The sequence below is a fragment of the Ochotona princeps genome, chromosome 12, assembly GCF_030435755.1.
Source record: "Ochotona princeps isolate mOchPri1 chromosome 12, mOchPri1.hap1, whole genome shotgun sequence".
NCBI lineage: Eukaryota > Metazoa > Chordata > Mammalia > Lagomorpha > Ochotonidae > Ochotona > Ochotona princeps.
The window spans coordinates 325,517-463,540 of NC_080843.1; the positions used below are offsets into that span (position 1 = coordinate 325,517).

Here is a 138,024-nt window from a genome sequence, read left to right on the forward strand (position 1 = left end):
ATGTCATTGTAAATTTCTGTTTTTCTTTCTGTTGTTGATTTTATTTTGTGGCTATTCACGTGGGGGGATGTATAGTGACTGTGTAGTAGAGACTGACATGTCTGGATGGGAGGATACAGTGCTGCGTGCATCTCTACTTCCGGATCCAGGATGGACTCCCAGTGAAACTGTTGGATGTCTCATGACAATAGGATGTTGGACTTGCTGCTGTAGTCCATGTCTGCAGTGATGGACATATGACAGTGTTTATGGGGAACTATACTGTCGTAATGATATGGGGTAGTGGGGGAGGGGACTAGGGTTGGAGGTAGGGGAAATCCCAGGGCCTATGGAACTGTATCATAAAATGATAATAATAATAAAATGAAAAAAAAACTCAGGAAAAAAAGTTTTAGTTAACATTAATGCCTTTTGAAACTCATTTAAAAGTTTTCTTTCAGTTTTGAACTGAGAGTAAAACCAGAAATATTTTCAGCCATTCACCTTATTTCATAATGCACCAAATGTATAACTTACTGCATTACTATATTAAACATTAATAAAATATATTTTTGTTTTTGCTTGTAACGCTTGCCTTCTACCCTCAGGGTTAGCTTGAAAGCCTAATTTACTAAGTGAGTCAATAATGTAAGATGTTTTTCATTTATAAAGTCATGAAAGTCAATCAAAGACCCTGCTACAACAGCCTCTGAATTCCGAAGCTGATTGAACTCATTGACAGAGCCAGCCTGGTCCTGGCATGTCCCCTTAGAGGGGCTGACTGGCCCACAGAATGTACCAAGCCCACCAGGTGGCCCTGTCCAGGCCGCTGCAGGGAGGGCTGCAATTCTGATACCTTTATGGCAGGTTAATTTCAGTTGATAATTTTGTATGGCGTGAAAATGATGCTCTAAATATCCACATGGGCTATGGCAGAAAGTAGTTTCCCAGCCTGGCCTTTAGGAGGACGGCTCAGACGTTCAGACATTGGCTGGGGGAAAGCAGGGCTTGCCGTCCTGCTGTCCATCAGTCTAGTCCATCAGTCTACTCCGTGTGCTGTTCTGTGTGTGTGGCTCTCAGCACCACGTTCATGGGGTGGTAAATGACCAAATGAAAGCATATAATCTCCTCAGGGTGGGGCAGCTGCTTTCCCACGTCCTTTGCGAATTTGGTGGGCACCTGTCAGAGTGGAAAACGTTGTTAAAAGTGTGTCTGCTGGCCTGGCACGATGGCTCAACAGCTAAATCCTCACTTTGTACGCGCCAGGATCCCATATGGGGGCCAGTTCGTGTCCCGGCTGCTCCAGTTCTGGTCCAGCTCCCTGCTTGGTCCAAAGCCTTGAGACCCTGCACCCAGGTGGGAGACCCGAAAGAAGCTCCCAGTTCCTGGCTTTGGATCAACTCAGCTCCATCTGTTGCGGTCACTTTGGGAGTGAACTAGCAGATGGAAGATCTTTCTCTCCATCTCTCCCTCTCTCTGTAAATCTGCCTTTCCAAAATAAAGCAAACAAACAGCAGCAAAAGCCTCCAGTTGACGTGCACTGTGCCATCCACCTGCTAGAGCCTCCCCAGAATGGGAAACGGAAACCTGCGGCTATGGAGGGCACGCCAGCCCTCCCCGTGACCTGAGATAGGCACGCCAGCCCTCCCCGTGGCTCCCTCTGGAAGTTTTTCATAAACGTGAGTGTGCTCTGTCTGTGACATCAGTGGATGACTACTGTTATAAAGCAACACATTTTAAAGGCATTTTGGCTCTTGTGTTGCTCTGAGATTGTTTCATGTTCTCCCAGTCTGCCAACTCCTGACTGATGTTAGAATACCTGCTGTTAACGTTCATCAGGGAGTGAGGATTCTGAAACAAACCATCTAAGATTTCCAAGCATGGTGGATAGAGCAATTTAGAGAGCAGAAGCACTGTACATTAGGGTCTGCTTAGAGGGTCCCAAGGCCTATAGGCTGCCCTCAACTGCTTTCCCAGGCCACAGGCAGGGAGCGGGATGGGAAGTGGGGCAGCCAGGATGTGAACCGGTGCCCACATGGGTCCCTGCGCGCTCAAGGCAAGGACTTAGTCACTAGGCTATTACACTGGACCCAAAAGACTTCACCCCTTCTGTTCATCCACAGGTGTCAAAGGGATGAAAAAGGTCAAACGCCATGGGGAAATGTTTGTGTAAATGGCTCGTCAGTACCTCACAGATACCCTCACCGCAGCCATCTCAAGTCCCTTATGAAAAGCCACAAATACCTCAAATGATCTCAAACAACTAAAATACCTTATAACTAGCTCATAAATGTCAACACCTCACAAACATCAAATATCCCAAATCCCTCATAAATATAAATACTTTGAAAATATTATGTACCACATTAATTCCCCATTAGCTACCTCAGACATAAATATCAATACCTAATAGACATAAATGCCAAGTACCTGTAATATATGAATCTCCAAAGTACCTCATGAACAAATATAGCCCAGACCCCTCATACATATATCTCCTGGGCGCCTCAATGTCTCAGGGCAGCTCCTGTTTGTTGAGCACAATGAGGAGCAAACCACAGGTGTGTGGCCCCCGGTGGTATGGACAGTGCTCGTCCACACCCTTACGAAGTGGACATGAGGCCGGCTGTTCCCGACCCTGGGAAAGAGCAGCTGTGGTTTGAGTGGTTGATTCCCCAACACCTCCATGAGATCTGGATCCTAGTATCTACCCCAAACTCGCGGATGTCAAAGCCAGGAGCCCTTTGGGGGTGGGGGATTTGGGGAGCATTTGAGTGAGAAGTGAGCCAGCAAATGAGACTGCTGTATATACCAAATACTACATTCAAAAGAATGCAAGGAAAGGGCTCAGTGCGGTAGCCTAGCAGCTAAAGTCGTTGCATTGCATGTGCCAGAATCCCCTACGGGCACTGGTTCTCATCTTGGCAGCCCCACTTCTTATCCAGCTCCCTACTTGTGTCCTGAGAAAGCAGTCGAGGATGGACCAACACCTTGGGACCTTGTGCTCACGTGGGAAACCCAGAGGAAGCTCCTGGCTCCTGGCTTCGGATCAGCACAGCTCCAGCCATTGTGGCCACTTTGGAACGAAAGATCTTCCTCTCTGTTTCTCTTCCTCTTTCTGTATATTTTGCTTTCTGGAAAAAAATAAATCTTAAAAAAAGAAGAATGCAAGGAAAATTAGCTTAGTGGAGGATTGAAATCCAAGTGTCAGTAACTATATGTTAAGCGAACTAAATGCAAGGCATATTTTTTACATCTACTGACTACTGTGCCTACTTGTTAAACTAGAATTAAAACACTTGGCAGAGACAAGCCTTGATGCATCATGAGGAAGGAGCAGTCACTTCAAAAAGCCATAAAATAAGTTGCAGCAGATTTCAAAGACCCAGTTAAGTGGGTCCCAGTTAATGTGGAGCTTGTAGGCTGGTACGCAATGCTTTATTCCTGAATTTATCTAGACATTTAGTGTCAAAAATCTCAAAAGATGCTGGGTTACGAGCAACGTGGGAGAGGTTTTCCAACCAGGTAACTGGCCCCTGTAATGCTGCTCCTCTGTGTGTCTGTGTGTGCCCATGACTGCTCGTGTGTGTGTGTGTGCTCATGGATGCTCCTCTGTGTGTGTGTGTGTGTCCATGGCTGCTCCTCCATGTGTGTCCATGTGTGCTGTGACTGCTCCTGTGTGTGTGTGTGTGTCCGTGGCTGCTCCTCATGTGTGTCTACATGTGTGCTGTGACTGCTCCTGTGTGTGTGTGTGTCCGTGGCTGCTCCTCATGTGTGTCTACATGTGTGCTGTGACTGCTCCTGTGTGTGTCCATGTGTGTGCCATGGCTGTTCCTCTGTGTGTGTGTGTCCGTGGCTGTTCCTCCTTGTGTGTCTACATGTGTGCTGTGACTACTCCTGTGTGTGTGTGTGTGTGTGTGTGAGCTGTGACTACTCCTGTGTGTGTGTGTGTGACATGGCTGCTCCTCTGTGTGTATGTGTGTGTGTGTGTCCGTGGCTGCTCCTCCATGTGTGTCTACATGTGTGCTGTGACTGCTCCTGTGTGTGTGTGTGTCCGTGGCTGCTCCTCATGTGTGTCTACATGTGTGCTGTGACTGCTCCTGTGTGTGTGTGTGTCCGTGGCTGCTCCTCCATGTGTGTCTACATGTGTGCTGTGACTGCTCCTGTGTTTGTGTGTGACATGGCTGCTCCTCTGTGTGTGTATGTGTGTGTGTGTGTCCGTGGCTGCTCCTCCATGTGTGTCTACATGTGTGCTGTGACTGCTCCTGTGTGTGTGTGAGATGTGGCTGCTCCTGTGTGTGTGTGTCCGTGGCTGCTCCTCCATGTGTGTCTACATGTGTGCTGTGACTGCTCCTGTGTGTGTGTGAGATGTGGCTGCTCCTGTGTGTGTGTGTCCGTGGCTGCTCCTCATATGTGTCTACATGTGTGCTGTGACTGCTCCTGTGTGTGTGTGTGTGTGACATGGCTGCTCCTCTGTGTGTGTATGTGTGTGTGTGTGTGTCCGTGGCTGCTCCTCATGTGTGTCTACATGTGTGCCGTGGCTGCTCCTGTGTGTGTGTGTGTGTGAGATGTGGCTGCTCCTGTGTGTGTCTACATGTGTGTGTGTGTGAGATGTGGCTGCTCCTGTGTGTGTGTGTGTGTGTGCCGTGGCTGCTCCTGTGTGTGTGTCCATGTGTGTGTCCATGTGTGTGTGTGTCCATGTGTGTGTCCATGTGTGTGTGTCCATGTGTGTGTCCATGTGTGTGTCCATGTGTGTGTCCATGTGTGTGTGTCCATGTGTGTGTGTCCGTGTGTGTCCATGTGTGTGTCCATGTGTGTGTCCATGTGTGTGTGTCCGTGTGTGTGTCCATGTGTGTGTGTCCATGTGTGTGTGTCCGTGTGTGTGTCCATGTGTGTGTGTCCATGTGTGTGTGTCCATGTGTGTGTGTCTGTGTGTGTGTGTGTCCGTGTGTGTGTGTCCGTGTGTGTGTCCATGTGTGTGTGTCCATGTGTGTGTGTCCGTGTGTGTGTCCGTGTGTGTGTCCATGTGTGTGTCCATGTGTGTGTGTCCATGTGTGTGTGTCCGTGTGTGTGTGTGTCCGTGTGTGTGTCCATGTGTGTGTGTGTCCATGTGTGTGTGTGTCCGTGTGTGTGTCCATGTGTGTGTGTGTCCATGTGTGTGTGTGTCCGTGTGTGTGTGTCCGTGTGTGTGTCCATGTGTGTGTCCATGTGTGTGTGTCCGTGTGTGTGTCCGTGTGTGTATGTCCATGTGTGTGTGTGTCCATGTGTGTGTGTGTCCGTGTGTGTGTCCGTGTGTGTGTCCATGTGTGTGTGTGTCCGTGTGTGTGTCCGTGTGTGTGTGTCCGTGTGTGTGTGTCCATGTGTGTGTGTGTCTGGGTGTGTGTGTCCGTGTGTGTGTCCATGTGTGTGTGTCCGTGTGTGTGTCCGTGTGTGTGTGTCCATGTGTGTGTGTCCGTGTGTGTGTGTCCGTGTGTGTGTGTCCATGTGTGTGTGTGTCCGTGTGTGTGTGTGTCCATGTGTGTGTGTGTCCATGTGTGTCCATGTGTCTGCGTGCCCCTGGAACTCCTGCTGGACCTCGGGATGTGGATGCAGACCCCATGTCCAGCTCCGACGAAAGGGTGAAGGTGGCAGGAAACTACTTGGCTGCTGCCACCACTGCCTGAGTGACTGACTGTGGAAGGCTGTATGGGGGCAGGGACACGCCCCATCGCTGCAACTGGCTGTAGAACCACAGCACCTTTAACTCCTTTTTAGAGGTCACAGAGGCACAGTGCCATCAAGTCTATCACAAGTTTCCCTTTATGGTCACCCCAATGTGGACCCAGCGGGGGCAGGTCTCTGGGCAGGATCCCCCGTGGGTTCTTTCGCCAGTGCAGGGCCTGCTCTGGGACAGCTGTGGCCTGGCTGCTGCCATGTCATGGATGGCAGGCCAGGCGGCTGGAGCTCACGGATCTCATGTCCTCTGCACCTAGTGCAGCAACCAGCTCACCCTAGCCAGGAGTCAGTGTGTGTCCCCCAGGGAACCAGGGTGTAGATGGAGCTAGTTCAGCACGCAGCCCACCCCAGCCAGGAGTCAGTGTGTGTCCCCCAGGGAACTAGGGGTGTAGACGGAGCTAGCTAGGAAAACAGTGGCTGTGGCTGGTGAGCTGGGCCATGTGCTGAGGCCCAGCTGGTGGACACTCTGCCAGGGCTGCTCTGGGCTTGCTAAGTGGGACCCACTGGGCAGACAGCAGCCCTGCTGGGCTTAGGAGCTCGACTGGCAGTGGAGAGTGGCTCTGGTAGCTGCTCAGACACATGTCCCAGGACTCACACACAGTCGGTTGGTCAGTCAGTCGGGCTATGTCTGCTCAAGCCCGGCCTTGGCTGCTCATGCCGGTCGGGTCTGCATGGCGTGGCCCCAGCCGGCTGCCTTAGATGTGGTCTGGGTTCCCTCTTGTCCTGAAACTCTCTTTGCTTCCAGTGGATGTGGCTGGTTCTCAGCGAGGACTTTGTGGAATCTGAGTGACCCGTGGGCAGCACTGGGTAGCCCCGCCCTCCTAGGATGAGATGGAGACGGGCGAGGCCCTGAGGCAGCCTGCCCCTGTGAGGGCTCCAGCTCATCTCCAACATCCAGAGGCCATCCTCGGCCTGCGGTGGGACTGGACCGGCCATTGCTGCCCCTGGAGCTGCGCCCTCAGGCTCTGGCTGGGTTTCTGTGTGCCCGTTCTATTCTGTGAGGGCAGGGCTGAGGTGGGCACCACCGGAACCCAGTGTACCCTTTGTGCCCGCAACTCAGTGTCTGCTTTCACACTCTACGGGTTTTGCCTGGAAATCATACTGGTGTTCATGAGTGAGGCAGCTTGCACCACGGGTGTGGCAGTGTGCGTTTGCTGGGAGATTTTATTTACACTGCCGATGAGCCGAGAGGCCCATCTTCCTTCTGAGCAGGGTATTTGAAACTCCTGAGTTTTACAGAGTGTTTTAATCCTATTTGACTACATTTGGGAAGACACTTTTCCATGAAAATGAGAGGTAGATTACGGATGTCAAAGTCCCTTTGCTCAGCTGGCCCTCACTTCACGGTTGAGGCAGGACTAGACCAAGTCCCTGGCTCCGTCTGCAGCTGCAGCCCGGCCCCATGCCCGGCACCCTCTGACCCTCCCCCTTCTCCTGACGGAGACCACTGCCCCAACTTTGGCATTGCAGGCCTGTGACAGGGCCACAAGCAGGCGGGCTGGGTTGCACACCAAGGCACCCCGAACTTTAGGGAGTGTCATTTGTAGCCCGTGGCCTGGGTGCCCTGCCTCAGGCCTTGTAGGGTGTCAGGGCTTCTGACTGGAGATCCCAGGCCTGGCTCAGCCCTCTCCTGGTCCTGTAGTGACACCATCAGTCATGTGAGGACACAACTAGTTATGTGACATAAGTAGTCACATGAAAACATAACTAGTGTGAGAGCCCAACTAGTCACTCAGGCTGGAGCAGGCCTCCTGGGCAGCTGGGCCATCTCTACTCAGAAGCCGGATGCCCAGCTTCTGGTGGCTGTTCGCAGCCTGAAGGTGTGGAGGTCTCCTTCCAGGTATCCATGCTCCTGACCTGAAACTTGTGCTGGAGAAGTCCCGGACTCAGCTGCAAACCTGGGGCTCCCTGAGGCCAAGGCTCCCACAGGGCTCAGAGCCCAGGCGCTGTCTTTCCTGCCTTGGCCTCTGTAGAGGGCAGGGTCCTGCGCCTGGCCTAGGACCTCAGGACCCCCACCCACCGCACCCCAGGAGCTCCTAGCATTAACGTGCTGGTGTCGGTGACAGAGTGTGAGCCGTGCTGCTCGGCATCGGGCAGCACGCTGCCTTGCGTGTGCGTCCACCCCACAGGGCCAGAGTGGACACAAGTCCTGGTGCCTCAAGTGCACAAACCCATGAGCTCACTGCAAGAGGAGGGTACTTGGAGCATCCAGGTGGCCGGCGGTGCCAGCTGTGGGGACTTGTGTCCCAGAGCTGTGCAGGCTGCAGGGCACGCAGGAGCAGGGGTCCCCCAAACACTGACGTCGCACCAAGAGCTGGCCCTCTAGAGCCCAGATTCCCAGCAGGTGGGAGGGAGGCTTGGTGCAGGGTCCCTTTCAGGACTGTCTGAATAACTAGACCCTGTGGAGGCCAGATCTGCCTCCTGGGGTAGGTGGGTGGCGGGAGGGCTCAGAGCCCTTTGCCCACACGTGTTCTATGGCCAGCTTCACCACAAAGCTTCAGGTCCTCCGACTGCGGGCAATAGGTGGACACCGCTTCCTGCGTCCTCGTGCAGACTGGGAAGTCTGGTCTAGGGCAGCACAGGCGCACCTGCAGGGATTTCCGGAACGGTGGATGCTGCAGAGGAGAGGCCCTGGGCCAATGATGTCCCCACCCCCTCATTGCTCCGGGCCAGGAAGCTGCAGCTCTGGGCTCAGACCCGGGAACCTGACACCTCCCACGTGGTGGGGTTCACTCTCATTGGTGGCGGTGGGCGGAGACATCAGGGCAGCACCCAGCCACTTGGGGGACGCTCCGACAGCCTCACAGTGACCAGTGCAAGTGCCAGTACAGCTAGCTGGAGGCAGCGGAGGCAGGGATGGAGGCCGGTCCCGGGATGGAGAGGTTCCAGGCTGCGATGGTGCTGGGGGCAGTCGGAGATGCCCTCGGCTACGGCCACACTGGCAGGGAGAACGGCACCGGGGGCCTGGGCCACCTGGTGCTGTCCCCAGCAGAGTGGCCCGTGAGCGACAACACCATCATGCACATGGCCACCGCTGAGGCCCTCACCACAGGTAGGCATGGAGTGCGCTGCGGTGCCTGCCGCTGCTGCCCACCGTGGCAGTTGGCTGGTCCATGGTTGCCCACTGTGGCTCAGGGTCTCTGGTGGCGGATGGGACTCTTGATTTGCATGGGAGAGGAGTCCCAGCGAAGCCCCCGCTTCTAGTGCAGCTGAGGCCTTGGCACGGAGCAGGTGGGCCCCTGGATCCTCCGCATTGTGTCAGCACAGTGCTCAGAAGCCTGTGAGGTCAAGGGTCAAGGAGGCCGGACCCCAGCCAGAGTGTAGGGAGGAACTGAGACACACTTCCACTTGGCGAGTGGGTTGTGGACCAGTTTGTGCATGGAGCAGATCTCACAGGAGCAGCAGTATGTGTGCTGCCCACCCCTCACACCACCCAATGTGGCCTGGGCCACTCCCACTGCCCAGTAAGGCCTCTAAGTCACTGGGGCCCCCTGTGCTGGGCCGTCTGGCGTGCATGGCTCCGTTTAGCTCCGAAGTCATTGTATAGGAATGCCATCCACTCCAAGAGCCCTAAATAGCCCAATACAGCCAAGGCGTGCTGCAGGGTGAGGCACCAGTGCCTTGGCAGGCAATACAGCCCCCTGAGTCCACCCAGCACCCCGTTCCCAAGGTTGGCAGGCAGCGTCTCAGAAGCCCTGTGAGCTGCAGAGGCTGTGGGGGCCGTCATACCCGCCCCCAGATGGGGCAGGTGTGGAGCGGCTGGGCTGTGTGGCCCAGCCCTTGCGAGCCCCGGTCCCCACCCAGGTAAGGCCGCAAACAGCGGGGTCCCTGGCTTGCGATCTCCTCTGCTGGCAGGTAGGTGTTCCATTGCACTGAAATGCACTGTTGAGGCTTCTTCCCTTGAGCCACTACCAGCCACACAGGAGCATGGGGGGCCAAGCTGTGGTGGCTTCAGGCACTGCCTTGAGTGTCCACCCCTGACTCTGCTTGTTCATTCTCACACATACGAGGGTTTGGCTGGGTGCCTGGCGCCAGCAACCATGTGCAGATGGAGCCACTGAGCCACCCCATGCCCCGTCCCCGGCCGTGACTGTGTTTGCCCATGATGCCCGTGTGACGGGGTCTTCCTGACAGGGCCCATGTCGGGATCTGTTTCCCGCTGTGTCTGCCCAATCTCCATGTGTGGGTCCCCGGCCGGATGCCAGGCACACAGCGGGCGTGGCCTCAGGCAGCCCAGCTTCCTCCCTCCTTGGCTAGTCTCCCCCAACACCAGGACCATGTCGGAGCCCTGCCACCGGAGCATTCAGACCTGATTCCCCCCTCAGGGCCACTGTGTTTCACCTTCCCCTGTGGCCTCATCCCCGCCAAGTCCCTTCTCTCCAGCCGCTGACTCACAGCTGGGGCCATGGAATGCACCCCGTGCATGACAGTGGGATCCTACTGTCTCCCCCCTTTCCACCTAGTCCTGCTTTAATGGCCACAGCCCCACAGAAGTTGTGCCAAGCCCTCCAACCCTCACCTCTGACTGTAGGGGGTGACACTGGCCTTTGTCATCTGTTGCTTCCCTCCCTCGCCCACCCCCAGGCTCAGCACCTATGGCACCATGTGAGGACGGCTGTAGGTCCCTGGGAGCTCAGCACTGAGTCCAGCCTCCAGAAGCATGGCCCTCTGTCCATCCCCTGAGATGGCTCATGCCTTGCTGTCAGCACCCACCAATGGGCAGTTAGCCTGGCAGCTGACATGCCTGCTGGGCCTGGGTCCCTGTCCTTGATCTAGTTTTCCACAGACACACAAACTAGAGGCAGTGGGGAGGTGGCTGAATCTTGGGGTTCCAAACAGGAGCCCCCAGTGGTGTCCCAGCCCAGCCACCAGGAGTATCCAGGGAAAACCAGCAGGTGGGGACTCCCCCTTTCCCCGCCTACTCAGTCCTCCTGTCCTTCAGGGCATCCCAGTGTGGGGCTGTGCTGGCCCTGGGGGTCCCCAGTCTCTGCCCCGTAACCTGACGACCCCTCTCATCCCCAGACTACTGGTGCCTGGATGACCTGTACCGGGAGATGGTGCGGGCCTACGTGCACGCTGTGGAGAAACTTCCAGATCGGCGGCCAGACCCAGCCACCCTGGAGGGCTGTTCCCAGCTGAAGCCAGATAACTACCTGCTGGCCTGGCATACGCCCTTCAATGAAAAGGGTGAGTGTGTGTGGCGGGGAGGAGACGAGGAGGGTGGGCGTGGGGGGATGAGGACAGTGGATGGGGAGGACAAGGGTGGTAGGGGGGACAAGGGTGGTAGGGGGAACAAGGATGGTAGGTGTGGAGGAGACGAGGACAGTGGGCATGGGGAGACAAGGATGGCGGGTGTGTGGGGTCACTTTTCCAGGATGCCAGGCTGACTCCCAGGGAACTTCCCCTCAGCTTTTCCTGCTTGTAACACTGAGTGCAGGCAGCGTAGACTGACACGAGAAGACAGTATAGACGTGTGATGTGTGCTCATACACTGGTCAGTGTGTCTGCCTCAGGCACCCTGAGGTCCACCACAATGCGAAAGCTCTGCTGTGTGCAGACAGCCAGTCTAGAACCATGCTGGGAGTCACATCCTCCCACATCCCAACTGTGGTCCCAGGGCCAGTGCTTCAGTGCCAAGCAGGGCCCTAGACTGGCCTTGGCATCCCTGGAGCTCCCATGTGCCCACCCTGGTCTCCTGGCCCACCGCTGGCTTGCCTGCCTCACGTCGTGTAACCCCAGGCCTTGTGGCTGCCTCCGCCTCCTCTAGGTGTGCAGGTTTGTATAAAAGCTGTGTGAGTGAAGGCCGTGTGTGTGGAGCGACATGTGTGAAAGGTCGCGTGTATGGAAGTTTGAAAGGTTGTGTGTGAGAAATCGATTGTGTGTGCAAGCTCATGGGTAGGAGTCCCATGTGCTCCAGCATCGGTGACCACACAGCCCCAGCCATGGTGTCTTGGCCATTTGCTGTGGGTCCTGTGACATGGACGCAGAGCCCAGGCAACAGAGACAAACCCTGGGCTGATAGCCACGCTCCTCGTGCGTGGTTTCACAGCAGGCCTGTTTGCTGTTGGTGCTTGTCCACAGGGGGCCTGGGAGGGGCAGCTCAGGGCCAGGCAGAGCACGTTCAGATATGAGAGTGTGGCTTGTCCAATACACAGGAGACAGGAAGGGGACTGGTGTCAGGCTCTTGGTCCACAAATGGCCCCTGCGGGTGGACAATGACGAAGCCGCAGGGAGAAGCACAGAGTGTCAGAGGATTGCAGGTGCCCATAGCTTCCCCGCAGGCTGCTCCCCATGCCAGAGAGAGGTGAGACGCCTGCTGGACACAGTGTCCAGCACTCAGAGGAGGGCCAGGACCCCCAGACCCTCCCTCCACTCCCTAGAAGCTCTGATAGAATAGATTGGGCAGCCATGATGGCAGGAACCCCTGCTGAATGGACTCCATGGTGCCCAGGCCAGGCAGGTGGCCCCAGTGCACTGAGAGCCATGGTGAGCTGCCCTCCACGCCCAGTGGACCACATCTGCATGGATTCACAGAGAGGCAATCGTGAGGGTCAGGAGCCGGGAGTGGATCCTGCCTGAGCAGCCATTGGAGTAGATGAGGGCTACTGGGAGTCAAAGGGGATGTGCCTAGACATGCTGGTGGGCGGCTGTGTCCTTCATGTTCCCCAGGCAGGAGTGAGACACAGGCAGGTGTCACAGCCCCTCTCAGCTGCTGGCCATTATTCTGCCTGTTGAGCTCTCCCTGCCCAGCGAGCGCATCACTGTGCCTGCATCTGGACACAAGGAGGTCGCAGGAAGTCATCCGTGCCATCACCGCCATCTGCATTCAGGCACTCATGTTTCTATAGGCTCAGGATTCGGAGCGGCCACCAAGGCCATGTGTATCGGTCTGCGGTACTGGAAGCCGGAGCGACTGGACACCCTCGTGGAGGTCAGCATCGAGTGCGGCCGTATGACACACAACCATCCAACAGGTGCGATGGGGGTGGAGCCTGCTGGGCTGGATGACACACAACCACCTGACTGGTAGGGGGGTGGAGGTGGGGCCTGCTGAGATGGACAAAACAGGAGGCAGGGCTTGGGTGGCGCAGGGTGTGACAACTGGCCTGTGACCACTCAGTCTCTCTCTTCCCTGATCCACAGGCTTCCTGGGGTCTCTGTGCACGGCCCTGTTTGTGGCCTTCGCTGCTCAGGGGAAGCCCCTGGTGCAGTGGGGGCGGGATATGCTGCGTGCTCTGCCGCGGGCTGAGGACTACTGCAAGAGGACTATCCGGCACATGGCAGGTAAGCCCTGCACACTCTTTCCCGACACACCCAGCACACACGAGCACTCCCACAGAACACCCAGACACACCCACGGCACACCCACAGCACACCCCACACCCAGGCACAACCCCATGTCTCAGCACACCTTCAGCACAACCGTAGCACACACAGCACACCCGGGCATACCCATGGCACACCCCAGCATACCCATAGCACAATGAGCACGCTCTATGTGTCTCCCTATTGTGAGTGTGGAGACTCTGTGTGACCCCTCTGCTTTGTTTTGAGCACTGGGGATACTGTATGACCCCCATGTTCAGAATCGGGGAGAGCACACTTGCACTGCGGTTGCACCTACCTTTGAGGACAGGCTTAGGAGACTGCAGAACTGCACCTTTGCCCTCGTTCTTGCTACTGCAAGCCTGTGACGGGAGCCATGTCTGCACTGTGGTTGTGTTGTGGTTGCTTAGCGTCTCTTGCAGCAGCAGGAACTCAGTGTCTCATGCACCTGCAGAGGCGTGGGTGATAACTCCACCCACTCCTTACCTCTCTCCCCCTCACAGCTAGATGGTTGCCTCCTCCAATGATGTCATACTCTTCTTTCCCTCAGAATACCAGGAGCACTGGTTTTACTTTGAGGCTAAATGGCAATTTTATTTGGAAGAAAGAAAAATCAGTGAAGACACAGAAAACAAAGCTGTCTTTCCTGACAATTACAATGCAGAGGAAAGAGACCGGGTGAGTCTCGCCTGACAACTGAGGCAATGCCAGGTACTGCTCTGGTGCTCAGAGCAGAGTAGGTGGGCAGAAAAAAGGATGGGAGAGTGGAAAGTGGATGGATAGGCGGATGGATGGATGGATGGAAAGAAGGAGAGATGGAGGGTGGGAGAGATAGAGGGATGAATGGGTAATTAGGTGGGTGGATGGATGGATAGGTAGATGGATGAGTGGGTGATAGATAATGAATGGATAGATGGAGGGGTGGGTGGGTGGGTTGTTAGATGGGTGGATGGGTGAACAAATGAATGGGCGAGTGGATAGATGAATAAATAGATGGATAGATGGATGAATGAGTGGGTGGGTGGATGGATGGGTGGACATAAATGGGTGGCTGGATGATTGGATGATAGAGGGGTGAGTGGGTAGTTAGGTTGGTGGAGGGATGGGTGGGTAACTGGATGGTTGGGTAGATGGTTAATGGGTGGATGGATGGATGGATGGGTGGGTGGATGGATGGCGCTAATGAATGAATAACCCACTATGGGGACACAAACGGAGGTCTCATATCTTTGACCTGGGTTTTCTCTTCAGACCTACAGGAAGTGGAGCTCTGAGGGACGAGGGGGCCGGCGTGGCCACGATGCTCCCATGATAGCTTATGATGCTCTCTTGGCTGCAGGCAGCAGCTGGGATGAGCTGTGTCGCCATGCCATGTTCCATGGAGGTGAGCCAGTCCTTTTTCATGGCCATGGGCTTCCGGGTGCTCTCCCTGGTCCTCCTTCTGGAGTGTCCAGGAACCTCTGATATGCATCAGACAGCCTACTGACCCCTACATGGCTCCTCTTGTCCCTTTCTGGAGCTGTCCCAGGACAGCTGACTCCACTGCTAGTCCCTTTCCCAACGTACACCTGCCTGGACAGCAAAGGGGACAGGTGCCTGCCCAGAAACAGCCAGGGTGGTCATCAGGCCCCTTTCTGTGTCTGCTCAAGATTCCGAGTCTGCACGCTGTCCACTGGGGTCTGTCTGAGGCCACCCCATGAGTCCCTGCTTCTGCAGCCTCAACATACCACAGGTCAAAGTTCAGAGTCCAGGACCCTGAGTGACCTTGACATAGATGGTGAACAAGTGCCTGGCACTGTGTGGCACGGGGCCCTGGTGGCCATAAGGGGAGACCAGCACTGCCCAGGGCCTGAACCTAGTGCTGCAGGAGTTCTGGGGGCTCCCAGACCTGGAAAGGACAAAGAAGCTAAGGGAGGCATGTGGGGTCCCTAGCAGTGCCTGGGCTGGGGCCATGCGGTGAGGAAAACAATGCAGATGACAGAGTCTCCTCTGGCTGTGGGTACAGGGATGGCACCCACAGCCATGGATGTGGGAAGAGGGCGAGGAGAGGACTTGGGAACGGCATGCTGGGTGCCACAGCACATGTGTAGAGGGGGCAGGGCATCAGTGAGAGCCGGAGGGCTCAGCCAGGCTTAGGGAGCTCCTGGTCCCATCCACTGCCCAAAGACTGGGGCCCTGTGGCCACTGCTGTGGCGCCTTGCCTCGCTCCACCCACTGCAGCCCAAGCCCCTTCAGGTACAGCTTCTCCTTCCCACATGTGTGCGTATACACGCTTGGCGGTTTTTCCTACCAGCAGGCCCCCCAAGACCACCAAAGGGGTGAGGCCACGGTGTTCTTTGGCAGCAAGAAACACCGGGGACAGTCTGGTGGGGCATGTCTGTTCACTGCAAAGCAAGTACAACCTGTATAGACTGGGAAAGGGGAAAGCAGAAAGGTGGTCCCTGACAGTCCTCCCACCCAACAGTGACACTGTAACTGGTAAGAAGGAGTGTCTATCTCTCTGGACCCTCCAACCAAGTCACAGGTCATGTACCACAGTCACGGCTGGAAGCTGTGCCTCAGGTCAAGGGCAGCTATAGCGCGAGTCCCATGGAGCACATAAGGTGAAAGCTATGCCTCGGGTCACATTCACCACGTGTGGCTGGCAGATAGGCTGTGGGTCACATTTGAGTTCTTAGAGTTGCTTATCAGGGAAGTCCCAGCACAGCTTGTCCAAGGACAGAGAAGAGAGACTGGGGTGCAGCCCACCGCTCTCGCTGCATGCCCAGTGAATGGGCCAGGTTGGGGTCTCAGTTAGCCAGAACCACTGTCAGGGTGTTCCCCCAGGGACACAGTGTGCCGTGACCTATGACCTCCCACATAGGCTAAGCAGGCAGGGATCCAGGGGCCATCTCCCACAGTCCACTAAGGAGAGGTGTGTAAAAACTGACAGAGCTCAGCAGTACCCAGGATGGAGATGGGAGAAGCATCTACAACATCTGGGGTTCCCAGCCCCCAAGGTGCGGGATGCAGCATCTTAGAGCCATGAGAGAGCGAGCGAGAGAGAGATTAAGAACACTGGGCCCCCAGGCTCACAGCACAAACACCAGCAGTGGCCTCAACCAAGGAACAGCATGGAGCACACCTAGAGTTGGGAACATAACAGAGCCCTCCCCCACTGGGGGCAGGAACCTGGTGACCTGAGCCCTCTCTGTCACCTCAGGACCACTCAGCGGGAGGCTGAGTTAGGGTCAGCACACATTGTACACTCCTCACTGACACACACACACTCCTCCCTGGAACACATACACTCCCCCAACACACACACACACACTCCTCTGTGACACACACACACTCTCCCTGACACACACACACTCCTCCCTGACACACACACTCCTCCCTGGCACACACACACACACACACTCCTCCCTCACACACACACTCCTCCCTGGCACACACAAACACACACACTCCTCCTTCACACACACACATTCCTCACACACACACACACACTCCTCCCTCACACACACACTCCTCCCTGGCACACACACACACACACACACACACACACTCCTCCCTGACACACACACTCCTCCCTCACACACACACTCCTCCCTGGCACACACACACACACACACTCCTCCCTCACACACACACACACACACACACTCCTCCCTGACACACACACACATCCTCCCTGACACACACTCCTCCCTGACACACACACTCCTCCCTGGCACACACACACACACACACACTCCTCCCTCACACACACACACACACACACACTCCTCCCTGACACACACACACTCCTCCCTGACACACACACTCCTCCCTCACACACACACTCCTCCCTCACACACACTCCTCCCTCACACACACACACACATTCCTCACACACACACTCCTCCCTCACACACACACTCCTCCCTCACACACACACTCCTCCCTCACACACACTCCTCCCTGACACACACACTCCTCCCTCACACACACTCCTCCCTCACACACACTCCTCCCTCACACACACTCCTCCCTCACACACACACTCCTCCCTCACACACACTCCTCCCTCACACACACACTCCTCCCTCACACACACACTCCTCCCTCACACACACTCCTCCCTCACACACACACACACACACATTCCTCACACACACACTCCTCCCTCACACACACTCCTCCCTCACACACACTCCTCCCTGGCACACACACACTGCTCCCTGACACACACACACTCCTCCCTCACACACACTCCTCACTCACACACACACTCCTCCCTCACACACACACTCCTCACTCATTGCTTTCTGACACACCTGTTCTTTATACATGCACTCACTGTACATGCACACTGCTCATGCACTTCTTTAACTTGCACAAGAAAAGAGCCAGGTTGGGCATGGCCACTGAGCCTGACTAGAGCTGAGGCAGTAGATAGGTGAGGTGTGCTGCCCTGAGCATGCCTAGACCCTCACCCTCCTTCACTCTACCCTGACGTGTACTTGGCTGGAGCAGGGGGGTGACTATTTGCATGGGGTCCCCAAGACAGGGGCAAAGTGGGGCCATACAGCTTCACTGGTACTGGACCATGTTTGCCCTTGCAGGTGAGAGCGGGGCCACGGGCTCCATCGCTGGTTGCCTGTTTGGACTGCTGCATGGGCTGGATGCCATCCCCAGGGGCCTATACCAAGAGCTGGAGCACCGGGAGCAGCTGCAGGAACTGGGCACCGCCCTCTACCGCCTGTCTACCGAGGAGAAGTAAAGTGTTCTGCTGCCCCTAGGTAGAGGGCCCTGTGTCCACCCGACACAGTCCTGAGTGAGGGTCCCACGTCCACCCACCTGGCCCTGAGTGAGAGTCTCCATGTCCACCTGACACTGTCCTGAGTGAGGGTCCCACGTCCACCCAACATGATCCTAGTGAGGTTCCCAATGTCCACCTGACAGTCCTGAGTGAGGGTCCCATGTCCACCCGACATGGTTCTGAGTGAAGGCCCCACATCCACCCAACATGGTCCTGAGTAGGGTCCCACGTCCACCCAGCCGACCTGAGTGAGAGTCTCCATGTCCACCCACCTGGCCCTGAGTGAGGGTCCCACGTCCACCCACCTGGCCCTGAGTGAGGGTCCCAAATCCACCCAATATGGTCCTGAGTGAGGGTCCCATGTCCACCCACCTGGCCTGAGTGAGAATTTCCATGTCCACCCACCTGGTCCTGAGTAAGAGTCTCCATGACCACCCACCTGGCCCTGAGTGAGAGTCTCCATGTCCACCCACCTGGTCCTGAGTGAAGGTCCCAAATCCACCTGGCCCTGAGTGAGGGTCCCAAATCCACCCAATATGGTCCTGAGTGAGGGTCCCATGTCCACCCACCTGGCCCTGAGTGAGGGTCCCACGTCCACCCACCTGGTCCTGAGTGAAGGTCCCAAATCCACCCAATATGGTCCTGAGTGAGGGTTCCATGTCCACCCACCTGGCCCTGAGTGAGAGTTTCCATGTCCACCCGACACAGTCCTGAGTGAGAGTCTCCATGTCCACCCACCTGGCCCTGAGTGAGAGTCTCCATGACCACCCACCTGGCCCCCTGAGTGAGGGTCCCACGTCCACCCACCTGGCCCTGAGTGAAGGTCCCAAATCCACCCAATATGGTCCTGAGTGAGGGTCCCATGTCCACCCACCTGGCCCTGAGTGAGAGTTTCCATGTCCACCCACCTGGTCCTGAGTGAGAGTCTCCATGTCCACCCACCTGGCCCTGAGTGAAGGTCCCAAATCCACCCAATATGGTCCTGAGTGAGAGTCTCCATGACCACCCACCTGGCCCTGAGTGAGGGTCCCACGTCCACCCACCTGGCCCTGAGTGAGGGTCCCAAATCCACCCAATATGGTCCTGAGTGAGGGTCCCATGTCCACCCACCTGGCCCTGAGTGAGAGTTTCCATGTCCACCCGACACAGTCCCTGAGTGAGAGTCTCCATGTCCACCCACCTGGCCCTGAGTGAGAGTCTCCATGTCCACCCAACAGAGTCCTGAATGAGAGTCTCCATGTCCACCCACCTGGCCCTGAGTGAGAGTTTCCATGTCCACCCGACACAGTCCTGAGTGAGAGTCTCCATGTCCACCCACCTGGCCCTGAGTGAGAGTCTCCATGACCACCCACCTGGCCCTGAGTGAGGGTCCCACGTCCACCCACCTGGCCCTGAGTGAAGGTCCCAAATCCACCCAATATGGTCCTGAGTGAGGGTCCCATGTCCACCCACCTGGCCCTGAATGAGAGTTTCCATGTCCACCCACCTGGTCCTGAGTGAGAGTCTCCATGTCCACCCACCTGGTCCTGAGTGAAGGTCCCAAATCCACCCACCTGGCCCTGAGTGAGGGTCCCAAATCCACCCACCTGGCCCTGAGTGAGGGTCCCACGTCCACCCACCTGGCCCTGAGTGAGGGTCCCACGTCCACCCACCTGGCCCTGAGTGAGGGTCCCATATCCACCCACCTGGCCCTGAGTGAGAGTTTCCATGTCCACCCAACAGAGTCCTGAATGAGAGTCTCCATGTCCACCCACCTGGCCCTGAGTGAAGGTCCCAAATCTACCCACCCGGCCCTGAGTGAGAATGCCATGCCCAACCACCTGGCCCTGAGTGAGAATTCCATGCCCAAGCACCTGGCCCTGAGTGAGAATTCCATGCCCAAGCACCTGTCCCGAGTGAGTTGCCCCCTTGGCTTCTCCCGTGCCTGCCCCGCTGCAGCCAACCTTTTTGTCCTGGCCAGTTTGGTTTCCCACCTACATTTCCTGTTGTCCTGGGCGAGCATCTCCCTCCCTGCTGCACACCCACCTGCTACCAATGTCATCTCTTCTGCCCTCACCCCAAATACAGCGTCCTGGGCATCCCTGCCCTCAGCTGTGTGAATCTGCCACTTGACGGGGCTCCTGCTGACCCCACGGCAGCCTGGGCAACCCAGCCATGGCAGCACAGCCAAGTGCTGAACCTTCACGTCCATGGTGGGGGGTATAGCCCATGGGGAAACCAGATGTGCATAATCTGTGAGGCCCCACAGACAGCAGGGCAGGACAGGGAACACAGCTGTCTGAGAAGGGACACCTGACGGTGCTACAAACGCCTGTGGGAGGGGCCTCCTGGGACATCAGTTGGGAGTGAGGCTGAGCTTGCAGGGGGTGCTCTGGGCTGCTGGAATGCTTGCTGTGTTCCCAGCTGGCCTCTGGGTCACTGCACCCCATGCCCGGGGCTGGACACAGTTCATGTAACCCTGGCTTCGTGGGGATGGCAGATGGCCCCAGGGAGCCCCAGGGAGCCCCAGGGTGCTAAGCCCACATGCTTTGGCGTGTGGTGAGGTGGCAGGCTCATCCCCGAGAAGAAAGTGGTGGCAGGGGCAGGGTGCATGGCCACCGCACTAGACTCTGCGCTTTGGAGCTGGCCCTAGTGGGTCACGTGGCTTCCATGGTCAACACGTTTGTCACGATGTCTGAACGGTGCTGCTCCTCTCCTGAAAAGACATTAATGTCCATCCATGGGACTGTGGGCCGTTTGCCAAGGGAAGTGGCATATTGCATGGAATGTGTGTTCTGTTTTCAGCATGTCTGGTTGGTGAGCAGCTGGGGCTCCACTGGACACATGTTCTGTGTCTTCTGCCTCTGAAGTAGTGAGGTTAGTTCCATAAGAGAATGTACATTCCGTGTAGGACATATGTTCTCTGTAGGACACATGTTCTTCGTATGACATGTGTTCTGTGTTTGGAACATTCTGTTCCCAGCATGTCTGGTTGGTGAGCAGCTGGAGTTCCACTGAACATGTGTTCTGTGTAGGAAGCATGTTCTGTGTAGGACATGTGTTCCATGTACAGTTTGGGCTTCTTTTCTCACAGTTTGTCATGACTCCTCTCTGAGGACCCCAAGCAGGGGGTCCCGGCAGGGGGTCCTGGCAGGGGGTCCTGTGGATCCACCGCGCTGTTCCCCCAGGGCACAAAAGACTGCTGGGGCTGGGACGGCACTGGACTGGGCTGCAGAGGATGGCCTGGCAGTGCCCACTGTGCCCTCACTGCCACGGCTGGCTGGCACCCGGGAGGGCGCTGTGTGCAGCCCTGTAGAAGACCCAGTTGCAACATTGCCTGCTGCTATGGCTGCAGGTGTCCCGTTTCCCTCTGACAATGCTTTCACAGGTGGGGAGAGAGCTCAGGGATGCCCCTGAGAGAGAGAGCCCCTCAGGGGCAGCACTCAAGAGCGCTGGTAGCCCCAGCCTTGGCTGCCTTCTGCAGTTCCCATGATGCAGGCGCCTATATCCCCCGGCTGGCCACTAGGAAGCCCAGGCTGGGGGGCAGTCTCTCACCCAGGGAAAGGTGGTTGTCAGACAGCAGGGAGGGATCACAGGCATGCGATAGCCCAGCCCAGGCTTGGCCATGTCTGTGGCAACAGCCCACATGACTTCTGCCGGCCCAGGCCATGCCCAGGATATCAGCTCCGAGGTGAGGGTGGGTCTGCGTGGATGTTCACGCAGGTCCCTATCCATCTGCAACCTCAAGAAGGTTCAGAGTAACCCCTGATTGTCCACTCATCACCAGCTAGGCCACAGGACGGGGATCTCACACTCAGGGTGTGATTGTCCACTCACTGCTGGCTAGACCACAGGACAGGGGTCGCACACTTGGTGTGTGACCGTCCACTTGCCACCAAATGGCCACAGGACAGAGATCACATGTTCTCATGTCCCAGGGAGAGAACCCTTGTGCACCAATGTCTTCACGCACAACCCAGAGGCCGTGGCCCCCCACCACCTGAAGCCAGATGCTTCTAGGGACACAGACCCTCATGGACTGACTGACCTCAGCTGTCGGTCTCCTTGACAAGGAAGTGAAGTGACAGTGGATGTGTCTGCTGTGGACTCGGCTGGGTGTGGTGGTCGCAGTTGTGGGGAGGCCCCCAGGGACCCCACCACGTGGCACTGTTGCTGGCCCACTCCTCCCCTGGCCTCCATGCTTCCCAACTACCATGTCAGGCTTCATGCTTAGGAATTCAACTTGAAATTTCCTGTTGAAGGCAGGATCTCTGTCCTGGTACCTTAACCACCTCACTCATTCTCTTGCTATGACAGGGATTTGGCCAATGGACACTGGTCTGGGCAATCGTGTGTGGGGAAGTGGGTTTTGGGAAGGTGCTAGGGTTCCGGGAAGGCCCACCTTGGCTGAAGTCCCCCAGGCCCACTCCTGGCGTGGACTCGGAGCCCTGGGCAGCCAAGCACACTGTCTGTCCCTCCCAACTGACTGGTGAGGTCCATGGGGCCTGGGAGATACAAATGGCCCTGCCCCTCCCCATGCCTGCCTGGGACACAGCCAGGTGCTGGATCCAAAGGGCCTTGTGACCTGATGAGGGATGGCAAAACCATGGTCATTGTGCACCCATGGGAGTTGCTATGTGTGGGAGATGGCTGCCAAGCTGTGGTCAGGGCTTATCTAGAGGAAGATGGGAGCCAGGACCTTGCCTGGTGGGCACTGGCTCCTCCCAGGCCTCCACAGAGATGCCCACATGTCCAGGGACAGTCGAGCTCCCCTTCCAGAACATGCCAGAACCATCCTGGAATTGGTGCTGAGAACACAATGTTCTGGCCCCGAGAGAGCTGGGTGGCTTCTCTGCCTTCGGCTTCGCAGCTGCCCAGCCCTGACTGGGCTGTGGAATTAATCATAGCAGCACGGGACAGGGATCCGCGTTAGCCACAGTGCCAGGCACGGGTACAGGTGGCCCTAAGCCTCGAAGTGCACCAGAGTGGCACCGAGAGACCCAGGAGTGCCCAGACCCTCGGTGGGCAGCACAGGCATGACAGTGGCACCTGTGGCCAAGCTCCGTGGCTGGCATGTGGTCAGTGTGGCGACTGTTGTCATCTTTGTGACTCATTCTGGACACCTCTGAGATACTGAAATAGCCCGATGAGCCAGTGGCTGCTGGGGGTGGAGCCTGGCCTGGGTCCACCCCTGCCTGCTGGGAGGCCTGCCCACACAGTCACTTCAGGCCTGAGGTCCCACTACCCCCAGGGTCAGACCCAGATCCATGGCCATCTGCTCTCCATAGGGCTGGGGCTCCTGTGTACCACAGGAACCACGCAGGCCCCATGGACAGGGTTGCAGCCTCGAGTCCAGCAGTGTGCACGCAGGCTCCTGCAGACATGGTTGACCAGAGCTCTTGGGTGGGCAGTGCAGTCTGCAGGGAGTGCACAGGCTCTGGGCACGTACAGGAAAGGTGGCGACGATCAGGCAGCTGAAAGCAAGAGTAGCAGCGAAAGGGGATCGTACTTCCCATGGTTGAAGCAGTGTGGGGGAAGCAGGTGGATGCAGTGGGGATATCTGGGGATTGCTGGATCCCCAGGCAGGGAAGACACAGGAGGAGGGACCCAGCTCCATCACTTGGGGTTTGGTGCCTGGAAGAGCCCAGGTCGCAAGCAAGACACGGGGATCAAGGTAGAGGCTGAGATAGGCTGCCAGCAGTGGAGGGTCCCTGCCTGAGAGACTCCTGTAGCAGAGTCCCCGCACAGCTCCAGCCACAGAGCAGCCCCGACCCCAAATGGAGGCAGGGGAGAAGAGCTGAGAGGCACAGGACTCAGAGCCCCTCCCCCCGCTCAGCCTCCGCGCTGCCCCCTCTGCAGCCCACTCGGTGACCTTGACCGAATGTAACAGGCCTTTCTCTCCACAGCCGGCAGAGGGAGAGGAGCGGCCTAGCGACCCCGGCCGACCCGGAGCCGGCGCTGAGAAAGCGGCTGGGCAGGGCGTGTGCGCCCGCGGCCCGCGCGCTCCTGGACAGCCTGCTGCTGTACCTCGCGGGACGCGCCGACCGGCCCCCCGCGGCCCAGGGCTCCGAGCCCGGCCACGGCCCGAGCCCGTCCGCGCCGCTCGAAGGCGCCCCGCGACGGGTCACGCGCTTCCAGCTCCTGCAGGCCAAGTTCTTGGGCACAGGCCGCGAGCGCCACCTGCAAAGGACCCGCGAGGTGGGCCGGCTCATCGCCAGGGATAAGCCGGGCCCGGGCCGGGGCCTGGTGGGCGCCACCATCCGCCGGCTGCAGGAGCGGACCGGCCAGGGCGCCCAGGGGCCTCCCGGGGAGAGGCCGTTGCGAAGGAGCGCCCCGGGCGCCAGGGGCTTCGTGAAGAGCATCCTGAGGAAGTTCCTGGTAGCAGAGCAGAAGGAGGCGGGCGGGGAGCCGCCGGGCGGCGGCGGGGGCCGGGCGCGGGGCCGCCTGCGCGAACGCTTCGAGCAGAGCGGCCGCCTGTGCTCCGAGGCCGGCCTGCGGCCACTGCGCCAAGACCCAGCTCGAAGAAGCCTCGTGAGGACGCACCGGCCCGAGGCCCGCGAGCTGCACGTGGCCGCCCTGGCCAGCACCTGCTTCCAGGTGCCCGCAGCCCGTTTCCTGGCCTGCACTGCGGAACCGCAGCCGGCCCTCAGCGTCGCCACCGTGGTCTGTGGCCCCCGCAGCTGGCTGTCACCCTGCGCCAGAGCTGGCCAAACCCAGCCCTCCCCTCGCACTGGCCCCAGCCTCCCACCTGCTTCATCCGCACAGGGACCTGCGAGTTCTACAGCTGGAAGGGACAGGACAAGCCCCGAGGCGAGGGGCAGTGTGAACAGCACCTGGGAGGCCCCTGAGATCGCCATGACCGTGTGCAGCTCCGAGGCTGAGGCTGAGGAGGCCTGGTACCAGGCCCTGCTCTTGGCTACCCAGAAAGCTCTCCCAGAAGAGGCAGGCCCTGTACCCATCCCCTCACGCCAACTGGTAGCCTCACAGGCCACCCTGAGGACACAGGCGGCCCCAGAGGCCACACAGCTTACTCTGCAGCACCCACTGATCCACCAGATGCCCTCAGCTTTCGGCCCCCCGCAGGGCAACGCCCAACTGGAAGACAACAGCTCTGGCCCTTTTGGGGGCAGGGGATCAACCAGTGACACACAAGCCCGGTGTCCCATGGTGACTGAGGACAGACCAGTGGGCCAGACTGCTGGGAGACCAGCAAGACTGCAGTTGGCACCAGCCGAGCCAGGGCCCTGGGGAGTGCACTGTGGAGCAGCTGAGGGCTCAGGCACACCCCAGGGACCTGAGGGTGCTCCCTGGCTGAGCCATGGGAAACACTGGTTCCCAGAGATAAAGGATGAGACCACAAGCAGCCATGAGGCCGCAAAACATCAACCAAGGGAAGGTGAGCCAGGGCCACCCCTCAGCAAAGGGAAGGCCCGGGGAGTCCTCACAGAGCCCGAGGGCTTCACCACAGTAGACAGCTGCACCCTGTGGGGGCAGCAAGATGAGCAGCCTTGGAAACTGGTATCTGGGGCTGTCCAGGGAGATGCTGGCCAGGACTCGGCCAGGACCAGGATGTCCCCAGTGACAGAGCCCACATTGGACATCCAGGCCTCTGGGCAGAGGGCAGTCATCAGGAGCACCATGAGTGCCACACGGCCAGAGCCAGGCAGTGCCCACATTCCTCAGATCGAGGCAGCAGGAGAGAGCAGAGCTGAGCTGGCAGGACAGAGTATGACTTTGAACCAGGAAGAAGGCAGAGCCGGGCTGGCAGGGGATGGAAGTAGCCTCTGTTCTCGAGAGATTTTCACTCCAGAGCCCAGCAGCTGCTTCCCGTGCCTGCAGGTGAAGGGGGCCCAGGGCCGGCAGGTGGAGGAGGTCCAGGGCCCGCAGGTGGAGGGGGCCTATGGCCGGCTGGTGAAGGGGGCCCAGGGCCAGCAGTTCAAGGAGGTCCAGGGCCAGCAGGTGAAGGGGGCCTATGGCCGGCTGGTGAAGGGGGCCTATGGCCGGCTGGTGAAGGGGGCCCAGGGCCAGCAGTTCAAGGAGGCTCAGAGCAGGCAGGTGGAGGAGGCCCAGGGCCCGCTGGTGGAGGAGGCCCAGGGCAGGCAGGTGGAAGAGACCCAGGGCCGGCAGGTGGAGGAGGTCCAGGACCGGCAGGTGGAAGGTGCCCAGGGCCGGCAGGTGGAGGAGGCCCAGGGCTGGCAGGTGAAGGGGGCCTACGGCCAACAGGCAGAATGTGCCCAGAGCCAGCAGGTAAAGCAGGCCCAGGGCCGGCAGGTAAAGGAGGTCCAGGGCCGGCAGGTGGAAGAGGCCCAGGGCTGGCAGGTGGAGGGGGTCCAGGGCCCGCAGGTGGAGGGGGCCTATGGCCGACAGGCAGAATGTGCCCAGAGCCAGCAGGTAAAGCAGGCCCAGGGCCAGCAGGTGAAGGGGGCCCAGGGCCAGCAGGTAGAGGGGACCCTGGGGTGGCAGGTAAAGGAGGCCCAGGGCCAGCAGGCTGAAGGTTCCCAGGGCCGGCAGGTGAAGAAGGCCCATGGTCAGCAGGTGAAGGAGGGGACCCTGGGCCGGCAGGTGAAGGGGGTCCAGGGCCGGCAGGTGGAAGTTGCCCAGGGCCAGCAGGTGGAGGAGGCCCATGGCCAGCAGGTGAAGGAGGGGACCCTGGGCCGGCAGGTGAAGGGGGCCCAGGGCCAGCAGGTGGAAGTTGCCCAGGGCCAGCAGGTGAAGGAGGGGACCCTGGGCCGGCAGGTGAAGGGGGCCCATGGCCAGCGGGGGTGGAGTCCCTTTGTCCAGGATCCTCTTGTGGCCAGCTGGGAGGTAAGGTCCCTGGGTGGAGCCACACAGGCAGGCCTAGGGCAGCAAGAAGGAGGCCACAGGCAGGACCTGTGGTCACAGCCAACGCAGCAGCCCCACAGTTCTGGAGCGAGCTGGGAGGCTGCTCTGGGCCAGGAGGCTGAAGTTCAGGGTGTGCAGCTGTGGGGCCCGGCTCAGGAAGATGGTACCCAGGGGCCCAACGGGCCGATAAGCACGACACTGGAAAACAAGCATCTTAGGAGGCCTCTGCACAAGGCCAAGTACAGAGCCCAGAGCTTTGGGGACCAGCAGTCTTTCAACTTGTCTTTCAGGACCAGTGTTCGACCCCCCAAGGCCTGCGAGCCCCCCAAGTGAGGCCAGCCCTCACTGCCCTCGGGACAACCAGGTAGATTCCCCTTGCACTGGTATGGGCAGAAGTGGCCGATGACACTGGCCGATCCCGGTGGCATAGTGATCACCACTGGTCCAGCTCCTGCAGGCCAATGGGAAAGACAGGAGGGGGCTCCTGCTGTAGTCCCAGTAGCTGCAGATGTTGGGGAGTGGGCCAGCAGATGGGACATCTCTGTTGCCTGCCTTTCAAATAAACAAAAATAAATTTTTACAAACCTTGTTAAAGGCTGGGGCTTAGGAACTTGCCAGGTGGTGCCCAGGGCCTGGGGGGGGGGGACACATGAGTCACAGAGCCAGCACCAGGACACTGGACCTTAAGTCTGAAAATGCCACACTGAGACCACGAGAGAGCCATGTGGGGCTGCAAGAGGTCGTCCCCATGGCCACCGTGTGGGGCTGCGAGAGGTCGTCCCCATGGCCACCGTGTGGGGCTGCGAGAGGTCGTCCCCATGTGGCCTGGTGAGGCTGAGAGGTCATCTCTGTGTCCACCTGTGGCACTGTTTCTTCTGGGACCAGTGAGAGGTGGGAGCTTACGGCCTGCAAAGCCATCTGCTGGGCCATGGCACTGACAGGGCACTGGAAACCCAGAAATCTGTGGATGGATAGCAGGTGACCTCCAGCCTAGGGGAAGGTGTGTTCTGGGTGCAGCACCAGGAGGGCCCTAACCAGCCCATCACGTCCATGGCCAGCCTGGGGCTATCAGCTCTCTACTGCTAGTGAGCTGTTCAACCTGGCTCCCATTGCAGCCACTCAGACTGAGCAACTCACTCAAAACCCAGCAAATGCCTGCTATTGGCCTGTGGGGACGGTAGGGGCTGGGACGTACTGGCCCTGCGGCCCCCGGCCCCCCTGGCAGCACCAGGCCCCCACCTCTGCAGGAATCACCTCTGTGTGGGCAGTTGCCCTCAGGCTCCATGTCCTGGCACACACAGCCATGGTCTGCCTGGACACTGTGTCCCTTGAGGGCTTGAGCCAGCACTTGGCTGGGAGGACGTCTGCCTCGCAGGGTTCCCTGGGTCTGCTTTCAAGTGGCATCTGAGTTTTGCTATTTTAAGTGGCAGCAAAAGCGGTCAGCATCTCCCGAAGCGGTCAGTGAAGATGGGCAGCTGAGTCCCCTCCCCCAGCCCCGCCTTCCTCCACTGCCTCCCCTCCCACCCCACGGCCGGGAATGCCCTGGCCTGATTGGCAGGTGGAGGAGGAGCAGGGTGCTCCCGGGAGCTCACTGGCTGGAGCCGGAATGGGGGGCAGGGCGCTCCAACCTCTCTGCCAAATGTCTGGCACACACGGTTGTCAACTGCTGCTCCTGGGCCTATGCCACTGTCCTTGGCAAAACTTGACTAATTCCTTGACCTTTCAAGAAGAAAGTAAACGACCCAGCAACAGAGTAACAGGAGAGGGCATGACCAGCCGGGATAGCCACCAACGTCCACCCGCCCAGGACACTCGCAGCCAGGTGACCAGGGGGTGGGACGGCTCAGGATTCTGGCGTGTTGACTGAGCTGTGGTCGGCCAGTCTCTGACCAGGATCCCGTAGGCTCGATGCCCCTCCACCAGCACACCCAGGGCGGGGGGCATGGGCAGACTTCAGCATCCATTCCTGACCCAGCACACTTGGAAAACAACAGGGACAGTCCAGACCCTGGGTCCCTGCCACCCACGTGAGAGACCTAGAGACATCTCCTAGCTGCTGACCTCATCCTGGCCCTGCCCTGGCTGTGGCAGGTGTCTTAGCTGGCAGGAGCAAGTCTGACCCGAGCCCAGCCTTGTGCAGGTGCTGTGTGGCCTCGGGAGTGTGTACCACGCAGCTGTGTGTGAGCTCAGCAACTCACACCCCAGCCTCCCCCGATCCTGTAGCTGGGGCCAGTGCTGGGTGGCCCAACGAGGTCCCTGCAGGCTCCCAGGTGACCGGGCCTGTGGTCAGGCCGGGCTCTGGCTGGAGGAAGAGGTGAGGGCTGGGCACACTACGTCTGGGAAGAGAATGAGTGGGTGGGTGCTGCTGGGGTCCGTGCAGTGGGTGTGGATGACACAAAGGTGTGAAGAGAACAGCTCCCCCGTTTGGCAGGGCCCAGAGGAGCTTCCAGCTCTTTGGCAACGACTGGGAAATGTCTCTTCAACCACCTTGACGCAGTCTCACGCCTTTTGCATGGACGCTCAAACACCCCACTAGGAATTCTGCAGTCCATTCAGGCAGCGCTGTTTGCCCCTGTGAGGTGGGTTTTGCAACCAATGTGAGCTTGAGAGTTAATGCTGCTGCTGATGTCTTGGTGAGTAGGCCTTTAACTGCACACAGGAGTACAATTAAGTCCGTGCCTTTTCTGGACACCTTATTGTGTGCCTACCCATTGCCCTGGAATCTGGCCCAGACATATAGCACACCTTCTGGGAAAGGGCTTGATAAGAAGCCTACAAACTAATGGAAGTGATGGACGTGTGAGCTGAAACTGCTATGACAAATATAGTCACTGTGACCGTAAAAGTTAGCCTGTCCCTGCAACTCTTTAGAGCATAGGAAATGTAGCTGTTTTAGCCTCTTATATAATTTTTTGACTAGAGGAATTAAGGATGCTTTTATTAATATCATAGAGATATGCTTTTGATTATTGCTTGACTGTTTATGGGGTTATAGAGCCTGCAGTTGTAGGGGAGTTTAATGTTTGGAACTTTTTGTCTTGGATCTTTATGTTTTTCCCTTTTGATGTATTTCTCCCATTAAGTTACAGATAAGTTGTAGAAACAGAAATGTGGTGGGAATGTATTACTAATTAGTAGGTAACCACATGTGCCCTGGCCTTGGAGTCCTGGCTGTCACTCAATGGCTACTAGTGAAGAAGGAATAATGGCTTGCTTTGGAGAACGCGATTATGGTAACTTTCAGTCTCTTCAGGATTAATTTTATTTATTTGTAAAGCAGATTTGCAGAGGGGAGACAGAGATCTTCCATCCACTGGTTCATTCCCTAAATGGCCATGACGGCCAGCGCTGGGACAAGCCAAAGCCAGCAGCCTGGAGCCTCACCACAGAGCGGATAGCAGGGGCCTGGGCAGCCCTGTCCTGAGCCCCATGTGGTCATGTGACAAGAGACCCCCTGCACTGTGCTGGCTACAGTTGAAGGCTAAGAAGGGAGGGCCCTGGCCCAGGACTCAGCCAGGGTCATGGCCCAAGCAGCCTTAGGAATAAAGCCCGTTGTTTCTGACAAAGCCTAGGAACAGTCGTTTGACTCACCAAGTGGAGCCCTAACCTGTCCCGTGAGCACCCGAGAAAGCACCCAGGCTGGCCGGGATCCATGTGCTGACAGCAACCAATGTCCCGGCTGGCTGTCCCCACCGGGACAAGTGTGCCGTGGGCTCTGAGCTACAGATCTGCTCTGTCCACACCCCGTGCTGTCCACGCCAGGAGGAAGATGCAGGCAGCTTCAGGCTCTGCAGGGCTGGCTGGGGCCTTCCTGAGGGGTAGACCGGGCCTCCACTGAAGTCCCCTCTCGCACCAGTCAGAACTGCCCAGTGGCCAGGAGCAGGATCGTGGCCCCAATTCCAGACCACACCAGAGGCTTGGCACCAAGCTGGGTGGCCAGCAGCGTCCCCCACTGCATACAGTGATCAAGGAGACTTCAGTACTGGACACACGGACCACAGAGTGGCCCTCTACACAAGACAGGCAAGGTGAGGCCGCCCGCTGGCCTGGGGGCCCAGGTCCGGCTGGAGTAGGACGAGCTCAGGGCACAGCAAGCAGCTGCAGTGAAGGCAAAGGTGCTGGCCCTTCCGGTCCAGGCGGCAGACTCAGCCGGATCCTGATCTGGGAGTCCACACCCTGGAGGGTCGCGGACAGGGGCCTGGGCTTCCGATCAGCCCGCTGGTGAAGTGTTTCAGAAAAGCCCCCGAGCTGATTCCCACGGGCGGCCAGGTCCGCACTGTCTAGCTGAAGGCGAGAGCCTGCTGGTCCGACCCGCGCCCCCTTAACCTCTGCGCGGTTCGCCCGCAGCAGTCCCGGCCCCTCTCCAGTCGCGCCCGCACCCGGGGCCGCGTCCATCCCAGCCATCGGCGCAGCGGCCTCGGGCCTGAGCCGCGGGAGCCCAGGAGCTGGAGCCGGCCGTTTCCTGCAGAGAAACGGGAGCCGGAGGCCAGGAGCGCAGGAGCTGTGACCACAGACGCCCAAAGCAGGTGCCACCGGCTCCGGCACCGCCCCGCCGCGCTGGCCACGCCCGGCCGGCTTTCGGGGGACCCAGGAGTCGCCCTCCCCCTCCACGCCAGGTGGTGACCCGTCCCTCCCGAGCCCCCACCCCTGCCCGAGCCGGCTGCTGGCTCCGCCCCCGCCCCGCCCCGCCGGAAGGACACGTCCTGGCCCAGCGCGCGGGTTTGGGACTCCTCTCCCCGGGCGGAGAACCAGCGTCGCTCGCGATGGAACCGAGTAGATGCCCGCAGGACGTGCGGGACCCAGTTCCCAGGTGGGTCGCGAGGACAGGGACACGGGGATCCATGCACTTCCCGCCTGCCTGGGATCCCTGGCTCAGCCCCTGCGCGCCGTGCCGCGGCGCAGGTGTGCAAGGTTCAGGTGCGCGGGGCGTGGTCGGCAGTAGCCGCGTGCTCTTCTGCCAGGGTGGACGCGTATGGGTTCGAGCGGCCCGAGGACTTTGACTACGCCGCCTACGAGCAGTTCTCCGCCTCCTACCTCGTGGTTCTCGCAAGGAGAGCGGCCAAGTGGTCCCGGCTGCTGCGGGGCGGTCGCGTGGTTCGAAGGAGCGGCACAGGTAAACGCCCCACCCGCCTCGCCCGGGGAGCCGAAGGGCGAAGTCCAGGGTTCCCGCCAGCGCCTCTCGGGCAGGGTGCGGGACTCCGGACCGCGCCGAGGGTGGTGTCTGTCTGCAGACCTGCTCGGGACATGGCTGCGGCCACACCTCCCTGCAAGGTCCGCCAGGACCTGGACCCCGCCTGCTGCAGGGCGCACCTGGCCCGGGACAGGATGGGGTGACGGGCGACGGGGCGGCCAGGCTTTCTCCGTGCAACCTGGAAGGGCAGTGCTCGCTGGACCCTGGACAGCAGACAGTGAGGGGTTAGGGTGGTCCTCAGCTGACCCCAGGAATGCCCATGTGGCCGGGAGGATGGGCCTGCTGGACTGGTGTGTGGCTGGGTCCCCACTGGGTGCAGCTCCTCCTGCCCAGAGCATCCCTCAGGTTTACTAAACCTGGGCAGGCCTGGGGCTCTCTGCAGCTCCATCCTCGCCTTCCTTCCCGACCCTGAAGTCTGTGTCCCGTGTGCACCCCAAGTGTATCCTGAGCAGCCACGGGACTCAGCTGCTCCCAGTGAACCTCTGTTATGTCCCGTGGTTTAGACTGAGATGCTGCCTGGACTTTGCCCCAACATGGATGCAGGGTCCCAAGGCTTTGGGCCATCCTCGACTGCTTTCCCAGGCCACAAGCAGGGAGCTGGATGAGCAGTCACCGGGACACGAACCAGTGCCCATATAGGATTTCGGCGCATGCAAGGAAAGGACTTTAGCTAGTAGGCTACTGCACTGGGCCCCTTTTACAAAGATTTACTTAAGTATCCCAAAGGCAGAGTGGAAGAGGGCGTGTCATATGGGAGAAGGAACCTTCCACCTGCTGGTGCACTCCTCATTGCCTCCAACAGCAGCAGCCTGGAGCCTGGCCCTCCAGCTGTGCCTCCCACATGGACGGGAAGCACCCAAGCACGTGGGCTGTTGCCTGAGGCTGCCCGGGCACTCCAGTGTGAAGTGGGGCGGGGGCAGTGAGGCCAGGCCTTGGGGATCACGCGGACGTGGAATGCAGGCTGTCAGTACTGGCCTCCAGTGCCTGCCTGGCACCGCTGTAAGACATTGGACCCTGGATGTGGCCCCTTGGTTCAGCGACACATTCTGAGTTTGTGGCAGTCACGTTGCCTTTGGCCAGTTGTTGGCTTTTTACCATTGGCCTACCATTGGTCTACCCCAGCGGTGCTGATCTGGACGGCTGGGTGCTTCTCAGCCATGCTAGGTTTTTGGAGAGCTGGGTACTAACTGGCTGTTCTAGGTTCTGCCAAGAGGGTAGAGAATTTGGGGAGTATGTACCAGTTTGGGTGTACAGATCTTTCAGTTTTGTGAAATGTGTATGTGAAGTGTGAACACGTGTACGTACATGTGTGTTCATGTGTTGTTCGCTGTCCGTTAGTGATGGGCTTTAGCGCCAGTAACACGCATGGACTACCGAATGATGGTCAGTAGCTGAAGTTTGTTAGTGGCATCAGGCTTTTACAGACTGAGGGTCACATATAAGGGAGAAGCTTTGAGCAGCTTACACAGCTCCCATAAGCCTGCCTACGGAACCCATCAATTGTTTTCACATCCTTGTCTGAAAGTATCTCTTTTTGTTTTGTATATCCAATCAAGTGTCCTCATTCAAATTATATCCAGTCAGTTGTTCTCGTACAAATGATAGCCAATCAATTGTCCTCCTTCAATGTGCACGTCCATCCCTGTGTCTGTGGAGCCAGAGCCCGCCTCTCCCCACTGGTGCCCATCCGTGTCTCCTGTCTGCAGTGAAGCGCTACGTCAGGAAGGGGGTCCCTCTGCAGCACCGTGCCCATGTCTGGATGGCTGTGAGTGGAGCCCAGGCCCAGATGGACCAGAACCCTGGCTACTACCAGAGCCTCTTGCAGGGAGATGGGAGTCCAGAGCTGGAGGAGGCCATCAGGACAGGTGGGTACGCTGCCAGGGCCACTGCGGGCAGGGGGAGCTGCTGTGGGCACAGTAACAGTGATCCCCCTGCAACACCATGCCTGTGTCTGAAGCCCAGGCCCATAGACCAGAACCCCGGCTACTTCCAGAGCCTCCTGCAGGGGGCCATCAGGACAGGTGGGTACGCTGCCAGGGCCACTACGGGCAGGGGGGCTGCTGTGGGCACAGTAACAGTGACCCCCTGGATGAACTTTGCCCTGTATGTGTGCATCCACGCGTGACAGGGCAGTGAGGAGACCAGGACCCTCTGTGGGGACTGCAGTTGAGCTCCCTGTTCACAGCATCCCGGGCTTCTCATGAGGCGGTCATGAGGATGGCTGAGTACCCGACCCCTGAAGCCTTTGGGCACGTGCACCTGCATCCACGAGAAATACCAACTTCAATTCAAGGCCTGGGACTTGTGTTTTGGCCTTGTGTGGATGCCATGACCACGTGGGCATCCCTGTGGCCTATGTTTGGTGTTCCTGTGTGCCATGGATGCTGTGGCCATGTGGGCATCCCTATAGTCGCTGTTTGATCCTGTGTGCTGTGGATGCTACGGCCACATGGGTGTCCCTGTGGCCTATGTTTGGTTCTGTGGTCTTTGTGGTCACTGTGTTTAGTGTGGCAGTCAGCGTGAGGCCACAGGGGAGCCTGGGCGGCTTTGTGCACTGGCTGCTGGGAAGTGGGCAGGGCCAGCAGCGGGGAGCCCCAACCACAGGGATCTGTGTGGGCTTCCCAGAGGGCACTCGGCTGCCTTTGTCCCTCAGCACGAGTCCCTCACATTCTTCCTTGTTTTTTAAAGATTTATTTTATTTTTATTGGAAAGTCAGATACACAGAGAGGAGAGACAGAGAGGAAGATCTTCCATCTGATGATTCACTCCTCGAGTGACCACAACGGCCGGTGCTGCGCCGATCTGAAGCCAAGAGCCAGGAACCTCCAGGTCTCCCACGCGGGTGCAGGAACCCAAGCTTTGGGCTCTCCTCGACTGCCCTCCCAGGCCACAAGCAGGGAGCTGGATGGGAAGTGGAGCTGCCGAGATTAGAACCGGCGCCCATACGGGATCCCAGCGTGTTCAAGGCAAGGACTTTAACCACTAGGCCACGCCGCCGGGCCGGAGTCCCTTACATTCCGTTCTTCCCTCTGCTGGTTCATTCCCCAAGGGCAGCAATGGCCGGAGTGTGGCCCACTTGGAAGCCCAGAGCCAGGAGTTCCATCTGGGTGCTTGAACCCTCGCCTGCAGTCTCCCTGGATTCCCGCCGGACCCAGTATGGATGTGGGCATCCTGAGCCTCCGGCTGGCCCCAGCGTATCCCTGGGCCCCGTATTTGAGTACACAGGCTGGTGAGGGTGGGGCTAGGGCGGGCGGCCAGTGGCTGCAGCTCTGCTGGCTCGGGTCCTAAGGAGCAGCCTGGGGAACCCTGGGCGCCCAGCACCTGGCTCCCCAGTCTGTGCTGGTGGCCTGGGTGTATGCTAGGCAGGTGCGGCAGCCAAACCTTTCTCAGAGATGTGGGGCCAGTACCCGCAGCCCCTGGGGTGCCCAAATGGGGGTCCTGAGGGTCATTTTTCCAGGGGTCTCTCTGCATCTGTGCAGATCTGAACCGGACCTTCCCAGACAATGTGAGATTTCGGACGACAGCAGAGCCCTGCCTGCAGCAGAGCCTGTACCACGTGCTGCGGGCATATGGAGCGCACAACCCAGGGGTGGGGTACTGCCAGGTAAACCCTGAGTCCCAGCCCAGGCTTGGGCGCTGTCAGGGTGGGGGCCTGAGTCTCAGCCAAGGTTAACACAGGGTGCAGTCCCCTATTGGGGTGGACCGGACTCGGTGGATGCCCGTCCACAGTTGCCCTCGAGGGTCCCCTCGTGGCAAGCACAGGGAAGAATGGGAGAAGGGGGACCCATGTCCTGGGGCTCAAGCAGGTTTCCGACCTCAGGGCATGAACTTCATTGCGGGGTACCTGATTCTCATCACCGAAAATGAGGAAGAATCTTTCTGGCTGCTGGATGCGCTGGTTGGAAGAATACTGCCTGGTATGACCACCTTACCACGTGCCTCCCGTGTGCTGACGGCCCTACTGTGCGCCTCAGCCGTGTCCTGACGGCCCTAGTGTGCGCCTCAGCCGTGTGCTGACGGCCCTAGTGTGCGCCTCAGCCGTGTCCTAACGGCCCTACTGTGCACCTCAGCCGTGTGCTGACGGCCCTAGTGCGCGCCTCAGCCGTGTCCTGACGGCCCTAGTGCGCACCTCAGCCGTGTGCTGACGGCCCTACTATGTGCCTCAGCCGTGTCCTGACGGCCCTAGTGCGCACCTCAGCCGTGTGCTGACGGCCCTAGTGCGCACCTCAGCTGTGTGCTGACGGCCCTACTGTGCGCCTCAGCCGTGTCCTGACGGCCCTAGTGTGCGCCTCAGCCGTGTGCTGACGGCCCTACTATGTGCCTCAGCCGTGTCCTGACGGCCCTAGTGCGCACCTCAGCCGTGTGCTGACGGCCCTAGTGCGCACCTCAGCCGTGTCCTGACGGCCCTACTATGCGCCTCAGCCGTGTGCTGACGGCCCTACTGTGCGCCTCAGCCGTGTCCTGACGGCCCTAGTGTGCGCCTCAGCCGTGTGCTGACGGCCCTACTGTGCGCCTCAGCCGTGTGCTGACGGCCCTACTGTGCGTCTCAGCCGTGTGCTGACGGCCCTAGTGCCTCAGCCGTGTCCTGACGGCCCTACTGTGCGCCTCAGCCGTGTGCTGACGGCCCTAGTGCGCGTCTCAGCCGTGTGCTGACGGCCCTAGTGCGCCTCAGCCGTGTCCTGACGGCCCTAGTGCGCGCCTCAGCCGTGTCCTGACGGCCCTAGTGCGCGCCTCAGCCGTGTGCTGACGGCCCTACTGCGCGCCTCAGCCGTGTGCTGACGGCCCTACTGCGCGCCTCAGCCGTGTGCTGACGGCCCTAGTGCGCGCCTCAGCCGTGTGCTGACGGCCCTACTGCGCGCCTCAGCCGTGTGCTGACGGCCCTAGTGCGCGCCTCAGCCGTGTCCTGACGGCCCTAGTGCGCGCCTCAGCCGTGTCCTGACGGCCCTACTGTGCGCCTCAGCCGTGTGCTGACGGCCCTAGTGTGCGCCTCAGCCGTGTCCTGACGGCCCTAGTGTGCGCCTCAGCCGTGTGCTGACGGCCCTACTGGGCGCCTCAGCCGTGTGCTGACGGCCCTACTGTGCGCCTCAGCCGTGTGCTGACGGCCCTACTGTGCGCCTCAGCCGTGTGCTGACGGCCCTACTGTGCGTCTCAGCCGTGTGCTGACGGCCCTACTGTGTGCCTCAGCCGTGTCCTGACGGCCCTAGTGCGCGTCTCAGCCGTGTGCTGACGGCCCTACTGTGCGCCTCAGCCGTGTGCTGACGGCCCTACTATGTGCCTCAGCTGTGTGCTGACGGCCCTAGTGCGCGCTTCAGCCGTGTGCTGACAGCCCTACTATGTGCCTCAGCTGTGTACTGATAGCCCTGTGTGCCTCAGCCATGTGCTGACAGCCCTACTATGTGCCTCAGCCGTGTGCTGACAGCCCTACTGTGTGTCTCAGTTGTGTGCTGATAGCCCTGTGTGCAGACATTTCTACTGTCTGGTTAGCTATGTGTTGATTGGATCCCATGTCCTGAGGTGGGGTGATTGGAAGGACAGGTGGGGGCCACTTTCTGGGGCCATGAGGCAGCTGCTGGGTGGCCCTGCCCAGGAGCCCAAGGTGCTGCTCTGTGCCTGACCTGGGTGGCCCTGAGGGACACAGCAGGGAGCTGCCCAATCTTAATGTAACCCTGGTGACTGGCAGTTTTGCTGGGCTCCAGCCTTTATTTTTGGAAGCTGCTCTAAACCTCTGGGCCAAGGTCAGGCTGTGGCTCGGCGGGATTCCCGGCCACCTCTGCTATGCATGTGTGGGCTTGGGGTCAATGCTGACCACCCGTCCTATGCCCCTAGCTAGGGCAGGACAGATGGAGGGCTTGGAAGGCACGGCTCCCGGGAATGGTAGCATGGCGCACACTTGGCTGGGCCCCCTCTCTGGCTGCTGTCCCCTGCCTGTCGCTGCTTCTCACACTGCATTAGCTGGCTGGGCAGTCAGCCCCCGAGCTCCTTGCCAAGATAGGCCAGAGCAATGGACAGCAAGGTCAGTTGGCACATGTGTCCTAACGGCTCTGTGTGGTCAGTCTCATAACCCACAGCTTCCCAGCTACATCCTCTCCCCCTCAGGGCCCCTGGCCTGGGGACCAACTTGGTCCTCCAGCTCCTCCCCCGGACGGTACCTATGGCTGTTGGGACAACACTGAGCATGGATTTTTCATTTTGACAGGAAGAGATCTGTCTGCTGGCTCATTCCCTAACTGGCAGCAACAGCCAGAGCTGGGCCAGGCCAAAGCCGAAAGCCCCATCTCAGCTCCCCGGGCGGGGGGTGGGACCAAACACGAAGCAGGCACCTGCAGCCTTGTGGGGGTGTACATACCAGGACCAGGAAGTGGGGCTGTGCCCAGCTGAAGCCAGGAGCCCATGCTGGGCTCCCACCTGGGCACAGGTGCTGGGTGCCCCACTGGTGGCTGCAGCCTCCTCATCCTTGGAGCCACAGGGGCTGACCCTCCTCCCACCCTGTCCAGATTACTACGGCCCCCAGATGCTGGGCCTCCGGACTGACCAGCAGGTGCTGGCGGAGCTGGTCCGGAGGAAGCTGCCGGCCGTGGCCGCCCTGCTGGATGGGCACGGAGTGCTGTGGACACTGGCGGCGTCCCGCTGGTTCATCTGTCTCTTTGTGGACGTCCTGCCCGTGGAGGTGAGCATGGGCCTACCACGGCCCAACTGGCCGGGTCCCCACAGACTGTCTGGCCCTGCCTCACTGCCGTGTCCCCCGCAGACCGTGCTGCGCGTCTGGGACTGCCTTTTCAACGAGGGCTCTAAGGTCCTCTTCCGCGTGGCCCTGACACTCATCAAGCAGAACCAGACACTGATTCTGCAGGCGGCCAGTGCGCCCGACGTGTGCGACAGGTTCCAGCAGATGACACGCGGCCCCTTTGTGACAGAGTGCCACACCTTTATGCAGGTGTGTGGGGCGGTGTCACGGGGTCCCTCACGCACAGGGAGGTTGTGGGTCTGAAGGGTTCCCATTTGTGTTCCAGAAGGTGTTCTCTGAGCCGGGCAGCTTGCCCATGGCAACCATCACCAAGCTCCGGGAGACGTGCAGAGCCACGCTGCTGGCACAGGGCTGAGCCCACTGACGACCAAGGCTCTGCACCTGGCCAGGACTGTGAATGCTGTCACCAAGTCCAGGTGCTGGCCACACTGACATGGCCTCACTGGACCTGAGTGTAGACTTCTTCACAGTGACATGGAATGTCTTCCCACGACCTTTGGCTGTCAGCTATGAAGTCAGATCTGCGAAGTATTTTTACAGGAGAATAAAGGGGCACTCATTAAAGACCATCAGTGCCTCTGCCTGTGTCACCCAGTTGTCAGCAGGCCGGGGCTGCACCCATGTGGGAGACCCAGGTAGGGTTCCTGCTCTGGCCTGGCCCAGATCTGGCCTTTGGGGACACCTGGGAAGTGAAGCAGCAGATAGAAGGTATCCCCTCCAGTCCCTTGTACTCCCCTCATGTCCCTTCGCCTGGTGAACTGTGGGTGACAGACGGCAGTTATGAGTGGTCTCAGGGGCCTGGGCCTGACTGGGCCAAGGAAGGGTCCTCAACTACCATGCTACACCCTGCTTCACGGCAGGCCTGGCTCTCAGGCCATTCGACCTTATGTGGAACCCAGGGGTAAGGGCACGGAGCTACACAGCCCCTGCCCACTGGTCAGCACTGCTCCTGGCTAGCACTGGCCCAGCAACCCTGGGGACATACTGAGGACAGACTCCAGGGTCCAGACTGCAGGACTGCGGCACTGTGGAACCAGTCCCTTGGTCACCACAGTGACCTTCCTCGGCCACACCCACCTGTGCTGTGGGGTGGGCTGGTTCAGGCTTAGCCAGGCCTGACAGCTTGTTAAGGCCCAGGCAACTGAGCAGGGTACATGCGGGTCTGAGCTCCAGGGGTGGGAGAGGTGTTTCCCGAGTATGGCCCCAGAGCAGTCGTGCATGGTAGGCCCCCCCAGCTCTGACCCCACGGCATGCCCCTGGACACACACAGGTTCTCACTGGGCAAGAGGCCTTTTTATTAGCTCTGTTGCAGGCAGCACTGCCATGGGCAGCTACTGCCACCAGTGCAGGCACAGGGATGCCCATCGTTCCACCCAAGCCCTAAACCCCGACAGATGCACAGCCCAGCAGTGCCACTCCTGGCCAGGGCAGCCCTGCCTGCCCACCTGGCTCGCCCCGAAGGTCACACGTGGGCAGCCTCCCTTGGGGCGGGTCAGGCCGGAGGCCATTTTCCCTTTGTAAGGCTTGCATCTGAGTGAAGAAGAAACCAAACACCAGACTCTCAGAATAGCCAAGCAGGAGTGGGACCGGAGCCAGGCAGGAGGGCCTCTGCCCCAGCTCTCCTTTGGTAAGTAGGAATGCTGACCAACTAGCAGACCCTGTGCTGGTCCTCTGTGGGTCGCGAGGCAAGCGGGGCATTCACACGGACAAAGCAACGCCAGCAGTTTGCTCCAGAGTGCCCTCCCCCACCCGCTGGCACCCAGGGCAGGTGCAGGGCCGGCGGCGCCTCTAGATGGTCTGGTAGCCAGCGTGGCTGCGCTTCCTGCCGATGAGGTAGGCGATGAGCACGATGAGCACCAGGCCGGCCAGCGCACCGCCCACGGCGATGGGGATCAGCATGCTGTCCTGGTCCAGCGGGCACTCCTCCACTGCAGGCACACGGCTGTCAGTCCCAGCCCTGCCCGGGGCCCGCCCAGCAGCCCGCCCCCAACCCTGGGCACTCACCAGACCCGAATTTGTCATCCTTGACCCTGAAGGCCTGGACCCATACCCTGAAAATGCTGAGGGAAAAGGCGGGTGTGACACGGACACGCTCTTCCGAGTTGCACTTGTACGAGTTCCCCAGTGTGGCCTGTAGTGCCCTCAGCGAGTTGTTGGTGGCTGCAAAGGCGGGCTCTGCGAGGCACGACACAGCCCGTTAGCCCAGGCCATGTGCCCGGGGCAGAGGAAGGAGGCTAGGGTCTTACCTCTGGCATCTGGAAGAACTGTATTCAGCTTGACTCCTTGCAGGAAGTACTGGCTGGCACTTGCATTCTGGAAAGGAGACAACTGATGACATGCTGGACACGTAGGGCCCAGCCCCCACGTGGCCATCTCTGCAGCATGCTGGACACCCAGAACCCTGTCCCCACTCAAGCAGGACATGACTGCCAGGCCTCACCGTCCCGAACTGCAAGGTCAGCACAGTGTTCCTTTCCGAACTGTGCAGCTCCAGGGTCACCAGCTGCGCCTCACACAACCCGCTGAACGTGGTCTTGTTGGGGTTGATGTTGAACACTCTGGTCACAGTCTGCAGGAGGAGACAGCCAAGCTACCACCTACCTGCCTGCTCAGAGAAGGCATACAAGTCGCTCGCTCGGGCGCACAGGCCAGATGCTGAAAGTACTTTCTGCCACCTCTGCCACCTGCAGGGTAAGGTTGCCACCTGGAAGACTCCATGCTCCTGTGCATCAGGCTCCCTAGGCCTCACTGCTGCCACCAAGGGGAGGCCAGTGACCAGCATGTATATGAGGGATGGCAGTGAGGTGACCTGTCCACCACGTGTGTGTGAGGGACGGCAGTGAGGAGACCTGACCACCACGTGTGTGTGAGGGACAGCAGTGAGGGGACCTGTCCACGTGTGTGTGAGGGACGGCAGTGAGGGGACCTGTCCACGTGTGTGTGAGGGACGGCAGTGAGGGGACCTGTCCACGTGTGTGTGAGGGATGGCAGTGAGGAGGCCTGTCCACCACGTGTGTGTGAGGCACGGCAGTGAGGGGACCTGTCCACCACGTGTGTGTGAGGGATGGCAGTGAGGAGGCCTGTCCACGTGTGTGAGGGACGGCAGTGAGGGGACCTGTCCACCACGTGTGTGTGAGGCACGGCAGTGTGAGGAGGAATGTCTACCACGTGTGTGTGAGGGACAGCAGTGAGGGGACCTGTCCACGTGTGTGTGAGGGACGGCAGTGAGGAGACCTGTCCACGTGTGTGAGGGACGGCAGTGAGGAGACCTGTCCACCACGTGTGTGTGAGGGATGGCAGTGAGGAGGGCTGTCCATGTGTGTGAGGGACGGCAGTGAGGGGACCTGTCCACCACGTGTGTGTGAGGGACGGCAGTGTGAGGAGGGATGTCTACCACGTGTGTGTGAGGGACGGCAGTGAGGGGACCTGTCCACCATGTATGTGGGCCTGACTGTCCCACAAGGCCGACTATATGTCCCAGAGGACAGTCAGAGCAGGCTGGAACCCCCTCCCCACACCAGCAGCTGTGTTCCTACCGTGTTGTCTCTGAGTACGTAAGTGACGTTCAGCTGCAGCCCCATGCTCGCCAGCAGGCAAGTCTCGTTGTTATTGCTCACGTTGTACCTGGAGACCGAGGGGCTCTCGGGCCTGGGAGGCGGCGAGGGGCTTGACGTGCTGGGTGGTGCTGGCGGCGCTGGGGTCGGGGAGGGGGTGTCCTGCTGGCAGTGCGACTCTGTGGGGAAAAGGCAAGGATGATGCTGCTTGCCTGCAGGCGTCAGGGGCCAGGGCTGTCCTCCCTCTGCAGCGTCGCATTCTGCTCAGGGCCTCAGGGCCACCTGTCTCAACTCCCGCAGAGGCCCAGGACAAGCCAGGCGAGGTGGGCAGAACCTGCAACCTGGTGCTCCCACCTGCCTGCAGCCCCAGCTCTGTCACTAGTCCCTGCGCCCAGCCCTGGGATCAGCAATGTGTTTCTGAACAGTGACAGCCATGATGGTACAGACGTGGGCTGCTCTTCCTGTGGCAGCAGCTCAGCTTTGCCCCAAACAGGCATTTCTGTGGAGTCACTGGCCAACGAACTCCACACTAGAGGGCTCCTCTTGCAGTCTTGGCTTCCTGCTAGCAAGTCCCCTGGATGGCCCCAGCAGTGAGTCCCTGCCACCTACAGAGGAGCAGTACTGAGTGTCACTCCTGCCACTGTGGGCCTGGAGGAATGAGCCAAAACACAAGCACTGCATGTCTGTCTGTCTTTTAGGTGAATTCTAAAGATTTACTTTATTTGAAAGAGTTAGAGATCTTCCATTCACTGGTTCACTCCTCCAAGTATCCCCAATGGCCATGGCTGGGCCAGGCGGAAGCCTGAAGGGTTATCCAGGTCTCCTGCGTGAGTGCAAGGACCTGCCATCTGGCCCATCCGCCACTGGTTCCTCAGCAGATGTCCATGTGGGGTATCAGCGCTGTGGGTGGAAGTTTCGCTCATTATGGCGCTAGCCCTAAGCAGTGCATTCCTGAGGCGCAGCAAGCACACAGCACATCCGAGCACTGGTTCTAGTCCTGGCTGCTCCACTTCCAATCCAATTTCCTGCTAATGTGTCCCTAGAGGCAACACATGAGGACCCGTGTGTGGGCCCAGAGCACAGTCCCAGACCAGGGTGTCTGGCCAGCCCTGGCTGCTGTGGCATTTGAGGACTCAACGAGCAGACAGAAGATCCCTCTGAGTCTTTCAAGTGGATAAAAATGCAATTTTCTTTTTTTCCTACAGCAGTGAGGGCAGCAGCCTGCAAGGGGCAGCCTGCGGTCACTGGCTCCCTGGTCTGGCAGGGCCCTGCAGGTCTGCTGCTGGCTGCAGTGGGCTTTTCCTTCCAGCCTTCACCATCTCTGAACAAAGCTGGGACAGGAGACATGGGAGGGCAGCTCCCCAGCTCACCCTCAGGAGCCCAGGAGCGGTCCTGCCTGACCAGTCTTGGAGCCCGCTGGTGGGCTGGCTGAGAGGCCGCAGGTCCCCAAAAGGCTCTTCCAGTCCTGCGACTGGATGAGTCAAGATGTGTTGGAGCCGCGACACAGTGCAGCTGCCCGACCTCTCTGAGGCTCCCAGCACAGTCATGTCCGTGTGTCGCTGACTGCACCGTGGGGAACATGTGCACACAGAAGCGTCTGCCGTGTTGTGGTGAGACCGAGTGTTGCCCCTCCTGTGAGCTGCAGTGAGAGCTCTCACGTGACCCCACAGCAGCTGGCACACACCTGTACCCTTCCCCTACAGTCCCCCAACCCGTTCACCCAGCCCCTTCCCCTAACAACCCCCCACCCAGTAACTACTAGACCCGACCATGCGCCTCCCAACTGCTGTCTGATTCAACCTGGACCCGCCCCAGCACCCACCGCTCTGCTTATGATTTCTACAAGAATTTTAAAAAGTTCATGCAAGAAGACAAGCTTATTTTGGAGCAAAACCACTTCTGCCTCAAGGACGGCCCAATGCGTTGGGACCCTGTGCCCGCGTGGAAGACCCGGAAGAGGTTCCTGGTTCCCGGCTTCGGATCGGCACGCACCGGCCGTTGCGGCTCACTTGGAGAGTGAATCGTTGGACGGAGGGTCTTCCTCTCTGCCTCTTCTCCTCTCTGTATATCTGACTTTGTAATAAACTGAATAAATCTTTAAAAAAAAAAACAAACCAACCACTTCTGCAGCCCATACACACTGTGTTCACAAAGTGCATGGAAAATGCGTTAAGTACAGGCTCCAGGTTTCCTGCACCAAAATAAACTTCCTTCATTCCCTTCCTGCCAACACCCACAAGCCCTTGGCCAGTCAACCCACTGAGGGAGCCCAGCTCACCCACACCCCTCCACGTGCTGGCCCAAGGGCCAGGCCGCCGCACCTGCCTCGCTGAAGCTGCCGTTGTGCAGGTAGGCCTGGAGAGTGGTGTTCTGCAGTGTGAGGGTCACATTGCGCCCATGTACCTGCATGTCACTGACACATCGGTACTTCTTGTCAATGTCAGCCTTGATGTCCATCTTGAAGTCGACCAACTCACTGCCTGTGTTGGAGGAAAAACAGGACCCTGAGCTGCCGGGCACTCCAGGAGGCAGCGCCCACACTGCATGGGCCGCCCGCCTGTCAGGGCACAGCCGCTCGGCTCTGCTCTTACCGTTGGAGCTCGCATTGGGAAAGTACTCAGAGTCCGACAGGCTGTAGCCAAACCTAAGCAGCTGCACGCCGTACCGTGTCGCGTTTCGAGTGAAACTGAGGGCCAGGGTGTGTCCCCTGAAAGCAATTGTGAGGATGGGGTCGGAAGCGTTCTCTTTGCCACAAGAGCTGTTGCTGTCGAGGACTTTTGCAGTGGCTGGCAGCTCAAAGGTCACCGTCTAGGACAAGCACAGTTCCAGCAGAGCCAGTTAGAACCAGGACAGCCCCACACCCATCCCTCACATCCAGCTCTGAGCAATGAGGGCTCATGTGACAGGGTCACTGACACCCTCACGGAGACCGGGCTGCTGGCGTTGGCTGGCCCAGACGTCGTGGAGGGCGAGCAGCAGAAGGACCTCTGAAACAGAGGAGAAACCAGAAAGAGCTCCTTGGTAAGTCTCACAGCAGCGCAGACCTCCTGGTTCAGACATGAGCAGTAACCGCTGGGCATGGCTGTGGGCGCACTGGGGAAGCTGCACTGCAACCCCCCAGCAGGGCACAGCACTTGCGTCTCCTCCAGTGTCTGCCTGGCCTGGTCACTGGAGATGCTGACAGTACCAGAAGACTTCCACCACCTGCTGTTCCTTCAGTCCATCAGGTAGTTAAAAATGCTGCTTCAGGGAAAACAGCTCCAGCTTCCAGTCAGAGCTAAAGTTCCCGCTGAACTAAGGAGACAAGCGTCATGGTGTGTGGGCTATAGCAGTGCACCCTGCTCTCCTTCGTCGTCACAGAAATGCTGCTTTTCGGCCTCAGGCGGACTGCAGCCCCACTCTGTCCACCACTGCACACCCCCCAACAAACAGAAATGCTGGTGTAAGGCAGGCAGTGCCGCAGAAGCACCTGGATTTCCTGCTACCACTACAACAACAGGATGAAAAGCTGATGTCTGGGCCAGCATATACATGCAGCAGAGGGAGGAGCCATCTTCTACAGCGCCAGTTCAAGTCCCGGCTGCTCCATCTCAGTTTCCTGCTAATGCACTTGGGAAAGCAGCGGAGGACGGCCCAGCTCCGGCCACTGCGGCCGTGTTGGAAGTGAACCAATGGCTGGAAAAGCTCTCTGTCCCTTCCTCTCTCTGTAACTGTCTTTCTAGGAGACCAACTAACGTTAGCCCAGCGAGCAGGGCTGTTTCTAGGAGCTACAGCAAGAGCCCCCACTATGGGCCGCAGGACCTCCTGGACACCATGCGAGCCAAACTCCTGTGAGTGTTCCACGTGGGCCCACAGTCACATGAGCTGAGTGCAACACAGGGTCCACCAGGCCCAACATGTCTGGGAGTGGCAGTGCCTGCAGACAATCATAAATACAAATCCAGGGGGGAGATCCCACACATGTCCACTAGTGGACAGTTAGCAGAAGGAGGCAGCATTGTGGCCCAGTACAATGAGTGCGGCACCCCATTTCCTGTGTCGGGTCTAGCTGAGTCCCAGCTCGGCTTTCCATTGGCTTCCTGCTAATGCCCCTGGGAAAGCAGACCAGCATGGTCCAAGTGCTTAGCACGCTGTCACCCAGGATGGCGGCATGGCTGCTGAGGCCACTAGGGAGTGAACCAATGGACGCAAGAGCTCTTCCTCCCTTTTACTCTTACAAAACTAAGCAAAATACCAACAGAGAAGTTAGAATGAAGCACACACATGCAGCTACCGGCTTCAAGACCACCTTCTGCCTCTCGTGCAGAACAAGGCAGGTGATGTCAGCAGCATGGCCCGACAAGGTGCTGCAGCAAATGCCACAGAGCCACTTGTGGGGCAGGACAACGGGTTACGAAAAGCCCAGTCAGCACCATGCTTACACAACAGTCAGGAGGGCGGGGACCTGTGTGACGAAACTGCTACTCGGGCTGAGGCCTGAAGGGGCCCACGGTGTCACACTCACACACACACTCTCACCCCTCACACAGAGGAGCAAAGCGCCAGTGGCAGTGGCACTTCCTACCTTGGGACCGCTCCTGGCTTCATAGGTCACAGAGAAGTTGGCTGACAAGTTGGCCATTATGCATGCTGTGTTGTTGCTATTCTTCACTGTGAACTCCACACCACGCGCCAGACCTGCCAATTCCACGAGTGCAGAGGATCACACAGCAGCCTGAGGCCCCGCCAGGCCCTGCCAGGCCTCGTAACTCACCAAGCAACTGGGTCACAAAGGGGCCTTTCAAATTCTCCGAAACCACTGCTGTGGTAAGCACCACCATGTTGTCTTGGGCCAGCAGTGTGGCCAATGGGTTAGGCCACTCTCTGCAACAGCCACAGGCAGTGTGGGTGCTGGCTCAAGTGCCCCCTGCTCTGCTTCTGATCCAACTCCCGGCCAACCCACCTGGGAAGGGAGCAGAAAAGGTGCCCATTCCCTGGGCCCCTGAGTGTACATGGGAGACCAGACAGAGCTTCAGGCCCAGCCTGGCCCAGCTGTTGCAGCTGTGTGAGGAGTGAGCCAAAGACCTTCAACTCGCTCTCTTCCCAACTCTGTGCTTCAAATGAAATCATCTTTCTTGAGAAGAAAAGCCTGGTTGTCTGCCCAGTTTCAGGAAGGTCCTCAGAACAGGGACCCATGAGACACGGCTGCTCTAATGGGGATGTCTGGTGGCAGGCACCACCTCCTTACAGCTGGGAGGAACCTGGGGGCCGGTGCCATGCACAGTGTGTCCTGCCTGCTCCACTTCCCATCCAGCTCCCTGCTTGTGGCCTGGGAAAGCAACAGAGGACGGCTCAAGGCCTTGGGACCCTGCACCCACGTGGGAGAATGGAGGAAGCTCCCGGTTCCTGGCTTTAACCTGGTGCAACAGCCCTGGCCATTGCAAGCATCTGATGGAACCAGCAGATGGAAGATCCGACTCTCCCTCTCACTGACTCTTTTTTTTTTTTTTTTTTTTTTTTTTTAAAGATTTATTTTATTTTTATTACAAAGTCAGATGTACTAAGAGGAGGAGAGACAGAGAGGAAGTGGAGCTGCCAGGATTAGAACCAGCGGCCATATGGGATCAAGGCGAGGACCTTAGCCACTAGGCCACACTGCCAAGCCCTCACTGACTCTTTCAAATAAATAAGTCTTTACTAAATAAAACATGACACTTCACCGCAGCTTTTTTCTCCCTTTTATTGGAAAGTCAGATTTAGAGAGAGAAGGAGAGACAGAAAGATCTTTCATCTGCTGGTTCACTCCCTAAGTGGCTGCAACGGCTGGAGTCGAGCCAAGCAGCAGCCAGGAGCCGCCTCCAGGTCTCCTACATGAGTATAGGGTTCCAAGGCCTTGAGCCGTCCTCCACTGCTCTTCCAGGGCACAGGCAGGGAGTTGGAAGGGAAGTGGAGTAGCCAGGACTTGAACAGGCACCTGTATGGGATCTCGGCGCATGCAAAGCTTTTCTTGAGAAGACGTGTGACAGAAGACATGGCCTTCTTCCATCCGAGGGCTGGCCACGCCGGGCAGTCGGTGTGGGCCACACAGGCCCTGCACGCCACCGATGCCTGCTCTTACCAAGTGAAGATTTCATAAGACATGTTCCTACATCTAAAAACCCTTTTTACCAACCCAAGGACTATCAGATAATTCACAGAAAGTGCAGCTTGTTTGATCCAAGATGTCTACATGCACTGAGAGGCCAACAGCAGAGGACTGCGGGACCACGCTCTCCCTAAGCGGTGTGCCCACGTCTGAGGGCAGGCTGCCACCCACGCAGCTCTCTGCCATGCTCTAAGAGGTGTGCCCACATCCGAGGGCAGGCTGCCACCCACGCAGCTCCCTGCCACGCTCTCCCTAAGAGGCGTGCCCACATCGAGGGCAGGCTGCCACCCACGCAGCTCCCTGCCACGCTCTCCCTAAGCGGTGTGCCCACACCTGAGGGCAGGCTGCCACCCAGCAGCTCCCTGCCACGCTCTCCCTAAGCGGTGTGCCCACATCTGAGGGCAGGCTGCCACCCACGCAGCTCCCTGCCACGCTCTCTCTAAGCGGTGTGCCCACATCTGAGGGCAGGCTGCCATCCACGCAGCAGGGATGGCTAAGTAGTGGCCCCTGTCCCCTGAGAGAGGACCGAGTCCCAGGTTCCTGGCTTCGGCTTGGCCCAGCCCCATTCAAGGAATGAGCCAGCTGAGAAAAGATCAATAAATAAATGAATAAAACCCTCTCCAACCTGTTACACTGTCTGCAGGCCCAGGAACAGCATTCAGCTCCATCACCACACACTCTAGGCCTACTGCTCCCGGCCTGCTCCTGCACAGCATCCCACATGTGGGGACCCTGGGCTCGGGAACAAGCAGACATGAACCCAGCTTGTTACAGGATCTTTGGAAAAGCCAGGTTCTTAGTGTTGCACGTTGCTTCGAAGTGACCCCAAGCACTGGGGCCCCTGCATCCCCGCCCCCTGGAGCCCAAGGCTCTGCCTCTCCCTTTCAAATAGAGAAATCATAAGAAAAAGCAGGTTTCCCCAGTCGTTGGCCACCCTGACGGAGCAGGTGCTGGCTCAGCTCAGGCTCAGGCCTGCCACCTGCCACAGCGGCCATTTGGCGAGTGAGCAGAGGACAGGGACCACTGTCACAGCAAGTCCAGAGACGGGCACTCGTCCCAAGCTGCGAGCTGATGCAGGCTCGGGACACCAGGTACGCGGGGGTCTGGCTGCCCACCTGCTCAGCAGCCCGGATCAGACGGGGTCCGGCTGCCCACCTGCCCACCAGCCCAGGTCACATGGGGGTCTGGCTGCCCACCTGCCCGGGTCACATGGGGGTCCGGCTGCCCACCTGCCCACCAGCCCGGGTCACACGGGGGTCGGCTGCCCACCTACCCACCAGCCCGGGTCACATGGGGGCCCGGCTGCCCACCAGCAGCCCAGGTCAGATGGGGGTCCGGCTGCCCACCTGCCCACCAGCCCGGGTCACACGGGGGTCAGGCTGCCCACCTACCCACCAGCCCGAGTCACATGGGGGCCCGGCTGCCCACCTGCCCAGCAGCCCAGGTCAGATGGGGGTCCGGCTGCCCACCTGCCCACCAGTCCGGGTCAGACGGGGGTCCGGCTGCCCACCTGCCCACCTACCTGGATCAGACGGGGGTCTAGCTGCCCACCTGCCCACCTGCCCACCAGCCCGGGTCAGACGGGGTCCGGCTGCCCATCTGCCCACCAGCCCAGGTCAGACGGGGTCCGGCTGCCCATCTGCCCACCAGCCCAGTTCAGACGGGGTCCGGCTGCCCAGATGTCCAGCTGCCCACCAGCCCGGATCAGACGGGGTCCAGCTGCCCACCTACCCACCAGCCCAGGTCAGACGGGGGTCTGGCTGCCCACCTGCCCAGCTGCCCAGCAGCCCGCCCGGCCCAGCGGCGACGTAACACCGCTCGGACACGCGCGCTGCCAGCCCGGAAGGGAAGGGCGGCGGACCCCAATAGGCCGGTGGGATCCGCCGCCGCCCCGGCCCCCGGAGCTCACCCAGCAGCAGCAGCAGTAGCGGCAGCGGCCGCAGGACGCCGCCGGGGACCGCCATGGCGCGAGGCGGCCGAGCCGGTGCAGGGGCGAGGAGCCGGACGCAGGCCGAAGGCGGCGGCTGGGCCGCGGGAGCCGAGCTGCGGACGCGCGACGAAGACCACCGACTGCCCCGCCGGACGGGCCCGAGCGCTGCGGCGCCGGCGCCAAGGAGACCCCGCGGCCGGTGAGTCACGTGAGCGCGCCGCGCCCGCCGTCACGTGAGCGCGGCTCTCGCGAGAGCATGCGCGCGCCGAGCGGGGCCCCCACGTGACTGTGGGGACACGTGACGCGGCCGCGGGTGGGGAGGGCGCCTCCGGGACGTCCCCCAGAGGAGGAGGGCACCCATCGCGGCCCCCGGCGTCCCCGGCCTGGGAGGGCGCCCTGACATCTGTGACCGAGCTGCATCCCAGCCCCAGGCTGCCCACGGGCACCACCCTGGCCCGAGGAGGAGGAACGCCACTTCTCTAGGCCCCGGACGGGGTGACCCTTGAGAGCCGCTGCGTCCTGGGCTGTCCTTTGCTTTCCCTGGCCATGAGCGGGGAGCTTGATGGGAAGTCAAGCAGCTGGGATTTGAACTGGCACCCAGTGGGATGTTGGTGCTGCAGGTGGAGGATTAGCCTATTGAGCCACTATGCTGGCCCTGATGGGTCACCCTCAAGTCCTCCACGCTGCTCTTCAGCCTCTGAAACACGCACATTTTATAGACTCCTCGAAACCCTAAGCCACAAATAGTTTTGATTCTAGAAGGTTATGAAAAAGGAACTTTCTCCCAAAAAAGAAGCAAACGTTTCATCTAGGAAAGCACACACATGCACACACAGAGACGAGGATCAGCTTGTGGCCTCACTGTTCTGAGGATGCCTGGGGTGCCCACCGCCCACAGAGGGCCCAGGGTTCAAGCTGTGGCTCCTCTGTGCCAGAGTGACCCACACTCACTGAAGCGTCAGTCGCAGCGAGAGTGACCCCACCCATGGATGTGTCACAGTGGGTGACCCCGCCATGGATGTGTCAGTCACAGTGGGTGACCTCACCATGGATGTGTCAGTCACAGTGGGTAACCCCGCCTCATGCACAGATGTGTGACTTGCCAGCAGTAGCAACTGCAGCCTGGGCGGGAGGTTGGGGCCCACGCAGCTGTGGCAGCCGCCCTCCCCTCACTCCTGTAACCCTCTGCCAAGTCCAGTTCCTCCTGGACTTACCTGCTATCACATACCTGTACACATGACTGCCCCCAGGTGACAGGGCCTGCCATTTCTGCCGGTCTTGCTTGGCATCAACCTGTGGTGGCTCCCACCAACCCCAACCAGAGCTCACTTCTGAACTATCCTGGTCTCCTGTGCAGGCCACTCAGTCTGCTCCCCTTCCAGACATCTGGCTGCCTTTCCCACAACCAGGGCTGCTAAAGCCATCCCCTGTCCGACTGAACAGCCCATCTGATGCCGCCCTCACTGCGTTGGCCCCCCTGAACCAGACTGTCACAGCTCCACAGCAAACAGCAACTCCCCTCACGGGGTCGCATGTCACCAGGGCACTGCCCTGCACCTAGGTGAAATGCACACCCCATTTCCCCACAGGCACTACCCCTACGGTGTGGGAAAACAGCCTCCTTGGCAGCCTCACCTGCACAGGAGGGATGAGAGCAAACAGGCCCGGCAGGTTCCACAGCTCTGCTCCCCCAGGGAACAGGCAGGGAGGCCAGCTGGTAGGCACACAGGTGTCCCTGCTTGTCCAGAGTGTGCGTGGAAGAGTTAGCAGGAATGTGCCACTTGCATATCAGTTTTATTAATGTGGTCTTAAGGCTAAAAGGACTATTCAAAGGAAGCCTACATAAATCACACCAACAATTTCCAGACACAGTGAACCTGAAATTCAAGAGGAGAAACAGGAATAGCCTGGCTTCTTACAGCCCACCTATCAGAACTCACAAGTGAAAACTTGCAAATACAGAAATAACAATACTTGAAGAATAAGGATTTTAATAGGGCAACCCAAATGTCATATTCTAAACAGGCACGTTTTGAAAACTGAGACTCTTAATAATTTAGCACAAAATCAAATGATATAAACTTGGTATATTCTAGAAAATATTGCTTTAGATACTTATGCCATGATCAAAGTTCCTTTGGTAGCTTGTAATCAAAATGAAACATGCTGTTATGCCAAACAAAGTACTTCTTCCTGTGGTCAGCCACAAGGCAGTAGCCAGCTTCCCATGGGCCGCTCTCACACTCACACACACACACTCACACACACACGTAGCCAAGTGCCAACAAAAGCCTTTTAATCTTTCGACAAAATAACGTCTGTTTGACAATGTCAAGACCTGAAGTCTCCTAGAATGCTTGACAGTGGTAGGCAGGGGGTAGTGCCCGCACAGGACACAGTGGTGGGCAGAGCGGCCCTGTCCTCTTCTCAGGACAGCAACCACATGAGTGCTGCAGTTCAATCAGAAAACAGCTTCCTAGATCATCTCACAAAGAAGACGCAAACAGCTACCTGTCCCCCCACACCTCCACACATCTCTCCAGGAGACCCAAGATTAAGAAAGTAGTCAAAAAGCTGGAACACACAGGCGCCGGCGGCTGAGGGTGCATCGCTGCCAAGTGTGGACACCTGCCCGGTAAGGGCTGGCCTCTCCATGAGCGGCACCCAGGAGCGCCTGGCCAGAGGAACCTCAGCCACCTCACAGCAAAATGCAGCATTGAAGTCTTGACGGCACACACGGACCACACACACAGAAGCAAACCAAATGCTCAGCTCTGTCCCACAGTGAGGGACCTCCTGGAACCAGTATTTTCTGCCCAATCTCATTTTGCACAAAGCATAGAACAATTTAAAAGCTTAAAAGAACTGGAGGAAATAAAGATACACGCGCCCCTGGCGTCCAGAGCCCTGCGGGACGAGGCCGGCCTGCCTGTCCTCTCTTCCAGGGTCCACAGCTGCTTCTGCCAGTCCTAGAGCCTGCAGGCAGGTGCCATTACTCCAGGTCCGTTCTAGTGTTTCCCTAAAGACGACACAGCGAAGCTCACGCCACGTAGTGGTACTGATTTGGATTGTCTTTGTCTCGCTCCATGTAGTCTCTGTCTATAAGAGATTCGATTCTCTTCTTCAAATCTCCAGGCTGAAAAAGAAAACGAACCAGGCCCTTGACAGTTGAGACATGTTTGCCAACAGCTCAGCCATGGTGGCCGCCACCACCTGCAACCTGTAGCCATGTCCCCCTCCCCCGCCAACGGACGGACAATGGCAATGGGAGCGACCAACCTGCCTGAGGCAAATACCCCCCACTGTGGGCTGCTAGGAAGGGACCTGACAGTCATGCCCTAGAAGTGCCCTCTGGGACCCAGGTCAGCCCACCCAGGTTCACTCAGTCACAGGACCTCCCTGACATGGCACAGGGGCACACTCGTGTAATGATCAGCCATACAATTTATAAGCCAGGGCTGGGACCAGCATAGTAGCACAGCAAGCTAATCCTCCATGTGCAGCACCAGCACCTAGCTCCCTGCTTGTGGCTTGGGAAAGCACTGGAGAACGGCCCAAAGACTTGGGACCCTGCACCCAAGAGGGAGATTCAGAAGCTCCTGGCTTCAGATCAGCTCAGCTCGGGCTACTGCAGCCACTTGGGGAGTGAGCCAGAGGATGGAAGGGCTCTGTCTCTCCTCTGTACACCTGCCTTCACAAAAACAAACTCCCAAAAAGACATGGCTGAAAGCAGCTCTCTGGGAAAACAGATCTCATGCCGTGGTGAGCTGCACACTGTGCTGACCTCAAAGCCTGAGCTTGCTGGCCACGCTCATCGTCAGCATGATGCAGTCTCCTCTATAGGCCCAGGTTTCCACTGTGGCTGCTCAGCTGAGTGCTCGGTGCCCCCAACAGAGGGCACATGACAGCACTTGGTCTCAGACCCTGGGCTGTTGAGGGCACCGAGAGGCGGGGCACATGTGTTCCTGACTTCCCAGGCTGGTGATGTGCCACCACACACTGATTCATTTGAAAGGCTGAGTGACAAAGACAGGAAGAGGGAGAGAGATCTGCCATCTACTGCCTCACTCCCCAAAGGGCCCCAAACAGCAGTGGCTCGTAAAGGCCAAAGCCAGGAGCTTCCGCTGGCTCTCCCATGTGGGTGCAAGGGTCCAAACATGTGGGCCATCCTCCGCTGCTTTTCCAGGCACATTAGGAGAGGTGGATCAGAAATACAGCAGCTGGGCCTCAAACTGGGGCTTGTACAGGACGCCAGCCCTGCAGGTGGAAACTTGGCCTACAGCACCGCAACACCACGTGACCCAGTCCTGTCTTCTTAATGGGATGCATAATGGATGCCCAGATCAGTGACAGAGGCACATGGGCCCCCACGGTGGGACAACCCCAAGGCAGGGGTGCTCTGTGGCTGCTCACTGCTGTTCATCCATCCTGTGAGGTGCAACCACTGAGCAGTGTGTTTAGATTCCCATGCTGCACCTGCTCCCCTGTGCCCAGGCCATGCTGCCCGTCGTCTACCTTCACTGGGAATTTCAGCTGGTTGTACAATTCAGACACCAGGAGGTTGTGACTGAGGGTCTTCCTCATCTTCATGATCCGGACAATGGCCGCGTCGATCTGGTACTGGCGATCCTGAAACACTCGCTCAGTGGTGCTGACCTGCTCCTCCACCTGCAGAGGGCACACTCGGGTCAGAGGGCGCAACCCTTCCACCCCTGCAGCTTTCTTCAGAGGCACAGGGGACGACTCAGGATGAACCCTGCTGTATTACACATTTAGATATGGCCTAGTAGAATCACAAAAAAATAAGGAAAATTCCACCTATCAGTAGATTAAGCTTACCAACCCAACCAACACTGAACAAAACATAGTAGAGCCTCATGGCTGTGAGGGTCAGCTCCAAGGACACAGCTCTGCCACGCAGTGACCAGCTGGGCACCAGCCATGCCCAGCTGAGGGCACAGCCCACTTTAAAACAAACTTGAGCTCTGAGCATAGAAACCTAACAGTAACAAACACACAACCTCTAGGAGTTACTGAGAGCAAACAGTACTGTCTGCCTGCTGAAGGGGTAGGGTGGGCAGGGGTGGAAGGTTGGCATCTCTTCCCTAAACTTAGGAAGACAAAACCTAGCTATGTTCTATACTGCTATGTTCGGTGAAGACACATCTAGGTCTATGAAGGGCAGAGCTGTGGGGGGAGGGCAGAGAGACAGACACCAATCACTAGTTGGCTCACTGCCCAGGTGGGCTACCAGACGAGGGGACCACAGCATCACAGCCAGCAGCTGGTCAGTCGGCGGGTGGTAAGTGCAGCAAGCTAGGACTTGGTGTGGCCTCCCATGAAGGTCCAAGAGGTGGCGTAGTCTGCGGTACGCTGCACCCCATGTGGGCCCTGCAGAGTCCGCAGCACACTGCACCCTGAAGGGACCCTGCAGAGTCCCAAGAGGGCCCTGCAAAGCCTGCGGCATGCTGTACACCACAGGGGCCCTGTGGCTCATTGCACCCCCCACATGGGCCCTGGGCAGCCTGCAGTGGCACAGTGGTGTGTACATGTGAAGCTCTTAGAAGGAAAGCTGCCCAAGGCGGCATTCTGGCTCCCTTTGGGGTAAGAGATGGCATCCCACACTGCAACCGCTCTACGCCTGTCAAATTGGCCCGATAACAGTTGTGCCCTCAGTGGAATCCTGTGTGGACATCCTTGAGAGCTGCCTTCACAGCTGCCACGGTTGGAAGCAAACTGACGCGCACGGTGCGTGCGTGATGAGCCGTGCTCCATCACTGAGAGGACACGAGCTATGGAGCCACGAGAAGCCAGAGGGAGCCTTGGGGGGCCCACTCAGTGAGCGGAGCTGCTCTCCCACACCACGATACCTGCCAAAGCAGGCCTGCTGTGAGGGACAGCTCTGGGGCTGCCACATATCACCCCGGACCCCCTGGTGGGGAAGACCCATGACCCCCATGAAAGACCCATGAAAGCAGCAGGTTAAGCCACAGCCAGGCACGCTGGCATCCCACAGGAGACCTGGGAAAAGCAGCTAAAGATGGCCTCCCTGAATCCACATAAGACTGGATGAAGGGGGCCCGGCGGCGTGGCCTAGCTGCTAAAGTCCTCGCCTTGAAAGCCCCGGGATCCCATATGGGCGCCGGTTCTAATCCCGGCAGCTCCACTTCCCATCCAGCTCCCTGCTTGTGGCCTGGGAAAGCAGTCGAGGACGGCCCAATGCATTGGGACCCTGCACCCGCGTGGGAGACCCGGAAGAGGTTCCAGGTTCCCGGTTTCGGATCGGCGCGCACCGTCTGTTGCGGCTCACTTGGGGAGGGAATCATCGGACGGAAGATCTTCCTCTCTGTCTCTCCTCCTCTGTGTATATCTGGCTGTAATAAAATGAATAAATCTTTAAAAAAAAAAAAAAACAAAGCCTGGATGAAGACTCCGGCTCCTGGCTTTGGGATACTTGGGGAATGAACCAGCAGACGTGCTTTCTATTTCACTTTAGAAAACAAATGATGGCATTATTTCACCCGCAAGCGGCTGTGGAGTCATCAGGCTCTGGCTTCCGACTCTAGCTTCCCGCTGACATGCACCCTGGAACAGGCCTTGGGCTCCTGCTGTTCCACTGGGGGACCAGCTCCCATGACTGTGGACATCCGGGGAGTGAATCGGTATGGAAACAAAGTTTAAAAAGGAGACTAAAGAAATGCACACTACCACAGAGAAGTTCCACCAAGAAGCACATGGAGTGTAACCACAGTGTGACTGCCTACCGTGCGTTGTCTGGTCACAAACACTGCTTCACAGACCCCCCCGGTCAGGACCCCAAGCAGGAGCCCCTCTCTCTCATTCACCTTTGCCAGACTATGTCTACAATGTGTACACGTGCAGTCAAGGTGGCATGATACTAGACACTGTTACATTTTAAAGTTGAAAAGCATAAAAGGTTATTTCACAAGAAATGTGAACCAGACTCATGCTTATTCAATTTCTCATTGAAAAGCACATTTTAAACATGAATTCTGCTAATGAGAATAGGAATACTTGTCTAGTAGGTGCGATGTGCCAAGTGGAAACCAAAACTACTTGTCACCTCATAACAAAATGCTTTCATTGAATACAAAATCACAATTATTAAGTATCTTTCAAAAACAAGGAACATCTCTTCCCCATGAACTTGCCAACCTGGATGTGACTAAACCCTCAATCACCTAGGCTGAGTTATAAAATACAGACGGTACTTTCGTCCTGAATGGTTACCACTGAGTGTGACCCTTTCTAACACACCTCTGGCCAGGGGAGCCAGGGGGAGGACACAGCCGTCGTGAGGTCACCCCTCTGGGCTGAACAGATGCCACCTCTGCCCAGGCCCAGGTCACAGTTGGGTGTATCCAGAGATGAGGAGGCAGGCAGCTCGGGTCAGGTGGTGCCAGGGCTGTGCAGTGAGGGCTGTTGGGCAGGGGACACTGGAGAAACCCTGTCTGGTGACACTCCCAGACAAAGCAGACGCACGTTGGGGACACCCACAGCCAGGGGCTGGGAGCACGCGTGAGCTTGGGCATGCTCATCCCTGCTGCTGGTGGAATGGTGAAGTCACCACAGAGCCAGCACAGCCCAGGAGCAGTGCGTGCGTCACTGACAGCTCTACGCACCGTTTCCTTCATCTGGATCTGGTTGATCTTGATTCTGAACAACTTGTGCTTGAAGTCTCCGTTGAAAATGAACTTGTCCCCATCTTCTACCTCCTTTCCCTTGGGGCTTTTCACCAGGACACGGGCTTTCCCACAGGCCAGTGACTGCAGCGTCCGTCGCAACTCACTCTCCTCTGGAAGCAAACGAGACATAAGAGCCAGACTTGGCAGCAGCAGGGACGCCAGGAGCCAGCAGGGGGAGAGCCGGGCTCCTGGCCTGGCTAGGCCCAGCCATTGCTCCCCTGGACGTTAGAGGAGGCAACAGCAGCAGAGAACCCCGGTGAGCCTGCACCCGAGACGTGCTCACCTATGCCGGTGGCCACCCGTATCTCCTCGAAGCTAAAGCCGTCACCCTCGTTGAACATGAGGAGCACGAGTGTCTGGAACAGCGACACCTGGAACTCCTTCTTGCCCTGCAAGAGCACAGGTGCCCCTGAGGCTGTGCTGGGCAGCCAACACACCTCACCAGCTTCCTTCTGCCCTCACACCCTGTGTGAGGGACTAAGAGCTTACTAGTCACAGCAAATGAGAACGTCACAGTGCACAGGGTCCTAACCCTCTCCCACTCTCTCCTCAGCTGGGAAGTCTGATGGTGACTTGGCGCCTGCTGAGCCTCCATCCGCTGTGGAGCCGAGGGCCCCTCAGTGGCGGCAGGAACACACACAAGGTAAGGATGCTCAGCCAAAGAGCAGGCCAGGAAGCGGAAATGCAAACAACCCTCAGCACCTTGCAGAAAGAGCAGGGCTAAGAGCCACACCAGTCTGGCTGCTTGTTCAGGGAAGTCAGTGGTTGGTGGCCCAGGTAGGTGGGGAACCCTCAGAAGGAGCTCCTGGCTCCAGCTCAGCCTGGTCCTGGCAATTGAAGGGACCACCAGAATTAACTTCCTGCCACGTCAGACGAGTCTGTGTAGTGTAACACACAGAACATTCTATGGCACCACACATTAACATGCATGTGTAAAATGTGAAAACGCATTATGCTAGCATGTTAAGACAGATTTTATATTGGTTAGTGTATATAATTTGCACAAAGCCAAGCAAAAACATGATTCCCAGATGTGTTCCTGTGACCTGTCACGGTGAACGTGACTCTCCCACGTGTCCTGTGACTGTCAGGGTGAACGTGACTCTCCCACGTGTCCTGTGACCTGTCAGGGTGAACGTGACTCTCCCACGTGTCCTGTGACCTGTCAGGGTGAACGTGACTCTCCCACGTGTCCTGTGACTGTCAGGGTGAACGTGTTGTGACTCTCCCACGTGTCCTGTGACCTGTCAGGGTGAATGTGTCGTGACTCTCCCACATGTCCTGTGACCTGTCAGGGTGAACGTGTCGTGACTCTCCCACGTGTCCTGTGACCTGTCAGGGTGAACGTGACTCTCCCACGTGTCCTGTGACCTGTCAGGGTGAACATGTCGTGACTCTCCCACGTGTCCTGTGACTGTCAGGGTGAATGTGTCGTGACTCTCCCATGTGTCCTGTGACCTGTCAGAGTGAACATGACTCCCCAAGTGTCTTGTTACCTGTCACGGTGAACGTGATGTGACTCTCCCACGTGTCCAATGACTGTCAGGGTGAACGTGACTCTCCCACGTGTCCTGTGACCTGTCAGGGTGAACGTGTTGTGACTCTCCCACGTGTCCTGTGACCTGTCAGAGTGAACGTGACTCTCCCACGTGTCCTGTGACCTGTCAGGGTGAACGTGTCGTGACTCTCCCACGTGTCCTGTGACCTGTCAGAGTGAATGTGACTCTCCCACGTGTCCTGTGACCTGTCAGGGTGAACGTGTCGTGACTCTCCCACGTGTCCTGTGACCTGTCAGAGTGAATGTGTTGTGACTCTCCCACGTGTCCTGTGACCTGTCAGGGTGAACGTGTCGTGACTCTCCCATGTGTCCTGTGACCTGTCAGAGTAAATGTGACTCTCCCATGTGTCCTGTGACCTGTCAGGGTGAATGTTACTCTCCCACGTGTCCTGTGACCTGTCAGGGTGAATGTGACTCTCCCACGTGTCCTGTGACTGTCAGGGTGAACGTGTTGTGACTCTCCCACGTGTCCTGTGACCTGTCAGGGTGAATGTGACTCTCCCATGTGTCCTGTGACCTGTCAAGGTGAATGTCACTCTCCCACGTGTCCTGTGGCCTGTCACGGTGAACGTGACTCTCCCACGTGTCCCGTGACTGTCAGGGTGAACGTGTCGTGACTCTCCCATGTGTCCTGTGACCTGTCAGGGTGAACGTGACTCTCCCACATGTCCTGTGACCTGTCAGGGTGAACATGACTCTCCCACGTGTCCTGTGACCTGTCAGAGTGAACATGACTCCCATGTGTCCTGTGACTGTCAGGGTGAACATGACTCCCCACGTGTCCTGTGACCTGTCAGAGTGAACGTGTTGTGACTCTCCCACGTGTCCTGTGACCTGTCAAGGTGAACATGTCGTTACTCTCCCCCGTGTCCTGTGACCTGTCAGAGTGAACGTGACTCTCCCACGTGTCCTGTGACCTGTCAGAGTGAACGTGTTGTGACTCTCCCACGTGTCCTGTGACTGTCAGAGTGAACGTGTTGTGACTCTCCCACGTGTCCTGTGACCTGTCAGGGTGAACGTGTTGTGACTCTCCCACGTGTCCTGTGACTGTCAGAGTGAACGTGACTCTCCCACGTGTTCTGTGACCTGTCAGGGTGAACGTGACTCTCCCACGTGTCCTGTGACTGTCAGGGTGAATGTGACTCTCCCACATGTCCTGTGACTTGTCAGGGTGAACGTGTTGTGACTCTCCCACGTGTCCTGTGACCTGTCAGGTGAACGTGTTGTGACTCTCCCACATGTCCTGTGACTGTCAGGGTGAACGTGTCGTGACTCCCCACATGTCCTGTGACCTGTCAGGGTGAACGTGTCGTGACTCTCCCACGTGTCCTGTGACCTGTCAGAGTGAACGTGACTCTCCCACGTGTCCTGTGACTGTCAGGGTGAACGTGTTGTGACTCTCCCACATGTCCTGTGACTTGTCAGGGTGAATGTGTTGTGACTCTCCCCCGTGTCCTGTGACCTGTCAGGGTGAATGTGCCATGACTCCCCACGTGTCCTTGACCTGTCAGAGTGAACATGTCATGTCTTCGCACGTGTCCTGTGACCTGTCACGGTGAATGTGCCATGACTCCCCACGTGTCCTTGACCTGTCAGGGTGTCCTGAGCCTCAGTGGCAGTGTGGACAGAGGAAAGATGGGAAGTGTGAAGAGAGTCCCTGGATCCTGCCTGCCTGCCTCTCAGGAGCTGCTCACTCTGCCCCTCTCAGTTAGGACCATGTTTTTTCACAGTGGTTTCATTTCCTCCCGGGATCCTTTACTACTTGACTGTTACAGTTGCACTTAGTAAAGAAAATAGACCAAGACTTACTTCCTTAAATTCTGCTTTCAAAACGGCGTGTCCCAAAGTCGTCTGCCACTGAAGTTTCCGACCACTGTGCTTCCCGAGGTAAAAGGTTTTAAATACTTCCTGAAGTTTGACCATCTGCCAATCACAGGAGACAAACTAGTGAATATCATTTCTGCTCATCAACACCCACGCCTGTTGACGGAGTCTTTGCTATCCCCGACAGCGCCATCACAACACTGCCGCAGTAGTTAGTTGTTTCTCTGGATATCTGCCATCCATGACACAGGTTTCTTGCCACACAGTGATTCTCGATTCAGCAATACTTCCAGCCCCTCTGGTATGACCCGTGAGCTAGCTGTGGTCCTGGCCCTGGCACGCTTGCAAAACAGAGCGCTACGTGACCCACAGTGATTTGGCCAGTACATTCTGGGTGACTTCTTCCTCTATTTTTAATGCTCTACAAAGTCTCTGACTGGCGTCATCTGGATGGCATTGGACAGCGCCCCCAGGACCTAAGGGTATCAACTGTGCAGATGTAATTGACTCTGATGGGGCGCCAGTCCGAGCTGAGAGGAACACAGACATGGGGGGTGCCACAGGGAATGGCTGAGGTAGCTGGGGAGATAGGATATGTGTGTGTGAGGGACCCAAGAAGAATGGGATCTCCTTGCAAGCTGCAAGCTGCCAAGGAAGGAAAGCTGCCCTCACTGTGCCAGCCTGGTTGGATGACTCCAGCCTCACCCTGGGGCAGCTCAGGATCCCAGCACCAAGGGGGCTGCTGGGAAGTTTGGAGCAGATTCCACACGAAGAAAGCTCTTCATGTGGCAATGTTACAGAAAGGTGTGGGGGAAGAGCAGGAGGCCCGCTCCCCACATCCACACCCTTTAGTCGGCAGATGGCCCCCTCGTCACCAGGATGCCCGCCTGGTCAGTTCCCTTACACTCTGCTCACACGCTCACCACTGTTGTCATGGAGATAGGCTGAGTGATGCCGTGCAGTTCTGGGGTGTGACCGCCTCAATGCACTCACAGCACACTGGCTGAGGCAACTTTGGCCAGCCAGCTCTGCGCTGCCACCTCCTGGCACGAGGCCCAGACTCACAGCTGCCCTGGTCAGGAGCACAGCCAGTACAATCCTAGAGGCAGCTCAACACCCCCAACCCCACCTCACTGGTTTGGGGTACACGCGGCTTCTCCTGCTGGGTGCTAACTCAGTAAGGCCAGGCCCCTGCCTCTTGTTACAGTGTCCTAGTGGAACAGGACAGCCAGCGACACCCACAGGAGCACGGCTCGATGAGCAGCGAGGCAGTCACTCTCACTGTTCCCAGTAACAGGTGTATGCACATGGTGCCGGGACACCGGGACAGTGGGCGCAGGACACAGCACTCACTTCTGGCGTTAGATGCACTTCCATGGGCGTGTACGTCGGCCAATACCCCATGGTGAGGATGTTCACGGTGAGGTCAATCGGGCCAGGGTCACTCTGATTCTGCATGTGCTAAAAGAAGCAAACATCACCTCAGAAATGATGCCTTACAAACAATGCAGCTTGCAAAATGACGTTATGAGGTGTTGGCATTCATTCTGGTCCCCAGAAGGCTTCCTGCCCAAAGAGCTACGTCCCACCTTGAGCCACTGCTCTTCTGGGTGGGTCCTGGGTCACTGCGCACCTCCACACAGTTCTAGGCCCCTTTCCTTGCCATTCTGTATTTCAGTGATCTGACCCTGTGGAGCATCCAGCACTGCTGGCAGACACCCCCAGAGGCCCCTCTACCACACTGTCTTACCTGGAGGAACTGCTCACCTGCTTGAAATGGACCATGATGTCCTTGGAAAGCTCCATATCCTTGAACATGCCTTCCAGCTTGCTGGTGAACGCTGCACCACACTCTGCGATGCGGCAGGGGTCAGTGAGAGCAGTGGGCGGGCCCATGTGTGCTCACCCCACGGTCAGGGACAGGGGATCCCACATGTCAGCCCACGCACTCACCATGTTTCAGCTTCGACAGCATCGATTTCTCAGCATCCACGGAGGCACTTTTCCCCACCAAGAGCCTTTTGGCCAAATCCTTTTTATAAAATGCCTCAAAGACGTCTTTCCCTGTTTGTGAGCAAGTGAGAGGGAGGTGACACTCAGGATGGTGGAGGCACGTGTACCGTGCCGTGTCTCTGGCCACAGCGAGTCGCACAGGAGATGGGGCTGAGATGCAGTCTGAGTGCCCATTCACTGGCTCGCTCCCCAAGGGCCCACACGCAACAGGTGGGGAGCCAGACACCCAGTCCACACCCCCGGGTAGGCAGCTGCTCACCATGGATGAACCGAAAAATGATCATGATTTTGTCCAGGATGCGCTCTAGCTCCTCGTCTGTGGCCTCTTTGTTGCCTGCTCGCAGCTTTGAGTCCACGTGCTTAGCTAGGGGCGGAGCATGGCAGGGAGCCAGCAGACAATCAGGAAAGGCAAGAAAGACAGCACCCCTAGTTCCCTCAAGCAGAAATCAGCAACACTGCGGCATGTGACAAATAAGCAAACATCTGCCTTTTACAGACAGGCACTTCCACCAGGTCACCCACGAACAGACTTCTCCAAACTGGAACGAAGCCAGCCACTGCCGTGGGCACTGCAAGACCACACAGACTCAGGGGACTTCTTAAACAGAAGCTCTCCTGGGGCCTCCAGCCGACTGAGGGGGTGCTGCAGAAAAGGGGCTCCCTTACCTTGGCTTGCTCCTGAGACTGCACCAGCCACCCTAAGATGTCCAAGAGGAAACCCCAACCCCCACACTGGCCCAAAGCCCACACTCCTAGGACAAGCCACAGATGACGAGGTCAGAAAGCCAACTATCCAGGAAATTCTTTCGCAGATTTCATGAATCCTTAAAAACTTGAGGGGACCAATGTGGTGGCATAACAGGTTCGAGTCCTAGCTGCTTCATTTGGCATCCAGCTCCCTGCTTGTGGCCTGCGAAAGCAGTAGAGGATGACCCAAAAGCTTGGGACCCTGCACCCGCATGGGAGATCCAGAAGAGACTCCTGGTTCCTGGCTTGGGGTCAGCCCAGCCCTGGCCAGTGTGGCCATTTGGGGAGTGAAGATCTCTTTCTGTCTTTCTTTATAACTATGACTCAAAACAAAAACAAAAAACAAAACCCTTTCATCATATTCTGAGTAGACAAAGAAGAACCGTCTCATGAATTCCACACTCTGTCATAACACATCCATGCAGGGCCAGCCTGTGCCATCATGCCAGTCTTTGCCTCTGTCAATTCAAGACAACTTCCAATGCCTCACTGGAGTCCAGGAAATTGGAAATACTGTTTTGACTTTATAATAAGGAATTATACAAACTAACTCATAAAGTTCTATCTCGCCATACGCTATGACTGAAAATCCCACCTAACTCTATCCTATTTTACCAGTTACAGTATGCAGATGATAAGAATATCTTGTATTACCCCAAATGGCCACACTAGCCAGGGCTGTGCCAATCGGAAGCCAGGAGCCTGGAGTCTCTTCTGAGTCTCCCACTCAGGTGCAGGATCCCAAGGCTTTGGGCCATACTCAACTGCCTTCCTGCCACAAGCCAGGGTGTGCACTGGCAGGAGGCTGGACTGAATGGCCCTGTGCTACAGCAGGCAGGTTTCCATGGTGCTGTCAGCTGCCCAGCCCACAGTCCCCCCTCTGAATGGAAATCCCTGAGGCGGCTTCTACGTGACAGCTCGGGTCAGAAAAGCAGCACAGAGGCCTCGTCATCTCCGTCTTTCCCTGCTCACTCTACTCTGGCCCCATGTCGCATTATGTTCGTACCAAGCATGCACACTCAGTAACGCCCCTCCCCTTCCACCAACCTCAGCACCGATTCAAGAAGCACGCCGCAGTGTCCCTACCGATCAGCTCCGCAGGCTTATTGGGTCTCTTGTTGATGAACGCCTCGAAAGACTCCTTCATCAGGTTGACGAACCGCTCATTCCTCTGGAAGCACACCTCGATCACGTGGTCCACTCTGTCCTTGAAGTCCAGCAGGTCCTGCACCATGTCTTTGTCCTTCTCAGGATTGATGACAATTGTTGTGCCAAATGTCTACAACAGGAAGCAGAGCGGTCACCACGAGGAGGACACCAAGACATGCTCTCCTGCTGTCACACCATCAGGACATGTGGACAGGCATCAACATCTATCAAGTAACACTAGTACCAAACAGAGAGGACTCTTCCAAGGTTCATCAATCCAGCACGCATTTCTAAGATGGATTTATGTGAAAGACACAGTTACAGTAAGAGTAAAGGAGCTTCCATCTGATGGTTCACTTTCCAAATGGCTCCAACTGCGGGGCTGGGCCAGGCCAAAGCCAGGAGCCTGGAGCTCCCACGTAGGTGTCTGCCAGGGTCTCCCACGTAGGTGCAGAGGCCCCGACACTGAGCTCACTATTACTTTCATGGGCATTAGCAGGGAGCTGGATCATAAGCAGAGCTGTTGGGAATCAAACTGGCACCCACATGGGTTGCTGGTGATACAGGTGGGGGTTTATTTTGCTGCACCACAATGCTGGGCCATGTCACAGACCATGTCCCCTGCCCTCACCGTCTCTGTCCTACTCAGAGGTCCACATGGGTCTGCACCGCTCTGCCTTTGTCATAAACAAACAAGGGCACAGCATGAATGTTCTGGAAACCCAGGCCTCCTATTTGGGTGCAGGCACCCTCCTACCTGAGCCACCAGTGCCACCTCACTATCCGAAAGTCTGTGTGCAGTGCAAGGACTGGCTTGTCTGACAAGGGCCCACTGTGCTGACCGTCCGCAGGTCATCACTCAACGTCTGAGCAGGGCCGTGCACCTGACCAAGGCTGGGCCAGGGAAGGCAGCATCCTCCTTGGGACAACTGTTCTCACTCTGTCAGCACTGCTGGGGCCTGGTGGTGGACGCTCACTGACCTGAAAGAGGCTTTCTCTGCTGCCTCCTGGAGCTCAGCATGGGGGCAGAAACGGCAAGCCCTCCTTGTGTCCTGGACTCTGGGCAATGTTCTGCAAACTGTGCTGGTGCAGATGCTGCCCTCCAATGGCCGCCATGGCCACTCTAGACCTCACCATGTGAGATGCCTGCTCCGTGTCTGCCAGCACCACAGGCCAGACATGACCGCACCCTGACTCCCCATGGCCACCCCCCTGCAGGGAGGACATCAATTCCACTACCTGGGATTCTTATGGGGGGGCTGGGATGCCGTGAGGGCAAGAGCCACGAGCTAGACAAGCACACCTCTTTGAGGACACTGTTACTGGGCAGTGCGTGGATCCAGGGGCTGCACCATGCACATCTGAACGTCCCAGCACAGGCTCAGGTCAGCGCTGGGAAAGCTGCCTTCTGCCAGGACCATGTGGACACTGGTGACCTCATGCACAGGACGCACAGGCAGCAGCCTACGGTGTGCAACCCTCACTGGGCAAAGGCGCGAGGGCCAGGCAGGCCTCAAGCGGACACCAGAGCCCACGGTTGCTCTTCAAGGAGGGGTGTCCCACCTGAACCAAGATGGAGGCCTGCTGTCCATTCACACAGAACCTGCAGCTTACCTTAATGTACTCACTCCAGTGCTGCAGCAGTGCCTGCTGACCACCCTTCACGCGACTGAAGAGCTGGTACATCTGTGTGAGGTCTGGCACCCTGTTCTCATCCAGCAGGTGGTCGAGGCCTAGGGAAGAGCAGTGGGTCAGCATGGAGCTACTGGGCCCAAGCACAGGCACGCCAACCCAAAGGTGCAGGCCCTCCAGGCAGCACTGTGTTCACTTCTGCAGGCAAGACAGTCTCGGTCAACCCCTGAGCTACCTCTCGTTCCCTTCGAGTGTACTTGGGAGTGCACTTCTCACCCAGCCCAAGACAGTCACACCAGCTGGTAATCCTGGGCTCTTTCTGAGTCCATCCATCAGGTAAAGTCAATGCCAACCAACTGGACCTTCCAGCTGACTCACAATCAGACAGCACTTTATTACTGGTAATTAAAGATTTATTTCAGAGGCAGACACAAAGATCTTCCATCTGAAGGTTCACTCCCCACATGACTGCAACAGGCAGGCCTGGAGCTCCAGGGTCCCCTAGAAGCACTTGGTTTATCTGTTGAGAGCTGGGTGGGAGGTGGAGCAGCAGGCTTGGGATGCCAGTGTCCAGGCGGTGGCTTAACCTGCTGGCCAAGAACACTGGCTCCCAGAAACACAGCTGTTAGCAGTAGGATGTCAAGTACATGTTGAGTCTTTTCTAGGAGCGATACATGACCTGGTAGTTAAGATGCCCACACCCTGGATGAGGTGTCTGGTTGGGGAGCAAGTGATGCTGTAGCGGATGCTTCCTGAACTGCCCCGGGGGCTGATGTCACCCTCACAAGACAGCTGCTCCGACAAGTGGGGAGAAGCTACCTTTTTGTAGAATTGCTGTCAAATGTTCTCCTAACAGCTGTTTTTCCACACAGGCAATCAGCGGCTTCCTGTGTAAGGAAAGAAATGTCATGGAGGGCCAGCTCAGCTCTGACAGTCACGGCAGATCAAGGCCCGGAAGGGGAGGACCAAGCATGCTCCTCACGCGCCTGGAGCCCATTCTGAAAGCAGCTGTCTTAGCAAGTCACACCTGAGGAGACAAGGCTGCCCCTTGCTGGCCACACCCCACAGCAGGTTCCCAATCTCCACTGGGCCCTCCTGAGCCGTAACCCTAGGGAGCTTGCTGAGTGACGGGACCAGTCTCAGGACCCCTGAAGGGCCACTGAGCCAGCGGCCTTGGGATATGTGCCTCTGAGTCACTCCCCCCACCCCCCACACTTCCCAGGCCCTCGAGCCTTACCAAGACTTCCCAGGGCTGCTGCTCCCCTCACCTTCCAGGATCCCAGAATTCAAAGCAACATTTGTGGAGCTCCAACACCCAGCCCAGTAAGACATTTCTACTCTTTCTCCCACTTCAGCCCCAGGGCCCCACCCCCACCTCCTCGTCAGCCAAGGGTGCTGATGGACACTCGGGGAGCATGAGACACGGTACTTCTGTGTTCCCCACAACTCCACAGCTCAGTCCTGGCGCCTGTTTCCAGAAGAATCTGTTCTATCTCAAGCAACATTCAGCTTACTTTTTCCCCAAGCCTTCACTTCAGCTTTTTTGTTTGAAGAAGTTATTTTTTTGAAAGGCAGTCAGAAATAGTGAGGAAGGCATAAAAAGAGATCTTCCACCTGCTGGCTCACTTCCCAAATGGCCTCAATGGCTGTGGCTGTGGCTAAACTGAAGCCAGGAGCTCCCTCTGGGTCTCCCACATGGGTGCAGGGACTCAAGGACTTGGGCTAGCCTGATTGCTTTCCCAGGCACATGAGCAGGCAGCTAGATTCTAAGTGGAGCAGCTAGCACTGCAACTGGTGTCCACAGGGATGCCAGCATCCAGGCAGCAACTTAGTCCTACGTCAAAGCACCGCCCTCAGTCCAAGTTTCCAAGGCAGGCTCCACTGCATTGCCTCATCAGAATTTTTTTTTTTTTAAGATTTATTCATTTTTATTGCAAAGTCAGATATATAGAGAGGAAGATCTTTCGTCCGATGATTCACTCCCCAGTGAGCGCAACGGCCAGTACTATGTCAATCCGGAGCCAAGAGCCAGGAACCTCTTCCAGGTCTCCCACGAGGGTGCAGGGTCCCAAAGCATTGGGCTGTCCTGAACTGCTTTCCCAGGCCACAAGCAGTGGAGCTGGATGGGAAGTGGGGCTGCCGTGATTAGAACTGGTGCCCATATGGGATCCCGGGGCGTTCAAGGCGAGGACTTTAGCTGCTAGGCCACGCAGCTGAGCCCCGCCTCATCAGAATCTCATGGCAGCCCTCTGCAACGCACGGACTTGTCCAGGGCCGTGGCCTGAGTGGAGCCCGCTGCGTCACTCCATCGGCCGCCCGCTGTCCCTCTCCTCTGCATCATCTTGGCTGGGGCAGAGGGGAGCAGGACCCAGCCCTGGCTTCAGCATGTGCATCCCCACTTCAGAATTATGCTCTTGTTACCTCCTCCGCACCCACCTCTCTCCCCTGTGTGTGGGCTCCCATCATATAAGGCACAGGCACCCACCTCTCTCCCCTGTGTGTGGGCTCCCATCATATAAGGCACAGGCTCCCATCTCTCTCCCCTGTGTCTGGGCTCCCATCATATAAGGCACAGGCACCCATCTCTCTCCCCTGTGTGTGGGCTCCCACCATATAAGGCACAGGCACCCACCTCTCTCCCCTGTGTGTGGGCTCCCACCATATAAGGCACAGGCACCCACCTCTCTCCCCTGTGTGTGGGCTCCCACCATATAAGGCACAGGCACCCACCTCTCTCCCCTGTGTGTGGGCTCCCACCATATAAGGCACAGGCACCCACCTCTCTCCCCTGTGTGTGGGCTCCCATCATATAAGGCACAGGCACCCACCTCTCTCCCCTGTGTGTGGGCTCCCATCATATAAGGCACAGGTACCCACCTCTCTCCCCTGTGTGTGGGCTCCCATCATATAAGGCACAGGCACCCACCTCTCTCCCCTGTGTGTGGGCTCCCATCATATAAGGCACAGGCACTGACTAATCTTCCCCCCTTTCTTTACCTACCTACTTACCAACCTCGGGTTTAAAGGTTAAAAAAAAAGAAAAAGGGTAAGAAAAAAGAAAAAAACCACAGCCACACATGACCCCTGGCAGAATGATCAATCACAACAGCCTGGGGCAGGCTGAGGCACCTGCCAGGAGCCTGCATCCCACAGCACAGGGCCTGGGTTCAGCTCCAACGTCCTACTGATGGGCAAGTTGGCAGGCAGCAGGTGGTCAGCACACGGTAGAAGCCCGGATGGCGTTCCTGGCTCTTGGCCCCAGGGCTCCAGCACTGTAGGCAGCTGGGCAGCAAACCAGCACTCTTGCTCCACCCTGTATTCTCATTGTCTGCTTCTCAACCCCCGGCCCAGCCACAAACACCCTACTCTCTTAGAACCCAGCCCTGCTCAGTGAGACTCCCTGACACACACATGGTTCCCTATCGCCTGGAGACGCGCAGTGGGCGCCACTCTCGGGGCAGTGCAGGAGGGACACTGAGCAATAGACGAACAGTACTCACTGCGTGCTGTGGTCCAGGTATGTGATCACACGATCGCCTTCCTCCTCCAGACGTTTACTCACATGGTTAAGATATTCCGGGACCTTCCAAACAAAACGTTCAAGCACATTAGTGACAAAAAAGTCCTTCATGTTGTCCAAGAAACTGAAATTTTGCTCCCCTTCTAGAACTGAAATGGAATCCATAGTCACACCAAACATCAGCCCCAACTGAGGAGAGGGTTGGGGGAGTACACTCCCCGTGGGGGGCAGCCAGAGATAGGACTCGGTGCCCGTGCCACCGTCTGCTAGGTGTGACGTCAGACTGGCTCTCCAAGTCCAGGAGGAAGGCGCCTTTCAAAGCAGGTGGTCTCTGGGCACATGTCTGTTCCATGGTTTGGGAGAATTCTTTCAGTGCTTCACAGATGAGAAATGATGGTGAATTTTATCTTCCATGATCTGGGCTTTGTTTCCTCATCCTCTCACGGGGACCCAGAGTCCCCCTTTAGTGGTTCAGACCCTACCTTATCGGCTTGGATCTGCAGGGGGCAGTGCTTCTAGTGAAGGGGAAGACATGAGATGCCCACTGGCAGGTGTGCAAGTATGTGCCCACATGGAAGGTTACCCCGGCCCAGCCCCACACAGGGACCAAGGCAATGCCATCACTTTGTCTCACCTCTCTTTCCTGCATTAATCTTTGGCCTTCTGCAGCATATAAACAATTAGTCTCTTCCAAAAATCTCAGTTCAAAAGAATCCTTATACACCTAAGGAAGGAAAGACATTTCAATGCAGGCCCCGGCTAACCCAGCTAAGGCACCGACACCAATGGTTTTCCCCAGCACTGCTGTGATGCCTCACCTCTGCATTTCCTGTCTCAGCTATGGGGCACCCCAGGCAGGCAGGAGAGGTGCTCACCTGCCCCTCTCAGCTATGGGGCACCCCAGGCAGGCAGGAGAGGTGCTCACCTGTCCCTCTCAGCTATGGGGCACCCCAGGCAGGCAGGAGAGGTGCTCACCTGTCCCTCTCAGCTATGGGGCACCCCAGGCAGGCAGGAGAGGTGCTCACCTGCCCCTCTCAGCTATGGGGGGCACCCCAGGCAGGCAGGAGAGGTGCTCACCTGCCCCTCTCAGCTATGGGGCACCCCAGGCAGGCAGGAGAGGTGCTCACCTGCCCCTCTCAGCTATGGGGCACCCCAGGCAGGCAGGAGAGGTGCTCACCTGCCCCTCTCAGCTATAGGGGGCACCCCAGGCAGGCAGGAGAGGTGCTCACCTGCAGATCCGAGAGCATGCTCAGCAGGCTCCGCAGCAGACTCCTGTCCACGGCTTCCCCACTTCTCTCTCGCTCAATTAAGAGCAGTATCCCATCGATGGTCTTACTCTGAACCATTTTATCACTAATAATGTGATTTCTAAATAGTTCTAATCCCATGTCCCTGGACAAAAAATAAAAACAAAGGACGGTGTCAGTGTCACTTCCCGATGCCTCAAGGTAAAGCTCCCACACACGCCCTTCTGCTGTGTCACCCCAGGGTCAGGGAGCCCCTGGAAATGGTGAATTTTGGCCAGACTAGCAAGCTTCCTGCTCCCTTTGAGAAGTTCACCTGTGCCCCCAATGAGCTGGGAGACATGGGGACTCTCCCAGACCCCCCTGCATCTGTCACCTCCAGCCTGATGGGCACATCACCCAGCACGTTCCCTGCAGTGCCCAGTGTCCCTCGCTCATGGCCAAGGCGCCTGAAGCACACACAACACCAACAGTGTTCTCTGCACCCTGCTGAGCCGTCCAAGTCCACCAAAATCTCGGCCACACCTTCAGACGGGGGCACAAGAACTGCCCAGCCATTTCCTAACCAGCTGAGCGACCACCAGTGGGGAGTGTCTTCTCCTCAGGTTCCTGCCCAGCCAAAGAGGGTTACAGAATGCTTAAAATCCCCAAACACTTCCTTAAATCTATGGTGTCTCTGCACCCCCCTTCCAAGAGGCACCCCATCTCCTGGCTCTCTCCCGAGAGGTGACTCCCCTTCCCTCTTCTGCTTTCACCTGGGCACTTTGTAAATAAGACTTCTTTGTCTGCAACTGATTCCCGGCTTTTTATTTCTATACTAAGCTGAGGAAAGACCCCACTGAGCTTTGCTAGTAATACCTGCTGTATCCCAGCAACCATACTCCTCACTGGGCATGAGCCCATGTGGGCGGAGGCTGGAGTCCAGCCAGGCACCCTGCACTGGCCCCACACAGTGGGAAGCCTCCCAGGGGACCCCTGCTTCCTGGACATGTCACACCTGCAGAACCAACACGGCACAAGGCCTGAGGAGCCATGAGGGAGCGAGCATCCACCTGGATCTAACCTCCTGGCTCTGGTTAGCCTTGGAAGTTGTGACCATTGGGGCAGTAAACTGACAGACAGAAGGTCTCTCCCTCTCTCTGTTGTGTGGGAGATGGCCCCTGGATCCCTGCCTGCTTAGCCTATGTGGGAGGTCATAGGTCACGGCATACTGTGTCCCTGGGGGAACACCCTGACAATGGTTCTGGCTAACTGAGACCCCAACCTGGCCCATTCACTGGGCATGCAGCGAGAGCGGTGGGCTGCACCCCAGTCTCTCTTCTCTGTCCTTGGACAAGCTGTGCTGGGACTTCCCTGATAAGCAACTCTAAGAACTCAAATGTGACCCACAGCCTATCTGCCAGCCACACGTGGTGAATGTGACCCGAGGCATAGCTTTCACCTTATGTGCTCCATGGGACTCGCGCTATAGCTGCCCTTGACCTGAGGCACAGCTTCCAGCCGTGACTGTGGTACATGACCTGTGACTTGGTTGGAGGGTCCAGAGAGATAGACACTCCTTCTTACCAGTTACAGTGTCACTGTTGGGTGGGAGGACTGTCAGGGACCACCTTTCTGCTTTCCCCTTTCCCAGTCTATACAGGTTGTACTTGCTTTGCAGTGAACAGACATGCCCCACCAGACTGTCCCCGGTGGTTCTTGCAGCCAAAGAACACCATCACCTCACCCTTTTGGTGGTCTTGGGGGCCTGCTTGTAGGTAAACCCCCAAGAGTTGCTGTCTTCCACATGATGAGTCAGTAAATCATTCACACACCGAGAGCTCAGGCAGGGTGCTGGCACTCTCTGCCCTGGCTCTGCTTCTGGTACATCCTCCTGTGAGTGTGCACCGGGAGGGCAGTAGAAATGGCTCCCGTGCTTGGGTCCCTGCCACCCATCTGGGTACCTGGTTTCACTTGTGCCCAGTCCTGGCTTTTAAGGAAGATAAACAAACAGGGAGAGCTCAGAATAAAATACCAACAGTTCAAATGGTGCCTGGAAGGCTTCTAGCACCTCAGGCAGGCTGTCCTGGACAGAGTGCACAGCCAGAGCAGAGCCATGGCTCCCACCCTCTGAGGCAGGCACAGCTGAGAGGCAAACCGTGGGCCAGCCAAGGTTGAGCCAGTTGCCCAGAGACTGAGTGCACACTGGCTGAACACAGCAGTGACAACAACACCTACAAGCTGGCAGGGCTCTTTCCATGTCCAGGAGACGAGCACCCTGTGCCACTGGCGGTCAGACAACCTCCCAGGACAAGTCAGCCAAGCGAGCCACACCAGGCTGGGGGCCTTGTAAGCACGGGCAGCAGTGAGATGGCAGCTCCAGGCTCACCTTCCAGCTTACAGAGTGTGACACACCCTGGATCCCTCAGTTTTTACCTCCAGCTCCCCACAACTCTGCCAGACGAGGCTGACAGATGTGAGCCCCATGTACCCCAGGGGAACATCAGGTTTGAACCCTGGTTCCACATGAGTCCAGCATCTGCTAATGTGTGCCATGGGAGGCATCAGGTGACGGCCCAAGACCCTGACTCTGCCATCCCTGCAGCAGATCAGACCTCCACCTCACAAAGTGCCCTCCCCACCTCCACAGGCAAGGCTGCCTGCCGAACTGAGGGAGACTGGAGAAAGGGCTGGCACTTGTCACTGCTGGTACCTTCCTGCCCCAGCTGTGCCCTCCATTCCCACTCCCAACACGTCCAGTACGTGTGGCCCGAGGCAGGGTGCTCACCAGAGGGACGGCAGCATGGAGTTCTGCAGGACGTACGTGCGGTCCAAGAACAGGAAGATGCTCCTGATCATGATCTGTAGGTCAGAGGAGACAGTGAGGACAGCGTCCACACGGCCATCTTGGCCCAGGTCGGCACCAACCAACACCTTCCTGTCAGTGTTTTCCCCTTGTGGCATCTGATGCTTGTCCCTTTGCTGCGGTAACTCGAGCTATGTGGCTCTGAAGCCCAGAGGCACCCACCAGGGGCCATCCTTGGCTGATGTCCTTGCCTTGGAGGCACCCAGGCAGAGCAAGGACTTTAGGCAATCGGCTGCCTTGGCTCACCCTTGGCTGGCCCGAGGCTTGCTCACCTCTGCACCAGCAGAAACTTCTGCTTCTAGCACTTTCCGGACGCCTGGCTGGGAACCCAGGCACAGTCCTTGTCTCTTGCTCACCTCCTGTAGTCATCACACGTCCTAGGAAGCTACGGGTACGGTCTCATACCTCACTTGAGGTCACAGTGGAAATTAACATTAATCATATCAAATCAGCCAGTCAGTTGAAGAAGCTGAGACCTGGCTGTCCATCTGGGGCGAATTCACAGCCCCTAGGGACCCTGGGCACGTGAACTCACAGCCCCTAGAAGGCTCAGATCTCTCTTCCCACAAGCATGCCATCCCAGACCGGCCAGCACAGCCCTCCTTAGGTCGGGAGGGCAGAAGGATGAGGCAACATGGCAGCTGCCCAGTCGCCTTCCTGCTGGCTGACCTGGGGAAGGGAGGCACTGGCCAGGTCCCAGGGCACCTTACCATCTGTCTGCAGTGATCTTGCCAGCACGTGTTCATCTTCTTTAAAAATAAAACGCTATCTAGTGAGTCTGTGCACGCCTGCTAAGGAAAACTTCACACATGTTGGTAACTCCTAGCGTCAGCCCCCGCCCGCAGAGCCCCACGCGTGTCAGTAACTCCTAGCGTCAGCCCCCGCCCGCAGAGCCCCACGCGTGTCGGTAACTCCTAGCGTCAGCCCCTGCCCGCAGAGCCCCACGCGTGTCGGTAACTCCTAGCGTCAGCCCCTGCCCGCAGAGCCCCACGCGTGTCGGTAACTCCTAGCATCAGCCCCCGCCAGCAGAGCGTCATGCACGGCTCAGCATGTGGGCCGGGGAGCTGCAGGCAAGTGGGACGTAGAGAGTCATGCCCTCAGAGACCACTGCCCCTCAGCTGTGGGAGGATCTGCAGACACAACAGGAGCCCTGCTGACGCTCCCCACACCTGCAGCCTCTGGGACTGTCGTCCCTTGCCACCAGAGTCAACATCACCAATGGACAGTGTCCCCCTCAACGTCCCGTTTCCCTGCCTGCCTCACCCTGTGTGTTGTAGCTGCAACTGCCTCTCATCTCCCACCGAACCAGCAGGATACAGGAGCCCAGGCCTGGTGGCTGGACGGAAGACCCAGCTCTCTGACAGCAGAGTGTCCAGTAACCACTCACTATACAGGCGCCCGGGCCTGGTGGCTGGACAACCTACTCACAGCAGCGGGGGTCCTCCTAACCTCAGTGGACCCAATGTAAACCGACCCTCCTTCACTCAGCACAGCCAGCAGGAACAGGGAGACACTCCCAGGGCATCTACCCCATCTCATGACGCACACAAGGGAAAGACAACGGGTTCCCGGCACAGCCCAGGTCCACCCTGCAGCAGCATCCAACACTGGCTGGGTCCAGCTTCTCAGCAGAGGGCAGCACACACCTGTCAAAGCTGACAGCTAGCGGGCAACGAGGAGCCCCATGGGGAGGCGGAGAGCAGGGCAGGCACCAGGGGTCAGTGCAGCAGTTGGAGTTGCCGCTGATCATCGCTCTGGAGGCCCTCACCTCAGGTCTCCTTGCATGGGAGCCCTGAGAGCACACTGTCATTTACAGAGGTGGTCACAGTACATGGCTAACAAGTCAGTTGGAGGAACAGTTAGCAGACCTGCTCAGCATTCCAGTCATTGCGCCAGGGGCCACATGATGTTGGGCAAACACCAACCAGTTGTGCATAAGCATGCAGGTGACAATATGAGCCCCACGGGGCTAAATCACACAGAGGACCCTTGGGCGGCTCAAGTGTCACCCAAAGCCACAGCCAAGCTCAGCCTGGCATGAGGCCACAGGCACTGCTCATCTAGGGGCCCTGGTAAACTCATACAGCCTTGTACAGAGGTCAGGGTAGCTGCACCATGGATTCGTCTGCCCCGCAGCCAGCGCCATCTCAGAGCACCGGGCAGGCCGTCTGACCAGAGAGCCCAGAGCACCTACGATCCCAAGCAGCAAGCACGGTGGCCTGCGGACAGCTCCCCTGGCCGTGACCACTATCCAGGCCTTTCTCAAAGCATTCCTCAAGGTGTGCCTGCACTGGCTGTCCCCCTTGCTACTATAAACAACACAGAGGCCAAGATGCCATGACCCCAGCTCCAGCACAGGACAGGTACAGGCCACGTACATGTGATGCCCCTATGCTGGTTCATCTAGAAATTATAGCCGACAAAGCCTGTGAGAAATAAACCAATGCAGGATGACGCAGAGTGTGGCTACCTGGTTGTAGGCCCTTGGACTGCAAGCCGCACACGGCAAGCATATACCAAGGCAAAATGGAGCTCCACCACTTTTCCAACAGCATCTGCAAATGTTTCCACCCCTCCCAGCTGGCTCTGACACACGGCTGGTCTGGGTGTGTAATGCCCCCTAGCCCTCCTGGGGCTGGCTGAGCCCATCTCCCAGGAGTGAGTTTTGTCAGTATTTGCAAAGTTAGACTCCAAGGACAGGTGCTCCGGCATTCTGGCCCTGTCAAATGACACATAGTGCTGCAGCCTGTTCTACTTCGACATGTGAGCACACACGTGCACTGTGACTGTGCAGACATGAGCACGCACACATGTGCTGTGGCCTCATATAGATGTGACCACACACGTGTGCGCGGTGACTATGCAGACGTGAGGTGGATGCAATGCAGAGGAAGCTGACTGCTCCACCAAGCTCCTTCTCACCCTGGGCCTCTTTCCAGTGTGTGCCAGGACGTCCCTAAGCTTGGCATCTGCACACAGCAGGCACAACTGCTGTAGTTAACATAGGATCAGAGCATCCCTGGCCACACAGTGTGTGATGTTCACAAGGACTGGCAAGGACCTCCCTTCCCCAACTGAACAAGCCCTCCGTGGCAGCAGCCCTGCCACTGGCCCCGGGCTGTCCCCCTCCTGGGAGGTCTCAAGGTGAATGAATAGCTGCCCTCTGCTAACCCTAACCCATCTCAAACTCCTTCGCTTGGCTCCCCAGGATGGCACTCTGCCCTTCTGGACCATCTTAGAGCAGACTCTGCTGCCCAATCTTTCTAGGTCTGGGCCACAGTTGGGCACTGAGGACACAGAGCAGGCAGGTAAGTGGTCCAGTGAATACCCACCGACCCGAACCCCATGGCAAAACAAATGAATAGACCCAGCCTCTTTCCAGGCCACACAACCTGCTGCCTGCACACAGCCCCTTCTCTCCAGGAATCCCCAATGGAGCCAAACATGTCCACTGCCAAGGTACCCCATGCCCTCAGCTGGAGCAGCTTCTCCCTTCCCAGCTGTCGGTCTCCTGGGCATGCACCGCCCCTGCCACCTTTCCCCGCTCGGGCAGACTGACCGCCATAGGGTGCTTTTGGGATACTGGGAGCATGTGTATCCTAAATGTTTCCCTCATTTCCATTCAAGGTACAACTCCATTCTGCTGGGACTGTGGACAACACGAGGGATGGTCGCCAGGTGACCCTTACAAACCCACTAGCTATACTGGAGTGTTCCTAAAAACACGGAGGACTGTAAGGTGCCACAGACCTAGATTGACTCCTCAACGGCCGTCCCGCCCACGGCCCTCCGGGTCGACAGCAGGGTGGGGCTCGGCTTCCAGCACTCACAGCCTGGCACTTGCCCTTGGCTGTGCCTTCTGGGAGGGCAGAAATCAGCCAGGGCAATCCTTTTCTGCCTTAGTGCCTCACTGAACATGCCAGTCAACCACAGGGGGAGGGATGAGCTGACAGGGGTGTAATCCCACCAAGTGACCAAACAACAGCTTCATGTAAACTAGGACCCCCTGCCCAGCCCCCAGGGATCCCTGAGCTTCTGCCTGCAGCGTGGAGGCCGCTCTCTGCCCTTGCAGGTACTTCCTCAGAGAGGGTGTACTCTGACCAGATTCCAGAAGGGCACATACTGGCTCTCAGCTCTCGGGCAGTGTTGCCTCCTCTACCATGAATCTGTGCCAGAAAATATTAACGAAGCACCCGGCCGTGTCAGAACTGGAGCTGACAGTTCTCCCAGACCACCAAGGCACCGCAGTGGCTGCGGCTCCACATCACACCGATGCACATATTGGGGTGGGGCTGGAGGTTGGCGGGGAGTCCTCCAACACCAAGTAATGTTGCAAAGAAGCAGCCTCACTTCCCGCTTTCTCCTGCCTGTACCAGGACACACCCGTGGCTTTAGTAATGGCAGGAGGCTGGAAAGGAGACGGAGCTGGAGTTAAAGATTTTCCAGAGGATGGGGAGGAGCCAGAGACTCCTTGCAAAGGACTACATGAGGGTGGTGGGCCGGAGACTCTGACCGCCCACATCTGCACGCTACATGACCCCTCCCCTCGACTGCAGCAGCCTGTCTCAGTGGGACCACACGGTCCTTTCACCCAGTGAAGTCCCTGAGCAGTATTGGGCCAAGGCAGCACAGCCAGGCCTGACCTCTGACAGACGGCTGGGCGGGCCGGCCAGTCTGTGCAGGGACACCGGCTCCCTAGGAACTAAGAGCAGGAGTCACTGAGGTAAATCAAGGTAAGCTTGCTCTGTCCATGACAGGATGCAGGAATCTACTGTCGCCACATGAAGGATACCTGTCACTCCTCGAGTCTGTCAATGCCCAGCTTTACCAGGGTCAGGTGCCCACAAAAGGATATTCTCGCAAGTGCAGGATCTGCGCTTGCACATGGTCCTCACAGACCTGGCGCAGCTGCTGGTACAGCATCGCGGACACTTTGTGTGAGCAGAGATTCTCGACGGCCTGCAACACAAGGAACTCGTTACTCAGCGTCGGCAGCGTGTCATTACAGTTGGCTGCGAGGGCCACATGGCTCCATTCGCCAGCTTCCCAAGCTTCCCCCAGCACAGGCCTCTGCCCGCGGCGAGCTGTGGGATCAGCAGGTGCCAGGCACACACTGGGCTGGGTGGTTCCCCGTCGGTCTGAAGCTGTAAGCACAGTGTACCTAACTGTGCCTCCACATCAGTTCTAATCCCATTTCCTGTGCAAAGTCAAATCCAATAAAACCTCATGGACTAAACCACACTGAACTGCAGCCTTCCCACTAGCTAGCTCTGAATCATTACAAAGTGTGGATATGCAGAGTGGAATCATTTCAAACAATTCGAATTTAACACAAATTTGATAATCATACAGGAAAGAATATAAAGTCTTACGAAGACATTCATGATAGCAATATTTATCTCAGCAATTGTAACATTTAATGTTGGGAGAACTAAGAATCAATGTGAGTTAATTAAATATGGTCCGAATAACTAGGGAGCACACACCAAAGGGAATGCGCAGAGGCAGTAACCACAATACACCCTGCTTGCTAGCAAAGCCTCCACGTGAAAAGGGGACAACCTAGCCCAGCTGCCGGGTCACAGACATGAGGGCTCCTAACACCCACATGGCAACTTTATTCAGCTCCTTCCAAAACTGATGCCCTGCCTCCTCTCCCACGCACCCCAATGCAGTCAAAGTCCCCTCACCCCTTCTCTGGAAGCACCAACATACTACCTCACAGACACAGTCGTGTGAAATCCCTGAGGGCAGCCAAGAAGTGCCTCCCACGGCAGCAGGGCCTTTTCCTGCGAGCTGTCCACCCGAGCAGGGGCCAGGCACACACCTAAGAGCCACACGGAGCACTGAGAACTACTTCATCTTGAAGCCAGAATCGAGTCCCTCTCCAAGGAAGCTGCCACACCTGGGGCAGCAATGGTGCGCCACTTACCTCTCCCAGCATAGGTGTCGGCCCCCAAGGCAGCCCACTCACCACGTTTTGGGGGGTCTTAGCCTATTGATACTTAGAAATATGTTCTAGATACATAAAGCACCTAACCAGCTGAGTAAGTAAGCCTCATGTTGGTGGGCTATGGCCAATACCATGCTAGAGAAACCCCAGAGAGTCAGGCAGAAGCTGGTGACTAGAAGGGTCTACCCAGGCCTGCCCAGCACGTCACTCCTGCACCCGAGGCACCTGCGTTCTAGAGACGCCCATGTCTGCACCGGGAACTTCCCCACGTGGGGATCTATTTATAGTGTCCCGTCCTTACCCCGGGCGCGCACTGCCGCTTCACACGATGCTTTCTGGGGACAAGGGCAGAGACTGCCTTTGGGAGTCACCGCCACAGACCAACAGGGAGAAAGGAAGGCTGGCTAACCCCACCTGCTTCCCAAAGCCCAGGAAAACCACACACACACACACACACACACACACGCCCGGTGTGACAAGAGAACAGAGGCAGGTGTTGGGCCCAGTGTCAAGACGCCAGGTTGGGACACCTGCGGCCCAACTCTACTCCTATTCTTGATGCCTGCTGATGGCCAACCTGGGAGATGGGATGAGTCAAGCCCCGGGTCCTTGACACATCCGTGGGAGACTCAGACTGAGTTCCAGCTCCCAGGGTAGTTGTGGCCTGTCCTGGCTGTTGGGCATCTGGGCAGTGACCTCTGTGTCTGTCTGTCTCACACACAGACACACACGAGCAGCATGAGAAACACAGCATTCAGAAGCGTCCTCCGTAGACTCGCTCTCCCCCAGCACACACCTCCATTCCTGCCCTCAGCTTCCGGCTAGCAAGCGACCTGGATCTGTGGGAGCATTTTACACGCCTGACCTCCAGCTGGCTGCCAGGGCAAAGGAGGCTAGCAATAACCTCAGTGAGGGGAGCCACCTGCTCCTTGTGGACATTCTCCTGTGTAAGAGGAACCTGTGTATTCACTTGATCAGTTTGCTACTTTCGCCAACTGGTGCTATCAAATACTTTTTTACATGGTCGGCACTCGGTTCTCCTCCATCCTCTCCCTGTGTTGTGAGCAGCTGCCATAGTTTCTCAGACGCTGAGGACAGCCCGATGGGTGCCGAGGGGCTGCCATTCTCTCTGCCCTCCCACCTCATGTGTGGTCCTGACACACGTGTGCTTCCTCTCAGAGCCGAGTTCTGGGGTGCGCGAAGACCCTGGATCTCCCTTTCACCAACTTGAACACCCAGCAGGGCAGCTGGAGCAGCCGCACTGTAACTGATAGGGCCCTCCAGGACACACTGAGACACAGCGCGACACCTCTCATGGGATTTTCACCAGGCTCCTGCAGCCATACGCAGATGTACAGGGCCACCTGTCCTGCCCCGCCCAGTGGCCGGCCACTTCTCACCCCATACTGGTGTCTGGCACTATAATATAGCAAGTAAAGCTATTGCTTGTGATGCTGGCTCCCATATGGGTACTGGTTCATGTCTGGTTGCTCCACTTGCAATCCAGCCTCCTGCTAATGGCCTGAGAAAGCAGAGGAAGAGGGTCCATGTGTTTGGGACTCTGCCACCCATGTAGCAAATCTGGAAGACAGTTTTGCCTCTAAAGTTCGGTCTGGTTCAGCCCTGGCTATTGTGGCCACCTGGGGAAAAAACCAATGGCTGAAGATCTCTCTTCTCTCTCCGTAACTCTTTCAATTATGTAAATGCATATACAACACAATCCTTAGCTGTTAAGATACAGTATTCCATGAAATTGTTTAGATACTTGGTGGGACTCCTGCAACTGAACTGAACCAAGGAGCAGGGCTGTGGACGGCTGGAATGCTGAGAGGGAACAGGCAGTCACGGGCATGGCTTTGTGCATGGGGTCTCCAGGAAGCAGGGCTAGGGCCCAGAAGAGTCTGCAGCCAGGGAGATCTGGAGGTGGGCGGAGCCCTGGGCAGTCCTCGTGCTCTCAGCAGAGTGACCAGCACGTGGCAAGAGGGAAGTGCCACAGCCAGGGAAAGAACCGTCCAGAAGGCTTAGAGAAAACAGTGTGAGCTCTCGCAGACCTGAACCAGCACCTTTCCACTAGAGCAGATTCAGACAGGTCCCGCCACAGAGGTCCTAAATACCATGCTACTCTGGCCCCACCCACCAGACCCACCCAGCAACTCCCAAAGAGCCCATTCCAGGGCAAAGACGATGCAGGAACACAAAAACATCCAGCACACAGTAAGTCAACGTTCCCATCTGACACTCATCCAAAGATGACCAGACACGCAGAGCAGTGAAATAAAACCTTTGAGAAAAACCTGTCTGAACCAAGCCAACGGAGGTGTGACACACAACAGACAAAGCCAGCTGAACAGCCACTGGGCTGAGCGATGGATGCGGAGACACAGCACTGGCGGCAGCAGCGCCCGCACACGGTGGCACTCGCACACTCCTGTCTGAATGGCCCATGAAGAAAGCCAAGATGGCTTCACAGTAGAATTCTCTCCTATCCTGAAGGGAGCGAGGATACCTTTCCAGAAAACGAAGAGGGAGTATTTTGCAACCCATGGAGTCAGCAGGATTTTGATCTGAAAACCAGATCCAAATAATGAGCAAACAGCACACTGATAACATCCAGGGTCACTGATGCACAAGCAGCAAGTCTGCAACCCATCAAACAGACGAGGCATCAGGCTCTCGGGCACCTGCCCAGGGAAGCAAGACTGCTTTAACACTTGGACACCAAAGCAATTCTTGAACTAAAACAAAAATATTATCATCTCAACAGGTGTGGGGAAAGAATCTGACAAGTTGTATTTCTTATAAAAACCCTCAGCCAACCAGGACTAGCAGGGGCCAACCCCTTGTGGTATAGTGCGTAAAGCTCCTACCTGCAACATAGATATCCTGTTTAGGTGCCACTGCAAGTCCCGGCTGCTCACTTCCCGCCCAGTTCCCCGCTGATGGCAAAGCAGCAGAGGACGGCCTAAAGCAGCAGAGGACGGCCTAAAGCAGCAGAGGACGGCCCAAAGCAGCAGAGGACGGCCCAAAGCAGCAGAGGACGGCCTAAAGCAGCAGAGGACGGCCCAAAGCCTTGGGCCCCTGCACCACATGCAGACCTGGCTGAAGCGCCCAGCTCCTGCCTGTTGCAACCATTTGGGGAGTGAACCAGAGATGGATGACCCCTCTCTTCCCCGTAACACTGTCTAGCAAACACATAAATCTCTAAAAAGTCTAGAAATAAGTTAAGATCAGCAACATGGTCCAGATCAATGCACAAACCAGCTTCAAAACCACGACATACCTGAAGACAAATTTCACAGCAAGCATGTTGCTAAGAGAAATGAGAGCCACTCCCTGGGACTGCTCAGTGGACGTCAAAGCGCCAGGATATCAATTCTCTCATACGGATCCATATTCCACAAAGGCATGATAAAAACCCTAGCAGGCTTTCTTGTAGAAATTAACAGATTAATGCAGAAATACAAAGAACCCACAACGGGAAAAACAAATGGGACCAGGGTCCCACTGGAGGGCCAACCAGCCAATTCCATGACTAACTCCTTCTCCTCGCTGGACAGCGGACAGAGACTGCGGAACAGGCACTCAGAAGCAGCAAGAGCTGGACACTTAGAAGGAAAACGTGGCATTTGTACTTGCACTTCACAAAGCACATGCAAACTCACTCAACAGAGACCACAGACTGGAACGGGAAACCTAGACTCTCACATGTCTAGAAGGCAGAGAGAGGAAAATGTTTGTGACACTTCATCCAGAAAAAACCTGACCCACCTGATTTCAAAGCTTAATCCACTGCTCTTCAAAGATCATACTTAAATTAAGATAATCAAAGTATAAGCCACAGACTGGGCAAAATCATTGCAAACCAATTCCTGAAAAAAACACTCACTCAAAATCTGTAATAAGGTCACACACTCAATAACAGAAAATAAACTCAGTAAGAAAGAGGTTGAAGATCTGAATAGACACTTCATTGAGAAAATTCCGAACAGCAATTGAACACACAGATACTTAGCGTTGCTAGGAAAATGCAAATTAAAGCCACAGAGAGATCCCCCTACACACTTAGAGCAGCAGAAATCAGCAAGACCAGCCAATGCTACAAAGAACTCACACACTGCTAGCAGGAATGGAGCTGCCACTTGGAAAAGCAGGAAAGTTTTTGTAAAGTTAAACGGGTACTTTTCCACACAGACCCAGGAAGGAGACTAGGTTTACATAAAGACTTACTAACCGTTTGTAACAACTTCATTCACAGCCCAAATGCCCATGAGCTAGTGACTGAACAAGACAATCAGTACACCCACACGGGACAATAACACAAAGAAACAAACTGCTGGCCCAGCGGCTGGAGTCCCAGCTGCTTCACTTCTGACCCAGATCCCTGCTGAGAACCTGCCTGGGAAAGCAGTGGGAGACGCCCAAGCACCTGGGCCTTTGCCACCCACGGAAGATCCGCACAAAAGCTCCATGATCTCGGCTCTGGCCCAGCCCAGCTCTCTGAGGAATGAACCAGCAGGTGTGAAGGTCTTTCTGTTTCTCCCTATCTACGGCTCTACCTTTCAAATAACTCAACAAATGTGGAGAGGAGAGGGGAAGAGGGCAGGGGAGAGGAAGACAGGAGGAGGAGAGGAGATACTGTCACACGTGTCATGAGTTTCCAAAGCAACTTTCTGGAGTGTGCACCCGGTGCTATGGAGAAGTCGTGACCTGTGAACTCCAATTCCATACCAGAATCCTGGGTCTGAGCTTTGGCTCCACTAAGAATTTCAGCTTCTGGGGCCCGGCGCCATGGCCTAGCACCTAAAGTCCTTGCCCTGAACACACCGGGATCCCATATGGGCGCCGGTTCTAATTCCGGCAGCTCTACTTCCCATCCAGCTCCCTGCTTGTGGCCTGGGAAAGCAGTCGAGGACGGCCCAATGCCTTGGGACTCTGCACCCGCGTGGGAGACCCGGAGGAGGTTCCTGGCTCTTGGCTCCAGATTGGCGCAGCACCGGCCGTTGCGGCTCACTTGGGGAGTGAATCATCGGATGGAGGATCTTCCTCTGTCTCTCCTCTGTCCGATGATTCACTCCCCAAACTGGATGGGAAGTGGAGCTGCAGGGATTAGAACTGGCGCCCATATGGGATCCCGGCGCGTTCAAGGCGAGGACTTCAGCTGCTAGGCCACGCCGCCGGGCTAAAAATAAATAAATCTTAAAAAAAAAAAAAAAAAAAAAAAGAATTTCAGATTCTGGCTAACATCCACCCAGGAAGGAAGCACAGGACGCTTCAAGGAGTTGGGTTCTTGCTACCTAGGTGGGAAACCTGGCTCCTGGCTTCAGCCTGGCCCAGCCCTCAGAGTTGTGGCCTTTGGGGAGTGAACCAGCACACAGAAGATCTCTGCCTCTGTCCCTCTCCTCCCTTTCAAATAAAACAAGGAACTTTTTTATCCTGTCCTTAGCAAACACACACACACACTAAAAAACCCAAAAAACAGATATGCAAAATACATGATTCCATTTGCATGAAATTTTAGGAAGGGCAAACTCTGGGGCACATGACAAAGTGGTCTCGGAAGCTTCACTGCACACATTGGGGAAAGTTTGCTGAGGTGAGCCCTATACACACACTACACATGCAGAGAGCAGAGGAAAACCACGGCCGACCATCCATGCTCACACGGGCCCCGAGAGGCACACTGAGGGCAGTGCGCAGCCTTTCTCACATACACTCACACACACACACACACACAGCAGTGCTCGGGCTTTCTCACACATGCACTCACACTGACAGCAGTGCTCGGGCTTTCTCAGACATGCACTCACACTGACACACACACACACAGAGCAGTGCTCGGGCTTTCTCACACACACTCACACCGACACACACAGAGCAGTGCTCGGGCTTTCACACATGCACTCACACTCACACACACACAGAGCGGTGCGCGGGCTTTCTCACACATGCACTCACACCGACACACACACACACAGAGCAGTGCTCGGGCTTTCTCACACATGCACTCACTGACACACACACACACAGAGCAGTGCGCGGGCTTTCACACATGCACTCACACCGACACACACACACACTGAGAGCAGTGCGCGGGCTTTCACACATGCACTCACACACACACACACACTGAGAGCAGTGCGCGGGCTTTCTCACACATGCACTCACACACACACACACACTGAGAGCAGTGCTCGGCCTTTCTCACATGCACTCACACCGACACACACACACACAGAGCAGTGCGCGGGCTTTCACACATGCACTCACTGACACACACACACACAGAGCAGTGCGCGGGCTTTCACACATGCACTCACACACACACACACACAGAGCAGTGCGCGGGCTTTCACACATGCACTCACACACACACACACACACACAGAGCAGTGCGCGGGCTTTCACACATGCACTCACTGACACACACACACACACACACTGACAGCAGTGCTCTGGCTTTCACACACATACACTCACACACAAATGCTGACAGGAAGGGCTCCACACACACCAGGAAGGACTCCATACACACGCTGACAGGAAGGGTTACACACACAGACACACAAAGACACTAGTGCTCCAGGTTTCACACACATGCACTCACGCACACACACTCATGCTGAAAGGAAGAGCTCTAGCTTTTAACTCTTACACACACACAACACTAGGTGGTGTCTGGGGCGGCTGCCCCACAGCAGAAACAGCACCGGCTGGTTTCACATCCCCCACAGTGCTGAGCCCGGTCTGGGTGCACCTGCGGCCCGCCCGACATTCCCTGCCGGGCCTCACCCCATCGGGGCTGCCTCGGCCTGGGGTGCTGCACGGGCAGCTGCCCTCCCTCCGCAGGTGGCTCACCTCAGCCTCGGGGGCTGCCCGGATTCTCCCGACCTGGGGGACAGAGACCACTTCCTCAGCTCAGGCCTTCGAGCAGACACCCGGAGGGTCAAGTAAACGACGACCTGGCCCACGCCGGCGTCCAACACATCCACCCCGGCGGCAAGGCCGGGAGCGGCTGCGGGGCTCCCGGGGCTCCCGGGCCGCAGGTCCGTGCTCACCTGGTACAGCTCCTCCAGGTTGTAGCGGATGGAGGTGCGGCTCTGGATGGCCCGCACGGCCTCGTGCAGCTGGCGCCACGTGTCCTGCGTGTAGTTGTCCGGCAGCTGCGGCCTGTCTGTGGAGGGCGCAGGGTGAGGCGCGCACCGGGCCGCGCCCGCGCCGGGCCCCGCCACCCGCCCGCGCCCGCCAGGCCGCACCTCGGAAATTCTTGATGACCAGCTTCCTGGAGCCGCCCGCGCCGCCCGGCTTGGCCAGGCCCGCGGGCTTGGTGAGGCCGTTGGTGCGGCCCACGAGGGCCGAGACGCCGGCCTTGCGCGGGGCCTCGTCCGCCATGGCCGCGGCCGGACGCCGACCCGAGCCGCCCCCGGCACGCCGCGCCGCCTCCGTGCGCCCGCTCCGGCCCAGGCCGCCCCGGCTCCGGCTGCCGACGCTCCGTCCGGGCCTGCGCCGAGGCCGCCCCGCCCCGCCCCGCCCGCGCCCCGGAGCCCAACCGCCGCCGCCGCCGGCCCGGCCCGCCCCTCCCGCCGCCGCCGCCGCCGGGCGCGGGACGCGGCGCTCACAGGCCGGGGCGCGCGCGGCGGGGCGGCCTTCGGGGGCGCGCGGCGGGGCGGCCGGCAGGGCGGCGCGCGGCGCTCACGGCCGCGGGCGCGCGCGGGCCCCTCCGCCCGGCCAGGCGCCGAGGCGAGGGCGCGAGGCCGCCCGCCATCTTGGAGCCCGGGGGCCGAGGGCGGGCCGCGCGGCGGCCGCGAGCCGGGACGTGGCCGAGGCGCCTGCTGTTCTCGAAGGCCGCCGGGGGCCGGAGCCCGCGAGCGGCGCCACAGCCCGCCGCCCGCCTCGCCCGGCGACCCGGGCCAGCGCGGCGCCGAGGGCCGGAACCCGCGTGTAGGGCCGGCGGCGTCGGGGGCGCCAGCTGGCGGACGGACCTGCGGGCGGAAGTGACGCGCGGCCCGGCTCGGGGCGGCGGGGCCATGGCGCACATCACGATCAACCAGTACCTGCAGCAGGTGGGACTCCGGCCGGGTGGTGTGGGAGCCGGCGCAGCCCGTGGCGGCCGTGCGTCTTCGTGTGCGGGGCGTGAGCCGGCGCGGGGCTCGGGGAGCGCGCAGGCCCGCCTCTCTGCCGACTGGCTCCCCGCGTCCCTCGGTCGGGCCTGTCCGCGGCATCCCGCGGGCGGCAGGGAGCAGGGCGCCCTCCGGGTGGCTGGGGCCTGCTGTGTGGACGTGCTGGCTGAGGGGATTGTGGCGGATCGCGCCGAGGCACCGCAGGCGGGGAGCGCAGGTCTGGGCCAGGCAGAGCGTTGGATGTCGGGGTCTTAGGGAACCCCTCGGGTGAAGGAGCTGAACTGGGCGGAGTGCTGCCCTGCCCTGGGGACAGCTTGGTCTCTCCCCGGCCCGCTGCAGGTGTGCGAGGCGATCGACACTCGGGATGGCGCGTCCTGTGCAGAGCTGGTCTCCTTCAAGCACCCACACGTCGCAAACCCCCGGCTGCAGGTAAGCGAGAGTTGGGGCGCATGGGGAGCCTCTCTCCCCAGGAGAAAAGCCACACCGTCGCTGTGTGAGGCATCTCAAAGTTCCCTCATGACTGAAGACCTCTGTCTCTGCTGCTTCTTTGTGACTCTGATATTCAAGTAAATAAACAGACCTATAAAAAAAAGAAATATTGGCCAATAGTGCTTGAATGAACATTAAGTAGAAGTACTAAGATGTGAACTGTGACTTCGAGGAGGTTTGTCCAAGTCGTGTGTCGTACCCTTCCAGGTCTGTTAATGTCATCCTTGCCTTCTTGTTTCCAATCAGATGGCCTCTCCAGAGGAGAAGTGTCAGCAAGTCTTGGAGCCCCCGTATGATGAAATGTTTGCAGCTCACCTCAGGTAATGTGTTAGTAGGGGCAGAGAGCAGAGGAGCCAGAGGCCAAGTTGGGAAGTGCATCGTGCGCTGTCTCAGGCTTGAAGCTGGGGTGATGCACTTGGAAAGCACACAGCCTCATTCAGTCCTGTGCTGGGTTGATGTTCGTGCTGTGCTCCAGCAGCACTTCCGTCTTGGTCGGAGAGCATAGCCACGGGCCGAGCTTTTCATGGAAATAGCAGCAAGTGCACAGCATACTTTTCGTTGACACTTGGCATCTGCTCTCCGTCTCCAGCTCAGCCTTGTGTCTTACGGCCACGTGAGCTCTGAACGCCGCCTGTGTGGGGGCAGTGCCAGAGGACTGGGCTCCTGGGAGCCCCGCCAGCTGCTGACTGGGTGGAGGGCCCTGCCGCGTCCCCTCTGTGCAGATGCACTTTCTGACATGGTCGTTCTTGGCGCTGGGTGCTTCCTCTGCAGGTGCACTTACGCCGTGGGAAACCATGACTTCGTAGAGGCCTACAAATGCCAGACTGTGATCGTCCAATATCCTTGGTGTCCGTGATGGCTGCAGCAGGGACACAGACTCCTGGGGGCTGTTGTTCAGCTGTGGGGATTAAGATGAGTTTTTAGCTCTTGAGAGGTGGGGAGTCATGGTTACTTAGCTACTCGGGTGTTGGAGTCTTGCTGGCTGAGCTTCTCTGGTTGTGTTGGTCAGCAGGAGGGGTTGCATGCGTGTTTGGTTGTCTCTGAGTGTTAAGCATAGCTACAGCAGCTGATGAAGTCACACGTCTGCCGTGCAGCGTGCGTGGACAAAACAGACACGTGTGGTTTCTTCATTATGATCCCTAAAGGTTTATCCAGCCTGCTTCTTACTTGAGTCACTAAATGTTGTCTGATAGTCGAGGCCCCAATCAACGTGTAGACTTCAGTTTGCTTTTGAAGGACTGTCTTGTTTACATAAACCCAGGACAGCTCAATGTGGGAATCCAGAATTCTACCACTAAGAAGTTCACCTTGGACTGCAGGTACTACAGCATGCAAACGTACCTTGTCTCAACCACTCAGTCTGACAGCGCCGATTTAAAAACAGGAAAAATGTCAATGAGTCTTTGGCGGAAGGATCTGTGCAGTAAATGTGTTTAGCACGGGGGTCCTGTGACGTCAGGGTTGAGGGGGAGAGTCGGCCGGCAGCCTTTCTCCCTCTGCCCTCACACCCGTGGGTCTGAGCTTCCTTAACACCCCACGTCATTCCTGCGAGCGTTTCAGGCCCACAAGGAAGAAAACTGGTGAGTGTGAGTGGCAGCAGCAGGTGGGCAGCTCTTTTTTTGCAAAAGCTTTTAAAATTTTCTATAAATACAAATGTTTTACATTTAATGTAGTGTTTGGTATCAGTTGTAACAGTCGATGGCAATGGAGTGGTGCTTGTCCAGTGTGAACTCTCCAGCTGCGCACTTCCATGCCCCTGAAGGCATCTGCATGTATACGAAGAGAAACCCTCCAGCCACTGGTTTACTTCCCAGCTTTCACAGCCATCTGGCTCAGCGGCAGAGCATCCAGGCTCTGACCGGCACGCGAACGGAAGCCGACACTGCAGGTGATGGCTTAACCGCCTGTGCTACGCTGCCATCCCTGCTTTTTTAAAAAAAACTTTGTAAAAGAAGTAGACCAGCTGTAATTCATTTGGCATGATTTGATCCGCACTCATTGGGTCATTTTAAATTCCCTGCCAAACTAATTCTCTGTTTTATAATTTATAGGCAAACTAAGTGAGTTTTATGCTGCAGTAACCAAGAGCCTTTTCCAGTTATAAGTAAAGACTAGCTTGCCCAGGAAAAGAAGTCTGGCTTGGAGAGCTAGATGTAAGCGGCTGTGTCTCACTGTGTGCGTCACACACTGTAACCTCTGTAAAGGAAATTGTATCAAACCACAGCTGTTTGAACAGGTGTTTGCTTAGTGCAGAGGAAGGGGTATTCCAAGTGACCCTGGGTAGGCCAGAGTCCGGGCAGAGGGTGGGAGTAGGACGCTTCGGGCTGCAGCCGGCTGACAGCAGCCATAGAGCGCAAGTGGGCTGAACCTGGACTGCTTCATGCCTTTCTTTCTCTCCGTAGGGCTCTGCCGGTCATGTATGCAGTAGCACTTGACCTCCGAGTGTTTGCCAATAATGTGAGTTCCATTCCCCGTGACCGTGCTCTGTGGGCTGGGATCTGGTGGGTGTGCACGTGGGGTTAGGGTGCATCTGCCATGGGCGCGCCAGCACAGGCGCCATAGCTAACTGGGACTCAGTGCCCTGCCCAGCTGGGCAGTGCTGGCCCTGCACAGGCGCCATAGCTAACTGGGACTCAGTGCCCTGCCCGGCTGGGCAGTGCTGGCCCTGCACAGGCGCCATAGCTAACTGGGACTCAGTGCCCTGCCCGGCTGGGGAGTGCTGGCCCTGCACAGGCGCCATAGCTAACTGGGACTCAGTGCCTGCCCGGTTGGGCAGTGCTGGCCCTGCACACGTTCTGAGCGCAGCTGAGATACGCTCAAGCATGAGTGTTCTGGACTTGCTGTCAAACAGCTGCCCTTGACAACCTTGTGGATCAGTGACCTCACAGTTATGAAAGTGTGGGTGACTCCTGATTCTGAGCAGAGTCCAGCTGGACAGGTTTTCTGCCAGAGCCCCGAGAGCTGAGTTTATTCATTTGAGAAACAGACAAAGGGAGAGCGACGCTCCCTGGGGTGGGGACCTCCCATGTGCGGGCTCCCGTGTGGACGGGGTGCTCCCAGGAAGATGCAGGTGGTCTGCCTGGGCCTGCCGGGCCACACACCTGTCCCTGCATCTGATGTGCAGAGCCATCAGTGTCTCATGGCTCTGAGCACAGACACATTCCACGATGCTGTCACATGAAGTAGGTGATGAGATGGGGAAGGGAGGGTACTTTAATAGCTGTTTCCATCATTGTAGGTGGTTCTTGTTCAATACCATGCAAAAAGCCAAGACATAGTTTTCTGAAAGTCAGGCTGTAGCTCAGATAAGCAGCAATGAGGTTGTTCACCGTTGCCAGGAGGTCAACTGACCTGGCCCCCACTGCTATGGGAGTGCTTCTCCAGGGTCATCATGTTTGTCCCAGTCCAGCCAGGCCACCCACAGGCAGCTGGCACGGTTCTGGGGGCTCAGGGTGCAGTGTCAACTGCTGGCAGGGTCAGTGTCCAGTAGGGCTATTCTGGCACGGTGAGCACACAGTGAGGCCATGCTGGCGGGGTCAGCGTCCAGTAGGGCTATTCTGGCACGGTGAGCACACAGTGAGGCCATGCTGGCGGGGTCAGCGTCCAGTGAGGACCCTACTGCCTGGTTTCCAGCTGGTGCACTTGCTGTGTCCTCACTGGTACAGGAATACTGACTGCTCTCATGAGGTCTGTGCACACAGGCCCTGTCCACTGCTCTAGCCCACCTCCCAGGGTCACCCTGGAGCAGCAATCGACACCAATGGGGATAGTCTGACCACTGAGCCATGCAGCAGTGTGCTTCATTATGTTAAAGAAAACCCGAACTAAGGATGGGCACTTGGCCTGGCAGCACTGGTCCGGAGCCCCTGGCTGTAACTGCCTGCTACCATGGACCGCCTGGGAAAACAGCAGAGGATGGCTCAGAGCCTTGGGTCCGTGCACTCACTTGGAAGACCCAGAGGAAGCTCCTGTTTCAGACCAGCCCGGCTCTGGGAGTGAACCAGCGGGTGGAAGATCTCCCTTTGTCTCTCCTTTCTCTGAGAATCTGTCATTCGCATAAAAATAAATAAATCTTAAAAGAAAAAGGCAGGTTCTGCTTGCAGCTCAGCTGCTGCCACAAGCTACCCTGTGTTCCACACATCTCATGGAGAGCACACAGATTCATACGATGTCAGCTGTGTCGTGAGGGACCTGTGATGCAGAGCCAGCGCGTGTCCTTCTGCTCGTTCTTTCCTCAGACGGCTGCGGCAGCTGGACTGGGCCAGGCCGAAGCCAGGAGTCCAGAGCTGCACCTGGTTCTCCTGTGAGTGGCAGGGGCCTACTGCTGCCTCCCAGGTGGACTGCAGGCGGAGCTAGCTTTAATGTCCATTCTGACCCCCATCTGGAGGGCTTTGACCACGTGTCTGTGGGAGATTGCAAGGTCAGAGCCTGAGTGAGTCGTTGGGGGTAGTTCTGAGAGCAGTGCGGGGTCCAGACCCCGGAGTTGTGAGAGCAGTGCGGGGTCCAGATCCTGGAGTTCTGAGACCCCAGAGTTCTGAGAGCGGTGTGGGGTCCAGACCATTGGCGTCGCATAGCAGTGGGCGGGCTGTAGGAAGAGCAGACTGTGTAGATGCCTCGGGCATCAAGCACCGCTGGTTTCTCGCTGGCATCCCGGCTGTGCTTCACAGATGTCTCTGTCTGCCAGGCCGATCAGCAGCTGGTGAAGAAGGGGAAGAGCAAGGTGGGGGACATGCTGGAGAAAGCGGCCGAGCTGCTGATGAGCTGCTTCCGTGTTTGTGCCAGTGACACGTGAGTACAGCGCCCAGGACTGCGCACGCGCCCGTCATGGAGGAAGGAAGAGGAAGGGAAAAGGGCTTTGGTGCTGCTGCCATTGGCCGTGTGGGTGAAGGTGCCTGTCAAGATGTCACCCTGGCCCTGAGGTCAAGCACTCCGCTACTTCTGCTTCTCCTTGTTGGCCTCGTCGGAGGTTGGCCGTTCCCTTCCAGCAGTTCAGAGTGTCATCCCTGGGCCAGCGGCAGGGTGCAGTGGGTCAGCACTCGTCACGTCCAGAGTGCTGATTTGGGTCCTGGCAGATCTGCTTTCTCCCGGCTCCCTGCTGGAGCTCCTGGGAAAGCAGCGATGATGGCCCAAGGGTGTGGGTCCCAGCACCCACACGGGGCCCTGCTGGAGCTCCTGGCTCCTGAGCCCAGCCGCAGCTGTTGCAGCCTTTCGGACGTGAACTGACAGTTTCTCGCTCTCGCCCTCACCCTGCCTTTCAGCATAAATGTGGTGTATAGATTCCTCTGGCTCCTGTGTTTCTCCGTGCTGGCCTTCCCTCAGCTGGTCAGGGCTTCCCGTCCGTGGCCTGCCTTGTGCTTTGTGCTGAAACCTTTGGTTCATGATTCAGGGACTTGGATTTTTTTTTTTTTCTTTCAAGATTTATTTATGTTTTTATTACAACATCAGATATACAGAGAGGAGAGGCAGAGAGGAAGATCCTCCGCCCGATGATTCACTCCCCAAGTGAGCCGCAACGGCCGGCGCTGTGCCGATCTGAAGCCGGGAACCAGGAACCCCTTCCGGGTCTCCCACACGGGTGCAGGGTCCCAAGGCTTTGGGCCGTCCTCGACTGCTTTCCCAGGCCACAAGCAGGGAGCTGGATGGGAAGTGGAGCTGCCGGGATTAGAACCGGCGCCCATATGGGAGCCCGGCGTGTTCAAGGTGAGGACTTTAGCTGCTAGGCTATGGCGCCGGGCCCATGGGACTTGGATTTTTAAGTTGATACTTTTATTAGAGATTTTTAAGAATTATTCTGCAGGTGTCTAGGGCTGTGGGCGGGTCCAGTCCCTCCAGCTGTGTCCCCCATGTGGGCAGCGGGGCCCTCACTGCTGCCTCCCCAGTTCACAGCAGCTGGAAATCGGGGGCCAGCGGCGACCCCGGGCACTGTGACATGGGACTGCCCCCAACTTTATTCTCAGCGTCTCACGGCGTGTCCGTCTGTTCTTCCCGCACCTCTGCCTTGTTGTCAGTTGAATTCTCAGCTTTCCTGGAACTTCGTCCCTTCGCCCCGTCCTGCCCAGGGTGTGGCATGTGGATCTGGTTTGCGTTTGTTAGTAACTGAGCAAAAGCTCTGACACCCACTTTGCATTTCCCTGATCTTGGTCCAGGATGTCTGCACACTAGGCCGGGCTTGGACTGAAGAGGGCACTCTGGGGCCCAGCACCCCAGGCCTCTCCCTCCCTGCACTCCCGAGAGGTGGCTCGGTATTGATTCACTTCCCAAATTCCAACAGCCAGGGCTGGGCCAGGTGTTTTGTTGTGGCCACCCATGTGGGCCATCACCTGGTGCTTTCCCAGGTGTGTTAGCAGGAGGCTGGATCAGGAGTGGAGCAGCTGGGGGCCCAGCGCAATAGCCTAGTGGCTAAAGCCTTGCATGTGCCAGAATCCCATATGGGTATCAATTCTAATCCCAGTGATTCCACTTCCCATCCAACTCCCTGCTTGTGGCCTGGGAAAGCAGTAGAGGAAAGCCTTGGGACCCTGCACCCTCTTGGGAGACCCAGAAGAGGCTCCTGGCTTCAGATTGGCTCAGCTCCAGCCATTGTGGCTGCTTGGGGAGTGAATCAGCGGACGGATCTTCCTATCTCTTCCTCTCTGTATATCTAATTTTCTAATAAAAATAAATCCTAAAAAAAGTGGAGCAGCTGGGACTTGAAGTGATACTCGTGTGGGATGGCAGTACAGTGGCCGCACCGTCCCTGCAGGCCTGCCCCTGCACCTGGCGTCTGCCAGCAGCCATGGGCCTCTCGTGCAGAAGAATCCTTGGCAGAGTGAGAGCACACAGCTGACTTGCGTGTTCTGAGATGCTGTTTCTTCCTGGAAGCTTCACATGTTTACAGAGGTGGAAGGATTCTGCAGAGAGTCCCTGCACCCCAACTATTGCCTGCATGCACCCTTGTCCCCTGTACCCCAGCTTCTGTCCACGTGCACCCTTGTCCCTGTACCCCAACTATTGCCTGCATGCACCCATTGTCCCTGTACCTCAACTATTGCCTGCATGCACCCATTGTCCCTGCACCCCAACTATTGCCTGCATGCACCCTTGTCCCTGCACCCCAACTATTGCCTGCATGCACCCTTGTCCCTGCACCCCAACTATTGCCTGCATGCACCCATTGTCCCTGCACCCCAACTATTGCCTGCATGTGCCCTTGTCCCTGTACCCCAGCTGTGTCCACATGTGCCCTTGTCCCTGTACCCCAGCTTCTGTCCACATGTGCCCTTGTCCCTGTACCCCAGCTGTGTTCACATGTGCCCTTGTCCCTGTACCCCAGCTGTGTTTACATGTGCCCTTGTCCCTGTACCCCAGCTGTGTCCACATGTGCCCTTGTCCCTGTACCCCAGCTGTGTCCACATGTGCCCTTGTCCCTGTACCCCAGCTGTGTTCACATGTGCCCTTGTCCCTGTACCCCAGCTGTGTCCACATGTGCCCTTGTCCCTGTACCCCAGCTTTGTGCACATGTGCCCTTGTCCCTGTACCCCAGCTTCTGTCCACATGTGCCCTTGTCCCTGTACGCCAGCTGTGTCCACATGTGCCCTTGTCCCTGTACCCCAGCTGTGTTCACATGTGCCCTTGTCCCTGTACCCCAGCTGTGTGCACATGTGCCCTTGTCCCTGTACCCCAGCTGTGTGCACATGTGCCCTTGTCCCTGTACCCCAGCTTTGTGCACATGTGCCCTTGTCCCTGTACCCCAGCTTCTGTCCACATGTGCCCTTATCCCTGTACCCCAGCTGTGTCCACATGTGCCCTTGTCCCTGTACCCCAGCTGTGTCCACATGTGCCCTTGTCCCTGTACCCCAGCTGTGTGCACATGTGCCCTTGTCCCTGTACCCCAGCTGTGTGCACATGTGCCCTTGTCCCTGTACCCCAGCTTTGTGCACATGTGCCCTTGTCCCTGTACCCCAGCTGTGTCCACATGTGCCCTTGTCCCTGTACCCCAGCTTCTGTCCACATGTGCCCTTGTCCCTGTACCCCAGCTTCTGTCCACATGTGCCCTTGTCCCTGTACCCCAGCTGTGTCCACATGTGCCCTTGTCCCTGTACCCCAGCTGTGTCCACATGTGCCCTTGTCCCTGTACCCCAGCTGTGTCCACATGTGCCCTTGTCCCTGTACCCCAGCTGTGTCCACATGTGCCCTTGTCCCTGTACCCCAGCTGTGTCCACATGTGCCCTTGTCCCTGTACCCCAGCTGTGTGCACATGTGCCCTTCTCCCTGTACCCCAGCTTCTGTCCACATGTGCCCTTGTCCCTGTATCCCAGCTTCTGTCCACATGTGCCCTTGTCCCTGTACCCCAGCTGTGTGCACATGTGCCCTTGTCCCTGTACGCCAGCTGTGTCCACATGTGCCCTTGTCCCTGTACCCCAGCTGTGTCCACATGTGCCCTTGTCCCTGTACCCCAGCTGTGTCCACATGTGCCCTTGTCCCTGTACCCCAGCTGTGTCCACATGTGCCCTTGTCCCTGTACCCCAGCTGTGTGCACATGTGCCCTTGTCCCTGTACCCCAGCTGTGTTCACATGTGCCCTTGTCCCTGTACCCCAGCTGTGTCCACATGTGCCCTTGTCCCTGTACCCCAGCTTTGTGCACATGTGCTACACTTCTTCCGTGGAATCTTCATGTACTGTTTGCCAGCTTATCTCAGTTAAGTAGTCCTCCTGCAACATGTCAGAGTTAGTTGCAAACATTGGAGAACTTTCCTTTCTCTTCTATTCTGAGCTGAAATCTACGTCCAGTGGGCTCCTCAGGCCACAGCAGCGTGTGTGCTGAGCTAGAGCCCACAGCTCCGTGCTAGCCTGGCCCCATGGAGGCAGCATGCATTATTGTGACCCCCCTTGAGCCTGGCACAGCCCAGTAGGTGCCTGTGTGCTGCACTAGTGCACGGGCAGTGGCAATTGCAAGGCCTGGCATCTGTACACAGGATGTGTCCCCACCTTAGCTGGCTTTTCAGTTTTACTTAATAGAGAAGACTTTTTTTTTCACATTGTTTTATTTGATGAGTATGACTTGAGCTGTGGGATTTTATTTCATATTAATAATTTCCTTAGGCAGTTTCTTTTCTGACTTGTAAACAAAATTGTTATTTCTTCTGTAATGTTAAAAACAGTTGTCTTCCCACAGACGTGCAGGTATAGAAGACTCCAAGAAGTGGGGAATGCTATTCTTGGTGAACCAGTTATTTAAAATTTACTTTAAGGTATGCCTCTGTCTGTGTGCATGAGAAACTGTCCGTGCCGGTCCAGGTGTCACTTGTTAGCCAACCCTCCTGGCACTGGCACGGTGCTTCAGCCCTGACAGCTGCCCTGCACATGTCCGTCCACAGCAGTCTCGGACTGCGACAGCAGCTGTCCGGCACGACTTGCCCCATGTGGAGGGCAGGCGTCCTGTGTAGGGAGTTTGACCCTGAAGCTGTACTGTGGGCTCACAGGGAGCTGCCCAGGCACAGCCAGCCGGTGACCAGCGGCTACCACAGGTAGACAGCTGGAACAGAGTGGCCAGCCTGTCTCATCACTGCTGCTCTGGGTCAGCTTCTGCCAGGACCTGCCAGGCACACACCGTGCGCACCAGGCAGCCATTTGTTCAGTTTCCTGTCAGGGGCCGAGTCTTGGGGTGCAAGAGGTGTGTCTTCTCGTGCCTGGGAAGCAGGCCATCGTGTCTGCTCTCCTCCGCTCTTGCTGTTACTGTGTATGTGGAGTGCATTACTGTTCCTTGTAGATCAACAAACTGCATCTGTGCAAACCCCTCATCAGAGCCATCGACAGCTCAAACCTGAAGGATGACTACAGCACAGCCCAGAGGGTCACCTACAAGTATTATGTGGGCCGCAAGGCCATGTTCGACAGCGACTTCAAGCAAGGTAGGCCTGAGCCCTGTGCTGAAGAACACGGTGGTGGTGGTCGTGTCTTGGCGGGGTACATGCGTGTTTTGTGCTTTCAAAGTAGTAGCATTGGTGAGGTCCGTCCGCTGCGCTGGGTTCCTGAGATCCACCTTGGTGTCGCAGTGCCTGCTGCAGCTGCAGTGGCTGCACGTGGCCCCGTCCGAGCAGGACGTGACCGTCCCTGCCGTCTTTGCTGTCTGACCCTGTCACTCACATATGCTGGTAGTGCCAGTGTGGGAAGTGGGAGGAAGAGCACCATGGCCTGGTGCCATGTTCCTGGCTGTGGGTTCTCAGAGTAGCTGTGGCTGACATGTACGGCGCCCGTGCGGGATTCCGGGCATTCCCTCAAGAGTCTGAGGCCACTCTTTTTGCTTTGAAAACTTAAAATATATATGTAAATTTTTATTTTATGTGAAGGGCAGGAAAGGGAACAAAGATTTCCCTTACACTTGTTTATTCCCCAAGTCCCTGCACATCTGGGGTGGGGCCAGCCCTTGGCGGCAGCCTGGAGCTACATCCGGGTCCCCAGCCCCTGCTGCCTCCCAGGGCGCCCCCAGCAGGAAGCTAGGTCGGAAGCTGAGCCTGGCCTGGAACCCATGCACTTAGCATGGGCTGGAGCAGCTGGTGCTTCAGGGGCCAAGGCGGCTGCCTCAGCAGGCCTGCAGCCGGACGTGCTGGGGAACAGGCCAGGCCTCTGCCGTGCCTCCCTTCACCAGTGAGAGCACAGTGGGGAGGCACTTTTTTTAAGATTTATTTTATTTTTATTGGAAAGTCATATATACAGAGAAAAGGAAAGAGAAAGATCTTCCATCCGCTGATTCACTCCCCAAGTGGCCGCAATGGCCGGAGCTGAGCCAGTCTGAAGCCAAGAGTCTCTTCTGGGTTTCCCATGCGGGTGCAGGGTCCCAAAGCTTTGGACCGTCCTCAGCTGCTTTCCCAGGCCACAAGCAGGGAGCTGGATGGGAAGTGGAGCTGCCACGACACAAACTATCACCCATATGGGATACCAGCGCACGTAAGGCAAGGACTTTATTATTATTTTTACATATATATATTTTTTGGTTTTTTTTTTTTTTTTGGTTTTTTAAGATTTATTTATTTTTATTACAAAGTCAGATATACACAGAGGAGGAGAGACAGAGAGGAAAATCTTCCATCCGATGATTCACTCCCCAAGTGAGCCGCAACGGCTGGTGCTTGCCGATCCGAAGCCGGGAACCAGGAACCTCTTCCAGGTCTCCCACACGAGTGCAGGGTCCCAAATCTTTGGGCCGTCCTCAACTGCTTTCCCAGGCCACAAGCAGTGGAGTTGGATGGGAAGCAGGGCCGCCGGGATTAGAACCGGTGCCCATGTGGGATCCCGGGGCGTTCAAGGCGAGGACTTTAGCTGCTAGGCCATGGCGCCGGGCCCAAAGCAAGGACTTTAGCCACTAGGCTATCGCACCGGGCCCAGTATCACTGTTGTGTTTTGAAATCCATGAAGGTGATAGCTTTTTTGTATGAACTGAACTGCTTTTTAATGTCACTGTCAGGACAGGTGTTTGTACATAAATGAGATGCCTAATAGGGACAGTGATCTTGCAGGAGCCCTGTCTCCTCTGTGCAGTAGACTCCCGGCAACTCCTGCTCGTGGGAATTGAACAGGATCAAAGCCAGACTGTGGCCCTCAGGGTGATGGTCGGGACAGAACGGGGATTAAGGGGCGGACTGGGGAGGCCAGAGGGCGGTTGGGCACAGCTGGCTCACTGCCGGCTTCCCCGCAGCTGAGGAGTACCTGTCCTTCGCCTTTGAGCACTGCCACCGCTTGAGCCAGAAGAACAAGAGGATGATTCTCATCTACCTGCTGCCAGTCAAGATGCTGCTGGTGAGTCCCCGCTCAGTGGTGACAGAGATGCGTGGGTCCCCGCTCAGTTGTGACGGAGGCGCGCGTGTGGGTCCCTGCGCTCAGTGGTGACGGAGGCGCGCGTGTGGGTCCCCAAGCTTGGCCCATGGTGGCTGTGTGTGTGGGTCTTTGTCACTCAACCCATGGCCCAGCCCAGGAGGGCGTGCCGTTGGAAGCCTCTGCCTGTATCCAGCGTGTGTCATTGCCCTGGCTCCCCAGATTCCCAGCTAGGATCAGTAAGTTAGTGCAACACTGCTCCAGCCTCAACTTGGGCATTTTATTTAGTCACCAAAATCTGACTTTGATCCTGACAAGAAATTGCAGATTCCTGGAAAGCTAATTGACTAATACATCTTCATATTACTCAATCCTTTCTTGAAATTCTCAAAACAAGTGCACACATGTGGTTGACACTGAAGTAGCAACAGCTTGCCTGCCCCTCCCCGTTTCCAAGCCCACTTAAGAGATGGCCAGTTTCTAGCTGAGTCTTCTGCGCAACTTCGGAATTCCCAAGTCTGCTGCTTCCTCAAGCATTCCCTCCATCCTTGCCATCCCGCCTTTATCAGGATGATTGGGGAGTGGGGGCCGTGCGGTGTCCCTTCGTCAGGATGGTGGGGGAGTGGGGGCCGTGCGGTGTCCCTTCGTCAGGATGGTGGGCGCGTGGGGGCCGTGCGGTGCCTCTCCCTTGGGATGGTGGGGGAGTGGGGGCCGTGCGGTGCCTCTCCCTTGGGATGGTGAGGGAGTGGGGGCCGTGCGGTGCCTCTCCCTTGGGATGGTGGGGGAGTGGGGGCCGTGCGGTGCCTCTCCCTTGGGATGGTGGGGGAGTGGGGGCCGTGCGGTGCCTCTCTGCTGAGATGATCAGGATGTGGAGGCTGTGCGGTGCTACTGCTGTTGACAGAGTGTTTTCCAGACCACAATGCTCTGCGTTCCTCCCTGGAATCCTGTAGTGGCTGTAATCTTTACTCAGCTAAGAGATCAGACTGTGTTTTTAAAACTTAATTCTTTGAAGAAAATTTTCTTGAAGACAATGCTATGCAAAGGGAGGTGACTTTGATTCTGGAAGTTGCGTCTGTCTTAGGGGCATATGCCGACCATTGAGCTTCTGAAAAAGTACCACCTCATGCAGTTCGCTGAAGTCACCAAAGCCGTGAGGTACAGTGCTCCACCCACGCCCCACCCCCCCGCACAGCTGGAGTGTGGACTGATGCTGCGTGTCACACACACTGCACAAGAAGGGGCTACCTGTGGGGCTCCCTCGCTCTGGGCTTTCCTGTGACCCGTGTGTCATCTCCCCAGTGAAGGTAGCCTGCTCCTGCTGAATGAGGCGCTGGCCAAGCATGAGACCTTTTTCATTCGCTGTGGCATCTTCCTCATCCTTGAGAAGCTGAAGATCATCACCTACAGGAACCTCTTCAAGAAAGTGTGAGTAGCAGTCAGTGCCCCCGCGGCGAGACGTGACCCTGTTGCAAGGGGGCGGGTCAGCGTGCCTGCCAGCTGCTGCCACACACTGCCCAGAGCTTGTCTCCCGACCCCTGGCCGGGAAGGTGGATGTTCACGCCTTTCTCTGGCTCCCCTGTCGCCTGAGGCCTCCCCCAGGACCTTCCCACAGGGCCAGGCTCTTGATGCAGCTGTGGGCCGAATAGCAAAGTGAGGTCCAGCGCAGTGAGTCCGTCAGCTGCCACCTGGTGTAGGGTGAAACGTGCGGAATACTCTGTGAGGCGTGCTGCTTCTAAGAATAAGGAGACGACAGTGAAACCTAGCAGCCCTGCTGTCGGTGCTCTGCACACTGGCTCACTCGAGGCTGCCTTCCTGTTGGGTGAGTGTCCTCTGGCCCCTGACGCCCACGTGCTGTCTCCCAGGTACCTGCTGCTCAGAACACACCAGCTGTCTCTGGACGCCTTTCTGGTTGCCTTGAAGTTTATGCAGGTGGACGACGTGGACATCGATGAAGTGCAGTGCATCCTGGCCAACTTGATATACATGGTGTGTGTGTGCCTCTTCGTCCTCACTGCCGCTCAGTGTGACACGTGTGGGGGGTGTGTGCTCACTGCCGCTCAGTGTGACACGTGTGGGGTGTGTGTGTCCTCACTGCCACTCAGTGTGACACATGTGGGGTGTGTGTGCTCACTGCTGCTCAGTGTGTGACACGTGTGGGGTGTGTGTGCTCACTGCCGCTCAGTGTGACACGTGTGGAGTGTGTGTGATCACTGCCGCTCAGTGTGACACGTGTGGGGTGTGTGTCCTCACTGCCGCTCAGTGTGACACGTGTGGGGGGTGTGTGCTCACTGCTGCTCAGTGTGTGACATGTGTGGGGTGTGTGTGCTCACTGCCGCTCAGTGTGACACGTGTGGAGTGTGTGTGATCACTGCCGCTCAGTGTGACACGTGTGGGGTGTGTGTGCTCACTGCCGCTCAGTGTGACACATGTGGGGTGTGTGTGCTCACTGCTGCTCAGTGTGTGACACGTGTGGGGTGTGTGTGTCCTCACTGCCGCTCAGTGTGACACGTGGGGGGTGTGTGTATATCTGTGTCCTCATTGCTGTTCAGTGTGACATGCGTGGGTGGGTGTGTCTGTGTCCTAACTACCACTTAGTGTGACACGCGTGCGTGTCCTCACTACCCAGCCTAGCATTTGGAGCGTTGATGCAGTGTGTTGGCCTTAGCAGAAAGCTGTGGCCTCTGTGGTGGTGTGTGGGGAGAGACCATGTCCAGGGCCGGGGGGTATGTGTGGTATTGTGGTTCTTGATGACCTGTGAAGGCACGAGCACCTGGGAGGTGTCACAGACATAAGTGGCACTGGTCCTCTTTGCTCCTGCAGGGTCATATTAAGGGCTACATCTCGCATCAGCATCAGAAACTCGTTGTCAGCAAGCAGAACCCATTCCCGCCACTGTCCACTGTGTGCTGAGCGTCCCCAGCCTCCTGTGCTGTCCTCAGTGCTGGCCATCTGCGCAAGCAGAGGCTTCTGCAGGGAATCCGAGACCAAGTTGACAGCACGGCCGAGTTCTGATGCCCGTCCCTGGGAGCGCCCCAGCCCCAGGAGGCTGTGGGTTCCTCCCCGACCACAGAGGCATCCAGAGACCTAGGCACTGCCAAGTTCCCTGTCCTTCCTTGTGGCTTTGGGCCAGGGCAGCTGCCACCCACTTGCTGTGAGTGCTGTTCACAGAGGAGCTCTGTGACCTTTTGTTATTTCTATTAAAAAGAAAAAAGTGTTCTAAATTCACGTAAATGGTATATTCGATAGGTTTTGCGGGGCACATATGTTTATTGAATTTAAACATTTATTAAATTTAAACTGCGCCCTTCCTGCCGCCACCACCTTGTGTCAGGAGGAACCTAGGGGGTGGGTGTTCGACTGCGGGGCTCAGGTAAAAGGAGTCCTCAGCAGTGTGGCAGCTACGGAGGTCAGGTCAGACCCAATGTTTGAGACACTGGTCATTGACACTGTCACCACACGGTGAACAGTCCTGAACTTTTGGGGGGCCATTGTGCCAAGTGAAGCAAGGCTTCGCCTGCTGGCCGCCCGGCGGCCAACTCTAGGGTTTATGGGTGTAATTGCTGCCTAGGGACATAGATGGATAAGGCCAATGTGAGTGCAGGTGAGGGATGAATGCAGTGTGACTCCCAGCGATGGGGACACTGAACTTGTTGGCAAGCTTAGGAACTGAGACCTGGTGGTTTAGAGGGGATAGTCTCTAAGATCTGTTTGGGTCAGACTGATTCACCAGCCCACATGGGAGTCCTGAGATGGGCTGTTAGTGCACAATATCACTGACTGCCACACGCCAGCCAATATGAAAGCGGTGGCTGAGTGCATGTCTGGCAGGGCTAGATCCCAGTAGCTGACTGAATGTGGAACAGGGGATGGGTCACATTAGGAAGGGTCATGACACCAACCAACACTCGAGGGAACCAGGTCCTGGGGTAGATTCTGCAGGGGATAAATGGGCCCAACCCTGTGAAAATACAAGTCCCACTAGTTAGCTTAAGCGTTGGGGTGGTGATTCATGGAACCTGCCATCACTCACTGGTAAAGGAACCAACAGCAGTCTGGGCAGGTCAAGGCAGCAGCACCGAAATGTGCATCCTAAAACAGGTGTGGAGTGGGCTGGGCTGCAACGTTCACCAGGTCATACAAGGCCAAGAAGGAAGGGTAGACTATGCCGGGCACTGGCCTAACGCCTAGTGGCATGTATGAGATCTGAGTCTGAGAGTGGGTCAAATGGGGGAATTTGGGAAACTCCCCTAGTGAGTCATAGCCTTCACTGATGATCACATAGTCCAGACCTGGGGGTCAGGCAAGCTGGGAAAAGTAGCTCCAACTATTGGCCAAAGTGTGGGTTGGTTACGGAAGGGGATGGAACCGGTGGGGCCGAGCAAACCTTAGCTCACCAGCAAGAACAGAAATCAGGCTGGAGCATAGGTCATGCCGAGCTAGACTCTTACACTGACTGGTTTGCATGAGCCAGGGATGCCAGGCTACAGCATCTAAGGCAAAGGCCAAGACAGGTGTGGGGCTATGCCAAGCTGGGGCAGAGCAACCACTGGCACGCACATCTATAGCAGGAACAGGCCTGGTTGGGGAGCTAAGAGGACACCCTGGCTGGGTTCCCACTGGTGAGTACGGGGAATGAAGTGGGGGCTCTTTTCTGGTCTGGATATGGCTGCGGTGTCCCTTGGCACAAGTGTGGACTGGGGCTGGGTGCACCAAGTCGGGCTAGACTCCAGCACCATCTGGTGCTCTGGAGGACCAGGATAGATGTAGGACGGACTAGGCTAAGTCTCTGCCCCTACTGAGTCATGTGTGAGCTGTGTCTGGGTGTAGACGAGCCTTGACTGGCCTGAAACATTCAACAGTAAGAACCAGAATGGATTGAAGGCCAGCCAGGAAAGGCCACTGTTCCTCCCAGGACAGGAGGTGGACTAAGTAGGGCTGGCCCATGGACCCACCGGTATGTGTGAGATCTGGCATTGGGGGAAGTTCTGATGGAGGAGCTTGGGAAACTTCTCTGTCAGGACGCAGTCCCTGCAGGTGAGTGCAAGAACCACAGTAGGAAGCAGCCCAGACCAGGCCAGGGAAAAGTACCCACTGGCATTCATCTGGCATAGGTCGGGGGCAGACCAGGCTGAACCAGTCCACATCACCCACTGGCAAATCCGAGCACCAGAACAGAGTGAGTCAGGTCAGGTTAGTTCACAACACATACCAGTACACATTACGGCTGGGATTGGGTACCTGCTGAGCTGGGCTAGGCTGTAACCCAAACCAGCATCAGCTGGAATTGGGGATGGGCTGGGCCGGACCAGGCTACAACACCCACTGGCAAAAACCAAGGCAAGGGAGGCCATGCCAGACTGGGCACAGCACCCAACCAATACATGTGAGAACCGGGGCGGGGGAGGGGGGCAAAGCTGATAGGGGGAATGTGGAGGGCTCCCCTGCTGGACCACCACTCCCACTGGAGAGTATGGGTTGGGATGGAGGCAGACCAGACCAGGCAGAGCTACAACACCCGTGGGCCTCATGTGAGCTAGATCGGGGAAAAGCCAGGCTGGGCTGACTGTTCCTGCTGGTGCAAGCATAAATCAGAGTGGGTGAGGGTTGGTTGGGCTTTGCCGCAGCATCAGCTGGCAGATGCTAGCACCGGAGGCTACTTCTGTCAAGTTAAACTGCAGAACCACCTGGAGAGTGCACAATCCGGGAGTGGGAGTGGTCTAGAAGGGAACTAGTGGGCTCCTCCCTCTTGGGTTACCACTCCCACCCACCGAAGGGCAGGAAAACCAGGACAGGGGCTGAGGTGGCTAGAAAAGCATCCAACAGCATGTGTGTGGGCCAGATAGTAGAGCTGGCACCCGCCAGCATGGATATGGGCTCAATAAGGGGGCCAGTTGGGTTGAACTAGGCTTAAATGCCCATTGATATGTATGAGAGCTGAATAGAATGTGGGACAGACTGGACTAGTCTGCTGTACATACTGGCAAGCATGGGAACCAGGGCAGGGGGCAGGCCTGGTGGGTGTTATTGCAGGTTGCACCGACTGGGCTGCAGCTCCCACTGGTTAGTGTGGGGGCCTGGTGGGCAGAATCAGGCTGGACTGCAACATCCATTGGTTCGTGTGGAAGACAGGCCTGGAAACAGAACTGACCCAGCAATTGCAACCACCAGCATATACATAAGCTGATTGGAGCAACTGACTCTGCCGGACCCTGTACTGGCAAGCACACACGAGAATCAGTCTGGGATCACCTCAAAGTTTCTTTGAGGATCCCTCCAACTGAATTGCTGGACTCAGAACCTCAATCATGAAGAGATTTACAGGTTTCACAGTCTGACCATGGAGTCCGAGTATCAAAGCTGAGCCTCCTCAGAGGCTCAGATGGAGCAGTGGACAGCATATCCAGGTGCACATGGAGGATATGGCAGTCCATTGGAGCCTGCGGAGGACACCTGGTACTGTAGCAGAGGACTGAGGACAGATCAAATCAATCGACTACACCAGCCATGTGTTGGTAGTGAAAATCTGGGCAAACAGACTAAAGTAAACTATGTCTGCCAGTGGATTCTGGAGAAATTTTATTGTGCTTGGAATGGCGAGACCGGCAGCAATTCAGAACTGTTGAACTATCAAAATCACTTGAGCAGGACCCTTGGAACATACCCAACGTCGGGGACGTGGGATGGGTGGGAGATTGGGTGGGGCTTCTTTCTTTACCTCTCCCCTTGCCCCAGATGCAGAAAAATAATAATAATAGTAATATGGAAACTGGTCTTATGCACTTTCCTATAGCCCTTGGCCCTTTGGGCTCTAATCAACTATGTAAAAATTATCAAATAAAATAATTTTTTAAAAATAAATTTAAACTTCAAAATGTGTGGCAACTTAAGGCCTCTTTTTTTTTTTTTAAAGGTCTATTTGAAAGAATTAGAGAGCAACAGTAGATCTTCCATCTGATGGTTCCCTTCCCAGATGGCCACAGTGGCCATAGAGGAGCCAGGACCCTTCTGTGTCTCCTGTGGGAAATAGGGCCACAGCACTCTGCTGCTTTCCCAGACCTTCAGCAGGGTGGAAAGTGGGACAGCTGGGACAAGATGCAGCCCCCACATGGGATGCACCTGCAGGCGACAGCTTTTCCTGCTATACTAGAACTCCAGCACCAAGGCTTCTTTGTAAAAGCAAAGCAATTGAATTTCAATGTTCTGGACTATATACCTTGCCCATTGTCAGCAGGCATAGTTTGCTCTGGCTCTGGGCCTGAGTCTGAGGAACATGGATGGGCCATGGATAGCGCTGTATCTGAGGTGACGACTTCTCTCAGGAGCACAGGGCCTGTGCTGGGTCATCCTGCCGTGTCTGAGGTGACGACGTCTCAGGAGCATGGGGAGACACATTTTACCACCTTCTTTAAGCGTTAAGAAATTAACTGCACAGTTACACGTTTGCATCACTTCTGCATGCAGACCCCACTGGTGCTGTGGTACCAAGGGAAGCCCAGTGCCCACCAGACACTATCTGCCTCATCTCTTGGCTTTTGCAGGGCTCCAGCTCACAGCAACCAGCCTCTGGGGCTGCACTAGCATGATGGATGCAGCCGTGTGGAGGCATTGAGCCCACAACCAAGCAGCAGGACCCACGTCTGCTGGGTCTGCTCTCAGCTTCCCACGTGGTCCTGCCTCAGCACCTCCTCATGTGGCAAGGGAGGCCTGGTTTTGCGGGGCTGGTGTCCAATAGAGGACGCACTGGATGGAGGTGGGCTAGGGCTCCCAGAGGGACAGAGCTGCAGCAGACCAGGACACTGAGCACAGCACGCATTCCCACTGTCCCATGGAGTGATGGGGCCAGCTCTGTGCCAGCATCACTGCTCTGAGAGGAACGGCTGCTGCCCTCGACACCCTGCCCTCTTGGCAAGGCTACAAGCAGTTTCCAGCTGAATGGCAAGACCCAGCCGATGTCTCCAGTCACTTTGTTGCCACCTTGCCTCAAGGACCCTCAGCCTTCCATCTGAAATTTCTCGGAATCCTCTCAGGGACACAGTTTTCTATCTGCATATGTGGAATGGTTTGTGTAGCTGATCTAGTACTCCGAGCCCAGTGCGGTAGCCTAGCGGCTAAATCCTCACCTTGAATGAGCCAGGATCCCATATGGTAGAATTAAGATTGGAAATTAGCTGATCGGGGAGATGATATTGGATTGTATGGGTAAGATTTTATGATCATAGGAGATCCTTAATCAGAAGTGGGAGAGGCTCTGGCAGTAGCCTAGCGGCTAAAATCCTCGCCTTGCATGTGCCAGGATCCCATATGGACACTGGTTCTAATCCTGGCAGCTCCACTTCCCATCCAGCTCCCTGCTTGTGGCCTGGGAAAGCAGTCGAGGACGGCCCAAAGACTTGGGACCCTGCACCCACATTGGAGACCTGATTCGGATTGGCTCAGCTCTAGCCGTTGCGGCCACTTGGGGCATGACAACAGACAGAAGATCTTCCTGTCCCCTCCTGTCTGTAAGTCTGACTTTCCAATAAAAATAAATAAATCTTCAAAAAAAGAAAGAAAGGAGGGAAACATTTGGGCTGCTTTCTAAAAGGAAAAGAGGCTGGTGGGCCCTAGAAGAGGATGGGTTAATCCACCTCCGCCTTGCATTGGCTCTTACATCTTAGGAAAGAGAGTTGTCTAAAAGAAGAGAAAGTTTCTTGTGGAAGCCTTCCATTCTTAGAAAGGCCAAGCTGCCTCGATCCTTCCCACTGCCTTTTAACAAAAGAACGAAAATGCTATTAATAAACCAGTACTAGGTAAAGATGATTGTAGTTTGTTTATTTGTGTTTCTTTTTATTAGTTTAATTTTGCATTTTTGATTCCTTAATGTTAGTTTAGGTTTAATAAAAATTAATTTTAGCTAATAAATGAATCACCGTCACTATGTAAGCACGTGCTGCCAACCACAGAGTTCCGGGGCACAGCCCAGTGACTGCAGGTCTGTTTGAGTAATGGCTTGCTTTAAAGTGAGGTGATCTTGACACTTTTTGGAGCTACCTTTGTAATCACCTTTTCGACCATGAAGTTAAAAATGTAACAAAACTTTGCACAAAGGCTTGAGATAATTTCTGTATAAATAAAGAAGACAGCTTTTTTGGGGTTGTCCATTATGAGCACAAAGTCACAGTGGTCCATGTCATCCTTCTTGCAGATTCTACACATCCTTCCCAAGCTCAAACTCAGCTGGAGCCAGTCTCTGGCATGGTGGGACTGGGAACAGAACTGGCCAGCTGACTGCAGCAACCTGTGTGTATGTGTGTGTGTGTGTGTAGGCTGACGTGAGTGATAGAGTGAGACAGACCCCACACTGGCTGGCACACAGGAGTCAGGTCTGATGTCACCTCTGGCAAGCTTTCTTTGGAGACCCCCCAGCTGAATCACTGGACTCAGAACTCTGGCCACGGTGAGAATCACCATGGAGTGCGTGTGTCAGAACTGGGTCTGCACCGTCCTGAGGTCTGTGCAGTGAGAATCACCATGGAGTGCATGTGTCAGAACTGGGTCTGCACCGTCCTGAGGCCTGTGCAGTGAGAATCACCGTGGGGTGCGTGTGTCAGAACTGGGTCTGCACCGTCCTGAGGCCTGTGCAGTGGGTGGCATGTCCAGGTGCTTGTGGAGGACATGATAACCAGTTCATTGGAACCTGCACAGGACGTCTAGTGCCATGGAGGGCAGAACAAATTGGACAGCTTCTCTGGATAAGTATCTAGACAAATGGAGACTCTGAGGTGGACTAGGTCAGCCAATGGACCTTGGAAAGATTTCCTCAGCCTTGGAGCAATTAAATCAACAGCATCTCAGAACTATCAAAGCCACTTAAGGGCCCAGCATGGTAGCCTAGCGGCTAAAATCCTTGCCTTGCATGTGCTGGGATCCCATATGGGCACCAGTTCGTATCCAAGCAGCCCCACTTCCCATCCAGCTCCCTGCTTGTGTCCTGGGAAAGCAGTCGAGGGTGGCCCAAAGCCTTGGGACCCTGCACCCACATGGGAGACCCAGAAGAAGCTCCTGACTTTGGATTGGCTCAGCTCCAACCTTTGTAGCGACTTAGGAAGTGAAACAGCAGATGGAAGATATTTTCTGTGTCTCTCCTTCTCTCTGTATATCTGACTTCCCAATAAAAATAAATGTTTAAACAAAACAAAACACTTAAGTAGGATCTGCTGCACAGCAGGGGCCCTGGGATGACACTGGGTACTAACATGCTGGATCAGGGAGCCGCGCTCTCCTCTCTCTCCACTTCCCCCAGACACAGGAAGATGGGAGATGGGAAGCATTTGTCTCACCCACTTTCCCCCATTCTTCAACTCTCCTCCCCCTGATTGCTTATCGACGTGGGCATGCATCTCTAAGCTATGTAAACATCATCAAAAATAAAATTTAAAAAATTTAAAAAGAGCCATGACTTAAAAAAAGATGCTAAGCCCACAGAGACCACCTGAGACCTCTCTCCATCTCTCCTCCTCTCTGCAATGCCACCTTTCAAATAAAATTAATCTTTAAAAAAGGTTGGAACAGGCCACACATCTTCAGTGTGAGGCTGTGAGCACTGGAGAGCCCCAGTTGAGCGCCTCCCCTCTCACCCGAGGCAGCCCCTGGATCAGGTGCCCATGTGCAAACTCCCACTGCAGATACGTTGGCCTCATGAAAGCCCCAGCAGGACACACTGCAGAACCCTGAGTAGGTGTGGGGTCCTCGGCGCCAGCAGGGTGGCAGGAGTTGTGACGTGATACCTCCATACTACCCACGGGGACACCGACACACACAGATGCTGGGGACCCGTCATCAACAAGGGCCTGGGCCTAGAGTCATGGTGAATCTCACACAGCCTTGACCCTGGCAAAGGACCTGGGTCTGTGCTGTTCATGCTCAGGACAGGATCTGGAGCCCACACGGGCTCTGGGGGCCCCTCGGGACCAGTCTGGCAGAGGGGCTGCGCCCCACACAGGCTGCCTGCTGGCCAGCAAGGACATATTCAGGGAAGCTGGATGCTTATCGGTTTTTCCTGACCTTGCAGCTGTGTTTGCAGAAGGCTTTGCCTGCCCTGTGACCTCTGGCCTTTGGTCAGACAGGTTGTGTAAAGACAAACAAGTGTCCTGGTCCCCTGTCCATGAGCAGCAGCACTAGCTGGGCCAAACCATGCCTTGGTGACTCCCACAGAGGACCCGGCAGCCCTGGGGTCACCCCAGCAGCCCTACTCCACGTCAAGTGTCAGCCCCAGGCTGTGCCTCAAGGTCCCAAGCAGTCCCCAAAGCAACTGGGGGGGGGGTCCCCCACCTGAGCCTGATTCGGAGTGGGGCTCCCCACATCCGTGCCTGTTATACAGCAGGCATCTGGCTGCTGGCTATTCCCAGGCCTACTTCGGGCTCAGCTTCTAGCTGACACATTCTGGGAGTAGCAGCTGATGGCTCAGGTACTGGGTCCCTGCCCCCACGTGGGAGTCCCTGCATGGAGTTTCCAGCTGCTGGCTTTGACTGCAGCCCAGTCCCTGCCATGGTAGGCCCTTGGGGAGGAAACCCGTGGACACACACTCTGTCTCTCTGCCTCTCAAATCAATACATGTGTTCAGAAAACGCCCAAAGAGCAGCACGATGGCACCTAAATCCCAGGGATGAGCAGGGGTGGGGCTGCTCGAGGGGTGGTGCCTGCTGGAGAGGCCTCCAGGACACTGGGCTGGGAAGTAGCTTGGGCAGGCGGTTTAGGCTCCACCCTGCCCTGGGCATGGGGTCCTGCGGAAATCAGCAGCTGGTTAGCAGGCAGCAGGAGATGGCAGCCCCCCACCTCGTAAACATTCAGACACTAGTGCCCCGGGGCTCACGGGGAGCTTGCTTTAATGGTGGGCTGTGCAGGCCTCGGGCTCATGGCCGGCTCAGCCACAGCTGAACCCCTGCCCCGCATGGAATTCTCGATCCACCTGAGGAAGTTGCTGACCTTGGTGTAGACCCCATACTTGCCCTTGCGGGCACAGCCCTCACCCCAGCTAACAATGCCCGTCACAAAGTAGGTGTCCCGGAACCTGGTGACATGGGGGCCGCCACTGTCGCCCTGGCAGGCATCCTCTGGCTGGTTGTCGTAGCCAGCGCAGAACATGTTGGGTGTGATGCTGAAGCTGCTGGCCAGCTTGCAGGTGTTGCGGTCCACGTAGGGCACCTGCAGCACCTTGAGCGTGGTGGACGGGCGGCCCTTCTCGTGCGTGCGCCCGAAGCCGCTCACGAGGCCCGACTTCTGCGCCATCAGCGTGGACTCGGCCCAGTCCTTCTTGGGCAGGCAGGCGGGGGCCACGTTCCTGCGGAAGGTGATGGGCGTCTTGAGCCTCAGCATTGCAATGTCATAGTCGTACGTTTCCATCACAAACTTGTTGTGGATCATCACCACGTCCACTTCATGGGCCATCTCATTGCCCTCCTCCTGCTCCGTGTCCCGGTCCCCTGCGGCAGGGCAAAGGAAGTGAGAGCAGGGTAACTGTTAGCTTGGCACTGGACAGAGCCACAGAGGGAGCTTCCATTGCTGGGTCACTCCCCAGGGGCTGCAGCGACCAGGGCTGGGCTGGAAGCTTCATCCGGGACTTTATGTGGGGGCAGATGCCCAAACACTTGTCCATCCCCCACTGCCTTCCCAAGCCATCAGCAGGGAGCTGGAGCAGAGGTGGAGCTGGGACTCGAATCAGTGTCCGTGTGGGATGCCAGCACCACAGGCAGTGCACAACAGTCCCGAACCCTGTCAGCTTCCTAGACGTTTCTTATACAGCCCGGCAGTGGCATCTGATGACCTCTGAGTGTCCACACAGCAGGGGCAGTGGAGGGCTGTGGAGGGCAGCTGTCTGTGCGGGCAGCTGTCTGTGCAGTCCAGCCCCCAGTGCCCCCAGTGCTCCCAGCAACCCTGGTGTCACAGTCCGTGGAGTGTGACGGAGACGTCTGGTGGATGTAACATTGCAAAAAGGGACAGGAGAAGGCAGGGCACTTCATTGCCATCTCCTAAATCATTCACACGTTCAAAGGGATTCCTGGGGCTGCTGTGGCTGTGGGTGAAACTGTTCACATCACCACTTCCAGGCCCAGCCCCTGTTGGTACACCGCGGAGGGCAGTGGAGGATGGCCCAGGCATTGGGCCCCTGCACCAACCTAGGAGAGCTGGATGGAGCTCCTGGCCCCACCCTGGCTGTTGCATGTGGGGAGTGAGCCAGCGGATGGAGGATCTCGCTGTAACTTTGCCTTTCACACACATAAATCTGTTTTTTTAAAGGGTATCCTGGGTGTAGCTACTTCAATGTAGCATCAAGAAAACTCCATGCTAAGTGTTACGATGTGTCGCTGCTTTCTAATGCCTTCCGTCTGATGGGACCACAGTGACTCAGACGGCATGTGTCCGGCTGCCACCAGACAGCCCTGGGGCAGGGAAAGAAGGCATGAATTCAGGGGAGGTGGTCCCACAGGCGAGGCAGCCTCCTACACAGGACGGGGCGTTGGTTGTGGCATCACTTACCTACCCTCACCTTGAATCTCTTGGCCTGGTGCAGGCAGTGGGCCGCTGTGAGGACATGGTACTCGCTCAGGATGGTGCCCCCACAGAAGCCCTCGTTCTCCTCATTCACCAGGAGGGCCTGGGTGCGGGGGAAACAGGGCACAGTGTGCGACTGAATAGAACCCAGGAGTGCCCAGCCTGAGGGCTGTGTCACCCAGGGGGAGACACAAAGAGGGTGGTCTGTGGGAGGGGTCAGTGTCCTCCGAGGTGGCCCCTGGGCCTGGTCCTGGCAGCCCACAGCCCCTGAGTGACAACCCTGTGCTTAGAGCTGCTCGGGGCATGGCATTCCGTGCAGCAGGCAGATGCAGCCAGCCTCACGTGAGAATGGCTGGTAGGCCAACGGGGCACCCAACTGGACTTGGAGGAGGGCAGTGGCCAGTGCTTCAGGGCCTGGCAGTCCCAGGTACTCGCAAAATCTGTTCACTGTAGACACCAGCTGTTGTGCAAGCGAGGTTCAAATTTAGCTGCCAAGTTCCTGGCTGTATTTTCTGAATCAGTGGCCCTTAGTCACATCTGAGTCTCTGTTTTGCCTTTGAAAGCTAACAGAGGCATGTTGCTGGCTGCCTGGGTGTGAAGCTAGCAACACAACCAAGCCAGGTTTGCCTTGAGGATCAGGGTCTCTGTCCCTCCCTGAGGAGCAGAGGTGGCCTTGCGACTGGCCCAGCCCCCATCCCAGGATCAAGGGTGGAAGCTGTGCTTTCTCCCTTCTGTCCCGCCCAGAGCAGGGCAGCCCCGCTGGGCTATGCTAGCCAGGGACTGGTACCCCCCACCCTCCACCCCTGCTACCTGCCAGGGGCACTCGCCCTCTTTGCAGTCCCGGCCACCCACGATCCGCACGATACTGTTACTGTCGCCTTCAGGGTGTGACTCTGTCAAGTCCAGCAGGTCGAAGGGGCTCTTGGTGGCAAGTTCGTCATACAGGTCGTCTTGCTGTGTGCCAGAGCCTTCCAGGGGGACCTGGCTGCTGTTGGGAGCCAGTGATCTTCTGCTGCGACCCAGGGTTTCCTTCCCGCAGGGGAAGGGCTCTGGGAGAGAAAGGGCAGCCAGGAAGGACTCAGTGAGGGGGCAGCTCAGGCTGCCTCTGTCCACCTGCCAGGCCAAACCCCAGGCTGGTGTGGGCCCCTGGGCTCCCACCTGTGGAGATGCAGGACTTGCCGTCATCGCCCAGCATGTACCCCCTGGCACAGGAGCACAGCACTGAGTTCTGATCCTCTTGGCAGAACTGCTCACAGTCACCATTGTCCAGGCTGCAGAGCCTCCGCATGACTGGGAGACAGGCACGGTATCAGACCAGCAGAGGCCAGCCACGCGCAGGCCTCCCCTGGGTGGACCACAGACATGCTGGTGGCCAGGACGGGCAAGCAAGTCCACACAGGAGGTGAGGGTCAGCAGGGAGGGAGGGCAGTGGGCACATAGGAGGTGAGAGCCATGCTGGGCTCCTCCGGGACCTCAGGGAGGCAGACAGGGCAGGTGTTGCCTCACAGGGTGGGCACATTGAAAGGGTGATGTTTGTCTCCTCCTGTGCCACTGTGTCAGCAGTTAGACTGTGGCTGACTCCTCGTGCCCTCCCCTTGGGAGCAGGGGCACCTACACAGTTCACAGTCTTTGCCTTCGTATCCGTCCACACAGGTGCAGGTGTAGGTCCCCAGGCCGTCCTTACATGTGCCGTTGTTCTGGCAGGGGCTGCTCTGACACTGGTTGCCATCTGTGAAGACATGAACCCTTCTGGAAGCTTCCATCACCTCAGACACAAATAAACCCTTACAGGCATCCTCCACAGAACTGGAACCTGCTTCCTCCTGCCTGGACCCCTCTACAGTCACTGGTTTGTGGGGTGCCTGGCTGGCTTTCTGATGTCCACAGGGAGCTGACAGCAGGGTGGAGAGCCCCAGACTGGGCCCTGGCAGGGCAGGACACTGCAGCTCTTGTTGCCATGTGACTTGCAGCTATGGAGCCCAACGACTAACGTGGGATCATGTGCATGGGGTGTGTGTGAGCGCAGTGGTCACTTGCACCAATTTAACTCCTGCTGCCAGTGTCCTGCTCACACATTCAGGGCACTGACCCACCGAGGGAGCCAGCCTTCCTACCTGGCGCACCTGGGCTCAGGTAGGAACGCAGTGCTTTTGTGGGCAAGCGTCCACCTCGGTGGCAGCAGCCCATTTGTCCACATCCTGGCTGCTCCACTTCTGATCCAGCTTCCTGCTAATGTGCCTGGGGAAGCAGTGGAGGGTGCTCCCTGCAACCACACAGGAGACCTGGAAGAAGCTATGATTTCTGAACAGCTCAGCTCTGGCCACGGCGGCCACTTGGGGAATAAAGCGGTGGGTGGAAGATCCCTGACTCTCCTTCTCCCTGTAACTCTACCTTTCAAATAAAAATAAATAAATCTTGAAGTGAAACAGAAAGAATACATAGATATAAACCTACACTGAAGTAAATGGCTAAGAGAGAATCAGCATGTATTAGTGTAACATCATCTTGAATTGAAAAGATGTAAATAGGAAAGATTAAAAAAAAAAAGGAACAGAAAAGAAAATCAGGAAATATTTTCAAAATTCAAGAGTAAACTCTCCTAATTTAAATATCCTAATGAACCCCATTCACATAAGATTCAAATAGAAAATAGCTCACCTTTGTATTCGTTCCAGAACTCGTTCTAAAAGGAAAAACAGATTTAAAATACATTTCACAAGGGTGGCAGCCTTTGCCCAATAACTTAGCCTGCACAGGGTCACGTTCAGAACTGACTTGTTCTAGGGGCCCATGTGACGGCTCAACGGCTCACCCTCTGCCTCCAAGTGCTAACATCCCATATGGGCATTTGTTCATGTCCCAGCTGCTCCATTTCCCTTCCAGCTTGCTGCTTGTGACCTGGGAAAACAGTGAAGGACGGCCCAAAGCCTTAGGTCCCTACATCCTACACTCATGTGGGAGACCCAGAAGAAGCTGCTGGCTCCTGGTTTCGGATCAGCTCAGTTCTGGTTGTTGTAGCCATTTGGTGAATGAGCCAGCAGATGAAAGATCTTTCTCTGTCTCTCTTTTTCTCTGTAAATCTGCCTTTCCAATACAAATAAATAAGCCTTTAACAAAAAACCTGACTTGTTCTAGAAGGATTCAGTGCAACTGAATCGTCTACAAGGCTAAATATTTCACGACACTTCATTAACCTTCATTAAACTTTCTTAGTCACCAAGGAACGGACTGTACCAAAAAGAGTCTGTATTGCTTGTTACTCCCCAACAGGTCAAAGAATGGCTTCTAGTTAATACACCCATACCAGGCGTTCAGGGAACGCTCTCAGGTTGTCAATCATGACCTAAAACAACAAGTTAAGTGATAATTAGCTTGACACAGTTAGCCAAGAGCCGGTCCCTAACACTGGCAAAATGCTGAAGGTTCGTGGCAACTGTTCTCTCTGTCCTTGGTTGTGTTCTCTTTCCAAGCTGACCAGAACCTCAGAATGCCTGAGTCAGGGGAGGGCAGGCTGCATTACTGTGGCCCTAGGTCAGTGTGGATATCCTTGTAAGAAACAGGAAAAGCCAGGGCCCCACGGAGAGGCCAGGTGAAGAGGTGGGCAGGCCGAGGGACATGTGCTCGGCCCATGGAATGTGCAAGGAGAGTCCTGCTGCTGCCAGGTTTTGGGGTTTGTTGCATCTGAAAACTAAACAACAATAAATCCCTGTGCCTGAGTCACCTTCTTCTGGCTGTTTGTCACAGTGCTTGGGTCTGTACAGTTGGTGTGGAGGACACGAAGGTGTGAAGAGAACCGTTCCATTGCAGGTAAGGCTGCAATGACTTTGCCGCCGCATGGCAAGGCCCAGTGGATGACTCTGCATCCACCTGAAGGCATTTCCACCTCCCTTCGCATGGACACTGGACAACCCCGGCTGAGAATTCTGTAATCTATTTAGGCATTGTCTGCCTCTGCAGAAGTTGGTCTTTACTATCAATGTGAGCTTGGAAGTTGATGCTGCTGATAACGTCTTAGCAAAACGGCCTTTTACTATTCATGCTGTCTTGGCTGCTCCCACTGACCATGTGCTAATCAAGGGTGTTCCGTCCCCAGGTGCAGTGGGAATCTGTTCTTTCCCTCTTTCCTTGATCTTTAGTTCCCTCCTTCTGCGATGCACTTCCTCCCTTAACTGATTCAAGACTAAGCTGTAGAATGAGAATTGTAGTAGGAATGTGTTACTGATTGATATGTGCCGTCTTTCGAGAACTTCCTGAGCACAGGATTAGAAGGACTGATATCCTGCCTCAAGGTGAAACAATTGACAGAACTATCCTTAGGAATGCCTGCTTGACCAGGTTTGAAGTCTGTGCCAGCCTTTGTGATGGCTTCTTTTTAAATTAAGCAGACAGCTTGCTCGCATGGTCCATTATGATCCTGTAATTGTAGAGGTCCATTTCTTTTCAACGCCTAATCCACGCACCCTTTGTGAGTCCTGAATTCAGCTGGAGCTGGACTCCGGCATTACAGCAGCTCCAGAAACAGACACATTGTCTCTGAAGGCTTTAGTGAGGTCAGCCTTGGGGTTTACAGCTCTGTGAAGCCCCCTGGCCCAGCCAAGGACTAGCACAGTTCCACCCTCTGGAATGGCTCCACTGAGCTGCACCCCTGCACTGCTGTGCCCAGCGCTCTCCATTCTACTAGCAGAGACGTCTTGAGATCTTTGGATGAGTTAACCATGCACTCTACAACCTTGAGAAACCTGCTTCTTTCCTGCAGCTTGCAGGCTTGGGAACCCCTCTGAGGGACTGTATCGATGGCTGAATATTTCTTTGCATGCCTGCACCCTCCACTTAAGTATACATGCTATTTTCAGTTTTGGGCAATTATGAATAGTTGCTCAAACTTGTATGTACAGTTTTTACATGAAAAGCTTTCACTTCTCTGGGGTGAATATAAAGGAACAGGAATGCAGAGTCAAATGGCAGTTTGACATAACTATGTAAGTCAAATGGTGGTTACCTTTGCACACCACCAGTGTCCAGAGAGGTCTGGCTACTCTATTTCCTAACTAGCACCTATTTCTATTAATGTTCCCTACATTCTCAGAGACATGGAATGACTCTCATTGTACCTTAGCTTCATTTCTATAATGGCTAATGAGGTTGAAATCTGTAAGTGGATTCCTTGGGATTTCATGTTAGCTGCAACAGGATAACTTGATCTTCCTGGATGGGTCAGGCCCTCCTGTGACTTCCATGATAGTGCTAACTCAGGAGCTCTGCAGTGGGCAGCCTGGCATCATCCCAGGCTCAGCATTACAGATGCCCACACCACTGAGGGTCTTGGCAGACGCCCTTCATCATGCTATGGGAGTTTCCGTATGCTCATCATCTGGCTGATAGCTTCTAAAATCTACATGTTTGAGAGACAGATAGATGGATACAGGTGAGAGAGGCCAAAACACTCCACCTCTTGGACCAGTCCCACATACCCACACAGCCAACGGGCCCAAGACACTCCACCTCCTGGACTGGCCCCCATGCCCACACAGCCAACGGACCCAAGACGCTATATCTGCTGGGTCAGCCCCCACACGTCCAACAGGCTCAAGATGGGGCTGGGGGATTCAGTCCAGCTGGCCCTCGTGCACAACAGGAGCTGTCACCACTGCCCCTCCCTGCCATGCTCTACAATAGCAGGATGCAGGAATCCAGTGTCAGAGCTGAGGCTCAAACTCAGGCACTCCCATTTGGAACCTGATGCTTCACCAAGCTCTTAACTACTGAGCCATCCTCCACCTGCCTCTTCCTTTCAAAATCATGAATGAAAGTGGAATTCTGTCAAATGCTTTCCTGCACCATGTATATTTCCTTCTGTAAACTATTAATATGGCAGCTACATTATTGATTTTCAAACACTTGGTTGATGTGAACTTTTTTTTATATACTGCCATATTCAACTTAATAATTTGAGAATTTTTAAGTCTACATTAACAAGAAATGTAACTATGCAGGTGTTTTCTTCAGTCTTTGACTTGGGTATCAAGCGAATGCTGGTCTAAAACAATGAGGAAATGGTCCCTCTTGTATTCCAGAAGAGATTACATAGAACAGGTGTGAGTTCTTGAAACGTTTGACACAATTCTTCAGTGAGACCACCTGTATCTGGAAATTTCTTTTTTTTTTAGGTTTTAAACTAATATTGAATTCGGAGATATTGCTTCAACCTGGTATGTTGGCAGCTTGTGGTATTTGAAATGGACTCATTCCATACAAACAGTCCCACTTTCAGACAAACATGTTTATAGAATTCTTTGCAGTAATTTTTGCTACTTCCAAGTCGGCATAACAGATGTGCTCCGATCATATGGCAGACAACTCCCCATTCTGCCCCAACTCCTTCAAGAAATTCTTTTGTAATACAGAAATCCCAAAACTTCCATGAGGGATCTGGTGTATTCCAAAACAAGGTCCCCAGTCTTGCTACAGAAGTCCCACCTCGAGGGAAGGATATCTCATAGTCAGCCAAAGACAATTTCTCCACTGACACAGGGAACTGCTGTTTGGTCAGCTTGCAGCTCCAGCCTGCCCTGACAGAACTTTTTGCTTGATTCGAACTGGCCCCGAATTCTTCCTCAGAAAGTTCAAGAACAGAAGTGCTATGATTCTGCAACAAAAACCTGGCCCAGCAGCATGACAGAGCGAGGCTCCGTTCCTTTGGCTCACTTTGTCAGTTTTCTCCCAAATTCCAATCCCATCTCCCTGAGATGCTCTGAACAACCCCTTGCGCTTGAGTAGGTCACAACCTGCAACGTGACCTTCCCCCACAGGGTGAGCCCAGTCACGCGGTCTGGGCTGCAGGTCCCCTCGCTCCTGGACAGTTAATGAGAATCGCTCACGGAGGCTGTGTGGGCAGCCCCTGCCAGTGACCTTCGTGGGAGAGCAGCTCTCGTACTCCCCATTTCAGTTCGCCTCAGTGTCTTGCTCGCTGTTTTCAGGGGTCTCACTGCTGTTTTTCTTCTCTTCACCTCATTCCTGTCCGTTTGGCCCGCCTTCACCTCAAACCCCTGAACCCAGACACCTTCCCCTGAGGCCTAAGCCGAGAACACACGTTCTTGTTCACTACCAGGTTAGACAGACATCCCGCCTCTTCTGTTGCGAGGGCACAAGGCTTCCCTGTCTGCTAGGGGAAACTCTTGCTGCTGCGCAGGCGCGGCCCCAGTGCGCTCAGGCGACAGGTGTGTTCCTCCTGCTGCTGCGCAGGCGCGGGCCCGGGTCCTCTCAGGCGTCAGGCGTGCTCCCGTTACTGCGCAGGCGCATCCCGGTCCTCTCAGGCGTGCGCCTCCTCCTCCTCCAGCTGCGCAGGCGCGAGCCGGGTGCTCTCAGGCCTCAGGCGTGCTCCTGTTACTGCGCAGGTGCGGGGCCGGATCTCAGGCGTCAGGTGCGTTCCTCCTCCTGCTGCGCAGGCGCGGGTCCGGGTCCTCAGGCGTCAGGCGTGCTCCCGTTACTGCGCAGGCGCATCCTGGTCCGCTCAGGGGTGCTCCTCCTCCTGTTGCGCAGGCGCGGAGCGGTGGCCGTGCTCCCGCGCTCGGCCGGCCTTGCGAGTGTGCGAGGCCCCTGTGCGTGGGAGGGCCGGGGCTACTCCCTTTGTCAGGTTTGTCGCTGACAAAGGCCCAGTCGTGTCTGTCCGAGGTCTGGCTTTTCTAGACGGGCCTGACCCAAGTGCCCTCAGAGCCCACGTGCCTCCCCTCCGAGTCTGCCCCGAGCGCTGTCTCTCTGCAGGCTGACCCTGGCGTCCGGACTCGGCCTGCAGATGTGCACAGGCAGGGCCACATCTGGTGGGTGACCCCCGCCCCAACCCCCAGGCAGCTGGCCCATGAAAACCAATTTCCCCCCTTTGGATCAACCATGTTTACAAAACTTCCCATTGCCTCAGCTGATTGGGGTGTTCCTGTCCTCTCCGTTTTCCCACCCAGGAAACACAAAACACGTTGGTGGAGACCAGAATGGGTGCCCTGCCGCCTCTTACCCGCTGGCACCACTGCCAGCTGTGCTGGGTGCACACCTCGCGGGCCCACCGCAACCCTCACCGTTTTCTCATCGTCCTCGAAGACTTCGCGGGCCTCTTCAAAGGAGCAGGTCTCCTCCAGGCACTCCCTCTCCAGGTTGCCCTTCTTCATCTCTTCTAAGAACGAGTTGGCCCTGCGGGCCCTCGTCAACACAGTGTTGGCGTGTTCCCGGTTGGTGAACACTGGGAAGTGGGGGACGCCAAGTGAGACTTCCTGGCGCTGGACCCCTCACCCCTGTCCCCGCTCTGCCGCCCGCCCCATCCCTCAGCACAATGGAACCGTTTGTCCTGGTCCCCGTGACCAACCATCCAATGCCCCACCAGCCTTCTCCCAGCCCCAAGTTTGCACACTCACAGGAAAGAGGTGTGTGTGTGGGGGGAGAATAATTGCAGGCTGCTTTTGACAGGCAGAGAGTCAGAACTTGTCTGAAACAGAAATGCCTGCGGCTGCCAGCCAGCATAACTCAAGTGGTCCATGTGGGCGGGAAGGATCAACTCCTGGGCTCCTTGGCGGGTCTATGTGAACAGGGAGCCAGGGACAGGGGACGGGCACCTCGGCTGGCATCCAGAAGTGGGAAGCCAGTGCAGCGGTGGCTCCTGTCCTGGGCACACTGAGTTGGCCATTTGAAAGGAGGCCACACCCCCGAGGCTGGCCCCATTGTCTGGAGATTCCTGAAACTGCCCCCGGGAATCCCGTGGCCCTCACAGGTTTGCCAGGAGGTGTTTCCCGCACATATTCGTGGAGAGCACCGTGGCGTTGCCAGTGACCCCAGCAGCTGGCCACCATGCTTGGGCGTTTTCAGTCAAGGGGTTGACAACTTGTGAAGAAGTGGTCTGGACGTGCTGCGTGTGAGGACCTAGCTACACAAGTTGGTAGCTTTGGGAGTGCTCCCAGGGTTAGTCTAAAGGCTGGTGACTGCCGCAAACACCAGATGGGGTGAGTCCTGCTCACTGTGGCAGCGGCACATGGAAGGGACAGGCATGTGGATCGATGCCGTGTGCAAGCATGTGGGCGAGCCCTGGCAGTGCTCCCAGAGGCCCAGGGTGCTGAGGGATGCTGGCAGGAGGGAGCCAGGGCAGAAGCCAGGCAGGCTCCCCTTCCTTCTATCCCTGGATTTTTTGCCTGTATTGTCTGAGCTGCGACTGGGGTTTGCGTTTGTTTTGTCGCTGTATGGCAGCTGGAGGGGGAGTGGGGTGCTGCCTGTGGCGAGGTTGAGACCAGAAGGGCTGGGACGGCAGGCAGGCCTGCTGGGGCTTCAGGCCACCACACAAAATAGGAGCATGGGCAGCGGGCCTAGCTGCAGGGACACCCCTGGCTATAGAGGATCAGGGCTTTGTGCACAAGGGGAGGACCCGTGAGTGAGGTGGGCAGATGGGTCCAGAGAAGGGACCCCAGCTGTGCAGGGAACAGGGGGTTGCCCAAGAAAAGGTCAAGGGTAGACAGGACAGCACCAAGGGACCAGACGGGGCCAGACCTGTCACAGGAAGGGCCACTGTGAAGAGGCACCCCTTAGGCCAGCCTGATTTGACTCCCCTCTCCCCTGCCACCTCCCGCTGTGCGTCCCCCCACCTCTCCACGCTGTTTCCTTGTTCTGCTTCTTGGGTTTTTGCTCCCCTGTCCCTGTCTCCCACATTCCTCCTTAGGGCTCCTGCCTCCCTCTCAGGAGCAGAGCCAGGGGTCCTGCCCCCACAGCCTGGATCCTGTGGGGGACCCTCCCTTTCCTCCCACTTTCCCAGCATTGCCCTTCGCAGTGCCGCTTTTCGGCTGAGCCAGCCCAAGGATGGTGTCCCCAGCCACTCCTGCTGTGACCTCCCAACTCTCCCTGGGAGTCCAAGGGAGCTTCTCTCTCACTCTGCCCCCCCTCACATCCCGGTCTGTGCCTCACCCCCTGGTCCCCGCCCCCGCTGGTCTCCTTATCTTTGTCCTTCACTGGGAACTCCGCTTTCCTTGGCTGGGAAGCCCAGGTGGAGTGGATGATGCCAGCCAGGGCTGGGGCCGGGCACCTTGTGGCCATTGCCTGACTGCCCACCCATGCTCCCTCCTCTAGGGCACTCACCGCTGCTCCCGGGCAGCAGGAGGCCAGTCAGGGTGGCACCGAACAGCATGAGGCTCAGGGGTCTGGCCATGGTGTGGCCAAGCACCGGCTCCAGTCCTGCTGTGCTGGCCGGAGCAAGGGTCACTTGTCAGGCTCCTGGGAGGCTGGGCGGTCGCTTCATCCCAGCCTCCTGATTCGAGTTGGGCATACATGGTTTTGTGGGGGCGTGTCTCCATCTGGCCCTGCCTCCCAGCACCTTCTTCCTAAGTGACAGTGTCCCTCTGGGTTGGTCTTGGGACAGTCATTCTGATGTCACTCCATGTTCACCTTGGAGTTCTTGGATCTCCCTAACAGCCACTTGGTGCTACAACTACAATGATAGCACCATTTTCTCATCATTTTTCCAAAACAAAAGAATGGGGATTCCAGAGAGGATGGCCATTGTGGTGGGACATGAGTCTAGGTTTGGCCATGGGGCCTAGGTCTAGCCGGGGGTAGCCATGGGGCTGGAGTCAGCCATGGAGAGTGCTGTGGGGCCTGGGCCTGGCCATGAGTGGCCGTAGAGGCTGGGCCTGGCCGTGGTGTGACAGTGGGGCCTGGGTCTGGCCGTGGGGTGACTGGGGGCCTGGGTCAGACTGTGGAGTGACAGTGGGACCTAGGTTTGGCCATGGGGCCTAGGTCTAGCTGGGGGTGGCCACGGGGCTGGAGTCAGCCATGGAGAATGCTGTGGGACCTGGGCCTGGCCATGAGTGGCTGTAGGGGCTGGGCCTGGCCGTGGTGTGACAGTGGAGCCTGGGCCTGGCCGTGGGGTAACTGGGGGCCTGGGTCAGACTGTGGAGTGGCCATGGGGCCTGGGCCCAGCCATGGAGTGGCCATGGGGCCTGGGCCCAGCCATGGAGAGTACTGTGGGGCCTGGGCCTGGGCCCAGCCATGGAGTGGCCTTGGGGCCTGGGCCTGGGCATGAGTGGCTGTAGGGGCCTGGGCCCAGCCATGAGTGGCCATGGGGCCTGGGCCCAGCCATGGAGTGGCCATGGGGCCTGGGCCCAGCTATAGGGTGGGCTTGGGATTGCCTGTGTCTTTGCCCCCAGACCAGTCCATTACAACAGCTCATTCCCTAGCCCCAAACCTTGACTTCAGAGTTGGGGACCTGGACATCGTGCTTGCCTCTGTCCTGTTTCTGTTCCCCAATTCCCATTCGCCATCCTTCCCTGCCAAGGCTCCGCAGCTCCATCCTAGGGCCAAGGACTTTAGGGGAACCCTGGCAGGGTCCCTCCCTGCACTGCAGCAGGCACCCCCTGGGCCCCAGCTGCCTGCCAGCTGACAAGGGTCAATTGTGAGCACCCAGCCCCAGTGAGGCTGGGGAGCATGCTGGGGGATGCCAGGCTCTGGGCGAACTGCAGACAGCCTAGCATGGTGGCCCCAGCCATGCAGAGGCACAAGCCATGCAGCCTCGGTGGACATGTGTAAACAGAAGGTGCACACTGTGTGCAGCACACACAGCTCTTCTGTGTGAGAGAAATACAGGGGCCTCTGGCTGATGCTTCTGGTTTATTGAAAATGAAGGTGGAATCCTCATGCAAGCGGGAAACACGTGAAACAGGAGCCTTCAAGAGACGTGTGGTGCTGTGGGAGACGTGGGCCCTCCCCCCACGCCTCTGTCTGCAGCCTGTCTTCCTTCCCCGCAAGCTTCTCTCTGCTTCTCCCCATCTGCAGAAGAACCAGGGTCTGCCGCACTAGGGGAATGGGGCGCGCACGAAACTGGGGCCTGGCTTGGAGCGCATGAGCCGGCTCAGCCACTCGGTGTAGCGTGAGACCCGTGTGTACACCCCAAAATGGCCCACAGCCGCGCAGCCCTCGCCCCAGCTGACCACGCCCGTGAGATACCACGTGCCATGGTAGGGGGTGGCATGGGGGCCCCCGCTGTCCCCCTTGCACGCGTCCTGGCTGCCGTCCAAGTAGCCGGCACAGAACATGTTCTCTGTGATCTCCGGGCTGCCTGGCTTGCGGTCCGACTGCTCCAGGCAGTCCTGGGTCATCAGCCGTGGCACATGGATGGCCATGAGCTGCCGGGCCGAGGCGCCGCGGTCCAGCAGCTGGCCCCAGCCGCTGACCCGTGAGAAGCGGACGCTGGCCAGCGTGCGCTCCGACAGGCCACGCTCTGGCAGGCAGAGGGGCACCACGTGATCAGTGAGGACCACGGGCCGGCGCAGGCGCAGCAAGGCAATGTCGTGGTCAGTCCTGCCCGGGGTATACTTGTCAGGGACGATGATCTGGGCCACACGACGCACCTGCTCATCCCACTGGTTCTTGCTGAGGTCATGCTCCCCTGGGGAGAGGCAGCCGGGAGGCCAGGGGGTCAGGAAGGGGCTGCCTGAGGGCACCCCCTACCCAGGCTTTGTCCTCCATCCTCCCTGAGAGTCCTCATCTTGTCTAGAAAAGTCCTAGACCCAGGCCCTGCCACAAGGAGGGGGTCATGTGGGGTCCCAGGGGCTGCACCTGACCCTGACAGGGCAGGCAGCAGCCCCAGGGGGGAGGTGTCTGGAGCTGGAGAGAGGCTGGAAGGGTGCCTGGGCCTGCCCGTTGCCCTCCCTGGCCCCTGGTGTCCGACCCTACCCAGAACAATGGTCAGGTTCCTCAGGCTGCGGAGCTTGTCGAAGCAGTGGGCTGCAGACACTACCCAGTGGGGGTTCACCAGGGAGCCCCCACACAGCAGCGTGCCATTGTTCACCATCAGCGCCGCCTGCACAGGAAGGGGCACATGGGGCACCAGTCCCGCCATGGCTTCCCTGTGGTCTCTGTGGACTCCTCCTTGGCCAGGCCACTGAGCCCAGGCTCCTGTGGGACCCTCTGCCCGGCACTGGCCTGCCGTTGACTGTGTGGGTGTCAGAGCCTGGGCCATGTGTGCCCAGGAGGAGCTGAGTCTCCGACTCTGTGAAGGTCAAGGCTCAGGGCCATATGGGGCTGTGGGAAGTGACACGGGGACTCCTGGTGGTGGGCGAGCTCCATCTTCTTCCCCCCAGAGGCAGGGATGAGTGGCCGACTCAGACTTAGGAGTGTCAGCCTGTGCTCATGTTATCCCATGCTCTTTCCCCGACAGGGCAGAGCCTGGGGCTGAGGGGGCCTCCTTACCTGCCATGGGCACTCCCCTTTGGGGCATACTTTGCCGCCCACAATCCGGCCCTGGGCATTGCTGGCTCCCATCTTTTCAAGAACAGGTATTCTTCCACACGGATACTCAACTGCATGGAGGAAGGTGGGGAGAGGAAGGGGGACAGTTTTCTGACGGGGCTCCTGCCGGGGGTCAAGGTGGGCTACAGGGGCACAGGGCCTGTTGGGATGGGTCCTGACGTGCTAGGGTTTGCAGGCTGCAGTCACCTCCTGGAAGCAGAAAAGGCTGCCTTTGTGGGCCCCAGGCTGGGAGACGGCAGCCCTGTGTGTTAGAGGCTGGTCTAGGGGAGATGCAGGGTGGCTGAGGCTCGTCCAGCCACCTGGGTACCTGTGTCCTGGGAGATAGTGAGGGAGCCGCTGCAGGGTGCCTGTCCTGTGTCGGGGCTGGGCTCGCGGCAGCCATCCCTCCTCCCTGTCCCCGACAGCTGCCCTCAGCTGGGGTGGAGTTACCTGCAGGTGAGCAGGACACTCCATCAGGCTGCAGCATGTAGCCCTCATGGCAGCGGCAGGAGCGCTTGTCCCCAATGTGGTCATTGCAATACTGGGCACAGCCCCCGTTCTCATAGGCACAGATCAGCTGGTCGTTCTTGTCTGGGGACGTGAAGGCGGCGGGTTGAGGGCACCTGCAGGGGTCCCACCAGGCCACTGGGCGGAGGGTGAGCCTGGTACCGGCTGCTCTGAGGACGGGGCCAGAGGCCTGGGGCAGGGGGCCCTGCCTGTCCACGCTGCTGGAGGGCCAAGCATCCACCCAAACCGCAAGACAGCTGCTCCATGCACAGGGCCAATGCCAGCCTTGGCTGGGACGGGGGCTGGGATGGCTTGTGTGGGCACCGCCAAGAGCTAGCGTGGGGACAGGGCCTGGGTGGCTGGCTGGGCTGTGGAGGCCACCTTCCCAAGCTGTGGCTTCACTGGATTCTGGGTGCTGCCCAGGGGATGGGGATGGCAGACAGGTCACCTCAGGGCTCAGAATCAGGGCTTGAGAACACCCTGCTTGCTAAGCCTGCCTTTGACCGGAGCGCCCAGCCTGCCATGGGCCTTGAGCTGGCCTCTGGAAGCCCAAAGTCGGTCCTGAGGGAGGCTGATGGCGCTTGCAACACTGAGCCCCCGCAGACACTCTGGGTACCAGGGCTGGAGCAGTTCTGGGTCAGAGGTACTCAGCATGGCCTGGCCACCCACCTCTGCTGCTCCGAGCTTCAGACCTGCTGGCAAGGCCACAGGAGGCACGTGCCATGGCCTTGTCTGCATCAGTGGTGTGTCTGTCGGTTGTGTCACTGCCAGCTGTGTCGTAGTTTTCAATGTCAGCCACACAGTTGTCAGCTGGGCCACTGGGCGCCAACAGCGAGGCTTTGAGCCTTGCAGCTTAAATGAATCTGGGTGTGGCTGGAGGGCCCTTAAACTTTGTAATAATTTAATTTGGGGGAAATGAAAGCCAAATCTTAGGCCTGTATGAGAGCAGGCAGAAAAACTGAGGTCAACTCAATAGTTCTAGCTGGTGGCTCCAGAGCCGGTGGTGACAGTGACCCTGGCCAGCGTCCTGTCCATGCAAGGCTGGGAGCCCCCAGAGCTGTCGTGACTGAGAGTCTGGGTCCCAGGGCCAGGAGGCCGTCCAGTCCCCCCTGCCAATCCCCACCCAGCCTGGCCCCCAGAGCCCTCTCCCTGGCCGCCCCCGCCGGCTCACTCTTGTCACAGTTGCGGCCCTCGAAGTCAGGCAGGCAAAAGCAGATGTAGGACTGCAGCTGGTCCTCGCAGGAGCCTCCATTCTGGCACGGGTTTGAGGCACACTGGTCCCCATCTGCCAAGTGAGTCGGTGTCAGTGTTGGAGCTGGCGATGGAGGGGCCAGGACATGGCAGCTGCCCCTACTCACCACTGTAGGAGATCCAGAACTGCTTCTGAGGGGAGAGAAGATGTGCAGGGTGGGTGGGTGGGTGGCCAGGTCCCCTCGATGTGAGGGTGTCCATGTAGGACCTTGCAGGTGGATACCTGGGTCCCCTCAAGGTGAGGGTATTCCTCCCCCCGGGCCAGCCACCTTCCCTGGGACAAGTGTGGCCACCAGAGGACAGGAATTTCTCCATCTCCCACAAGCTGTGAGGGGACAAGCACGCGCTCTGAGCTTCCCTCGCCCCAGGAGGCGCTCACACATCAAGTGCTGATATGCCGAGGGAGCCAGAGCACGTGTAACAGCAGCAGAAAGCCCGGAGGGGCTGCTGATAAAGGGGGGCCACTGGAAGCTTTATAGTTCCAGCAATGTGGGGCTCACAGTGTGTCTGAGGGTTGCTGTGAGATGAGGAACCGGGAAGCTGCCAAGACTGAGAAGGGCCACCTCCGGTTCACCTACAGAGGGTCATGCCTGTTGTAAACCAGCTTCATGGTGAGTGGGAGGGGTGGTCACGGCTGTGAGGTCCTGTGAGTGTGGAGTCTGTATAAGGTTTGTGTGTGAGTGTGGAGTCTATGTGAGGTGTATTGTGAGGTCTGAGTGAGGTGTGTGAAATGTGTGTGAGTGAGGTGTGAGTGAGATATTTGAGGTATGTGAGTATAAGGTATGTGTATGAGACTGATGTGTGAGTGTGAATGTGAGGTCTGAGTGTGAGGTGTGTAAGGTGTGTGTAAGAGGTATTTGTGTGAGTTCAAGGCGTGTGAGGTATGTGTGAGTATGAGGTGTGTGAGTATGTGAGGTGTGAGAGTGAGATCCGTGTGGGTGTGAGGAGTGTGATGCCTGAGTGTGAGATGTATGAGGTGTGAGTGTGTCTGGTCCTGTGTGAGGTTTGCTGTGAGTGGGTTGTCCTGTGAGTCCTCCTGGGGCCCGGTTTCTCAGGAGCAGGTGGCTGTGACAGAACTCTGGAACCTTCCAGACCCCCCAATCCCTGTCTCTGTGGCCTCACAGTGTCACCCACACTCATGGCAGAATCGTTCACAAGGGCCTTGGAGAGCAAAGCTGCTCCCAGGGGCAGCTTCAGGAGCTGGTCCGGGTGAGGTGGGCACAAGGTCCTGGGTGCTGCCCACCCCTCCTGCCCCCCATGGGCCGGGGACACTCACCGTCCTCTCGGGACTCTGGAAGATTTCGCGAGCCTCCTCAAAGGAGCACAGTTCCTCCTTGCACTCCCGCTCCAGCGAGCCGGACCACAGCTCTTCCAAGAAGGTGTTGGCCCGCCGCTGCCTGCGCAGGACACCGTGCGCCTCCTCCCGGGCCACGAAGACTGGGTGGAGGGGGGAATGAGGCGGGTGCTCACATCCGCCGCCCAGTAGTGGGTCTTGGGGCCCCGTCCCTGCGTGTTCACGGGACCTGGCTTGCTGAGTCTGCCCCCTACGAGCGATGGCAGCACGCCCCTGGAATGAAAGCCACTGCCCCTTGGGCCTGCCCGTGTTTGAGGACTACGCTGCTACAGACACACTCAGGGGCCGGGGAGCAAGACCCTGACTGAACCTAGAGAGCTCCCCAGAGGAAAAGTCTGGAAGCACAGCTGACCGTGTCCAGCGGTGGCTCTCCATGTAACAAGATGTGACACTTGGTAAGTAAGATTAAAAACTGCGGTGTGCCTGGTCCTCCCTTCGTTGGCAGAGAAGCTGTGTATGTGACAAGACTCCTGGGGTTCTGATGCGACATTTCCCGAGCCCGCTCCTGTGTTCCCCCATTCCAGTGGACAGCACAGACCCTGCCACCTCCTTCCGGCCGTCCTGACCCCTGGCCAGCCGCAGCAGCCCTCCTCCCAGCTCCCCCTTTGACCTGTGTGGGACCCAGCCCATCCCCCTCTGAACCTGTCTTAGGCACCCTCCTGGCCTCAGTGTGACCCCAGCAGTACCTGGCAGGTGGCAGGAAGGGGAGACTGGGAGCCCTGGCTGAGGGGACCCTGCTGCTTTAAACCAGGAGGCCCCAGGGGAGGTGTATGGGCAGAGGTTTGGGGTCTTGATTAGGCAGCAGTGGGGGCCAGAGCAGGCAGCCTGTGAGCTGCAGTGCAGGGGGAGCCTGGAGGGCCACTTTGAGAGGCGCAGGGCCCTGCTGGGAGGGCCCTCACCGGCTGGCGGGTAGGGCAGGAGAGGCAGGAATGGAGTCAGGTCCCTGGGTGTGGGAGAGAGAGGCGGCAGCTCCTGCAGGGCCAGGGAGGCCGCTGAACATGTCATCCCCAACACGTGTGCCCTCCGGGAGATCCCCATGCATGTGACCACCTGAGACTGACTGATCAGATCCAGGGACACACGACAGGCTGCCCACAGGGGCCAGATAGCCTTAAGGGGCTTCCTGGCTCCAGGGCAGGAAGCCATGGTGAGGGGTCTTGGTGAGCCCAGCGACTCCCACCTCCCACTCCCATGACTGGCTCAGAGCCCAGCAGCAGCAGAGTGGCCCCTCGTGCTCAGTGTACCCCAGGGTCCCTGGGCTTATTTCCCAGGCCGCAGCTCCCTCTCCCCAGCTCTTTAGCACAGCTGGGGCCCCAGCCAGCACCCCTGGGAAAAGGAGGCAAGGGGTGACCCCCCCACCTACCTGCAGCCAGGGATACCTGCAGCGCCAGTAGGGAGAAGAGGAGGCCAGACCCACGGGCCTGAGCAGCCATGTCGGAGCTGCCTGTTGCCTGCCTGTGGACTTTGCAGGGGACAGTGGCCAAAGTTCCCAGGCTCCAGGCCATGGAAGCCAAGGGGAGGGGCAGGGAAGGCCGGTGGGGGAGGGGTGGGGAAGGGGCTGGGTGTTCCAGCTGCCGCAGGGAAGCCCCAGTCCTGGGAAAAGAGCTCAGATGGCCAGGACATGGCCTGGGTACGTGGTGGCTCCTCAGCCCTCACAGCCAGGGCTGCATGTGCATGCATGCGTGTGCATGCGTGCACACACACACACACACACACACACACAGGCTGTTCCTGTGTCCACGCACACACTCAGGCTGCTCCTGTGTCTACACACACACACACACACACACACACACAAAGGCTGTTCCTGTGTCCACTCACGCAGGCTGCTCCTGTGTCTACACACACACACACACACACACACACACACAGAGCTCGTCCTGCTCCATTCTCTACCCTCCTCTCCCACCACCCCACCAGCAGAGGGGAACAGCCCCCAAAAGCTGACAAGCCAGCTGAGTTCTGCCTGGCCCCTGAAGCTCCCTGACTCCCAGGCTGCCAAAGGCCTGGCCACTGTTGCTGTGACCATCTCTACTTAAGAGATCCATAGTAGGACAGCCCAAAAAGTCAAAATGTCATCACTTATGTCAGGCACTCTAAGTCTACATAAGTCTCAATGTGAGCAGAGAAAAGAGTTCAGTTAGGGACACATGTGGGACCAGAGTATTAAAGGGACATCTACTGTCCACTTAACTTGGCTGACAGCAAAGCGCTTGCTTGAGCTGCTGGTGACCAAGCAGGATGCAGCTCCTAGTCCATAAAATTCAGAGCGCATGACCCTTAGACTTAGGTAGTGTGACTAGGTCGGTCAGAGCACACAGCCACAGAGATGCTCCAGTTTGCAGAGACATAGTAACAGAATCAGCAATGTTATTGTTTCTCCTAAAAGGGCCTGGCAGTTGGGCTGCTGGTGGCGGAGCTTCCTCCTACCCTCAGATCAGCACTCAGCTACAAAGTTTCCCCAGACAGCCCAGGTCAAAACAGGTGTTTTACAAGCCTGGGAGGAAAGAAAGCCCAACCTTAAGACAAGAATTCCTGACAGCTCCCCCTTGGTGTTGTGCCAATGTTTGCCTGGTTGATTAGATGCTAACTTGGCTGACTGGATAGTTTTCCATGCCAGTGTGAGTCTCAGAGCCCTGCCAGCCCACCACGGCTGTGCCTCTCTGCCACTTGCAGTAGTGTGGGACAGTCTGCCTGCTGGTGAGCTAACCTCCTGAGCTCCTAAGGGTGCCTCCCACTGAGTTTGGTCAGAATTGTCAGCTTGCAACAGTTCTGGCTTCCAGTTCCTGCCCTGTCTGCTTTGGTGCCAGTGCTGATGAGTGCCCAGGTAGGCACATGTGGAGAGTACTTAGGGTGGCTGGCCCGGCTGGGAAACCCCTACTGCACCCCCTCTGTTCCCATGGTGGACGCATGGGCTGCTGGGATTCGTGCAGTGGGTGTGGATGACACAAAGGTGTGAAGAGAACAGCTCCCCCGTTTGGCAGGGCCCAGAAGAGCTTCCAGCTCTTTGGCAAGGCCTGGTGGATGTCTCTCCAACCACCTTGACGCAGTCTCACGCCTTTTGCATGGACGCTCAAGCACCCCACTAGGAATTCTGCAGTCCATTCAGGCAGCGCTGTTTGCCCCTGTGAGGTGGGTTTTGCAACCGCTGTGCGCTTGGGAGTTAATGTCACTGATTTTGTCTTGGTGAGTGGGCCTTTCACGATTTACACACAGGAGTACAATTAAGCCCATGCCATTTCTGGACACCTTATTGTGTGCCTACCCATTGCCTCAGAATCTGGCCCAGACATGTAGCACACCTTCTGGGAAAGGGCTCGATAAATACCCTAAATATTAGTGAAACTGGTGGGAGTGGGAGTTGAAGCTGTTATGGCAATAAATACAGTTACTGTGACCTTAAAGGCTACCCTGTCTTTGCAATTTCTTTGGAGCATAGGAAATGTAGCTGTTTTAGCCACTTTTATAATTTTTGACTAGAGGAATTAAGGATGCTTTTATTAGAGAAATATGCTTTTAATTATTGTTTGATTGTTTAGGGGGTTGTAGAACCTATAGTTGTAGGGGGGGTTAATATTTGAAACTTTTGTCTTGGATTTTTATGTTTTTTCTTTGTGACATATTTTCTCCCATTAGATGATGGGCAAGCTGTGGGAATAGAAATGTGGTAGGAAAGTATTTTACCGATTAGTAGCCCACTCGCATGTGCCTTGGAGTCCTGGCTGTCACCCAATGGCTACTACTGAAGAATGAACAATGGCTTGCTTTGAAGAACATGAATACACTACTTTGCAGAATTATCTTTAGGGGCACCTGTTTAGCCATGAAGTACAGACAGAATGGCCAAATGTCTTTGCATGCCTCCTAATCTTGTAGTGAAAATAAAACAATTAGCTGTTCGTGTAGAAGCTTGTGATGTGGCTGGGTAAATAAGAAAGGACAGCTTCCTGAGCTGTTATGAGAGGGCACCAAGTGACAGTGTCCGTGTCTTTCCTTATCACCGACCCCATGCACGCTTCCTGAGCTCTGAATTTGGTTGGAGCTGGCCTCTGGCAGTACCCCCGTGCTGAGGTTGGCCATGCAGAGCATCCACGGTGTTGGAAGCGGGACGACCTGGTGGCCTAGGCCCCAAATCATGTCCTGCCCATATCTCATCTTTCCTGGGCTGGGCTGGATGACTGCAGGATGACCTTGGCCCCACTGTCTCCATCTGACAGCCTCTACTTTTGTAGGCAGCAGGACAACACATGAAGCCCCGAGCTGACCAATCCTCCCAAGGACATGGGTGTGGAAGGACCCTGGATGCAGGGGCCTACTTGGCCCCACCCTGAGGGGGCTTCTGCCTGCTGGGCCTCAGGTCCTGAGACAGGAGTGCACAAAGGCAGTCCTCAAGGGGTGGGGCCTTGGCCGTACTTGGCCACTAGGGGACACGCAGGTGCCAGGAGGACATGGATGCCCTCTGGCGGTGGCTCTGGTGAGCTGCATTTGTCACCCTGGGGCTCCCCCGCCCGTCCTCTGGCACCCCCACCACACCCACATGGCCTAGGAGGTTGCCAGCTGTCGCTCAGTGCCTGTGCGATGCCCAGTGAGTGAGGGAGGCAGCCTTAGTCTCCTGGGGGAACCTTGTGCCACACTCAGCCTGCCACACCCACCTGCTGCCAGCACACAGGCACCATCCACAAGCTCACTGGTGCACGTGGATGTTACACTCACATCACACTCTCCATATGCAAACGTGTATATGTGTGAGCCTACTCACATGCATGTGTGTGACTCACACTTCCCTGACCCCTGGGGAACCTCTGTCTCAGGGGTGGTGCCCTCATGGACCCCCACAGTTACAGTGACTGAACCCAGCACTGCCCAGTGTCAAGCACAGAGGTTGGCAGGGTGTCTGGATGGCTTTGAGGGAAGCGTTAAGTCATCGTGTGATGAACTCAGATTCATCTGGTTTTTCTTCTGGCCCCTCCTGTGAGTGCAGTGTTCTCGGTCTTCCATAAACCTCTCCTGCTTTAGCTAATAACGCCTTCTACCAACCTAGGTTGATTTGGGGCCAATGTGACGGCTCAGCTGGCTAATTCTCCACCTGAAAGTGTCAGTATACAATATGGGCCCTGGTTCAAGTCCCAGCTGCTCCACTTCCCATCCAGCTCCCTGCTTGTGGCCTTGGACAGCCCTGGAGGACAGCTCAAAGCCGTGGGACCCTGCACCCAGGAGGGAGACCTGAAGAGGCTCCTGGTTTCAGATCAGCTCAGTTCTGGTTGTTGTGGCTGTTTGAGGAGTGAACCAGTGGATGAAAGAGCTTTCTCTGTCTTTCCTTCTCTCTGTAGATTTCTTCTTTCCAATAAAATTAAAATATTTAAAATTGTTTTGAGTTGGGGAGGGAACTGATCGTATCCCGAACTCCAAACCAGTCGGGCCAAGAACCTGCACAGCTCCCAGCTACCTGGCTCCCATGTGTAACCACACACTTTCGGGGAACTTAATCCTGCTCAGCTGACTGAGCCCCTGCCAGTAGTTGGGAGCCACCCCCAAGACAGTCTATTGGCTGTTTCACTGCTTGGTCACCTATCACGGTTCAGGTGGGGACTCAGCCCACGCTTCCCCCAGGGAAGGCAGGTGGCCAGCCCTGGGAGCGGCTGTGTTCGCAGGACACCGGGCAGCAGCAGAGCCCAGCACTGGCCCTCAGCAGGGGCTCTGAGCTGTGACTGGCAGCATTTTGTTTGGTGTGATGACAAGTTCCTTCTGTTCCTCGTTGGCCAAATCTGATCCCCAATGCTGAACACAGGCTGGATTTTTAATTTTTATTTTGCATCTGTTAAGCCGCAGGTGTTCTGTGCTTTAGTTGGTCAAAACAGCTAATTATAGACCTCCTTCTCGTTTCTTTAAAAACACTTCTTTTTATTAGAAAGGCAGATTTACAGAGGAGAGACAGATTCTCCACCTGCTGGTTCACTCTCCAAATGGCGACAATGGGCAGAGCTGGGCAGCCCGAAGCCAGGAGCCAGGAGCCTCTTCCCACGTGGGTGCAGGGGCCCGAGGCCTTGGTCCATCCTGCGCTGCTTTCTTGGGCTCCTGAGTGGGGAGCTGGGTGGGAAGCGGAGCAGCCGCACCCTGCTCTTCTGCTGCTGGGCCCTGCTGCCCTGCTCACGTCCCTCGGGATATGTGTTCTGTCACGTGCAGCGGGTCTCGCTGGGCGAGCGGCATTGTGGTTGTTAGTTTTTCTGACACAGTGCCAGGTTTGGGGACCGTTCTTCATTTGTGAGGCTGCCCCGCCTCCCCACACCAAGAGGATCCATGCAGGGGCTGGGCCGTGCACAGATGAACTTTGGCATGACTGCTAATCACCACCCCAAGTACTTGGATTTGTTTTGTTTAATTAAAAAAGATTTCCGACTTGTCCTGTTTTCGGGTGTGTTGGCAGACGTTTTCACATGGCAGTTTGCAGTGCTGTGCTGGCTCCGGGGTTTCTGTTGGCATGTACCATCAGCTCGCGGAGGGTCATGCCCCATTCTGTTGAGCTAATTCCTTCTTAGGCTTTCCAGGAGGGATGCCAGCCTCACTTCAGTTTTAAAAAAGATTTATTGGTTTGAAAGACAGAGTTTGTACAGATAGGGATCTTCTACCGACTGGTTCACTCCCCACGTGGTCCCAATGGCCAGAGCGGACAGGTTGGAAGTCAGGAGCCATCCCATGTCTCCCACATGGGTGCAGGGGCCCAAGGACCTGGGTCACCCTCTGCTGCGGTCCAAGTACATCATCAAGGAGCCGAATCAGAAGTGGAGCAGCCGGGATTCATCTCTCCCACACCCAACTTTGATGGGACACAGGACAGCCCAGTGCTGGCCCAAGCCATTGTTGGTCCTAACCCAGCTCTGTCCAGCAGGAACAGCCCTCCCTTGCTGTCCCTGACCCTTGTGCCAAGTGACCCGCCCCACCAAGCAGGTAGGGGCAGTGCCTCCTGCCACGCCCTGCGCTTGACCCATGGTGCCCTTGGGCTCTGGAGGCAGGGCCTGAGAGAGGGGCGGACAACTGCACCCTTGCCAGAACTCACTCAAACTTCATCCAGCCCATAGACTCTGGCTTTCCAACTGCTTGTCAATCAGCAGTAAAAAAAAAAAAAGAAACAGAAAAAAAGAATGGAACATGTTAAAGTGCGTTTCTGAGGACGAGGTCATTGGGGAGCAGGGTGGGCATGCGGCCCCACAGCCGGGGTCTCCCCAGCTGGATGTTGTGGGATGGCCAGGGGCTGCAGGGCCCAGGGCAGGCGAGGGGATGTGGCGGATGCCCCAGGAGCACTGCTCCACAGCAAGGAGACAAGAGGTCACAAGACAGCACGAAGACACACGAACGTACATGTAACACACATGGACACACACACCAGCGGCCACG

General features: G+C 57.1%; 7 protein-coding genes across 9 annotated transcripts; 3 read left to right on the top strand and 4 right to left on the bottom strand.

Moving 5' to 3' along the window:
• The first annotated feature begins 8,484 nt into the window (after positions 1-8,484).
• ADPRHL1 (ADP-ribosylhydrolase like 1) lies at positions 8,485-17,905 on the top strand. The gene is made up of 7 exons (XM_004577347.2): positions 8,485-8,746; positions 10,717-10,881; positions 12,543-12,668; positions 12,838-12,978; positions 13,571-13,698; positions 14,272-14,404; positions 17,610-17,905. The coding sequence occupies exons 1-7, from the start codon at positions 8,551-8,553 to the stop codon at positions 17,765-17,767; spliced, it is 1,047 nt and encodes a 348-aa protein (XP_004577404.2). The 5' UTR covers positions 8,485-8,550; the 3' UTR covers positions 17,768-17,905.
• A 13,324-nt stretch (positions 17,906-31,229) lies between these two features.
• Positions 31,230-39,054, top strand: GRTP1 (growth hormone regulated TBC protein 1). 2 transcript variants are annotated; one of them, XM_058670733.1, is made up of 8 exons: positions 31,230-31,418; positions 31,570-31,721; positions 33,506-33,664; positions 35,279-35,403; positions 35,620-35,716; positions 38,294-38,466; positions 38,548-38,733; positions 38,813-39,054. In XM_058670733.1, the coding sequence occupies exons 1-8, from the start codon at positions 31,372-31,374 to the stop codon at positions 38,897-38,899; spliced, it is 1,026 nt and encodes a 341-aa protein (XP_058526716.1). In that variant the 5' UTR covers positions 31,230-31,371; the 3' UTR covers positions 38,900-39,054. The 2 variants fall into 2 exon arrangements, with proteins under 2 accessions (XP_058526716.1, XP_004577661.2); XM_004577604.2 differs by having other exon boundaries at positions 31,232-31,418; positions 38,810-39,051.
• An 876-nt stretch (positions 39,055-39,930) lies between these two features.
• Positions 39,931-50,349, bottom strand: LAMP1 (lysosomal associated membrane protein 1). Its single transcript, XM_058670727.1, has 9 exons — positions 50,132-50,349; positions 46,663-46,775; positions 44,690-44,906; positions 44,420-44,578; positions 42,081-42,277; positions 40,985-41,113; positions 40,791-40,857; positions 40,549-40,719; positions 39,931-40,472 (listed from the first exon to the last, which is right to left on the bottom strand). The coding sequence occupies exons 1-9, from the start codon at positions 50,184-50,186 to the stop codon at positions 40,333-40,335; spliced, it is 1,248 nt and encodes a 415-aa protein (XP_058526710.1). The 5' UTR covers positions 50,187-50,349; the 3' UTR covers positions 39,931-40,332.
• A 1,777-nt stretch (positions 50,350-52,126) lies between these two features.
• On the bottom strand, positions 52,127-87,870 carry CUL4A (cullin 4A). 2 transcript variants are annotated; one of them, XM_058670934.1, is made up of 20 exons: positions 87,597-87,870; positions 87,399-87,514; positions 79,245-79,349; positions 75,101-75,169; positions 74,313-74,386; positions 71,531-71,693; positions 70,936-71,025; positions 70,282-70,364; positions 67,601-67,668; positions 66,764-66,882; positions 65,087-65,279; positions 63,513-63,617; positions 63,194-63,304; positions 63,008-63,093; positions 62,594-62,701; positions 61,226-61,339; positions 58,142-58,247; positions 57,796-57,968; positions 54,668-54,820; positions 52,127-53,288 (listed from the first exon to the last, which is right to left on the bottom strand). In XM_058670934.1, the coding sequence occupies exons 1-20, from the start codon at positions 87,730-87,732 to the stop codon at positions 53,193-53,195; spliced, it is 2,268 nt and encodes a 755-aa protein (XP_058526917.1). In that variant the 5' UTR covers positions 87,733-87,870; the 3' UTR covers positions 52,127-53,192. The 2 variants fall into 2 exon arrangements, with proteins under 2 accessions (XP_058526917.1, XP_058526918.1); XM_058670935.1 differs by lacking the exons at positions 87,399-87,514; positions 87,597-87,870 and adding an exon at positions 80,323-80,539.
• On the top strand, positions 87,870-103,692 carry PCID2 (PCI domain containing 2). The gene is made up of 14 exons (XM_004577349.4): positions 87,870-88,403; positions 88,800-88,889; positions 89,196-89,269; positions 89,721-89,786; positions 90,488-90,529; positions 91,352-91,406; positions 93,634-93,737; positions 98,104-98,179; positions 98,698-98,839; positions 100,624-100,724; positions 101,821-101,894; positions 102,039-102,164; positions 102,602-102,725; positions 103,560-103,692. Exons 1-14 carry the CDS (start codon positions 88,368-88,370, stop codon positions 103,647-103,649), a joined length of 1,200 nt encoding a protein of 399 aa, XP_004577406.1. The 5' UTR covers positions 87,870-88,367; the 3' UTR covers positions 103,650-103,692.
• An 8,885-nt stretch (positions 103,693-112,577) lies between these two features.
• F10 (coagulation factor X) lies at positions 112,578-124,466 on the bottom strand. Its single transcript, XM_004577606.2, has 8 exons — positions 124,374-124,466; positions 122,339-122,499; positions 116,928-116,952; positions 115,885-115,998; positions 115,428-115,559; positions 115,080-115,318; positions 114,255-114,372; positions 112,578-113,200 (listed from the first exon to the last, which is right to left on the bottom strand). The coding sequence occupies exons 1-8, from the start codon at positions 124,441-124,443 to the stop codon at positions 112,587-112,589; spliced, it is 1,473 nt and encodes a 490-aa protein (XP_004577663.2). The 5' UTR covers positions 124,444-124,466; the 3' UTR covers positions 112,578-112,586.
• Positions 124,467-126,085: 1,619 nt separating this feature from the next.
• F7 (coagulation factor VII) lies at positions 126,086-132,065 on the bottom strand. The gene is made up of 8 exons (XM_004577350.2): positions 131,996-132,065; positions 130,555-130,715; positions 129,386-129,410; positions 129,199-129,312; positions 127,971-128,111; positions 127,482-127,591; positions 126,966-127,092; positions 126,086-126,678 (listed from the first exon to the last, which is right to left on the bottom strand). The coding sequence occupies exons 1-8, from the start codon at positions 132,063-132,065 to the stop codon at positions 126,086-126,088; spliced, it is 1,341 nt and encodes a 446-aa protein (XP_004577407.2).
• Between the last annotated feature and the right edge of the window lie 5,959 nt (positions 132,066-138,024).

Coding starts and splice junctions, on each gene's coding strand:
- ADPRHL1 (XM_004577347.2), top strand. CDS start 8,551: ATGGAGGCCGGTCCCGGGATGGAGAGGTTCCAGGCTGCGATGGTGCTG. Junction 12,979..13,570: donor GACTATCCGGCACATGGCAG/GTAAGCCCTGCA, acceptor TCTTTCCCTCAG/AATACCAGGAGCACTGGTTT. Junction 13,699..14,271: donor ATGCAGAGGAAAGAGACCGG/GTGAGTCTCGCC, acceptor TTTTCTCTTCAG/ACCTACAGGAAGTGGAGCTC.
- GRTP1 (XM_004577604.2), top strand. CDS start 31,372: ATGGAACCGAGTAGATGCCCGCAGGACGTGCGGGACCCAGTTCCCAG. Junction 31,722..33,505: donor GGTTCGAAGGAGCGGCACAG/GTAAACGCCCCA, acceptor TCCTGTCTGCAG/TGAAGCGCTACGTCAGGAAG. Junction 35,717..38,293: donor GGTTGGAAGAATACTGCCTG/GTATGACCACCT, acceptor CACCCTGTCCAG/ATTACTACGGCCCCCAGATG.
- LAMP1 (XM_058670727.1), bottom strand. CDS start 50,186: ATGGCGGTCCCCGGCGGCGTCCTGCGGCCGCTGCCGCTACTGCTGCTG. Junction 46,776..50,131: donor GCTACTGCTGCTGCTGCTGG/GTGAGCTCCGGG, acceptor TGGAATTGGCAG/GTCTGGCGCGTGGTGTGGAG. Junction 40,720..40,790: donor AGTTCTTCCAGATGCCAGAG/GTAAGACCCTAG, acceptor CGTGCCTCGCAG/AGCCCGCCTTTGCAGCCACC.
- CUL4A (XM_058670934.1), bottom strand. CDS start 87,732: ATGGCGGACGAGGCCCCGCGCAAGGCCGGCGTCTCGGCCCTCGTGGGC. Junction 75,170..79,244: donor AGATCCTGCACTTGCGAGAA/TATCCTTTTGTG, acceptor CAGGCGTGCACA/GACTCACTAGATAGCGTTTT. Junction 61,340..62,593: donor AAGTGCATCTAACGCCAGAA/GTGAGTGCTGTG, acceptor TGTGATTGGCAG/ATGGTCAAACTTCAGGAAGT.
- PCID2 (XM_004577349.4), top strand. CDS start 88,368: ATGGCGCACATCACGATCAACCAGTACCTGCAGCAG. Junction 100,725..101,820: donor TGCCAGTCAAGATGCTGCTG/GTGAGTCCCCGC, acceptor CGTCTGTCTTAG/GGGCATATGCCGACCATTGA. Junction 102,726..103,559: donor TGGCCAACTTGATATACATG/GTGTGTGTGTGC, acceptor TTGCTCCTGCAG/GGTCATATTAAGGGCTACAT.
- F10 (XM_004577606.2), bottom strand. CDS start 124,443: ATGGCCAGACCCCTGAGCCTCATGCTGTTCGGTGCCACCCTGACTGGC. Junction 116,953..122,338: donor TCGAGGACGATGAGAAAACG/GTGAGGGTTGCG, acceptor TTTTCCTTTTAG/AACGAGTTCTGGAACGAATA. Junction 115,560..115,884: donor AGGCAAAGACTGTGAACTGT/GTAGGTGCCCCT, acceptor CCTGTCTCCCAG/TCATGCGGAGGCTCTGCAGC.
- F7 (XM_004577350.2), bottom strand. CDS start 132,065: ATGGCTGCTCAGGCCCGTGGGTCTGGCCTCCTCTTCTCCCTACTGGCG. Junction 127,592..127,970: donor AGTGTCCTGCTCACCTGCAG/GTAACTCCACCC, acceptor TCCTCCATGCAG/TTGAGTATCCGTGTGGAAGA. Junction 126,679..126,965: donor GAACCTGACCATTGTTCTGG/GTAGGGTCGGAC, acceptor GCCTCTCCCCAG/GGGAGCATGACCTCAGCAAG.